We start from the raw sequence: 143,530 nt of genomic DNA on the forward strand, positions 1-143,530 counted from the left end.
CAAGTCATACTAAAATCAAATTTGACGAGTTTAAAACTTTATATGCATTAGCCAAGCCCCTTCCCCCTAGTAAAAAATATCTGGGTTCGGCCCTATGTCAGGTTTTTGGGTTTTCAACCTAGGACTGAATATTATAAGATCCATCTGAGTTTGAACGTTCTGTCGTTGTAATCTGAACTTTTTTGTGTAAACCTTAATTTTTAAGAAAATTGCGGATTTTCGAAAATAGAGTTTGATGAAATCGTGCTAAAACAGCGATTCGGGGAAGTTATGGTGAAATAACAGTTTTGCGCTTCCTTTTTAAGGACTCAATTTTTTTGCGGACTGGCTGAACACATCTATTAAGGAGCGTGTCTCTTACCCCTGACACCTGGTGTTTCCCTAATAATGACAAACAGAGATTGATATACATCAAATTTTAAAGAAGAGTATTAAAAGTAAGCTACGGCTGCAGTTCTAACTACCACCACTTGAGTATTTGTAGACCTGACCAAAAGAGGAGATTTCTTGAATCCAATGAACCTGGCTCTCAAATGAGAATGTCGTTTTACTATGAATAACTAGGCAAAGTTCAATGGATTTTAACCACTCTCTCCCCCTTATGGCGGATTTGCTGAAATTCAAGCAAGGACAGTCGCGGGAGAGCCAGCAATAAATATATTTAATGGATGGATTTATGAGGACATTAGGCTACACCGGGGTTGGTCGGCCAAGCAGTGCCGCTGTGGAAATACGAAAGACGTTATGCGACTTATCAGTAAAAAAGAGCTATATATCGATTCTACTTAAATCAGTTACGCCCAATCGATTGATTTAATCAGTATGCATGTATGCCCTTTCGTTCTCGAGATATTCTCAATGTTATAATCCACTCAATACGTCATAACCATATTTCGACCCGTTTTGCTGACCAAAAACCGTTAAGCGCATGACTATTCCACAGCCACGAAGATTATCACAGAAGACCCACCATGCTATGGCCATAAAGTCACGATTAGAGCTCGAGAGAGATATGAAGGCATGTTTTCCAAAACAGTCTTACTTCTCCTGGACATTTTGGAAAACTTCACGACGCCTTCCGTATTTCCACAGCCAAGTGGAAATTTGACTGGGAAGCTCCCGGGCTATCCACTAGAATGCAAAACAATCAACACTCAATTTTTTTTTCCAACCGGTTGGTTGTTTTTTCAACCAGTCAACAGTTTAATTTTGAGCTTTTATTTTTGGGACCACTTAAAGAAAGCGCGGAAATTGCAAAATTCACCTGTTTGAAAGAAAAATAAAATGCTTAAGAAAAATCGTTAAAATCTTGAGATTTTTTGGAGGGGTGGGGTCTGAGCTTAAAGGACCTACTTCTTCCGTGCATTAGTTCGTGTTTAGGGAAGGGAGATAACGTTCTTAGCAGTATTAGAATGTGGTTTTAGACCGCTCAATATACATTAATGTCTAAACTCAGATCTAATGGAAACCAATTTTGGGCTTCTATGCTGTCCGATAATGTCTTTGTTTTCTTTACAATAAATTTATTTATAGTGTTTGTCTGATAAGATCTTAAAGTTTTGTTACCGTATGCGACAGGTTGAAGCTTTTAGTTTTAACCACACAAAAATAATTGAGACTGAACTAGACTCTCGAATGTAGAGCAAATCTGATTGTTTGTAATAATTCTTTTGTTTCTTTTCTTTTAATAAGCAAGATAAAAAAAAAGTAAATTCAGTTGAGTGTGGGTTTCATACAGGAAGGTAGTCCGTCATGGTCTTTGACAATGTTGCCATTGATAGCATTGGAGCTGAACTTAAAACAGTTCGAGGTATAGTAGAAGGAACTTGCCACACAAATGACGTAAAAGCGAACTTACTTCAGAACTTAGAAGACGGGATTTCGATCACAACTGAGTCAAAAGGGTTCATTTTTTTAATTTGGGGTAATGCAATATATTCCAAGACCACTTGGCCAAATATCTTTAAATCAGGATCTCTAGAGTCAGTTGGGGATTCGACAGTCGACTATTTGTTAATTAGGGAGATTAAACAAATTCGTTAAATAGGGAGATTAACCTAATTAAACAAATTGGGAGATTTTAGAGAGTTGTGGTATGGAAGAAGTATTCAAATGAAGGTAAATGGGTACATTTTTCGTTATTCATATTATTGACTTACAAATAAAGTAAATATACCACTCGATGCCTTTTTTTATGCTCTTTCCAAATATAATAATCATTTTTGTTGGAAATGAATTTTACCCCCAATCCTATATATACAAATTCCGGGTATATATGTGCACATTAGGGGGGGGGATTTTATTTCTGATGTAAATGAGAGGTAATTTTAAACTTTAAACCCCCCCCCCCCTAAGGTGCAAATATATACCCTGAATTGGTATATATAGGGTTGGGGGTAAAATTAATTTCTAGCAAAAATGATTATTATATTTGGAAAGAGCATAAAAAAGGCACCGAGTGGTGTGTTTACATTATTCATAAGTCAATAATATAAACAACGAAAAGTTTACCGGTAAATGTTTTGACTTGAAAGATGGTAGCATTTAAAAAGAAGGTTGAAAATATGCTGAGGGATCAAAAAGCTTATGCATGAGAAGTAAAGAAGGAACCAGCAGATTTTTTGGAAATATATTGTGGGACCATTGAGATTTTTGTTGAATCCATTGATTTTAGATTTACAAAGGATTCTCGTGTGGGCTACTGAAATGTTTCAAGAAACTTCGAGGCTCATATTCATGTCCAATGTGTGGGTGCATAATTTAAAGCTCGTTCTATTTGATGTGTGGGTGTGAAAATGAAGGATTTAAGAGGCAATATCTTTTAGTTTGTAAAATATGATGAAGAGTGGCTACTTGACTGGGAGGCAATGTTATAATATTTTTTGATGGCTGTGAAGATTTCTCGGGATAAGTTGAACTCGCTACTTTTTGTTAAACACGAAAAAATGAGGATAATTACAAGAAACGTGGTTAATACGATGGAACAGACCATAGTTCTTAAGCCAAAAAAAGAAAAAAAAATCCTATAATGAAGGTGTAATAAAACCATGTGAATTTAGGAATGAACAGCAATTGATTTAAAAAAAAATCCGAATAAAAAAGATTTTCAAAGAAAAGTAAAACGCGATATTAAAACTTAATACCATTGAGAATAGTCATATAATAGGTCAAACTTAGAAAAAGGTGAAATGACAATAGAAAAAAAAGTAAAACCTAAAATGAACCAAAACTCTAATAATCACAAAAAACTTTTAAATAATGGATTTATGATAGCTGAAAAATCAAAGCTGAAATAAACATAAATTAAACTGAATCGTCAAGTCAACAATACCACTTTCTCAGAGTCATTGCTTCCACTGGATCTGGGCAAGGTGAAGTGTAAGAGCTATGTTTTTTAAAGTTTTTTTTTTTTTACAGAGGAATATAGTTCTGATGAGGTTGGCTTGAGTGCCATCTATGATTCCAATTTGGAAGAAGAGGATGATGAAGAATATGAGGCAAATGGTGAGGGAGAAGAAGACGAGGACATTGAAGAGGAGGAGGAAGAAGAAGTTGATGAGAGTAAATCAGGTATACTTTACGTAATATATTCTGTAAACTTACTCCATACTTATCTAGACGCAGTTGAAGTCTTAAAGGAAAGTGAACTGGCGTTTTCAATCTTTCTTTTTTTTTCTCGTATTTGTCAAATCACGTCCTATTGCTAAGCAGTATTCTAGATCCAATCAAAAATAATTTTCATCTATCAGGTTCCTGGAGCCTCAAAATACGTTACATACAATAGCACCAGCGTGAAAATAATGTAATATGACCCAATCGCTTCCTGGAAATTTCTAGCCATTACAAACCAAAAGCAAGCGCCAAGAATTGTATTTTCTGCCGTAAGTAAGAATAATTCATTTTAAAAAAAGCAATTATTAGCGCTCCTATAATGTAGTCTTTGGTCAAGGTCCAAATCAATATAAAATATTCTATATTAGAATATTTTATATATTATATAGAACATATACAATATTATATAGAACAAAAAAAATGTGGAATAATAGAGGGAGAAGATGGAAGTCATTCAGTATTAGACTAAATGGTGGGTGCCGAAACAAATACACAACAATCAATGTAAACAAATTTTTCGAACAGATCCAAAAATTCAAACGAACGTTCAATTACCGTAAGGCTATGGCAAATATTTTTTGGGACCAGAAAGGTCTATTGCTTGTTGATTCTATGCAATAGAGAACAAAAATCAATCCAGATTAGAATTGTAAAACGTTGCGATTTCTAAAAATTCAAAATGGAAGTTAAGTCATGTTGACCTGCGGAATTGTTTTGATCCGTGACGATGCCCCTCCTCACAGTGCTCGCCTAACCCAACGACTCTGAGACATTTTCGAACATCTGCCATATACTAGGGACTTAGTACCTACTGACTTCTATCTTTTCCCTCAATTCAAGAAGTGACTTGGAGGGCAGCGCTTCCAAACTAACGAGAAGTTCAAAGAAACTGTCGCAAATCAGTTCAAATCATTGGCGTTGAAATTTCATTAATAGGGTTTCACAAAGCTTATTCACAGATAGACAAATGCTTCGATCGCCAAGGTGATTATGTGGAAAAGTAACATTGATTGGGGTTTGATTTTTTTTTTTTTTTTTTTTTTTTTTTTTTTTTAAACCCGGTCTCTTCTGTATAGCCAGTCAGAGATTGAAAGAAATGTTAAGTATATCATATTGATTCGAGTTTAGAAAATATTAATAATCATCCTGACTCTTAATATGCCCAAAAATTATGATTTTCTTTTATTGTTACCAGCAATAATTGGTCACTGCTGTTTAGTTAACCACTAGTCGCTTGTGTTTGTCCGCTACTTCTCCGCCTAATCCTTTCTAGGTTATTCATAACCGTTACTTTCTTTTTAAAGTGTTCATTAATTTCTATTTTTGTTCAGGGGCAAGGGATGGGGGTAATTGCCTCCTAGCTGTTGAAAAATGCTTTTTTTTTTTTTTTTTTTTTTTTTTTTTTTTTTTTTTTAATGATTCCCTTTGATAGATCAAAAATAAGTCATGAATAGTCTACACTCTGACATATCGGAAACAAAGTCTAAACCAAGTTTTTAGGTCGCAAATTATTTTCTTAGTGATTTGGCACAAAGACGTCATATTACTAAAACCTTAGTATTATTTAAAATATGACCTTTCATTTAATATGATTGAATTATGACCTGATATGACCTTTAATATTATTAAAAATATGGCCTTTAATTTAATATGTCTAAATTGGCTTCTTCAATACCTCGCCGAAAGTTGAAGTTTGTAAACAAAGGAACGTTTACGAAAAATACAAATTCTTGATTTTCGGAACGATTTGAGACCCAATTTTTCTTTTAAAAAGATTCGGGCAATAGTAAGAAACACTGTCTATATTACGTCGCTTACTATTATGTTATGTACCATAACTATTGCTCTGTAATGTCATATAATACGGCGCTTCTGAAAAGAAGTCTACTATAAAAGATACAGCCTACTAATGCAGATCATAACTGTTACTGTATTACCGACTGGTGTTAGTTTTTAAACTGAAATCAGTTTTATCAGACAGATACTTTACTGATCGCATAGACTGATGTTTTATTTTGTTCTTTTCAGAACCGAAAGGTAAAAAGAGGAAACTTGATGATTCCGGAGCAGCAAGTGAAGAATAATAAAATGGAAATTCCCTTGCCTGTTCGCGGTACAAATGAAATATTTTCCTTATGTATGGTTTATTTTTTAATGATGTGAGCATGTGATAAAGAGTGCTATGCTTTATAGTCTTCTTTTGAGTGGAGGCTTTCAAAAGGATACTGATTCCCAAGTCCATTGTTACAGAAAAATGCTATGCAATCTATTTTTCTTTTAGGCTTTTGGCTTTTATTTTTTGTTTCATGAAAATTAAAAAAAAACGTTCTTTCTGTTTCTTTTCAAAACAGGTCTATACTGGATGATTCCTTATTATCTTGAATTAGGGAAAAAACAGACAATGGCGGTCGAAATCTGTCCTCCCGAAGTTGGATAACTACATTTAGACCTGCTCTTATTTGGTAGATTTTTTTTCGTTCAGCCTCTTTTTTAGATTAAATTAAATCTTAAAGAATTTTTACGTTTTAAAATTCAGTGTACTATGGGCTTTTGAGACTATTGTGACAAAAACAGATCTTGCTCACTATAGTAAAAAATTTCAAAAGGTCAGCATTCTTGTTGCTTCTTTGGAAAATTTAATGATCATAAAGGGAGGGGTGCTTTCTACCTATAAAAGGGACAGACATTCTAACAAATTCGAACCCAAATATAATAGAATAGATGTAACTTATTAAAAAAAAGGATGGTGGACTTTGAATAGTGTTAATTTGTAGCAGGTGGTAACTTTTCGACTTGAAATATCAGAGATTGTCTGGCCATAAGATGGAGATGGAGGATTTTACCTTTTACTTGATTGATAAGAATTCTGAAAACTGTTTGTTAACCCCCTAGGCGCATTTACTCAAAATTTTAGGGGTGGGAGTATGCATTGAAGAACTTTTTGGGAGGTGGGGGAGGTCTAGATTTCTAATAAGTTCATTTTATACTGGTGTGTTTTGATATGTCTGAGGGGAGTGTTCATATTAATCTTTGAGACCACCTCCCCCCCCTTCCCCCCCCCTCTACTTTATAGTGAAGCTGAAATAATGGTATGAAAATAAATCAAAATATGTCAGGATTTTGTTGATTGACTTTATTGAGGTAGTCCAAGTCATCCGTAGACTAGGTTTATTTTTGGGTATTGTCGCTGAATACATGTTTTTTGTTTATTGTGTTAATGATTTTTTTCCTTTTTTGTCTAGAAAGATATTCTAATTTCCGACTAATATCTAGAATTCTTGGAATTTTGTTCTGCTTCACGTCTGTGTTAACTTATTGGAAAAATATATTAGTGGGTATGTTGATTCATTTTGTTTCACCACTCTTTGTTTAAATGTTTTGTATATTTCTATAAGCAAAACCTTTATTATAGTTTTTTCTGTACGTCTTATCAAGTTTCTTTTATTTTTCATTCAGTTCGCTTAAAATACTTCTGGTTTATTAAAGAAATAAAAGAAAAGTTGAAAAAAAAAGAAAATGGTGCTAATTTTTTTAAGATATTGAAACAGAAAAAAGCTTCCAGCATTGAAACCAACCTCGGTGTCGACTGTACGCAAGAAGACAACTTTATCGCTACAAGAACTAAAATATCACGAAAGGTACATAATTATAAGTCTGACCTTCACTTTAACGAACGTGTCGACTCGACAGAAACGGTGTTCTTTTTATTCTTGGGTTTTTAGATTCCTATGTTGGCATAGTTTTTGCCACTGGCGAGAAATTTCAAGTATACAGTCGACAGGGTTACCAGTTTTTTTGCCGTTCCCATGTCTTGAAAAAAATTAGCCCCATTTCTTTCTTTCTTCCAGTTCTATCGTGTGTATAATGGAGAGGCAATGCCATCTTCTTAGCTGTTAAAATAACGTGTTTTTTCTTCAATATATAAGATTATGGATTGCTTTCCATACCCCCTCTCCATCCCATCCCTGCCTCCTACGAAATGAATTGCTGCATTAAATCATTGGCCTCAATACAGTGGGTATAGTAGGGGTATTTAAATTATCGAAAGCTGTAACCACTTGATATTGCATCGTTGGTATTGGAAGAGCCGTCAGAAACTCAGTTGACCTTATATCTTAAAAAGAGCCATACCTCGTTTTGCAATAATTTAATATCACTAATAAAAGATTGTATCTTTACTCGGTATTATAAATTGATTACTTAACCAAAATGCTGGCTACCCAGAAAGGCCTTTTAGTGAATATGGGTGTTTGCATGTGGTTGTTTAATCTTTTTATTTATTTATCTTTACTGGCCATTTTAATGCTGAATCTTTCAAAATTATATAGAAACTCGTTCAATACATAGAACAACTAAAATGCAGCATGGGGACTGCGGAAATCTTAGGGCAAGCGTCACTCACATAGGTGCAAATTAACGAAAATGTGGGACAGGGGCAAGAATTTTATCCTATTTCTTATACCGAAAATCGGGGGGGGGGGGGTCGTGAATTTTCTTCCAATTTTTATTGAAGATATACAGAAAAGCTTTTTTCAAATTCTGGGGGGGGGGATGAAGATTCTTTCGATTTTTTTAAACAAAGAAGCCAAAAAAAAGAATTTTTAAAAATCTAGAAAAGCAATTTTGCACTCCCCCTCCAATTGATGCCATCGTTCATTCATTAGTTCGGCATAAATTTTTTTCGCGTTTTCATAAAAACATAATTAGCACGAGTTTAAATGCACGTTCAGTCAATTTTATTAAAACAGGTATAAACGACTGCTTAGTGATGTATCAATATTCATACCGTCCATAATCAAAGCATATTATGCCATACCTGCAAAAGAGAGTGATCCCTCCCTGATAATAATCCAAATGACCCTACAAAAAAAAAACTGGCTCAAACATTCACCTCTGTTCACATGTGCATTATGCACAAAGAAACTAGCTTTGGGAAAATTAAATAAGAAACGCTTAAAACTTTTCAGTGCTTCACTAGTTGATCTAACTGGGTCGATAGCATTATAGCTTTATCTCCCAACCCGAAGGGGATATTTCAGACCCTTTTTGGAGACGTACGGTTCGTTCTTATGGGTATTCTAGCGGTCTTTATCCACTATTAGCATTTACTTCGCTACAATAGCTGGGGTTTGGTTATGTCATAAAAGGAGGGAGGTTGGATGAAATATGCTCTAGTAATTTTAGTTTGAAATGTCTCATATTTTGATGCTTTATATACTAAAGTGAAGGTATATATTGAAATTTTTACCTTGTTTTTCTAGGTAAATAAATATAAAAAAGAATTAGACTTAAAAACTATACTTTCGTTCTCCTGTAACCTGAAAATGGAAGCAAGTGAGGAATAACTTTGTAAAATGTATATAATAATGTATGTTCTGATATTGGATTGGCAATATGTTACCCAGTGTCACTTTTTATGTACTGTTCAATTAAGTATTGCACTCTTTATTGCTAAAGTATGGTGGTTTTTCTTAATTATTCCACCATTGTAGTGGAGGAAAGGATCATTTAGGTTCTATAAATAAAAAATATCAAGTTTTTTAAAAAAGCGTCGATTGAGATTGTTTTTATTGCTAATGGTAAACGTTGATAGGAACTATATTTGTTTTGATATTGGCGAAGTTTTGTCCTTCAATCCGCTTGTAAAGTGTTTATTAAATAATAATAAATCCAATTATGTATGACGTTTCTAAATTGATTTTAGGTTCTCTTTTCAAGTGAAATATAAAACGTGGTAATAAGCAGTCAAGCAATAAAGAGCACTTCCAAAATATCTTGTTGAGCTGGCTTGTTTGACACTTCTAAGGGAAGACTTGATGTGGCATTGAATATCTTTTATTAGTCCTTCTGGGAGCTTTTATCTCCTTTTGCCACCGTTTTAAAAGGCGACAAGTCACACATATGGGTACAGAGCTTGCTCTGATTACCAACAGGGAAGACTCGATGTGGTATTGAATATCTTTTACAAGTCCTTCTGGGAGCTTTTATCTCCTTTTGCTACCGTTTTTCAAGGCGACAAGACACACATGTTGGCACAGAGCTTGCTCTGATTACCCACAGGGAAGACTCGATGTGGCATTGAATATCTTTCACAAGTCCTTCTGGGAGCTTTTATCTCCTTTTGCCACCGTTTTTCAAGGCGACAAGACAAACATATTGGCACAGAGCTTGCTCTGTTTACCCACAGGGAAGACTCGATGTGGCATTGAATAACTTTCACAAGTCCTTCTGGGAGCTTTTATCTCCTTTTGCCACCGTTTTTCAAGGCGACAAGACAAACATATTGGCACAGAGCTTGCTCTGTTTACCCACAGGAAAGAATCGATGTGGCATTGAATAACTTTTACAAGTCCTTCTGGGAGCTTTTATCTCCTTCTGCCACCGTTTTTCAAGGCGACAAGACACACATATGGGCACAGAGCTTGCTCTGATTTCCCACAGGGACGACTCGATTTGGCATTGAATATCTTTTACAAGACACGCATATTGGCACAGTACTTGCTCTGATTACTCACAGTGAAGACTCGATGTGGCATTGAATATCTTTCACAAGTCCTTCTGGGAGCTTTTATCACAGTTTTTTCAAGGCGACAAGACACACATATTGGCACAGAGCTTGCTCTGATTACCCACAAAAAAACAACTACAATTGAGTAACAATCTTGTTTGGTGATGTGCATCTATTCGGAACGTCTTGACTAGGGGTTTTTTCTGCAAAGTCATCTATCGACTCATACAGGTGAAGTTCCCATGAAGGGACTATTTCAGAATTTTTGGAGACATATGGTTTGTTCCTAGTGATGTAACTTGATAAATGACTTTTTTGGCATGTGTGACGCTACAAAACATCTAATGTGAAAAAAAAATCACTTAGGTTGCTTTTTAGGGCGGTAGTTGTTACTTATCTGACAAACTATAACTTCGTTGGAATAATGTGTTGCAGATGACAATAAATTAATACTCACTTCCGTGTTTTTTTTTTTTTTTTTTTTTTTTTTTAGAACAGTTACTAATAAGAGCGGTGTTGGAACGTAAATATTTAAGGGCATAGTCAAATACTTTCACTGATTGATATTTATTTTCAAATATATTTATTGTCAGAAAAAATATCAAGAACTGGGTAATTGACTACTGCAAGTGAAGTTTCCTCGATACATGAAACCCAGTGATGGAACTTAGTAAATGACTTGTGTTCAACTGAGCATTTTCGACATGTGTATGACGCCTCGAAATATCTCGCATAAGAAAAAAAAAATTAAAAAAAATCTCGCAGGTTGTGTTTTAGGGTGACAATTGTTACTTACCCAACAAATTATAATTTCCTTGGATGAATCTGTTGTATATAATAAATTTTCACTCCCCCGTGTGTTTTTGAGAACAGTCTTAATAATTAGAGCGGTGTTGGAACATTAATATTTAAGAACATTCTCAATACTTTCCATGATTAATATTTATTGTATATGTTTTCGTTTAGTGAATTGACGATCGAAAATTAAAGTTTGCTGGCAATGATACAGAAAATTGTCGCTCGATCCAGAAACACAAAGGCCTTGCACTGAACTGAGATAGTAATATTTGATTTATTGGGATAATTTATACAGTTTAACCAAATGATGAATTATTCTAATAATCCTAGTTTTTCGAGGATTAGAAAGTTTGAATAGCCATGTCAGGAACTTGAATTATTTCATGGTAATAATTTTAATATCCTTGATTGTCTGATAGAAAAACAACTTGTTTTTTTTTAGAATCGAGCTGCGTAAGTTCGGAGTGGAGAAAATTCCACTGATAAATTTAAGGGTTACCGATCATCAGGTGCAAAAACTCTTGAGATTTTTTGTCTTTGCTCACGTGGTTCAACGTAAAGAATGGGTTTTAACGGTAGTTTAGAATAGATTTGGTTGAAATGGCTTCCTCAAAGAAATGATTTGGACTTCTTAGTTTTTATTTACTTGCAATGAATTTTTTTCTGGGCATAACAAATTGAAAGCTAATCATGCAATTTAGCACTGGAATAAAAAATTAAATTCGATATATTTCGCTTCTGAATACGGAATTAGGGCTGCCACTGAAACGCATTTACAAGCACTATATTTATTTGGGTCATTCTGCTTTTTCTCTACTTCATGTTGCCTAGCTTCCTAATATATGTTTGGAGACTCAATTTGTCACAAACGGCTCGGTCATAAAAATTGACTTCTAGACAATGGCGCCCTAGGAAATTCGTAGCAGGATATTCGCATGCCACGGACAATTCCACTGGGAAATAGCATCTATGAAGATTGCGCCCATAGAAGAAAGGACAAAAGTAGGTTAAATTCAGAGGATTCCACTTGCGGATGATTGCGAAATATTTCACCTTAGGGACATTGAATTCGCTTATGATAGTTCCCCTTCTGGAACTTTAACTAATAATTTCTGTAACCACACTGGCTAACTATGTCATGACGAGAAAATGTAGAACAACGAAGAAGAAGGTGATTCAACAGCCATTGAAAAAAGATCAAATATTTCAGCTGGGACCTCCGCTCAGTTGTCCTCAATGCAAATAAAAAGGGGGCTAGGCATTTCTCCGGAGTTTCTACGACCATGAGGAGGATGTGGTGAGTCCCACTCCTATACAGAATGAATATGCTCATTTTGGGGTCATGGCCGCCCATACGGGGGGGGGGGTGCCAGCCCTTCCTGGCTGAATGACAGTGTCATATATTTGTATTAGTTTCAAAAACTTTTTCCACAGAATAAGTTTTCAAAGAAAAGTAAAGAGCTCTTTTAGCCAAAAATGGGCAGAAATAAAGTCAAAAAATCTTCCAAGCGTAAAACTACCACAAATCACTATCAACAATTAAATGAAACTCAAAACAAACAGAAATTACAATAAATAGCCGACTCAAATTCAAAACGAGGAAAAATTAACATTACTAGGGCTGACAATATCAGTATAGGTCTCAAGACCAGAACATAACTTAGGCTCTACTGAAAAAAAAAATGACCGTGGATGTTTAATATACCTATACTGATATTTATTCCTTAAAATAAAAAAGGGTAAAAAAAAGTTTTTTACTTATGTAAGTAAAAAAAGTGAAAACATTTTTTTTTTCAGTAAAGCGCAAGTTATATTCTGGTCTTGAGAAGGCATGGGGGTTATCAGCCCTACTAATGTTAATTTTTGCTCGTTTCGAGTTTGACTCGGCTATTTATTATAATTTCTGTTCATTTTGCGTTTCATTTATTTATTGATAGTGATTTGTGGTAGTTTTACGCTTGGAAGATTACTTGACTTTATTTCTGCCCATTTTCGACTCTCAAAATGGAACTAGAACTATGAATTTCCAATCAAATGAGCCTCCTCTAAAGTTCACAAGACTCTTCATAAAAACTTTACATCCCCCCAGGGTATAACTTAAAACCCTTATCCCCATACTCTGGGGGGTTGAGTCAACCCGAAAGGTCATGTTATAAGATCTTTGGACTATTTTTGAACAAATGGTTATCTTAAATTTCTATTGCATGCATTTGGGGAAAATATGACATGGGGGGGTATAGCTGCCCTCCAATAACTTTGACTCTTAAAAATGGCTTTTCAACTTCCAATCTCCAATCCAATGAGCCCCCTCCGAATTTTATACAAACACCGTTTCCATAAAAACCTTAAATGCCCTCGGGGCAACCCTTAAAGCTCTTGCCCTGAGGACTGTGAGGGGGCTCTCACCCTCAAAGACATCATTTCTGGACTTTTAAACTACGTCAAACAAAAGAACTATCCTGAAATTTTGACTGGAAGTGTTTGGGGAAATGAAGGGTGTTGGGGGGATGGTTGCCCTCCAATTACTTTTGACTACTAAAGAGGGCACTAGCCCTTTCAATCACCAACCGACTGAGCCCTTTTCGAAGTTTCTACGACAACAAATGGCCATCTTAAAATTTCTACCAGATGCATTTCGGGAAAATACAACGTGTGTGTGGGGGGGGGGGAGGGGAGGGTGGTGGTGGATGTATTTGCCTTCTGATGACTTTGACTCTCAAGAATAGCACTATAACTTCTGATCACCAATCCAATGAGCCCTCTTTGAAGTTTATATGACCACCATTTCTACAAAAACCTTATGTGCCCCATGGTGTAACTTATAACCCTCGCCCTGAGGGCTATATAGGGGGGGGGGGTTTATCCTCAAAGACATAATCGCTGGACCTTTCAAATACACTGAACAAAATGGCTATCTCAAAAATTATGATTGAATGTGTTTGGGAAATGATTGGTGTATGGGGGGGGGGGGTGATGTTTGACCTTCAATCACTTTTCACTGTTAAAAAGGCCAGTAGAACTTCTGATTTCCAATAAGAAACCTTATATCCCCCAGGGCATAACTTACAACCCTTGCTCTGAGGGTTGGAGGGGAGGTTGTCATTCTCAAAGTCATAATTTCCGGACCTTTAAACTACGCTGAAAAAAATGTCTATCTCAAAATTTTGATTGGATGTGTTTTAGGAATTGACTGACGGAGCAGGGGGAGATGGTTGCCCTCCATGAGCTGTTTTTGAAGTTCCTATGACGTTTCTTTCTATAAGAAGTGCCCTGGTCTAAAAAAAAAAAAAAAATATTGTGCCCACATCGCTCTTTACTTAAGCAGCACTATCGCGCTGCCTATAATATTTTGTCTTGAGATTTCAATTATACAGCACTGGAAGTGCCGATTAGACCAGGTAAGCCCCCCTCCCCTAAAATTCAGCCGCTGGGCGCCCGTGTTTGGGGTTAAATGTTACTCTTTCCTTTCATAATAACAGCGAAGACCAGAAATAATCCCGGAAATCAAGAGGGATAAATATCAATTTCATATTTTTTATGTGCTTTTTAAAGTTTTTCCTGTATAAGAAAAATGTGCAAATTGATGTGCTGAATAATTAGTGTTTTTGCTGTTGAATCACCTCATTTTATTTTCAGGAAGTAAGGGTTTCGCTTCTCTTCTTAGCAAAATGGTCTTGGAGTGCCTTCCTGATTTCCCTGTCAACTGGCCTTTCTTTAAATTTTTAGGCGTCTCAACTGCTGGGATTGAAATCGTTGTTGCAGAGACGTCCCCTGTCATGAGAACGGACTATATTTTATGTGATCCCTGGCCTCTCGTCTTTTGTTTTTTGCCTAAGATATCGTTCACCGTTTCTAAGATTGTAGAGGATGCTTATTGTCAGATTTGATATTTCTTCCAAAGTTGTAAGGGAGTAGCTGTGTTTAGAATGACTCGGAATTTGGTCGTCTAGATTGGTGTATAAACGTCTTCTATAATCAGGTCATGAAGAAGTTTGGTTTGCAATAAGGAAATTTTATAATTTTAGGATGTTACTTTAGTCTTGGCCTTTGTTTGGACATCAGTTGAGAGTGATCAAAATATCTACCGGGCCGGGACAGAGTGACAACTACGGATGGCCTCTATCTTCTGGATACTAGCTCATTGTTAATGTTGCTTTCTGTCACTCCATCATCGTGCTTAAAGTTGGATATGAGAATACATAGGGAATAATTTATTTAAAAGTTAATAAGTAGTTCTCCTTTTCTGCTGAAGTGACCATATCTGCCTGGTCTTATTGCCTGTCTTCAACCGCAGCTGTTACTGCTCACTATTACGTTAAAATTCGTTCAGAATGGCGAGTGCATCATTCTGGGGTTTTGAGGAGTAGCATTTTGCAATTGAGAGTTAAATTGGTTGAATTTCTGTGCTTCGGGTAGAGTCCGATGCCTAAATTAGGACGATTGTAGTGTTTTTAACAGAGTCTCTCTAACGAATAGTCGCAATTGTTTCCGATGCTGGAGTAAGATTGAGCAGTGTCCTTTTAGTGGAAGAAGAGAGGTTGAAACCGATAAGCAACATCAGTACGGCTTGAGAACAGAAAGGCAGTTCTAAGGATAGTTTCTTTTTATGTTCGGAGGAGATGCGTCTCTGACATCCTGACTGTATTGCATTTGTGTCTATCTATTTCTTTTAAAAAAGGACACTTTTTCCAGTTTTGGCTAAAGTCCGTATGTCGAGTATTCCAGCATTGAGTAAATTCTTCGTCAAAATCAAGCTGGTGGATTTCTCTTCTCATCTTGGAGTTGTCCTAGACCTATGGTGGTTGATGTCTTCCCTGATATGGTAGAAAATTCGGCACCAGTTCCTTTATCACAAATACTTGATCACAAAGTTGTTGGTTTCCTCGACCTAGTACCACTTGTACTGTATTTTTTGGGTCCACATTGATATTTTAGAAAAAAAACGAAACGTTTTTTACTGATTAATAAACGTTGGCAAGCTTCATCTCTGTAATTTATAAGAAAAGGTTTTTGATAGGACGTGTCCATATGCAACAATATATTTGTTGGGGGGAGGGGGTGTTTCCTGGTCTGCCTTTTTTTTATCACCCGAGGATCACCTTTGAGGATGTATTGAGTGACCTGGGGTATGTGTGCGGTAAGAAAGGAAGTCAATAATATCAAAAATCCCTGGGTACTATTAGTATCCTATTACTACGATGGGAATGAAAGCTATTGGTGCAATCCAACTTGTCGAACCTCCCCCCTTTTCCTCGTTTTAAATCCGAAATCAGAAATTGGAAAATCTTTTTAATAAAAATGGTAAACTCTACGTTAAATATTGAAAAGAAAAGTATTTTTTCCATAAGGATTAAGAATTGTTTCTCTTACAGGAAGATTTACTGGAAACCATCTGCATAGCAGTGTTGAAAAAGACGATACTGCTCACAGATAGGATGCATTTGTGCCATTTTTATTCATTTCTGTTTGGGCTGTGCATAGGATTCTTCGAGTATGTGGGTTCTTAAAGGCATTTGTTCTGAAAAATTACACCATAGCGTCAGCACATTCTCGCTCAAGTCCATTGAATATTCACAAGGTTAGAGTTTCCCGGCGGATAATGTAAAGCTTAAATAAGAGAATCCTCATTCAGTGCGGTGCTTTGCAACAAACAACTTTGCTGTACCCAATATATACTTTAAAAATTAGTTTCAGTTGGCTTCCAGATGTCATTGCACCCTTTTCAGTGGTATACTTTGCCAATCGGTAAATCTGTAAAGATGAAAAAGAATAGAGGCCAGATTCTGCGAAATTATGCGGTTAGATATCGCTGCTAATGTGGAACAATTAGAAGCGAGTATAAAAATAGCAAGTATCAGCTTCTTACAAAATGTGCCGGTTTCTGAAAATCAACTTCGGACCAGTGATGCCAAACGTGGTACAATTGTACCATTTTGGTACATTTCACCTCTACTGGTACAATTTAGTACAATCCCACAAAATATGGTAAATTTAAAAAAATTATGGTACAGTGTGGTACAATTCAGTATTTTTGTATCTATGTGTGTATTCATTCATCTACAAATATTTTATTTCACCCTGATCTGTTCAGCATAGTCGAGATAAGAGACAGACAAGCAGCCACCTATTTTCCTTTTTTCGTAAACAGACACTTCACTTCCGGCATCCAAAGGTCGCAAAAACTTCTTTCTGTGTATCAAGCAGTGTATCTTAAAATTCGGGGACATGCCTTCAAAACTCGGGGAGTTTTCGGGGACAATTCTTCAAGTCGGGGAATTTTGGGGGAAAAAACAAAATGGAATTTCGTTGCGAAAATTCGGGAGTCAAAATTTGTTTTAGCTTCGGTTTCAGGCTCAAACAGGGCTTGGATCCGCGTAGTAAATCAAGCCTTTTAGAGAGTAGGTTTTAGAGCTAGAGCACGGGATTGTAAACCATAGCTGAAAACACTTATTGCTTATATTGCGGCAAAAACTTCAAAATTGTAAAAAAAAAAAAAAAAATAGTCAACACATGTGAACTGTAAATACCAGTAGCAGCTTTTCATTAAGTCATTAATCTCAGCAATTAATTAATAATATTTAAAAACAAATATTCTTTGCAGTTTCTAGATGTGTAAATTAAATAGAAAAAATTCAACCTATAAATATGGGGCAACATTAAAACTTAAAACAAACAAGAACTAAATTAAACAAGTAAATTTAAACTTAAATTAAAAAGGAATGTCGACTACAGTTGACACATTATTGGTTTTTCATGCTGATTCTAAGGATTTAGGTGTTTACCCCCCGGAGAATTCCCCCGCGGAAAAAACCGGAAAGTGCTCTTTCGCTGAAAATACTACCGCCAAAAATAGCCCACGTAAAGTACCCCCGCTGAAAATACCCTCCGCGGAAAATACCCCCGCACCCCCCCCCCGGCGGGAAATACCCCCTCGAGACATATTTTTTTTCATTGTTTGTTTCTACTATAGGCCCGTTTTTTAGCACTAATATGTTACATCTAACATCTTACATCTTTATGCAAAGATTATCGTTTTTTAAACTCATCTTTGTTCTAAGATCTTACAGCTCACTGAAACTTTGATGATATACTCATCATTGTTCTCAGACCGCTGATCAGAGCAAAATGATGAAAGACGTTTGCATAAAACGACAAAAGATGTAAGATCTTAGTTCAAAGATTTCACTTTTAAGCGTTTTCTGACAAAAGATGTAAGATCTTAGCACATTAATGAGTGAAAAAATATCCTTTATGCTTTCCTTTCTTTTGGTTACCTCATAATAAGTATATAGTCAACGATGAAAACTCCACCCCTCCCACCAACCCTGCAGCCATCCATGTTTCAAATATAATGCTTATTGCAGTCTCGCTTTTATAACCAAGGCACTAGACCAGGGCACTTCGTATCGAAGGAGTTGTCGTAGAAACTTGGAAAAGGGCTCATTCGATTGGAATGGCTAATGACCTTTTTAATAGTGGAAAGTGATTGGAGGGCAACTAATCCCCCTCCCACCCCCCACCTACCCTTTGCCCCTTATGTTTTAAAAATAAAATTTTCCATAAAATTAAATCAAAATGAACTTTGTTAATGCTAATTAGCAATAAAGAATCTCAGCAGTATCCCAATAACGACTGAGGGTATTATGTTCAAAATTTCGTGGCTACTTCTGCTTTTAAAATTTAACCAAATCAAAATAGCGTAAATGTATCCAAGCTATCAAACAGCTTGATATCCAATAGCTTGATATCCAAGCTATCAAGTATAAAGTAGATTTTTTTTTCGAATGGTATCAAGTTTTCTATTTCAGGTCAACTAGAGGAGGTATGAAACTAAATTAAACACTAATATTTGTGTCCAGATTTTTAAAAGGGTGTATGTTGTTAAAAATGTCAATATAAAACGAACATAAATTAATTGAAAAAAAAATCCACAAAATAAGTTTTTCAAAGAACAGTAAAGAACTCCATTAAACCAAAAATTAGCAAAAATAAAATAATCTACCAAGCGTGAAACTACCACAAATCAGCATCGATAAATAAATGAAACCCAAAAAGAACAAAAATTACAATAAATAAGCGGGTCAAACTCAAAGCGAGCAGAAATTAACATGAGCAGGGCTCAAAACCCCTATGTCTTCCCAAAGCCAGAACATAATTTGCACTTACTAAAAAAAAATAGAAATGAATGTGCATTGTCAGTTTAATATACGTATACTGATATTTAGTAATCAAAATTTTAATATAATATGACTTATTAAAGTTATTAAAGTAAAGACATTTATTTTTTTTCAGTGAGCTATAAAATATATTCCGGGCTGAGGGTAATATAGAAACTTTAAGTCTAACTTGTGTTAGTATATTATCGTCTGGAGCTTTAAAAAGTTTGCTATGATGTGCTAAACCTACAAATGTTCGCAAATGGCCGAAAAACAACAACTTTTGTTGGCCTGTAGTAAAATGTTTCTGTTGTAATATATGTTACTCCGAACAATTTCTTCAAGTACTGTCAGGAATAATTTATTGTATTAGAAGAGAAAGAAAAAAAAAAGAAATGGAGAAAGAAAGTGAACGAAAATGTCTTATGCAAAATTTTCAAAGATAGTACTTTACGTCATCGACGATCCGTGTGTTATGCAAAGCTTAAGATGCGGAAAAAAATTTAGGATACGGAACATTTTTTTGTCTTTGGTAAAGATAATTTCTTAAACCACATTGGCCTGACATCAAAGAAAGAAAAACGAGCAAATATGGGGTTTTTATAGGCCAAATGACGATACTGAAAAAACAAAGCGAATATTTCGAGAGGACAAACGCCACTCTTCTTCAGCGCGAAACGAAACGATGTATCAATAAAAGCCAAAAATTAAAAGAATTAAAACCAATTACCTAACAACCATAAAAGCGAGTTATTCGCCAATATCCGCGATTTGCACAAAATCCAAAAAACATGAACTGCCATCGACGGATACTAGCGAGCAACTGATAAATGAAAGGAATCAATTCATTCACTTGAAAAAAACAAAACGAACCAGCAATTAAATAAGTTGGAAAACTATTTCATTTGATTTCGGATTTTAATTAAGGCATTTCTTGCAGACACCCTTTGAGACCTAAGGGGGTGTTCACGTGTGTGATTAGATGACTGGGAAAGTGGTTCAAGGTTTATTTCAGGGATTACTAACGTATCGGCTTCTCTTTTGAGAAAACCGAAATATGACTCGTTTATTCTTAAATCACCGGACTCTCTGTTTAAAGCTAGACCTAAATGTTGGTATTTATGAATTTCAACAGCTTCTCTGTAGTGCTGGACAATACCTTTATCATGCGAAATAAGACTAGCTTGACTAAACAAAATAGTATGGTCTGGTTTTTCAAAAATGTGCTCTGCAAGGGCAGAGTCAAAATTTTCTGGTTTTTTCCGCTTTTTAAGTGTATTATTAATTGAACTAGAATTCTGGGTTAATCTATCTGTTAGTCGATGATTTGTTCTTCAGATATACCAAAGACAAAACGAACAAGGAATTCTGTAGACAACGGAGTTTTCACCTATCGGTATAGGGTCTTTACCTTGAAAAATTTGGGACCTGATAGTTTTTCTGGGTCTATAATAAGTGTAAATGTTATTTTTCCTTAGATTTTTTGAAATGTGGTCTGAAATCCCTTTAATGTATGGGAGGCCAAAATAAACTGAATTTTCCCTTTGATTTGTGTTTTCTTTGGAACTATCTGATAATCTTATAATGCGTTTTGTAATTACAGAATTTATTAAACTAATTGGATAACCATTCCCAAATAAAATATCTCTAAGGTGGTTGAGTTCTAAATCCAAGAAACGTGTTGAACAGACTTTCAAAGCTCTATCAACTAGAGAAGTGACAACTCCTCTTTTCACAGCAGGAGAATGATTGGAGGAATAACTTAAGTAACGGTCATTATGTGTGGGTTTTCTATATACACTAAACTCGAAATACGAATCATTTCGGTGCACCAGAACATCTAAGAAAGGAAGACGCCTCTCTATCTCAGATTCCTGAGTAAATTTCAGTTTTGGATCCAAGGAATGGAGCAAGTGAAGAAAAGAACCCAGAGACTCGTCACCATGCTCCCATAAATAAAAAATGTCATCTTTAAAACGAACCCAAAATTCAGGTTTACAAGAACTTTGCAAAATAGCCCTTTCTTCAAGGTCTTCCATGAAAATATCAGCCTGTATTGGAGAAAGGGGTGCACCCATGGAGAGCCCATATTTCTGTCTATAAAAAATGCCTCTGTAATGGAAATAAAAAGAAGTTTTGTTACAAAGGGCTGTAAGCGAAAGAAGTGTCTGATTCGAAAGAGTAGAATTTTCTGATATAGATGGGTTAGAATTAAGTTTTTGCTCCAAAAACAGTTCGGCCTTTTGAGGATCACAATTGGTATACATTGAATCTGCATCAAAAATGCCAATTATTGTATTTGGTTTAACCGAAACTTGCTTTACCTTGGAAACAAAATCAGCAGAATTTTTAATATAGGATTTTTAAGCCTGAATTAGTGGGCGAAATATCACTGATAAGAATTTCCCAATTTTTCCTGTAGGAGAATTAAAAGAAGAAACAATGGGTCGAAGTGGATTACCCAGCTTATGAACTTTAGAAAGACCATAAAAGCGAGGGGACGTGCATCCGCGTGGGTAAAACCTTTTGTAAAACTGATCTGTAATTTCACCTTTTCCTTTTAGATAAGAAAGCTCTTTTCGGACTTCCTGTACAAATTTTTCTGTAGGATCGGTAGCTAATTGTTCATATGCGTTAGAATCATTTAAAATTTCTCTGACTTTTTTGTCGTAATCATCTGAATCTAATACAAAAACAGTATTGCCTTTATCGGCTTTCGTAATAATCCTGGAATGATATTTTTTTAGTGCGTGTAAGACCAAGTGTTCATTTTTACTAAAATTTTTAAAATTTCAATTATCAATAGAAGGTGAATCCAAAAAAGTTTCAACAAATTGTGCTCTAACCTCAGCAATCTCTCCAATATCCGCACGAGAGTCATGAAAAGCACCCTCTGTGTTCGCGACAATTTCACTATAAGGTATTTTCGAAGGGGTTATCGAAAATTTCAATCCTTTCGATAGAACCTGATTTTACTCTGTTGTAAGTGGCGTGTAGCTGAGATTTATCACAGCAGGACCAGGAAACGCATTTGGGACAAAAGGTGGATTAATATAGAGTTTTTCCAACTTCAAACGGTGTAATTTCTCAGAAAGTCTTTGTCTAGAAATTCTAAAATCATGCTGAAAAGAATTTTCAGCAATAGCCTTAATTTGATGAAAATCAGCATAAGAAAGCGCTTCGCTTTGTTTCGCTTTGTTTTTTCGCTTTGTTTTTCAGTATTCGCTTTGTTTTTTCAAATATTCGCTTTGTTTTTTCAGTATCGTCATTTGGCCTATAAAAACCCCATTTTTGCTCGTTTTTCTTTCTTTATGTTCTCTTTGGTACATTTTTCATGCAATTTGTGGTACATTTTCTTTTGAGGTGTTGGTAACACTGCTTCGGACATTCGTCAATACTCTTATTATTGGCAAAAAATTGAAATATTAAAAAGTAATTTTCCTTAGGCTACACCACCCATACATATTAAAGCTGATAGGCCCTATTATAATAGGTATGATCAATTGGGGTGTCTAGCAAGGAAAGGCTAGAGCTGTTCTGGTGATGTCATAGTTGTAAATCTTCACTTGGTTTATTAGATCCTAGTTCACAGTTGCTCCTCCTCACAAGGAAATGCTAAAACATTCTGGAAATAACTTTATGAGATTCTAAAATGCTTATTTAGCCTAAATTAAGACCACAGTACTGAGGCAGTGATTGAAAAGTATCTTTGGTAATGGTTAAAAATAGCCTAGGGCCTAGCAGTTCTCTAGAAGGAGACATGCTAGAACATAAAGAGATAAATTTTCATATTGTTAACTCTATACACTTTTGATAAAATTCTACTTTAGCTACTTTTGGCTATCTTAGAAAGGGGTTAGGTTAGGAAAATGAAACTCTCAGGGATGGGGCCACAGGGATAAGTAGGCTTATGTCCCAGGAAGTTAGGTAAATTTTTCATTATTCATATTATTGACTTAAGAATAAAGTAAACATACCACTTGATGCCTTTCTTATGCTCTTTCTAAATATAATAATTATTTTTGTTGGAAATGAATTTTACCCCCCACCCCTATATATGCCCATACAGGGTATATATTTGCATATTAGGGGAGTAAAGGGAAAGTTTAAACTTACCTCTGATTTACTTCAGAATTAAAATTTGCCCCCACCCCCCTAATGTGCAAATATATACCCTGAATTGGTATATATTGGTATTATTATATTTGGAAAGAGCATAAAAAAGGCATCAAGTAGTATGTTTACTTTATTTGTAAGTCAATAATATGAATAATGAAAAATTTACTGGAAGGTATTTTGAAGTAGGCTACCTACCTCCACTCCTCTCTCTAGAGGGCCCTGACCTTTGATGACCTTTAAAAATCTGTGTGTTATAAAAGTGAAACCTTGCAAAATAGATCTTTGGCTTAAATGAAGTACAACAAAATTGTTTTTAGCTTCACAATTTTGCTCAATCCCAATTTATAAGGTTTTAAAGATATGCAAATACATTTCTTAAATTTTGAAAAAAAAAACATTGATATGTATGTTATCAGGGAGGGAGGGATTGTCAGGGTAACAATTATTATGCTGAAAAAGGACATAAAATAATAAATCTAATGATGCAATTTTCATTTTGTTTTCTATATAGCTTAGGGCTATATAGAGAGGGTGCTGGAGATGAATTGTCAAAACTACAAACAAAACCACAAAAAAAAGCACAGAGTATGCAATCTGAAAATGATAGTTAGGACTAGCTGATGATTAAGACTGGACTTGTTTAGATTGGCTAACTACAGTGTTAGAAAACTTCTATTTCTTAACATTTTAATTTAGACAAAAGTTACCCCCTACAGCCTAGCCTACAAGGGCACTGGCAGAAAATTTTCCAGGAGGGGGGGGCCAAAATATCAGTAGTGATTGGGTGACAAGGAATATATTTCAGGAATTTTTTTTTGTAGGAATAAGTTCATTTTTAAATACTTTTAGGAAAGAACTCTCAAATAAAAAGAGCAACTAAATTGCCTGCAAAATAAAACAAAATGTTGTAAGTTTTGAACTGCAAGGATTCCTGACAAAAGGATCAATTTGATTAATCAATAATATATTTAATTATTATGCATTTAATTTTAAAAGGCAATCAAACTCAAAACAAAATTACAGAAAGATTGGTTTCATAGATTATAACAGATGTAGATTTGCCTTTATACAATTTCTTATGCCTTAGAATAGTTTACACAAGGAGTAGAGATACTCAAAAATCATCCTGCCTGCATAGATACCATGTTTTGATTTTATAACAGCCATGTAAAATATACCTCTTTCATAAGAGAGCAATTCTTCCCCTTGAACTTAAATCCAGTATATATTCCTACATTAATAAAAAAAAAAAAATAGAATAGCAAAAGAAAAACAAAATTTAAACTTCCTATCCACCTGTCAAATTGACCCTCTTTCTTTTTATTGTCCTATTCAACTAAAAAAAAAATGAACAAGTTCAAAAACTTTTCATCACAAGGGAATCTTATCAAATAGTTTATAAAAAAATACTGGAAGTAAAGAGTGACTTGGACCAATATTCAACAAAACTAAAAATTTGATTCTTGTGACAATTGCTACACTGGCAGTCCTATTGGCTTTTTATGCTAATTCTAAATATTTAAAATTCTTTCAGTTTATTGTTACCCACCAAAAACTAAAATCTGAGAAAATTGGCCTGATTTTTGAAAAAAGCACCCCCCCCCCAAAAAAAGCAAGCAATTTTATTGAAAAGCTCTTTATTAGGTACATCATGTCAGTGAACCGTACCATAGAGGTTTCAATCTTCAAAATTTGGAATCTCACATTTTTTTTCAGAAGAAACATTGTCAATGCATGTTTATTTTTTTTTCCAGGGGTGATTGTATCAAAGCAAAGGTCCAAGATAATTGGGAGGGATAATTTCATCCCCCATAGGAATGCATTGGATCTACCTTTGCTTTTCACTTGCTCTTGAATTGGTCTCAACTTGTTTCTTGCTTCCTTTCAGCCTTGGTATAATCAGGGGCTGCTTTCAGCCTGTATTCTCTCAGATATTAGTTGCTCTGTAGAAACAAGTTGCAAATATCTAATTAGGACTGGTGAGACTTCTCCAGAACAAGTTTTCATTCTAAATGCCTCTTTAATGTCACTCTAGCAAATGTTTAAACTGGGCACAACCCTACCAAAACACTGTAATAAATCATCCTTTAGCAAACAACCCCTTGCTCCTGGGTTGAACTTGTATATCACCAAGTTATTTTTTCTTAGATTCAAATTCTAACTTTTTCAAAGCACTTACTTTCCAGTTTCCAAAGCACAAATTCTAACAAAGCACAAAGCACCAAAACAGTTTCCAGTTTAGTTTCCAAAGCACTAACTTTTTTATCTTGTTTCTTCTCAAACATAGCCCATTCCCTCCATACAGATTCAGCACTGGCAACAGCATTTTCAATGTGCTGCAACTTCTCTGTGACCTCACCTCTCATCTTTTGCATTTCGGCTAGTAGTTCTTCCATTTTCAGTATTAGATTCTACTTTAAATAAAAATATCACATACCTTAAATAGCCTTTAATATTTATCCACACAAAGGCTAATTGTGCATTCCATTTTTGCTGTTTACTTCAGGGCACAGCCAACACCCATCGATGGCTTTACTATTGGTGGCCTGGATTGCTTTCTCTCCCACCTGCTGGCTATAGGTGGCAGCAAATATCTTCTCAATGGATTTTGATTGACACTGCTGGATTTCTGGCTTCCAAAAGGAATCGTTTTGGGCTAAAAATAAACTGTTCTATCTGTTTTTCAAAACAGAGTCACTTTTCCACTGGCTAGACAACTTTTATCACCTCAATTACTAATTATTTTCACTACAATCTAATCTGGTACAACACTATCACCATCTATGGTACAACACTATTGCCATCTCTGGTACAACTACCTTACACCCCATCCATCCAATATTGATGATGAGAGTATCTAAGATGAGAGGCAAGCCTTATGATATATGTTTAGGAGCTTAAATTATCTACACTGGTTTACTGATGACAAAGAGCTGATATGCTGATGACACATAAGCTTACTTCACAAGAACCCCCCCCCCCAATTCATTTTCAATTTTCCAAAATATAGGCACTGACAAGAGAGAGCATTCAAAGAAGCTGTTTAAACCATCTGTATGTTATCAGGGTAAACCATGAGCATGTATGGTGTGATGTCTGCACTCTTCTAGTCACTTAAAGTAAACCACTTAGTTTCAATAGGCTTTACACAAGTGATTTACTGAAACTACATATACACTTTGGACAAAAGTGGCAAGTGGTCAAAATCCTGGCAATTTATGAAACCCTCAACAAGAATCATAAATAATTGGTTGAGAAATTTCCAAGCACTTTTTAAGCATGCATGCAAGCCCTTTGAAAGGGCAGCTACAGATAACTTGGGCAGTACTAAATGCAAAACGCCCAGTACTTCATTTAAGAGAAATGATACTGTATTAGTTAATAAGTTCTCTCGGAGGAACACTATCTTGTAACTTTGGATGTCTTCTTTCATCTTTTATTAATTCTTTCTTTTGCAACAAGGCATTTTCAATTTATAATATAGCACTGCAAAAGAGTACATATATGGTCCCCAGGGCAGCGAGCATGCATAGAAAAAAGTTGCAGGGTGATCTGTTTTAACATGGTACAGAGAACAACAGCTAAAGTAGAATCTCAGCAGGGTTTTGAATTCAGCAACTCTATAAATTTCATTTCAGAATTTCAGTCCATATCAATATTCTATTACTACTACTATTGAACTAAATCAAAAGAGTTTAGGTGTATCCACATTGTCAAAATAGCACAGATACAATATCTCAGGAATGGAATAAATTATTAAGTAGAAACTTTCAGGGAAAGTTGAGAGGGATGTAAAACTAAATTATAATAAACTATATTTTTACAGGTTGTCAAAAAGGCGCCTGTGCATAGGGTATTACATTGAAACTTAAGGGTATGTTTTTGAGAATTTTGAACTAAATCCAAAGAATATTTGCATCCAGTTCTGTCCATAGGACATATGTGGCATTCCAGGAATGGCTAAGGACATTCATTTAAAACTATAAGGGTATGTTGAGTCAGCCCTATGGATCCTCAAAAATAGTGCAGATTTTCATTCCTTATATTTGACTATTTGTTCCTATGGGCATCCATCCAAGCATTACACTACAGCTACTATTAAAAATTGTTGAAAAATTTCGTCCAACATATAAACAGTCGGTCAAAATCTGGATTCTTACAGAGAAAAACGGAAAAGATTTAAAATATTATTGTCTTAACCAATAGAAAAGCTATGTCAAATAAAAGTGAACAAAAATTAATTACAAAAATTCCAGAAGTGTAAAATGACCATAAATCACTTTCAATGATAAATGAAACTCAAAACGAAAAAAATTACAATATATAGGCCAAACTCAAAACAAGCAGAAACTGCCACAAACAGGGTTTAGTTTTTTCAGTAATCTTGCTTCTTAAGGTAGCTTATTATGCTTATCATGGTATCTTTGTTTTTGGTGGTATGAGAAAAAAAAACGTTTGATATAAAAAAAACTCTAGTAAAATACAGATTATGTTCTGGTATTTAGAAGGCACAGGGGGGAGGGGACTAGCCCCACTCCTCTTTGTGGTAATTTCTTTTCGCTTTGAGTTTGACTTGGCTATTTAATGTAATTTCTTCTTGTTTTGGGTTTCCTTTATTTTCTTTTTATTGTGATTTATGATCATTTTATGCTTAAAAATTATTTGACTTTATGTTTTGCATCTTTAGTTTAATGTAGCTCTTTACTTGATTTTGAAAATCGTCTTTTGTGGAAAAGTTTAAAAAAATTAAAATCTTGAAAACTTGACGTGGTAGAGCAGAGCAGTTTTAAGATTGTAATCAACATTAAAGACTGCATAGAAAAATAAAAAAAATTAGCATGCAGATGAGTCATTAAACATCTCTATAATGTTTCATCCAAGGAAATCCAACAAACGGGGATTAAAAATTTGTTTTTGTTAATATATTGAAAACTTGACACAATAGAACAAAACAATTTTCAGGGTTGTAATCAGCATGAAAAACTGCATTAGAAAAGGCAAATATAAGCATGCCAGATGTTTACTGATAAGTCCCATTGGAGCTCATAGTGCGAAACGCTTTGGTGGATTAGAGACTAAATGTTTTAGCCCTCCCCCTGCTCTCCCAAAGGAACAGTGCCTGAAAGTTTCAACTTCATCCCCTAGCCCTTGCCAAGGTATAGCAGATATACTACTTTGGTGACCCAGGTGCGCATATCTTTTGATATGCCTCTCCCCTTCCCAGGTCAAAATTTAAGATCCACTTAAGCCCCCCTCCTTGCTTCCTGAAAGTCTCAGCTGGTTTTCCCAACCCGTTCCCTAGACATTTTAGAAAATTTGAAAACTTGGCTGCGCAAAGCGTCTTTTGATTTGCTCAGGTACCCATGTTGTTTCCTGATTATACCCTTTTGAATCTCGAGATATCTGGCCTAGTGGACGATCCCTTTGATTTTCATAGGCAGCGCGCTGCCTAAATGAAGAGTGAAGTGGGTACAATGTATTATTTTTCTTTTTTTTCTTTTTCACCATGGGGCATTGTATGGAAGGAGGTGTCATAGAGACTTCGGAAGCGGCTCATTTGATTGGAAACTGAAAGTTTTAATGCTGTTTCTAATAGTCGAAAGTGACTGAAGGGCAGCCGGCCCCTCCCACGCACTCCCATTTCAAATTAATCGGATCAAAATTTCAAGATAGCCATTTTGTTCAATGTGGTAGAAAAGCCCAATAACTATACCTCTGGGTGTGTTAACTCTCTCCCTCCGCAGCCCTTGGGGTAAGGATGGCAAGTTATAATTCGCCCATTGTTTACATATAATATTTATTGTTGGGGAAGGGGATATGTTCGATTTTCGGTATCCAAAAAGACCAAGGGCATTCAGGTGAAGTTTTCAGGAAATTTTGAGGGCCGTTTTGAACTAAATTAAAACACACTATGTCAATGCAGGTTATCAAAAGGGTTCATCTCAGGAATGGCTTAGGGTATTAAGTTGGAACTTTCAGGGAATGATGAGAAGTTTGATCAATTGATTAAAATATTTAATTAAATCTTATTAAAAATTATGAAATACAAACTATCAAAAACGAGAACCAATACTACCGCGTCCGGGGCAACCGATGAAGTTACCGCGTCTGGGGCAACCGACGAAGTTACCGCGTCCTGGGCAACCGACGATCTGACGACCGAGAATCTTGCAAATGGAGACACTTTAACAACGTTGACAACTCCGACCCCGGAGGCTATTCTTTCCCCTAAATTGATTTTATCCATTGGAACCCTCAACGTTAGGATGCTTGCTAAACAAGGCAAAATAGATCTCCTCCTAAATGAACTAAACTGATATAAATGGGATATTGTGGGACTTTCAGAAACACACCTCTATACCACTGGCGAAGAAAGGATTGGCAACACTAGCCTGATAGTGTCTGGGAAAACCGATGGCGTCCATCGCCAAGGTGTTAGCTTTTTTATATCGAGTAAAGCACGAAGATCCCTGATTTCCGTAACGCCTGTGTCAGAACAGTTGATTATGATATGAATGAAAGGATCACCGATCAACATCATGATCATACAAGTCTATGCTCCTGACTGCAGCAAACCAGATGAAGAGTATGACAATTTTTACCTTCAACTGCAAAGCCTAGTTGACGCAGTTCCCAAAAAAGACCTTGTCGTTGTCATTGGCGACTTCAATGCTATTGTTGGCAACGCTTCTGCTGGAAACGAAGATGTTATGGGTAAATTTGGCCTTGGAAGACTTAAAAAGAGGGGAGAACGCCTCATTGAATTCTGCAGAGACAACAAACTGGCCGTTACCAATACTCTCTTCAAACACAGAGAACGTCGTAAGACGACATGAGACTCGCCAATGGAAAAAAAAAACGTAATCTTATTGACTACATGCTCGTCTAAAGGCGGTGGAAATCGTCTGTGCTAGATACTGTTACCCTCGCAGGTGCCAATTTCGACAGTCACCATTCCTTGGTCATGTCTGCATTGAAGATACGCCTGAAATCTTCCGCAAAGCTGAACAAGAGACCCACCCGTTTCAACACGCATCTTCTCAAAGACCCTCAAACTCGCCAGACTTACATCGAGGAACTGTCTACTCAAATATCGGACCTTCTTTTGAATTTTACTATAACTCTATCTAAAGAGGATATCGATAAACTGGTCACAGACTCCTCTAAAATCATCAGTGACGTAGCGATGTCCGTTCTAGGAACCAAAAAGGGTGATAAAAAGCCTTGGATAACCGAGGAAATTACTTTATTATGTGCTGAGAAACGAAAACACAATAACAGTTCAGACTGAGAGAGCAGGGACAGATATAAGCAGTTGAAGCGTGCTGTAGAAAAAGCCACCCGTAGAGCCCATAGCACCTACATAAAAGACAAATGCAAACAGTGTGAGTCTGATTTTAGGAAAGGCAACTCACAATTTATGTACAAGAGAGTTCGCAAGCTAGCAAGCAAGAAAAGTATCAGTTCTTGTGCACTCCTAGATAAAAACGGCTCACAGATACAAAGCACAGAAGTTATCCGATGGAGATGGATGGAGCATTTCAAAGAAAAGCTTAATCCTGATAACCTTCCAAACCCTGCTGTCCTGAACCGGTTTCCCCTTACTGTCTCAGACCCCAGCCCACCTCCTCTCTGTTCTGAGGTCGAAGACGCCATCCAAGCGCTGAAGCCTAACAAAGCCCCTGGCCCAGACGGAATACAGGCAGAATTGCTGAAATTCCGGTGTGAACCACTTATAAATCTTTTCCACAAGATCGTATCCATTGCCTGGCAAGAGGGTCATTTCCCAACTTCTTGGTGCGAGGCCACAATTGTTCCGCTGCACAAGAAGGGGTCAAAGGTGATATGTGATAATTACCGTCCTATTAGCCTAACAAGTCAAACTGCCAAAATCTTGACCCGAATTATACTTAGAAGGTCAGAGCCGTCTCGTCCTTAGTCATCCAAGAATACTAAACCGGTTTTTGCCCTGGGAGATCGACCTTTGACCAAATTTTCACTGTGCGCCATATTTTAGAGAAATGTCTGGAACTCGGCCGCGACCTGTATCAGCTCTTCATTGACTTTAGGCAAGCATTCGACCTTATTTGGAGAAATGGCCTATGGCATATGCTTCATTACGGAATCCCACGAAACCTAGTCGACCTTATCAAAGATATGTACTCCAAATTTGGGAGTCGCGTCGTGACTAGTGAATGTCTCACTGACAGTTTCCAGACGTCTGCAGGTGTCCTTCTAGGATGCCTCTTGTCTCCAGAGCTGTTTAACCTCTTCCTCACAGCATTCTTATCCCTGACGGAAACAACTTGCGGCGCACATATAGGGGGTGTTCAGATAGATAAGCTAGCCTACGCCGACGATATCAACGAAATGGCTGAAACACCTGAGGATCTACAAGCCGTTGCTAACGACGTCTTCGAAGCCACTAGTTCTTTTGGAATGATCATAAATGTATCAAAAACAAAGACTATGTGCTGCTCACAAAAGCCGCAGGTTATAGTTAAACCAGACCTGAAAATTAATAAAGGGAGTATCCAGTGGGTCGACGAGCTCCCTTACCTCAGTAGTTTGATCACCAGCGACAACAGTCACTCAAAAGACATTAAAAGACGTCTCGCCCTCGTGAGTTCCACCTTCAAAGCCCTTATGCCCATATAGTGACGTAAGGATTTGTCTCTGCGTTTGAAGGCACGACTTTTCGATAACCTGATCATCCCCATCGTAATCTAGTCGTGTGCACCATGGACGCTAAAGGTGGATGACTGTCGTCGACTTGCAGCATCTTAAACTAAGTGACTTCGCCGGATCGGGCCTCCGCCAGAATCACTTACTTTGATAGAATCTCAAACGTCGAACTTCTCGAGCGCCTTAAAATACAACAAACAATTGTCATGCAGATCCAGCTCCAGCAACTTCGATGGCTCGGTCACGTACAACTGATGAGTCAGTCCCGTCTTCCGAAAATCACCTTCGATTCACGGTTCTCGTCCTCGTGGTCGTCCCCCAAAGATGTGGAAGGAAAACTTCGCACCTCACAGCCTCTCGGACCTTCTTCGCCTAGCAGAAGACCGTGAGGCATACAGAAGGCATATCCATACCATTGCAAAAGAAGAGGTCCCAAGACGACCTTCAAGGACGGACGGGACTTAAGTCAAGTAAGTAAGTCAATATGTGCACGCTACTGCTACTACTACCACCCCCACTATTACTACTGCTACTAAAACTGCTATTTCTTTAGTGACTGCTAATGAGGCTACGGTTCTTAAGGTAAAAATATAGGGAATTTTGGGGGGGGGGGGGACTTTGAATTAAATCAAAACACACTATATGCAAACTGATTGTCAAAATTGTATTTCAGCAATATTTTACGAAAAGCTTAGTGCAATAAATTTAAACACTCGGGACATGACGAGGGGAATGTTCAACTCAAGCCGTATCCAGGGGGGTACCCGGTTTGAACCCCCCCCCCCCCTGAAATGTTTGTTTGACTCGTAAAAACGTAACAAAAATGGATATAAAAAAATTTTGTATGGTTTTATTAAGTTTTTTTGTGTAACGCCCCCCCCCCCCAAAAAATAAAAAAAATTAGTACCCCCCCCCCCGCCCCCCCGAACAAAAATCCGGGATGCGCTTCTGGTTCAACTGACCAAAAGGGAATAAATGCATGCTACTACTGCTGCTACTGCAACTCCTATTACTACTACTCCAACCACTACTACGACGACGACTACTGTGGCAGTGGGGTATGGAGGTGGAAATTATAGGGAATATTGAGGGGGAACTTGAATTAAATTAAAACACACTATGTGCATGTATGTTGTCAAAAGGGCGTATCAGCAATATCTTAAGAATGGCTTGGAGTATTAAGTTGAAACTTACAAGGCGTGTTATAGGGGATCGCAATATTTGTATGCTACTACTACTACCAATACTAAAACTAAGGCTATTAAGGTGAGAACTTCAGGGGATTTTGAACTAAATCAAAACAAACTTTTTACATGCAGGTTGTCAAAAGGGCGTATCAGCAATGTCTCAGGAACTGCTTAGGGTACTAAGTTGAAACTTTCAGGGGATGTTGCAAAAACAAAAAAGCACTATATGCATACGACTTCTGCCCTTACGATTACTGCTACTTTTGAGGCCAATGATATTAATGTGAAACTTTCATGGTCTGTTGAGGGGGATGCTGAATTAATTCATACTAAGCGTAGGCAGGATGTTATAAGGGCATATAAGCAATATTTTAGGACCAGATTAGAGCATTAAGGCTTATAAGGTTAAGCGCATGAAGGGAAAAATTACAGGGGTTATTGAGGGGGAACCTGAATTAAATCGAAACACACTATGTGCATGAAGGTTGGCAAAAGAGCGTATCAGCATCATATTAGAAATGGAATAAATATTAGCTTGAAACTTACAGAGTATTTTGTAGGGGATATTGAACTAACCAAAATGAAATATATGCATGCTGCTATTACTACTTTTATTGCAACTATTGCTACTGCTACTACCGTTACTATTGCTACAAATAGTACTACTACAACTAAAGCTAAGGGTATTAAGGTGAGAATTTCTGGGAATGTTGAGAATATGTCGAACAAAGTCGAAACAAACTATTAGAATGCAGGTTGTCAAAAGGACGCACCAGCAATGTCCCAGGAACTGGTTGGGAGATTTAAGTTGAAACTTTCAGGGTATATTGAGGGTGACGTAAAAAAAAACAAAAAACAAAAGGCGCATACTCCAACGAATTTTACTACTACTATTGATTATTAGTGTTACTGAGGCTAAGGGTAGTAATATGCATTTTTTATGGAATGTTTTGGTGGATATTGAACTAAATAAAAGGCATTATGTGCATACTAATACTACTCCTACCAAAACTAAAACTACTACTAAGGTTAAGGGTATTAAGGAGGTCTTATGTGCAATTTCTCAGGGATGGCTAACAACATTAAGTTGAAACTTTCAGGACATGTTGAGGGGGGTGTTGAACTAACCAAAAGGCACTATGTGCATCATTCTACTATTACTACTGCTACTTCTGCTGCTACTACTACTGAGGTTAAGGCTATTAAGGTGAAACTTTCAGGGAGTGTTTTGCGGAATGTTAAACTAAATCAAAATACACTATGTGCATGCAGATTGTCAAAAGAGCGTATAAGCGGGATTCCAGGGATGACTTACGGTATTTTGTTGAAACATTCAGGGCATGTCAAGAGGGGTGTAGAAGTAGGCCCAAAGGCACTATATACTATGTTCATCTTGGTATGAAACTAAATTAATGCATATGCTGGTTGTCAATAGAACGAATCAGTAATATCTCAAGAACGGCTGAGGGTATTACATTGAAACTTCCAGGGCTACTACTATTACTACTGGTGCTACTAGTATTGAACTAAATCAAAGGCTTAAGTGTATCCATGTTGTCAAAACAGCATATATACAATGTCTTAGAAACAGAACAGGGTGTTAAGTTGTTTTTTTTTTAAGGGAAAGTTGAGGGTTTTTAAAACTAAACCAGATGGTTCGATGTGTATCCAGGTTGTCAAAAGTGTGTATTTGCAATATCCCAGCAATAGCTAGGGTGTTATATTGGAACCTTCAGAGCATATTCCTGGAAATGTTAGACTAAATCAAAAGACACTATTTCCATCCAAGTTTGTCATAAGGGCGTATTTGGAATATTGTAGGAACGGATAAAGGTAATCAGTCGGAGCTGATTGTAATTTTATTAAATTCAAAATTATTAAGACTTTCAGGAATTGATTTCAAGTACATAGATTAAACTGTTAATTCCCAATCTTTTTTTCAGCAATCTTGGTTATGATGGTGATTTTTTTTTAATGTTATGAGGAATAAAAACACATAGCTTGAAATTAAAATTGTTTCTAACTACTTAAGGAGTTTTTCTGTATGCTTTTAATTTCATTCTTCTTGGCTCTCGTTTAAATATTCGTTCAAATACTTGTCTATTTTATTTTATTGCGTACCCAACCCTCAAGTTAGAGTCGTTCCTAAGGGGGCGGGGGGCAATAGGGTACCCCAACTTAGGGGAGGGAGTGAGGCTGGAGGACTACCCGTTTTGATCAAAATTTTCACTTTGATTCGGCTTTTTTTTCGGTACTTGTTAATTATAGCGACTAAACCCAAGAAGTGAAGTTAGAAAACGATTCTTACTTCATACTATGCAGAATAATTGTAGCTAACATATTTTGGATGTAGATCTGCTATACTTTAACCCCAACCCCCCTAATGTGCAAATATATAGTCCAAATTATATATTTCCCATCTATTCTCCCAATGCGGCTCACTTATTTCAACCCGTTTGCCTGTAAATTGAATCACTGTGAAACAAGAACCGGAATAACAAGTGACGGAGGACAGAATGCATTGAGCTTGTGTAATTTGGGCTATATATTTGCACATTTTAGGGGGGGGGTAAAGTTATGCGGGTCTGCATGCAAAATATGTTAGCTACAATTATGTTGCATATCATGAAGTGAGAAGTGCTTTCTTCTTTCACGCTGTCCAAATATTGTTGTGGTCGCTATAGGTAACGAGTACCTTTTTTGCTTGCATTTGAGTCGGAAAGAGAGCGCTCTAATTAATTTTTCCCCGGGCACCGTCAACCCTATGAAATGGTTCTGCTTCAAGTAAATTCCTTTTTGGCTTATCCGCTAAGTCCACAACCCTGTTAAATCACTTCCAATTTTTCTAATCCTTTTTCATCAACTAGATCTTTTCTTCTTCTACTACCTATTCACGCCTTTTACATAATTTGATCAACCTTTATAACTTGAGTTCATAGGTAACGTGCTTTACCATTTTTTCTCCCTTCCTACACTCTCAGACCTGTCTGCCTTATTATATCACACATACAATGATACATTGAATCATTTCAACATCTTCAGAATAGTAATTGATGGGGAAATGTACACATTTTTTGTACCCTTTTTTTTGGCACCGCAAAAAACCCCGACTTAATTTGAATTTATGAATTAAATTTCAAAAAGTCATGGCAGGTATAAAATTTCCCATTACAATTTACTACCCGAATTTACGCTCGTGCTCGTCGGGGTATGCGATCTTTTATGAGAGTTATCATCCGTTGGAATTTGATGAGGCGACTTATACCCAAGCTGTGGTTTTGCGCGCGATTATCGGGTTTGCCGCGAGCTGGACCATACCCCGAGCGTCATGTGTATAGAGTTAAGCTTAGTAATATGGAACACATATTTTTGATAGTGATTTGTAAATGCTGATGAATCAAGATTTACTTAAGGTCAGTACACTTGATGTATGATTCAATGGGGTCACAAGAAATCACAACCGTTTTTGGGAGACTTTAGTTCACTACTTTGTGTTTTGCTATTGTGGAACTGTTTGGTGTTTTTTTTTCTGAGAGGCTGTCTGTTCTTGTTTAGCGTATGTTTTTTTTGGATTATCTCCCTTTTTTCTGCACAGCTATCTAATTAGCATCTCTTATTAATTTACCTTTGAGCGTTTAAATAGGCTGAGTTTTAAAATTCTTCATTTCACCGCTTCCAGTTAGTTCAGTTATCTTTTTGGCTGTAGTTAACAGGCTATGTGTAGCTATTTATTTTATCTTTATTTACAATCAACAGAAAGTTTTCTTGTATTTGGGAATATCCTGGATAATGGGCTTTTTGCTATCTTGGAATGCAGTTGAGTTTGGGTGAATGGAACTTTTTGTACTTGTATCTTATAGCCAGCCACCTCACTCAAGTTCTGTCGAGAAGTGAAGTTTGGCTAATGCCAATGAAATAAAACAAAATACCGGTTTTTCAGACCATGGGGTGAAATTCATTCAGTTTGTGATGTGTATTGATAGGAAATAGTGTCTGACCAGGGATATTAAAATGATAATTTGGGATTTGCCAAGGACTGAAGAAGAGGCAATTAGACTACCTTAGACCACCTATTCTAACCTAACCAAAATACCAACTAAATATTTAATTAAAATATAGCTACAATGTAGTTTCCCGCCGAGCCGAAGCTAATTGTCTGGCATAAAGATCGTGAAACCGGTTATTGTCTCATGTTCGCGAGTGTGGTGGTTATAAGACACAAGTACCGAACTTTCTTTTCCATTGGTGAAAATTTTACTCGAGTCCATGATACTTTGTTGTCAAACCCGAGAGTTAAAGGAAAGTAAACTCAAATAAAAATGAAGCAAAAACAATACATTTGTCGAATGCTTAAGTATTTTACAATTTATCGCACTTCCTAAATATGATAATCACTAGCATCGTAATTGTGTCCCGGCCAGCCCCCTCCCTTAATACCTGGAGGGTAAATCCTCTAATAGGCCAGGTTATATACAAAACTACAGATCCTTTTTTTTATCGTCCAATTGGTTTTATTTAGCATTACGGACAGGGGTGCCAATTCGCTAAAATGGTGAGGGGGGCAAGGATTGTTTAAATTGTAAATGCAAAAAGGCTGTTTTTCTAAATATAGGGGCAATTTTTTCTACAAAAATACCAAAGAAAAGTTTTTTTTAGAATCTGTCCCCCTCCTAATTAACTTCCCTGATTACGAAGCAACTATTGCTGAAAAATAAATAGGGCTACCTAATATAACAAAAAAAAAACAAAAAAACAGGAAAGTCCGGCATATAGTCGGGATATATCCAAGGGGGTGAGGGGGGGGGGTGCAGTTTTGACGGCACTGTAATTAACTGAACTGTACTTAATCGAAAATACCCGTATGGTCTGTTTTATTAAGGAAGCCTCATTCCTCAATCCTCACTTTCTACGTTTTATTAAGGAGTGATGTTAACTTTAGTTAAATAACGAAGAAAAGGCACATTTTCTTGTTTTTATTATTAAGGAATAATTCCTTACCTGTCTAACCATGTTAAGGACTGGTAAGAACTTGCTACAGCTGCAAATTTTGATAATTCTTTAACTAGGTTGGAAAGTGAGGAATCATTCGTTCCCGCTCCAGCAGTGGCGGCTCTGGCTCCTCTTGCGTCCGGGGTAAAATCTTGATTGGCACCCCTCCCCCTGTCTCCTACAAAATTTCAGGCCAAATTTTAACATCAGGCCAAAATTTTCATTTATTAATAGTTTTTTTTCGATTTAGGCCTATTAATAATTATTTTTTTGATTATTTTAATTTATTTAATTATTATTGTTTAATTATTATTCAATTATTTTCATTTATTTTTATTAATTAATTAATAATGTACTAATTATTTTTAATTATTAACTGCGTTCTTTATTAGGATTTTTATTATAGGAAGGGATTTTTATTAGGATTTTTGGTACTTGTATGATATACTCCCTGCATCTCAAGTTGTTCATGCATTGACGCATTGTGAAGCTTTTCGTTATTTTCTTTCAATTGCGCATTAGGGGGAGGGTGGGGGGGGGGTAAAGTTTTTGGACAGTGTGAAGTTAGAAAACAATTCTTACTTCATAATACCAGAATAATTGTAGCTAACACATTAGGCCTGCAGACCTGCTGTACTTTACCCCCACCCCTAATGTGCAAATATGTAGCCTAAATTTGTTTCGGTACTGATGTATTAGCTGGGAAACCTGCGAGAAGTGAGGTTTGGTTAATGCTAATGAAATAAAACAAAATAGGATAAATACATAATAGTTTAGAAACAAATTTCGGCTATATACTTGCACTTCAAGGGGGTGGGGGTGAAGCATAGCATATATTAAATACTTAACCTAACATAGGTACATTTTTCCTCCCTAAACCCCAAAAACTAAAGTTTAAATATAGTTTCCGGAGTGAGAAACCCCTTGCTATACAGCGTCAGATTGAAATTCACCGGCTAATGGCTATCTGATCTTTGCTTTTTACGAGTGGCTTTCTCGCAGGCTTCCCAGCTAATAGAACAGTACCCTTGTTTCTAATGTATTATATTTTTATCATACTTAGGCATATTTATTAGGATTAACCTTAAGTTGAAACTTTCAGGGCTTGATGTGAGGGAGGTTGAACATTGATTGAGGGGGGTGGTTGACCAACCCTCCTTGTTCGTTTTAGACCTCCTATCATTGATAGACCGTTCCTCATTCTTATTTATTCTTTATAGATAATGCAAAGGGGTTGATGAGAAGGATATTGGACGTTGATTGAGGGTGGGGGGGGGGTGACCAATCCTCCTTGTCTGTTATAGACCCTCTATCATTGATAGACCATTCCTCATTCCTATTTATTCTTTATAGATAATGCAAAGATATTGTTCCCATTTTAATTTCCCATCTTTATAGACAATAGGCATGCAGACCCGCTGTACTTTACCCCCACCCTAATGTGCAAATTTATAGTCTAAATTTGTTTCTAAGGTATTATATTTTTATCATACTTAGGTATATTGTATTAACCTTAGGCTGGAACTTTCAGGGTTTGATGAGAAGGATATTGGACATTGATTGAGGGTGGGGGTGGGTTGACCAACCCTCCTTGTTTGTTATAGACCCTCTATCATTGATAGACCATTCCTCATTCCTATTTATTCTTTATAGATAATGCAAAGATAATGTTCCCATTTTAATTTCCAAGATTATTTTCTAAATTATGCAATAGCATAATTATCGTTTTATTCTTTAGTTTTGAATCGCATTTTGGGTACTTGTCTATTATATAAAACACTCGAGAAGTGAAGTTTGGTGACAATAAAATATGATGAAAATTGAATACTTCATTAGCAAAATTGTGAAGGTTATTTGGGAATTGTTAAATTGGCAGATTCGGCGTCAGCTAATCTAACTTAACCTAACTTCAATTCAATTCCGTCTCAAATACAAAGAAAAGTTTATTTATTAACGCGATTCTTGACCTAGTTCATTTTAGTTCATTATTAACGTGATTCTTGAGGACACCTGTTAGTTTGCTTTGACTAGAGATAGAATTTAATGTCTCAACATGGATGTTCAAGAATATTTCAGATTGTTGGAAGCGCTACAAAGTAGAGAGAATGTGGGGTTCCGCAAAGTGGAGGAATAAACCGCACCGAGGTACATTCCGCCATCATTTACATTCATACTTAGCGGAGTACATGTGGCGGGTGGCAGTAAAGGCAGAATACCTTAACTATTTTTTTTACACCACCCACTCCCTTCCCCCTAATGTGCAAATGTTTAGCCCCAAATCTGTTTCTAAACTATTAAATTTTCATCATAATTTTGTTCTATTTCATTAACATTTACCAAACTTTGCTTCTCGAGTGTGTTTTATATAATAGACAAATACCGCATTTGGTTATCAATTAACAGTTATTTTTGTTGTTTCTTGTTGATTTGTTATATCCAGTAGCTTAGCACATATCACAGCAATAGCCGTCCTATCCAAGTGTTTGTGTGCGACGATTTACAATCGTTTGTCCGAAGGGCGAAGGTCCGAATCCTAGTGATCCTAGTGTATCCAATTACTTGATCCGGGACGGTGTCGACCTATAATAATGGGTACCTTACCCAGGTAATGGGTACATGGAGACGTCTGGGGGAGGTATGCCGGAAGGTGGGTCTTCCTTGTCGTTGCCTGTTGTTGTTTTGAGTCAATTGTCGTTTTTTGCAATTTTGCATGGGTCATAGGTACTAAAAATGATACAACCACTCCTGGAGGGGGGGAATGATATTTAACACTGTTGAAATAGAATTTCAAAAATTACAACATGGCTATAACCGTTAGATTAATTATTTGAAATTTTGCACCCCTAAAGTTTCCGCGCCCGGCGCAAGTGCCCCCTCTGTCACCCGCTAAAACCGCCTCGGCATTCCAATCTATAATTTTTTTTCGTCCATTCCTCTTTAAGGTTAACATCATTTCCTAATAAAACATAGAAAATGAGGAGTGAAGTGGAGTGAGGCTTTCTTGATAAAACAGGGCCTTTATGAAAACTATGCTGGCTCAGTCGAAGGTAATTATATTGTGGAATAGCAATACTGCTTTGCTAGTTTTATTGTTCCTTTTTTTTTTTGTGATGAACATCGGAATCGTAAGCGATAAAAATTCAAAGCTTTTCCCAATGTGTGGTTGTGGTGTGGAGAAGGTAGTTTATGCTGAAGTTTACAAAGCTCTCAGCCGTTTTCCAGAAATTGTTTCTATCTAGTCTTCTAAATAGTACAAAAAAAAAAAAATCGTGTCAGCTCTGAAACTCAACTTCGTTGGGATCTTGTAATGTTAAACACGCATGGAATTATATATTTGAAATCCATTTTTGTAAAATAATGCCGGTAATTCCTTTTTTAGAACAATAAATTCTAATTTTTTCACAAATTGTCAATTTAATACTTAATCTAGCATTAATTATAATATGCTAGCTATGTTATATTTAGTCAGATCATGCTATGAAAAACAGCCTGTGTATGAAGAATTTATGCTCTTCTATTTGTCAAAATGAACTACCTACTTAGAAATAAGTTCTATAGTTTTCGTCCTACATCCATTTTACACTACTGAATAGTTCTCGCAAAATAAGTTTTCCTGGTGTTCAGTAACCACAGTAAATGGTACACAGCCGTAATACAGGTAATCAAAAAAAGGATTCATTGTATAAGAAGATCCGCAATAAGCGGTCTTAAGCGTATTCGTTTTAGTCGGTCGTGATGGGACGGGGGGGGGGGGTGAGCAACTACCCCTCTCAAATCTCAGTTTTCCCCCAGTACCCAGTTTGCCCCCCCCCAGCTGAACCTTAGTTTTTCCAAAAATCTTGTTAAAACTAAGATAAGTCTGCATAATCCAAGTATCCATAGAAACGGTCAGTTTTCTTTAATATATCTTTACCTTTTTTGTTACTGTATGGCTAATTTTTCAATTTTCATTGTCATTCTCACTTGATTTGGAAAAATTGGCTCCAACTTTGCCCCCCCCCCCCAGGATTTTGAAAAAAAATACGCCACTGGTTTTAGTATGGCTTTGGACACAGTTTATATAATTAGGCAGTAAGTTTACTGCAGATTATCTCTGGCTCTTCATTCTCGGTGCGAACAAATAGCTCCTCCCACTTATTCATGCATTAGCGGAATCTACTTATGCATGTGGATGTATTCATGAATCCACTTATTCATGAACGCGAAGTCAAGTTTCGCGTTCAAGAGAGATCTGACTTGTCTACCCGTGAAAAGATCTAATGTCGCTTATGTTTATACGTTCTCTGGAGCACTCGCACCTCGGTCCGGGTTTTTATAATGGGTGAGATAGGGAAAGATCATACTGCTAATTATATATGCTGTGGCTTTGGGTCTATATAACTTTTTTTTGTCCAGTTTCACGGCAAACGTAAGACCGACCGTAAACGTTAGTTTTTTGCGAGCTATCGTCATATATGCTTCTCTGCAAGTATATACCATCGACCACAACTGCTGCAACACTTTTGCTGGCCTTGGAATTGGAGGTAAAGTCGTTAGTATTAGCTGAATTCATTCTAGTAAATAACATTAAAATTAAAACATAAAATCGCGAAGAAAGGAAGAAAACGAGGACAAATAAAATTGATATATAATTTAAAATTGATATATCTTTGTAAACTTGTTTTCTTAAGATACTCTTATATAATAAAATCTAGGACGGTTAAGAATTTAGAACTCTGCCCATTGTTATAATGTTTGAATAATTTGTAGATAAATATCTAATTTACATTTTACGTAATTTAAATTTTTTCTACTTTGAAAAGTTTAATAAAGGTGTAAGCCACCTATCTGTCCATCTTCTGTGCAGACTTTTCAAAAATTCCACGTTGTTTATCCGTAATTCCCAAACTTTGTTCAATGGACGAAGGCTGTGCAAAGAGAAGCTTGTATTAATTGCTAGTGGAAAAGTCTGCAGGTAATTGAGTGGTTTTATGTTTTAAATAATAGTGATAGCTGTCTGATTTAATAGTTCTAGTGCAGGGAATTTTTGCATAATATTTTGTTGACAAGAGAAATTGTTTCCTTCTTTTTTGCATTTCTAGCTCTTTGGATTCAGCTTGTAAGGAGGCATTCCATTATTCGCGTATATTCACACTCTTGTATATTGTTATTTATAGTTGATAAATTTCACGTGGCAGGTTAGCCCAAAGCAACTGAATGGAACTACTGTGCCTTGGAGTTTGCATATCATTGGTTGAAGGCCACTTTGCTTTTTAAGAACAAAATGTTATCTTGGCAGGGTATTTCATAAAACCGGTTCAGCTGTTTTTTCTTCGTAGTTATTGCATATTTTGAGGCTTATTGCAGGTAGTCCGGCTATATGGCCAAGCGTTTTTGGTCAAACCTAAGTGTTGCTGAGTACGTAGTTTAATCAACCTAACTATAATGGGTTTGAATATAATGCCTTGACAGTAAATTAGCCTGTACACCCAAGACCATAAAAGAAACCAGATTTTGCCCTTTCCATCTGTAATATTTTGTCGCATAAGGTTGCGCATTCCTAGGATATATCTCCTTTTGTTTCGCGTAGTAACGCGGTAGCAGTGGTAGCTCAACTGGACTGGGGTCCCCAAAAGGATAGGAGATCCATCGGTCAACAAGTCCCAATAAACATCTCACGGAGAAAGCATACTCAAACCTTTAATCTTACCCACGATTACCTCAGGTAAAGAGTGGGCTGTACATCCTGAAGTCTTTCTATCATGCTGTCATAAATCGAGCGCTTTACTGAAAACATATCAAATCACAACCATAAAACCTGAATGAACTATTTTAGGCTAGTATATACATGTCTGGAAATTTTTTTAGTGTTGCATGCGCCACACTAAAAAAAATTATGTACATGAGCCAAAAGTCTTAAATGATTTACTGATAATCCTTAAACACCATTAAGATCGTAAAATGACTGTCATAAGTAAAATCATCGCAAATATATACAAATTGTATATGATTTCTATCAAATTTTCCATGCTTTCTAAGGTTTCTAAGGTTTTGGATTACAAATATGAGGCAAATCTAAATAGCTAAATGTTGGCGATTCAATAGGATAAAGATCAGTATTTGATTGCTCCAAATCAAAAGACATCAAAGTTTAATAATTCTTTAGCATGCTGATAATAAATATGAGGCATATATACGAACGTGCAAGAAGTTCCAAGCAAAAAGACATTAACTACGTGTTTCACTAATGATGAATGATTTTCTCCAAAGTTGGTATTTAGCTGTACATGAGCTTCTATATTGTTTCTATCTTAGTTTCTCTTCTATTTAAGAGTATTTTTCTAATTAAAAGTCTGAGACTAAGATTGGAATACAAAATCCAAACCTGTTAATTGTATACTTAACAAGGGAAGTTAGATTTTAGGAAAAGATATTAATTAGCTTGATGATTACAAATATGAGGCATAACACACAAATTTGAAATCGAGACTTTATATACATATTCGACAAATGGCATTTAACATCCACTAAAAATGACATTTTTAGATTTTTTATGTTTGTTGATTAAAAGCAAAACCGGTTGGAGGGCATACAACTGTCCTTTCTGCACTTGTTTTGTGCCCAGGTGCCCTTGTCGCTCTGCATGGCACCGGGTCAAAATGTTAAATGACCATTTTAATTAAAATGATAGAAAAACTTTAAAATACGCTGCCAGGGGCAACCTGACGCTTGTAGCCCCAAGGGCAAAGAAGCCAAATTACTCAATAACCCATTTCAAGGCAGAGGTTTCAGAGATTCGTTTTAGCACACTCGTGTTACCCCCAGTTGAAATCAGAATCATGCAATGATTTTAATTTGTACAGTTTCAGGACCCCAAGTGATCCATAATGACTCTCCCAACTCTAGGTTGCTTGCTAAAATTTTGAATTAACCCACACTGACATAAATACCACCTCTGGAGTAATTCTGCCCATTCAATCCGGCACTTCCTACTTGGTATTTCATCTTTTTCTTATATTTCACCTAAACCTGCTTATTCGGTGTATTCCAAATTATAAATGGCTAAACCTGTAGCCAAAAAATCAAATCTATAAAAAGCACGCTTTCGTTCTATCTGAAAGCAAGAAAACATGGGAAAATATATAAAACTGACAGAGAAAGGTAAGAAAACTATGTTTATTTTCCCAAAAAGTCCGGCGAAATTTTAATGAGAATAATGGTTCAAACTAGTTAAGAGTGATATGTTACGCATGTGAGAGTTGTTGACCACGTTTGCCAACTTAACTTAGGCGTCTAATTTTTACTTTTTCTATTGTAAGTTTTATTTTACCCTAAAAAAAGTAAGTCCAATGTTGGCAGGAAATAACACACTTTCAGCTCTTGATAATTTAGCTGAAATCAAAGCTTCTGGTTCCTTCTATAAGTAATGCTGAATGTGGAAATTCTCCGCCCTGGCATTGTTTTTTTTTGTACTTATTTAGTAGCCGGGCAACACGCGAGAAGTTAAGTTTGGTTAATGTTAATGAAATAAAACAAAATATGATAAAAATATAATAGTTTAGAAATAAATTTGGGCTATATATTTGCAAATTGGGGGGGGGGGGGGTTAAAGCATGACATATATTAAGTACATAACCTAGGTACCTTTTTTGCCCCTTTAATCCCAAAAAAACAAGGCTTAAATATTTTTCACAGAGTGCGTAATACCTCACTAGGCAGCGGAGACCTGATTTTTAATAGGGTTTTTGAGATTCTATATGCGGTTCTTCTCGCATGTTGCCCGGCTTCTAAATAAGTGCCGTTGTTTTTACCTATGTATCTCTTAATCTTTTTGTGTGTTTTTCAGTGAAGAGTGCGAAAAAAAATAATACACCTTCTTAACGGTTTTTCCAAACTGGAGCAATATTTATCCTTGTGTTTAAAAGGTTTTGTTTTCCCTCAACTCAGGCAAGACTTATCTTTTGCAAATTAATGAATATCAAAGGTCTTTTTAGGCTGGACGCATAACTTACTTCTCAGTTATGCTTTTAATCATATGATTACAACTAAGGAGGATGGAAGATGATATTCAACATTCCAGCGGTACTCATGTCCGCCAGCCGACAGGACCCCCTAAAGGATCTCTTCGTACCGTGTCAATCATGGAGACGCTTAGTGAGCTGGCAACGGGGACTCATGGCAAGCCCCTCCTTCGAAAAGACGCTTCGAGGTTTCACCACCCACGGTCGCGAAGAAACTCAGAAAAGCAGGGAGAATTCTCAGATCACATTATGAGTGTGTCGGAAAGATTATTGGAAGAAGTGCTTCGGGACCGAAATAAATCGCAAAAGGCTATGCAAAGTGACTTGGAGTTAAGTTGGAGTGGTGATAAATACATGTTGAATAAAAGAGGAAGAAGTGTTGACGATATTTTGAGAACCCGGGCTCCTCCGTCTCTACCACCTCCCGAAGTCCCTTATATAGGCTCGTTAGAAAGAAGAAGGAGAAGAAGACTTGGTGGGAAAATGGGTTTTTTTGTCAACCCACGAAGAGGGGAAACAGATTGGGAACAAGATGACGACGATGATGAAATTGGTGATGTTTTTAGTGACTGTGAATTGAAAGCAAGAAGTACAAAAGGTAGTGTTTCTTATACGTGGAAAGATAGATCGAGAATGGTTGACAAGACAGTGAAAAATGTAGCGAAACATTCTAGAGAAAGAGGCTCTACGCCTGATTGGCTGAAAAGGATACTCGATGCTGCTGCAAAGGGGCAACTTGCCAAACTGGTAAGTTACTTTTCATTATCCCTTTTACTGGCCAAGCTTTATTGTCTTCGAATTAAGTCTTAAGTTTTTTTCCATATCTCGAATTTGGTCTCTATGTATTCATTTTTCTGGTGTCAAATGCTTGAGTCTCACTTGAATTAGAATCAAAAACTCTAAACTTAAATATGGCGAAAATTAAAATTCGAAAAACAGTTAAAATACTGGATTGAAAGGAATAATATCCAAGGGGAACCCCTGCTTCAACCTATACGCAATATGGGGATGGGCAATAGGCCTGATTCCTCCATTGTGATTGACTCCAAGGCCCTTGAACTGGAAAAAATAAGCATATATGGCCATAAAGTGCGCTTTATTTTATATCAGACCCTCTACTAGTTCTATACACAGGTGACAAGGGTCTATCCCTTCCCAGAAATTTCAAAATTCACGGCTTTCACGAATTTCCCAAATAATTCTCCTACGTTTTGCTTTGCAAATTTTTTATCCTTAAAACATAGCCTACTCCAAACATGCCTCATCTCCAATCATCTACTACACCGCCCCCTGACCCTTAGCGAGATTTTGGCTGTATACACTTATGACCCTGTAACCCTGGGTTATCCCTGCGTGTACAGTGCTAGTTCTTTGGAGAAAATATAAAAGGGATATGGCGTAGCCGAAGGTCTGATTTATTTTGGCGAAATTTAGCTATAGGGGCATGCAAAGTTAAGTTTTCATGCCACGCTCAAGACTAAAATACTCCAAAAAGCTATGATATTTTCTGAAAGATGTCACCAAAATGTGTTCCCGTTTTTTTTTTTCATGCGGCGTCTAGGCCATTTACGAAATGGCTTATGCAATGCGACATTTTGCATTCAGGGAACCTTTTCAAAGTTCATATGTTTTTATGTAAATAATGCGCCCAATTATACGATGTAGGCATAGTCAACTCATTTTCGAGAAAGCTTTAGATATATCGTTTTGTCTTTGTCGTAAAGATGAGGACAAACATATTCACGAACGCAAGGTGCATATTTCAAGTAAGCAAGGTGATTAATTTAGTGTTTTAAAAACGTGACTAAGTTATTTTGCGGGTCAACCTAAACGCAATCCGCTTTGTCATTTGTATGTTTGGGTCTTAAAGAACCCTAGTGCTTGCTATTTGCAAGGTTAGCATGTAGCCTAAATTTCTATCACCTGCATTCTTCTTAAAAATTTATCACCTAATAAAAGACAGCTTTATAAAATAATAATGTACTTACGTGTTATATAATACACACTCGAGAAGTGAAGTTTGATGAATGCTAATGAAATAAAATAAAATATGATGAAAATACAATACTTTAGTAACAAAATTATGAAAACTACAACAACAAATTATGTAAGGGGGACCGGCCAGAGCGCATTATATTAAACAGGTAACCTACACTAGCTTAACCTAACCCAAATACCAACTAAATGTTTAATTAAAATATAGCTATTATGTAATTTCCCACCGAGCCGAAGCTCATTGTCTGGTATAAACACCATTAAAACCGGGTGTTGTCTCATGTTCGCAATACAAATTCTTGAGTGTGTAGGCTATTATGTAACACATAAGTAGGCTACCAATAATAATTTTCACACAACAATAAACACTTGTACTCTTGCGTTATGCGGGCCTTTCTAAAAAGTCAGGTTTGGTTAATGCTAATAAAATAAAATAGGATGAATATATAATAGTTTATAAACAAATTTGGGCTATATATTTGCACATTAGGGGGGGGGGGTAAAGCATTGCATAAATTAAATGCTTAACCTAACTTAACCTAGACACCTTCCCCCTTAAACCCCCAAAAAACACAGTTTAATATCGTATACGCAATGAAAACCACGCTATCATTGCCTAGTCTATAGCGGTAAACATGTCAAAAACGGGTTTTATCATTGCCTATACTCTATAGTAGTTAACCCGAGAGGCCCGCATAATGCAAGAGTACCTAAACACTAACATGTCTGGGGAAATAGAATTTGAGCTTATTTTCCCAGTTTCTATGACGTTTCTAGGGCGATAAAATCCATTCGAATGTATATTTTTGAAATACTTTAAGATTTGTGACTGCTTAAATAGATGCTGCAATAGATTGCCACTTGCACGCCTCTACCCCCTCGTCTCCTTGTGACTGCTTAAATAGATGCTGCAAAATATTGCCACTTGCACACCCCTACCCCCTCGGCTCTTTGTGACTGATTAAATAGATTTCTTAAATAGATGCTGCAATAGATTGCCACTTGCACGCCTCTACCCCCTCGGCTCCTTGTGACTGCTTAAATAGATGCTGCAATAGATTGCCACTTGCACACCTCTACCCCATCGGCTCCTTGTCGTCGTGGTTTTGGTAGTCTGCGTTGCTCTTCTGTAATTTTAAGCTATAGAGTTTACCACATAGTAGCAAAAGCTTCACACCTAAAACGGACAGAAATTACAAAGAATGATAAAAACCAGAACCAGTGGCGTCGTTTGGGGGTGGCTAGGGGGGCAGTTGCCCCCCAATAAATTGGAAAAAAACTATTATATAGCCCATGCCCCTTGACTCTCTGGATGTGGAACTTTTTTGCCCCCTCAATAAAAATGCTGGAGCTACGCCCCTGACCAGAACTGAAACAACTTTACGTTATACCAGTGTATATATATATATATATATATATATATATATATATATATATATATATATATATATATATATATATACTACATTCATATGTAGTATGTATATATATAACGTACTACATTAGTACGTTACGTTGTCTAGGCAACGAGAAATGTTACAGTAACCTTTGGTCTGCTTCGCCGACAAAAGTATTAGCCTAAACGATGTAGTTGCCAACCCCTTGGAACATACAAAGTGATATATCACAAAAGGATTTTTTTTTTTAATATTTAAACTGTTCCTTTAAAACACGTTGCTTAAACTAACTTTATTCTCTATTCCCGGTCACCCGATCAATGTTGTTATTTTAAAAACCCACCTTACAACCTAACTGTGTGCCACTTTGCTTAAAATATAACCTCCCAGGGTTTCAAACGTTTTGGGGCCCAACTTTGTGGTAATTTCTGTGGGGTTTAAAAAGTTTGAGTTGGTTGTCCATTTTAATTTGTTAATGTAATTTGTTTTAGCTTTCATTTATTCACTGATAGTAAAACTTGGTTCATTTTAAAATTGATTTGATTATTCATTTTGATTTCTTTTCGTCTTAGGCTTATTTATACATTTAATTATTTGTTTTTGTTTGGACTTCACTTTATTTCTGATCATTTTTGGGTTTATCATCACTCTTTAGCCTAACCTTTTCTGGAAAAAGCTTTTTGTAATTCTAATTTCTGTTCATTTTTAAATGGCCCTAGTGTTAATATGTGTTAACAGTGCGATTATTTAACACTTTTAAATACAAATTGATTGTAACGATTCGTGGTGCCTGAAAATCGGTGGATTTATTGTTTCCCACCATTTGGTGGTTGGTAAACCACCAAATCTTTCCTACTAAAAAAAAATGATGGAAAATGTTTTATTATGCATAATAAGGGTCACAAAAAAAGTTTCAAGTATTATGACCAAGTATTAACTGCTTGTAAGCTATGAATACTACATGGCAACTGTTAATGGGCAAAGAATAATAATAAATACAAAACTGTAGAAAAAGGAAAAGCTAAAGGGTCTTTGCTTAAAGAAACTGGAATCCGAGCCAAAGCAAAAAGTTTCCGTCTCTTTGAGAAAAAAGCACATTCCTGTCTAATCTTCTTTAAACTTTCAGGGATCGATCCCTGGACAGAGAAGATCAAGATTAAAAAAAATCAAGAAAACTCGCTGCTTTGAAAGGTTTATAGCTTACATGTGAAATTCCCTGGGCCTAGAGAACCCTGAATAAAAACAAGACACAGTCTTCTCGAAAACGGGTCTATAAACCTTTTTTTTTTAAGTCCTTAGACCTAGGATAACGTATATAAAAAAGCAAACATCAAGCGCTGACACCGTAGGAGTCCCCCCTCCCCCCTTACGACACCCCTCCCCCTCCTCAGCTGCGCCCCTGACTGAACCTAATGGTTTTAGTCGATCGAATCTTAGCTTTTTTCAACCACGCAAGTGGACACTCACTAAATAAAAATGTATGGTTTATTGTGTTCTTTATAGTTGTTTTGGTAGAAGTTCAAACGCTGCTGTACCAGGTGTGTATTGGGACAAGTATTGACAACAAATATACTTTGACTTTATTTGACTCACATCTGCGGCTTCTCCACCATGGTCAGACTTAGCTGGTGGCTCCACCCCCAAGACCCCCAAGAACTGGACAAGCAAAAATTACCTGAGAAAATCTGACGCCATCTTCTGGATAAGTTGCGCATAAAAAAATAAAATAAAAAACTCGGCCGATATCCGATATTTTTTTTCCGATATCCGATAATGACACTGACCCCCATATCGGTCCGATAATATCGGCTGGCCAATATCTGGGTCGGGCCCTAGTCTGGACTAGTCGTCAGATAAGTTACACCTGCTAACCATGGAAAATACAAGGTAAGTGAAGATACGTGACGACGTATTTAAACAAGCCATTCAATCATTTCAAAAATTGAAATTATGTACAGAGAACAAAAACGGTCAGTAATAGTGAAAAGTGGTACATCTTCAGGTGTCTGTAATATTTTATTTTTATGTTGGAGTACACTTGGTCATTGTTGTTATTCTCCTATTTTTCTATAAGCATTTCAGCTAGCTCATGGTTGGATAAAATTTGTTGTTATTTCTTATGGATTGCATCCGGGGACGTTTAGACTAGCCAGATTAATCGGGTAAGGGATGCTGGAACGCACTCGTAGAGGAAATATAAGAAACCCCGCAAGATTAATTTCGAAGGACCTAAAAGCATAGTTAGAGAATTTCAGATCCCCCTCCCCCCAGAAGAATAATTGGATGCTTCAGAAAAAATGAGGCTGTGTACAACTATTTATACCGTAATAGCCTTTTACTGTTTTTCAGCAACGCGCTGTAGCACCTCTTGAGCCTACTCTTGTGAGGACCCTGGTTGATCACCGTGGTAATAATCTGGCTCATATACTCGCTTCACGTGGTCATACTGCAGCACTTTCATGGCTTGTTACAGCAATGGGAGAACATTTTTTACCTGCTGTATTTGAAACGAACGATAAAGGCTTCAGTCCTGTGTTGTGTGCTGTAAAGGTATGTGATCTCTTATGTATGAATTAAAACGCCAATTACCACACAAAATACAAAGATATTCTTTCTTGGAATATGAAAGAATTGAAAAATTAGGCCCCTAATTCTTGGAAAAAAAACATTCAAATTTACTAACCAACGCATAACATATGTTGGGCATAATACATATTGGGTGGCCTGTGCCGTGGCTTAACATGGGTTTAACTTTCAGGGAAACTTAAAGTATTGCTCGCCTCCCCCTTCTATCTCCCACCTTTCTCAGTCTACTGGATTTTGTCTGATATCAGGGTTTCAAATTATCTTAAAAATAATAGGCTAAAGGCTAATTCTTAGGCTACATTAATTAAGTAATACAAATAAGCAAAAAGACCTACATGATGTTACGTCTAGTAACACCTAACTGATATTTCTTTGAAAAACTTCAAAATGTCAAAATGTGTAAGAGAATAAATGTTACTGAAAATACATGTTATATTGTTTTATGGGCTCAAGAACTTGCTATAAACCTATGAGAAAAATGATTATGAGTCAAATGATCTGATTATGAACTCCATTGGAAAGAAGGATATAACTTCCCGTGTTTACTAGAGATTTATATCAATAGACGTGACCATCCTTTAGAAGCGAACCCCTTTTCACAGCTACATTTGACAACTGACATTACCACAGGTTCTAGTATCCTAATCTTGGTTCTAAGCTATCTTCTGGTTCTTCCAAACTTTTTTTTTTTTTTTTTTTTTTTACTGCGAAACAAAAAGAGTCTGCGGCTTAGCTATTCCGCGTTTTATATTCACTACTTCCAACATCCTTTCTAATAATACTTCCTTCATAGGTGAGACTATCCTCCCCGTCAATTTCACCGTTGCCAAATATAACCTCTATACCCTGATTTATTCCTAATTTAAGCGACAATAAATTGCTTCTGTTCGTTAACATTTTTATTTTGGATCCTCAAACCATCTGCATTATTTAAGTCTAGGATGCTTTACCTTACCATTGAACATCTTGTTCTTCCATAGTCTTTGATGTGTTCTCTTTGGACGAAGTGTGTCCGAATAATACATATAGATGGATAAAAAACACAACCCTACTTCTGACCCCAGACCGGGCCTAACTACTAACATCGCTTCCTACGTCAAACATCTTACTCTCTATACTCACTGTTATTAAGAGTAAGCAGCATGTATACAAGTGCTTTTTGCACGCAAGATTTTGATTCTTAAAGAGAAATTAATGTTTCGTATATAATATGTAAAGATTGAGATACCTGATGCTACGCTCTTATACATAGCACTAATCGCTTTAAAATCATTTTCTTGTATGTAATATAAGATGAGAATAAGATCTCATTTGAATCTCTTCAACTGTTCATAATTTATGAAATTTAGGACTATAGGGGTTTAATAATTAGTCACTTTAAAAAAAAAATGCTTTTAATTCACTTTTAATAAAAATCGCGAAAGTCATGTGAGCACATCCTCTGATTTTTCTAAGATTCGCGTTCTTCTCATAAATCTTATCTACATCATTTTCTTTTCTAATAACTATCATCGTTCTAAGCAAGTTGTTCTTATTGGAAGCGAGCGAATTCTTCTTTAATTACTATGTGTAATCACTCTTTTTTATGAAGGGTTTTAACTAAAGTTTTCCTAAAAACACTTCCCCTTTACCAAGATCACATAATCTCAATTTTCAGTATCTTAAAGGCTATGTATCGTTGTAACCGCCATGTTCAAAAACTCATTTACTATTCCATTAGTACTTTAATATCATCATTTTTAAATCCTTTTAATATTCTCTCGAACTCCTTGCTAGATAAATCTTCCTTCATTTCTAAATTATTACAGAAATGTTCTTCATCATTAACTCGTGTTTTTCTATTTCTTTTCCCTCACAGCTTTATTACGGTTTAGCTTATTCCCAAAACGTTTTTCCCGCATCTCCTTATATTCTATTTGTCACTAATTGAGGTTCCAGTCCTATCTTTAACTTGGGCTAGTCCGTGCTGGCTACTTCACCTCAGTTTCTTAACGTGTCAAAACAATAACTAATTATTTTGCCATTCAAGCCAGTGTTGCCACTGGACTGAAACCAAAAAACGGTGCCGGTCGATGAAAAAGCGGTGTTTTTGCGGTATCCTCTCTACCGAAACACGGTATAGTTTATGGTGTATTTTGATACCCGTAATGCAATTACATTGCCACTAGTTTCAACAAAAATTTACTTTTTAAAAGTAATTGATTCCTTGCTACTTTTCTAGCAAATGGATACTATTCTTTATTATTTTCTTAAGTGATATATTCTGCCATGAATTTTGAACAAGAAAGGTAGAATAAAAATGAAAAAGATATCCCTTAGATACCTACTCGATATATAAAGTGGAGAAAATAGTCCACACTTTTTCCCACTTTCTGGCACCCTCACCCTTCTTCATCACTAATAGCTCGTGCATACCACCCGTTCTCTAGAAAATTGGAAGCAGTATAATCTACTCTTTCCTGTTTTAAACTAGATTAAACGTTTATTTATCAATATTTGTTTCATTTTCGGCACTTTCTCCAGAAATACTCAGTATACTGTCATGTTTTTCCCATTTTATATTTTTGGTTACTCCGATATACCGGCCTTGAAAACGAAAAATTTCGCGAGTTCCGCAGTAGTCTATCAAGCCATATATCATTAGAAGTAGAGAGCAAACAGTCCCTTTTCCCGTACGGTGACATTACTTAGTATAAATTCAGTGATAAGAGTCAGTGATTGCGGTATAAGTGGCAGGCAACACAGATTCAAGCTTTTAGCTCTTTCGCCAATATTCTGCTGCGTTTCTTGGTCTGTGCTCCTGTCTATCGGACTATTATAGGACTATCGAATAGTCTACTCAAGCGTTTCTATGTTTTTAAATCTACGTTTTTTATCAGCTTAAAGCTGATATAGAAACCCAAACAATTTCTTTATTTTACTTTAAAATTACGAGGAATGTAACGGAATTATAAATTTTAGGGATCGCCCTGTAAATTTTTAGAAGAAATATTTCAATTATCTCATTGAGGTGTTCTTACTCCCAGCGCTCGAATTAAAATTCCTCTTCTTCCTTTAAATGTTAGGTCAGTTTGTCGCACGGAAGCAATTTGGTTGGTTGGTCCACTTTTTTTCGCAAATCAACTCTTTTTACGTCTACACTTGCAATTCAACATTTAGTCGGTTTACAGCCGGATGTTTTTCCGTTGATTTTGAATTGAACATCAAATATTTTGCAGTAGGCATCAAGACATGGCTAGTTGTAGAAAAAAGACAAGACAGATGGTCCGAATAAAAGCATATTAATCAATTTCAATTGAGCAATTTTCTATGATTTTTGAAATACCGTGATGGTAATGGTAGTCAAGGCTGTTATATCACTAGTAACCTTTTAGCTGCAACATAATGAGCGCACAATCCATAGTGATCGTGACTTGGAGGTACCACTAGTAAAAGAGTAGCTCAAAGTAATATTCCTAACCAGGGTCGCCAAAGGGACACTTACTCCTTTGACATTTTTCACGGTGATGTCGGGACACTTAGGGTCTAGAATTTGAAAAAAGAGCGATACTGTTTGAATGTTTTCCAGTCAATGTTTTCGTTTTTGAATAGTTAGTGTTGATTTTTGCTCTTTTATTGCTATAAACTGAGCGTCGACTTTTCTGGTTCGATATTTTCTTATTAATTAGGAGTTTTCCCGTTTTGAGTGCGTGCTCAATTTCTTTGCTTTTTGTAAAATGGCAACACTGATCCAAAATTGAAACCTAAAGAAATAGGTGACTGCATCGCTAAGAAAAAAAAGCAAGAAGCTAGAATTAGAGATGTTGAAATCGAGTTCTAGTCGAACCAAGCTGCTAGTTTTGTGGAGAGACACTGAAAGTTTCTTTTTTTGTTCATTTTGACACTTTGATCCAAAATTTTTTTTTCAACCCTGGTCCGAACTCGAGCTAACGCAAAAATGGAATCTGATTGGTAAAATGCATTGCATCATAATGAATATAAAGTAAATGAAGTGTCGTTGATCTTTTTCTAACTTAGTAAGAAGAAGAACAGGGAAAAATTCGATTTTGTTTGTTATTAAACAAAAAAAAAGAGAAGCATAGCCGCCTGCCAAGCTCCGGCGCTATGGCCTGGAAATGCACTTGAAGACAAGGAAATATAGCATAAACATCAACAACGATAAGAACAATAGGGAATTCCTTTCGCAAGACAATGGAATTCTATATTTGAATGAATATTCCGACCCTATGTCCAAGGGCCGTCCTCAGCAAAATATAAATATGTTAAAGAAAAGAGACACTAAAATATGACCATTAAGACTAAAATAATTGTTTTTTAAACAGTCCCAGCATCCTTACTTCAGCAAAGTTCAACCAGGAAGTCCTGCCGCTACTATGAAGCTTATGATTGTTTGAATCTTTGTAATTCATTGTAAATCATTGCAATAGTTGGAAATGTTTCTGTTTTGAATTAGGATATATCAGGCTCCTTAAGCATTTTGTTTCTCTTCCCTTTTTTAGGATGGACAATTAGAAACAGTCAGATGGATAATAGAAAATACCCCAGTGGGCTCGATGCTCGGAACAGCAGACACAGAAAAGAGTATTTTACATGTAACAGTTAAAGCCGATAAGGTAATTTTTTAGCTTCTAGCGTTTAGCGTTTTTAGCTTTTGTACGCCGAAAAATCCTTTTTTAAAAGTTTTTTTCTCCCCAGATGTTTTTATATTCTTTTTGTTCCAAAATTCAAAGTTTCAGTGTTGTACCATTAGGGGGTAGTTTATCCGTAAGGGTTTAAATATCCAAAGTTTCACCGAAAAGAAGTTTTTTTTTGTTTTTTTTTTCTACATGCTGAAAACAGTTGGCATCAGGCAAGCTGAGACGTGTGAACTGTCATTATATCAAGCTAAAATTCACTGTTTTGAGTCTGGGAGGAAGCAGGCTATTCGATTTTTGAACGAATAGGAAATCATCGTTTTTTCACATTATTTCCAAGCTACCATATTTTCTGCACGATATCATATACCTAGAACTGAAGCTGATGCGACAAATACATCACTAGAAGAGCCATCCAAAAGTTACCACACTAGAAGAAAAATTATGTTGAAGTGGTGTTTGTATTCGTTTTTTTTTTCACTCTATAAGATCGATTTTCTTCTTTTTTGAAGAAATACAATTTTTTTATTTGTCTTAAGTCATTGAAAAATTACTAAACTAGAGATATTATCCCTAAAAAAGGGAAAGCTACGTCTTTGTTTAACTTTCTTTTTCTTAGAAAATTATCAGGCTGATTTTCAGGGTTGTGAAAGGTTCATGTTGGCATTTGAGATTATTTCTACGTTGTTTCTTTTCAATTGGTGCTTGCTCAAATTAATTTAAAATTGAAAACGAAGGTGATTTAAGAAAAAATGTGATGATAATGATGTTTAATTTCACTCGATGTCTGTAAATGTCAAGGACGGAAGAAAAATGTTTAAAACGTGAAATTCGTAAAAATATCCTAAAAAGCGTCATTTCGAAGATTTTCCTGCTTAATTTCACAGAGTATATCTCTCAGCATATACACAGGAGTGTAATTTGGTATGAGGTAGAGGGGGATGGGTGCAACTGCCCCCCCCCTCCCCAGCTGAAAATTAGCGTCTTCAAAAATCTTGTCAAAACTAAATTGGCTTACTAAAAAAAAGCCTCCCACAAAACGGATCGGTTTTATTTTAGTATACCTTTCCCTTTATTGTATTGTACCTTTGCCTTTATTTATTATTGCATTTTTCATTGCCATTTTCAATTGACTTGGGAAAATTGGTTCCACCCCCACCCCCCGGCTCTTGACGAAATTACGCCACTGATAGAAAACCTTAAGGAAAAGAACATAATCCGCTTTGAGCTATCGTTTCGGTATTCAGTGGAACGGTAGAACAGCCTAGATAATTACATTTTTTTTTTCAAATAAACGCAAAACTAATTAATACCACATCCCACATTGCCGCCCAGCAGGTAGTATAAACCGAATTAATTTTTCCTATAAAGAAATGTTTAAAGGATGTGCGCAGGGTAAACACAGAATTCTCTTATCAGGTTCTTTAATTGGTAAGTATCAATGGTTTAGGACCCCTGGCAGTCTGTGGTGGATCCCAGTGTTTCTGATTGTATACTTGCGCGTTGTGCCATGCTGTCGAAAAATGTAAATGTCTTTCTTAGGTAGACCTGAATCTATCCAATGTCCAATCTGAAATATCAACGGACAAAATAACCGTTTGCTGCTACTCAAAATTGGGATTTGTTAAAGGAGAGGAAAAAAATGTAATCGAACTTACTTGTGACAAAACATTGAAGTTAATATTTTAAAAAGAGTCACTATCAAATCTTTGGCTAAGATGTCGAAAGAACTAGGCCTAGCCAAAAGATACCAAAAAGCTTTAACATTTATAATTCCCTTCCTTACGTATTTGTAAAACTAATTTCTCTCATATTGTTGTTATGAAAACAAGACATCGCAATGAACTATATTCCAACCAAAAATTAAGATTCAAACTTTTGAGTATTCAGCCAGGTATTCAGCACTTAAACTCGCTGACGTATAGAAGCACAATTAATTACAAAAAGAACTAATTTTTTTTTACTATTATATATATGAACAATTTTTCTATTTTTATTTGAGTTGGTATATTTTTCATTTTAATTTCCTGCTTTGCTACTTATTTTAGCTCATCTTGTTTTATCATACGCTTATCATCTTCGATTTTTAGTAGGTGCACATATAAGGTAAGAAAATATTTGTAAAATATTTACGATACTTTCCCATTATATGGACACTTCTAAAAAGTCAGGTTCGGTTAATGCTAATGAAATAAAGTAAAATAGGATGAATATATAATAGTTTATAAACAAATTTAGGCTATATATTTGCACATTAGGGGGTGGGGGGTGGTTAGTAAAGTATTGCATATATTAAATACGCAACCTAACCTAACCTAGGTACCTTTCCCCTTCTAAACCCCAAAAAACAACAGTTTAAATATCGTCTACGCAATGAAAACCACGGTATGGATTGCATTACTCTGAAGCCGTCCATTGAATTAACCCGTCAAAAACGGGTTTTTCATGACTGGTTTCCTTGTTGGTGCCCATATAATAGGAAAGTACCATATTTACAAAAAGAACTTTCAAAAACACATGAAAATTTTTTTATATGTATTTTGAGTACTTATGCATTATAACTAAACCAGCGCTATAGACTGTACGAGGAAACAAGACAAACGGGTATTTGCTAGATAAATTCATGGCAAAGCGTGGTTTCTCATTGAGTTTACAATATTTAAACAGTTGTTTTTTGGGGTTTAGGGGGGGGGAAGGTACCTATATTTAGGTCACGTATTTAATATATGCTATGATTACCCCCACCTTCCCCCTAATGTGCAAATATATAGCCCAAATTTGTTTCTAAACTAATATACATTCATCCTATTTTATTATATTTCATTAGCATTAACCAAACTTGACTTCTTTCGTGTATAGTGCTGGTTTAGTTATAATGCATAAGTACCGTATTTTGTTACTTTTTACGAGTTGGACTAAACCCCCTTACCCTCCCCTACCTGGAAACGGCCTTGATTGCAGGGTTCAGTATTTATGTGGATTAAGTCCATTTTCGACGCTTTCAAAGTGCCAGTACTCCAACATAACTAGAGGTCAATATGGTAGGATATTGTATGATATATACACTAGAGAACCACGTGGGCCATGGCTGCTAAAAAAAAGAAAACCAAAACGAAAAAAAGAAACACTAAAAAAAAAAAAATGTATATCCCTACCCCTTTTATACATACACTTATTATTTTCAAAATAATGTTTACTTAGCCTCCTTTTCTAATCTTTACTTTTGTAATATCTAGTTGGCACTTGCTCTTTAAAATGTTCATTATCCATTCCTTCGCTCTTGTCCCCATTTTAAAACTTTCGTCTCTAAGATTCTCCAAATCCTGCCACAAAATTATATGGATCGTGAAAAGGTCTTTAATGTTATATTTACATAGATAACCATCTTTTTTTAAATCTATCTTTACTTGATTAATATCATTCAGTACTACATTATGCATTTATATAATCTTCTGTACACATACACTTTTCTTTTTGTAGTTTTTTCTTTAAGAGGTCCACACCAGAGTTCCCAACGCGGTATAGTTGTACAGTTTTTGGTATAATTAAGAGGTCCTGGTACAATGGGGTACGTTGAAGCATGGCCCAATCCAAAATTTCTGGAACATTTCGGTACATTTGAGCTGGGTTTACCATGTCAAGATATATCTCTTCCAAAGATATATCTCTTCCACGCTAAGAGGTAGCTTGAATTCCTCAAGTTACCTCTTAGCGGTTTAAGCAACCAAAAATGGGGTTTTCGTCGATGTGAGACGAAAAGAAATCCTAACAAGTTTCGGGCTAATCATTACAAGAGAAAGAGCGCTCAATATTGGCTTCTGAGAGAGGGTGAAGATATTATTGAAAAAAAAAGGATGCTTGCCTTTCAGCTTATTTTGGTCAGAAAGCTGGCACAATTTTTCTCAAAACGTCGTCAACGCTAATCCACACGATATGTTAGGAGTTAATGAGGGATCGTCATGGTGAAAAGTTTGGGGACCACTATAGCATACGATTCCGACATTGCATCATGAGCGGGTCCGGGGAGGCCGCACCTCCCCCCATACAATATTTTTCTGGTGCCCTGATTCTGTTTTTTTTTCTTTTTTTTACTATTTTTTTTAAATAAACTTAAATAACTTGGTCAATTATTTGTGCCCTTGTCACCCCCCACCTCCAAGGTTTTGCTCTAGATCCGCCTTTGCATTGCATGGTCTCTAAAACTTTTTGGTGCCAATTCTGGTAGAACCATAGAACTCATTCAACTGACGGATAAACAGCCTTTAGGGCTACCTAGCGAGTATTATCGGAAGCCTGGCGTAATATATTAACTATTAAGGACAATATAAAGACAAGCTAATCCACGTCATCTATCCTTTTACTGAACTTTACACAAAGCATTGAAGTCAATAAATTTAATTTCAACATTTAGGCATTAAGTTGATAGCGATTACATGTTATGCTAATAGTAATTTTTAACCTGGCAGGAAGGCCAAGTTTAGAGCTGATAGGGTTTTTCATAAAAAACCCATATGTACTTAAAAGGCTGATACACACTTTTTTTTTCTAAAGATCCATTAATTACTTTGATTAGAGAGTCTCCAACTGTTTTCCTACCAAAATTGGATTGCAGGATTCGAAGTATGGGGTATAGTCTAACTTTAATGACACTTAGTAATTAGTGCCACGCGGATCTAAAAACTATTAGTCATTTGCGCACGTTCAGAGTTATGCGGAGGGCTGGAATTATGCATGAAAGATTGGGCTTATCGCATTCCCTCATGCCATGATGGGTATAAATGAGTTGGCGTTACCAACCGATGTTACTGAGCCTCAAGGGGTCTCCGGCTCTTAACTTTTAAACTTGCTACAAATTACATGCTTCATGATCTGGTATGCATACTAGGAAAATATAAAGAGAACTAAACTAGCTGTTTGAATTGTTTACAGATTTTAAAACTGTCAAATATGTCTCCAACCTGCCTTTTGTTTGAATGTTAATCAAACTCATTTTAGCTCTGGACTTAAAATTTTAAATACACACACACAAACACACACACACACACACACACACATATATATATATATATATATATATATATATATATATATATATATATATATATATATATATATATATATATATATATATATATATATATATATATATATATATATAGTATGTATATTGACTTTGCGCCTTCAATGTTCTCACTTCTGTCTCTTAAGACCGCATTCAGATGTGTATCCGTTTCTCTTGCCATTACCTTCCTCCTATGGCATACATTAAGCTTCCTAGTGTTCAGTCTCATGGCATAGTCTGCAAGTCTACACTCTAACTTTCATACTGAAAATGCTGCTGACTACAAAGTAGGCGTTGCTGCTTATTTCTTTTATCAGTTACTATTATGAACAAGTGGATATTCACGTGTGAAATCTTCTTTACTTGGTAAGCTAAGTAGAAAATTGGATTTTCCTGATCCTGAACCACATGTAATGCAAGTGTGGCCCTTCTTCTTATAGAGTCTAGCTTGGAAAATAATAAAATATAATGGAAGAAGCGTTCTGATTGCTATTATATATTCTTTCTCTTGCTTTTATTTTTTTCTTTCGGCCTCATTTTAATAAAATATTTTCTTGGCAGCATCTGCAACATTCCTAATATTTTGACTCAAATTTCATTTGCTTTTCATGATTCTTATTTTTCTTCTGCACGTATGGTGGAGTTATTTTTCCACAAATACTATTTCTTCAGACACTTATTATTAGAAATAATAACATGAGAAATGGAAGCCTAGATGTGCTAGACTTCCTCAAAGAATTTGTAGTCCTCAAAATATACAATAAATATACTATTCGTTCTGGAAAAAGACTAAAATTGCTAAGTTGACACAGATGGTTTTATGACAAAATTGGTTATTTAAGTGGTTTTGAACTTTCCTTTGTACAAGGAGAGAGGTGAATCGTAGTAGCATTCAAGTAGCTTCTAGTAGCATTCTGGAAAAGCCAAACATTTGAAAATGTGGATACTAGGTCGGTGAAAATGTATCTCCTACATTTTCCCTGGATACATTAGGCCTCTCTGGAGAAACCAATAAGGGTTGTTGGGTTGTGTGTTTCTATGGACAAACGGACGAATCCTTTAATAACAAATATTATTGAACATTAAGAGAATATGCAGACATCCTTCTGCTTCGCAGAAAGTATAGGCTTGTTTTGTTAAGAAAGCATCTTTCCAATTCATTCTTCACTTCCTACGTTTTATTAATGATTAATGTTAGCCAAAGTTAACTAAAAAGGAATAGGCAAACTTTTCTTGTTTTGTTAAGAAATAATTTCTTCCCTGTCTAAGCAAGTTAAGAAATCATTCCTTAATAAAACAAGAAACGTCTACCTATTCCTCTTTAACTAACTGAAGTTAACATCATTCCTCAATAAAACGATGAAAGTGAGGAAGAATTGGAATGGCGCTTTCTAAATAAAACAAGGCTTGCGTAAAATGCAAACTAGTCTCGTTTGATTGTGATACTCCCTTGCTGATAAATATTGTAATATTTTACCAATCAGGGGACTTCTATACTAAATAAATGGGGTGGTTTCTTTTTTTACCATTGACCTTGTATGTATAAAAATGGCCTTTTGGCCTTATCCCCTCTGAAATCTCACAATTTCCCCCGTAATTTCCTAGTCTTGCAGGTATTATATTTTATATTGCGCTTTTTATCTTCGGTTTTGACGAATATACCCATTCTCCCTTCCGAAGCCGAATACTGACGTATATGCCTGCTGCTAACTCCTCATTTAGAAAATTGTTGAAGCTTGTATTCCCGGTTTTTTTTTTTTTTTTTTTTTTTTTTTTTTTTTTTTTTTACTGATAAAAGATTTTCTGACAATATTTGTTTTTAATATATTCAGTGTATTAAAAGTTACTTCCCGAATATTTAATTTTGGATGCATGCAAGCCACCCATAATGGCTTTGCTAATGTGATACACTAGTGACAGCCATTCTGATCATAACAAATGAATTCCCTTTACTAATTAGTAATTCCACCATTCGCAAGAGCTTTTATAACTAGGCCCGTGCCGTGAATAAATCTCAATTCAAACTTGTCTTTCTTTCACATATCGTCGTTAGGAAAATATTTGACACTAGGCCCAGTATAACTGACATCGGTTAGGGGGGCGGGTATGCCTGCATTTTTGAGCCGGTGGGTTGCCTATTACAAACGTGGTATGTGGCTGATCTATCGTGTATGTCACTGTCTGTTAAAACTAAGTTGATAGGATTGACTGCAAAGGCCTAAATTTATTTTATTAAGGTGGGTGACAGTGGTGATGTGCAAGATGTTATGGATTAAAATTTCTTCTTGCATTTTCATTAAAGTTTGTTTAGGAAACTATTTTTTGCGAGTGTTTCAAACAGTTCGTGGTAACGAACTGTAAGTAAGGAGCGACCCGGCTCAATGGTAACCGAAACTCTAAAAAACGGAATTTTGATACCAATAGATACATCAAAAGAATCAGATCTTAATTTTGGTTTCAAATATATAAGTTTCATAAAGTTTAATCTTACCTATCAAAAGTTACGCGCCTGAGAAAATTTGGCTGATTTTCGAAAAAAGGAGTAAAGACCCCCTAAAAGTTATAGAACATTAATGAAAATCACACCATCATATTCAGCGTATCAGAGAACCCTACTGTAGAGGTTTCGAGCTCCTATCTACGAAAATGTGGAATTTTCCATTTTTTGCCAGAAGAAAGATCACGGATGCGTGTTTATTTGCTTTTTTTTTCTTTTCCCCAGGAGTGATCGCATCGACCCAGTGGTCCTAGAATATCGTGGGAAGGCTCATTGGAACGGAAATTAAAAGTTCTAGTGCCCTTTTTAAGTGACCAAAAAAATGGAGGGCAACTAGGCCCCCTCCCACGCTCATTTGTTCCCCAAAGTCACCCGATCAAAATTTTTAGATAGCCATTTTGTTCAGCATGGTCGAAAATATTATAAATATGTCTTTTACGATGACTTAATACCTCGATAACCCCAGGGGGAGGGCTGAAAGTTATGAAATTTACCCAATGTTAACATATAGTATTGGCTATTGGGAAGTATACTGAAGTTTTCAGGGGGAATTTTTTCTGGTAGTGGGGGGTGGGGGTTGGTCGGGGGTTATATGGGAGGATCTTTTCATGAAGGAAGTTATCATGAGAGAAGGGACATTGCTATGAAGGGGGCGCCGGATTTCCCATCATTATTTTAAAAAAAATCAGAAATTAAATATAAAAATACAAGTTTTTCAACTGAAAGTAAGGAGCAACATCAAAACTTAAAGGAACAAAAAAATATTAGCTATATGATTGGGTTCACCTTCTAGTCAATGCCTCGCTCTTTAAGCCAAAGATTTTTTAGTACTTTCATAAGAGCTATTTATTCTAATTAACGGCCTTTGTGATTAATGGGTCATTTTTGAAGAATTGGAACACAATTCGAACTTTAGCTGAAAGAGCAAGGTATTGACTAGGGCGCAAACCCCCTAATATATGTATTAAAAATATATGAATATAGAAGTTCGTTACTTGAGTTAATTCGTAAGTTACGTATATTTATTACTAATAAAAAGGTTTGTGAATAAAATTCAACAAGTTTTGAAAAAGCCAGTTAACCAAATAAAAGTACAATTAGTATGCAAACTTCGGTTTAATTATTCATGTATGGTGACCCAAAATCAGAACCTGCATTAATTAAAAAACATTCACAAATGAAATAAAAAAAAAAAGTTTTTTTAACTGAAAGTAAGGAACGACGTTAAAACTTAAAACAAAGAAAAATAATTCCGTATATGATAGTGGCTGTCCCCTCCTCAACGCCTCTCTCTTTACGCTAAAGTTTGACTTTCTCACAACTCAATTTTTTTTAAACAATAAAATTTTGTTTGAACTGCAATTTTTTTAAATTAACTTTAACGAAATTTACACCATCAGATTCAGCTTATCAACAAACATTATTAAAGAAGCTTCAAACTCCTATCTGCAAAAATGTGGAACTTTGCATTTTTAATTAACTTTAACGAAAATTACACCATCACATTCAGCTTATCAGAGAACCCTATTAAAGAAGTTTCAGGCTCCTATCTGCAAAAAGGTGGAAATTTGCATTTTTTGCTCAAAGACAGATCACGATGCATGCCCTCCAAAAAATGGAGGGCAACTAGGCCCCCTCCCACGCTCATTTTTTTCCCAAAGTCACCCGATTAAAATTTGGAGATAGCCATTTTGTTCAACATAGTCGAAAATGTAATAAATATGTCTTTTAGGATGACTTAATCCCCCACAGTTCCCAGGGGAAGGGCTGCAAGATATGAACTTTGCCCATTGCTTACATATTGTAGTGGTTATTGGGAAGTATACAGACATTTTAAGGAAGGATTTTTTTCTGGTGGGGGGGGCTGGAGGAGGGGGTTACTCGGGAGAATCTTTCCGTGGAGGATGTTTTATTGGGGTAAGGGACATTTCTATGAAGGGGGCGCCGGATTTCCAAGCAGTATTGAAAAAACGTTCATAAATTGAATTAAAAAAAACAAAATTTTTCAACTGAAAGTAAGAAGCAACGTTAGAACTTAAAACGAACAGAAATTATTACGTATATGAGGGGATTCGCCCTCAAATCAATACCTCGCTCTTTACGCTACAGTTTTTTTAGTGCTTTCAAAAGAGCTATCTATTCTATTTAAACTTCCTTTGTGATTCAGGGGTTTGTGAATTAATTTTTTTTTTAACTTTTAACGTAAAAAGCGTGGTATTTACTAAGGGGAGAACCCCCTCATATACGTAATAACATATACGTAATAAAAAAAAAAAAAAAAAAAACAAGCGATACGGCTAAATAGTAATTGAAAATTTTAAAAACGGAATTTTGAAGTCAATAAATGTATCAAAAGAATGGGCTTATAATGCTGATTCTAAATATATAAATTGTATTAAGTTTAGTATTACTCATCAAAGGCTACGAGCCTGAGAAAATTTACCCGATTTTTTAAAGAGGGGGGAAACATCCCCTACAAGTGAAAGAATTTTAATGAAAATCCCACCGTCAGATTCAGCGTATCACAAAACCCTATTACATAGGTTTCAAGCTCATATCTGCAAAAATCTGCAACTATATCTGCAACATATTTGTTGCCAGAAGAAAAATATACGAATATAGAAGTTTGCTACTCAAGTTAATTTGTAAACTAAGTCATAACAAAATTTAGAGACATCCATTTAGCAAAAGAAGAGACAATTCTTTTGCAAATTTTGTTTACTTATTCAATGACGGAGAGCCAAAATAAAAGCTGCATTAACTAAAAAACGATCAGAAATTAAATAAAAAAAACAAGTTTTTTAAACTGAAAGTCAGGAGCGACGTTAAAACTTAAAACGAACAGAAATTATTCCGTTATATGAAGGGGGCTGTCCCCCCCTCAAGGCCTCGCTCTTTAGCTAAAGTTTGACTCTGTCTCACGACTTTATTTTTTAAAACAATAAAAAACTTTAGCGTAAAGAGCGAGGCGTTGATGAGGGGACAGCCCCTTTCATATACGAAATAATTTCTGTTCGTTTTAAGTTTTAATGTCGCTCCTTACTTTCAGTTTAAAAAACTTGTTTTTTTTTAAATTTAATATGTATTAAGACCCATTTATTGAAAAGTAAATAAAATATGGTTTGTAGACCAGTGGCGTAATTTTGTCCAAATCCTGGGAGTGGAGGGTAAAGTTGGAATTGATTTTCCCAAGTCAAGTGAACCTAACAGTGAAACACAAGCCATATAGTAGCATAAAAGCAAAGGTATACTAATGAAAAGTGATATGTTTCTGTGGATGCTTGAATTATGTAGGTCTGTTTTAATTTTGACACGAATTTTGAAGACGCTAAATGTCAGCTGGGGGGTAAACTGGGTTCGGGGGAGGTAGTTCCCCCCCCCCTGCGCCATAGGAAATTATGCCCCTGTCGTACACCTTTTTTTCAATAGCAGGTACACGCTAGCTTACTTGAATTTTTAAAATTTTCTTTTAGTTCTTCTCCCTTTCGCTGTCTTTCATTTATTGACAATCTTAAAGCAGTGAATAATTTTGCAATTTCCAATAGTTGTTTCAAGTGTCTAGCTGACAGATTATTCCAATAAACTTGAAAATGGACTCCGACCCTTTTTTGGATTTTGGTACTCCTGCACATAATTGTCGGTAAAGCATTGTTTAAATTTAGTGAAGAAATATGATAATCCTGTGCAACGCTGGAAACCACTCTACTTAAAAGGATAATTTGAACCTTGTGTGCGAGCTTGTTTCTTAGTCGAATCTACAGAAAAAAGCCGAGTCCATTTCGACCAATGGAAACGTCGACTATGTCCTGATTTTGTGACTTCCCACTTCTTACACAAACCTCTTTTTTTTGCACCAAAGCGTATTCCCCAAAAACGATTAATGTAAACCACAATATATAAATAATAATAAATAATAAATACAAATTATATATTATATAAATAATATGAAGATAATATATTATATTATCTTCATACAGCGACATAAAGTGACCAAAAACATTTTGATTATCGTATATTAAATAACATTTTAGAAGCCAATTGGACCAAGTCTATATCGAATTGAATTTAAACACATCAGCAAAAGTCCTCGTTTTGTTTTTTTCCGTTGATGGGTTCATTGAAATCGGAATCTACAGCGTGTTATACTAAACTGGCTTGTAAGCATTTAAATTCTATTTTTTGTACATATTTTATTTGGAAAATACCCCACGCCTCCTCTTCAAAAAATTTGTAGTTTTGTTGATGTTGAGCCACCCATACACATAATTGAAATTTCGCTCCAAAAATGTCTGTTATAACTGTATTTTTGCGTTATTTTCCCATAATTAATTTGTGCAGGTATTTTTGGACCACCTAGAAGTTCCAACTCAGTTTTATTTGAAAGCTTGATCTTATCTGTTTATTATGCCCATAAAATGAGTTTAACCCTGAGAGTTAACTTATGAGTGGAATGTGAGTGCCTAGTAGCCCTCCCCGTAAGATTATTTGAAGACAACAATAAAAATGGTAAAACAACATAATCTGCCATCTTTGGTTCAATCTAGCTAAAGCGTTCGAGGTCGAAAATTAATCACGAGAAACTTTTTTTTTAACAGTAAACATTGAGGTTTGGCTGTTGAAAAAGTAGAATAATTATAGTTTGTGTCAATAATTTAAACTGTCAAATGCACTAACGAAGATAGGCTGGATATATAAGGCTGGGACTGTTCCGTTGTTGTGAGATTGTTTGGGTCTTCACTGCGTCATAATCTCCTTCTCTCGTCCCTATCCCCGCAAGGAAAACCCTGCATTCTTGGCATTGTAGTGGCGTTAGGGAGGACCTTTCACGAATTTGTCAAACCACAATCGTGACTGAAAACATCGCTCTAGGGTGACTTTGAGGAGGGGCACCTCTCGAGTGAATTAATGCCTTGTAAACGACACAGTAGTGCACTGGTTTTGATTAAGGGACAGTTCTTCTGTTTTTTTTGTGGTTTTTCTTTGTGCTGACTAATCTTTTCCTAGCTATGTTATTTTTTGTGGGTTTCTTCCCCATTGTGATAATATTTGCAGACATGAATATTTAATGACTCAAAGATAATGAGGTTGATTGTGATTGGTTGTGCAGGGCGTCGATTCTTGTTGATCAGAGTGTATCATCAAGTGCTCAAAACTATGTAGTGACCAAGATGGACCTTGGCTTGCATAGAAACCTTGATTCAACTGGAGGTCCTGGCCGCAGTGGAAAAAGTGGGGTAGCATAGTAGTAATGCTACTTGGCAGTTTTCATGCCCAGTGAAATTTGTTGGCAGCTTTTGAAATTCTGCTACTGGCAGCTTTGGAACTTTTTCCATATCTGGGTCCCGGGAACTTCTTGCTGTCCAGTTGCAATCCAGCTAAAGCACTTTATGTTTTAAATAATGTCGAAATTGTGGTATGGGACACAACGGCGTTGAAAGGCAACTGTAGTATGGACATCTTACTAACAAAATCAGACGTTTTCAACTGACCTTATAAGGAGTTTCAGAAATTTCTCCTAGGGTTTAGGAAACATATAATTAGGAGATGCATAATTTATTCCTTAAAGTAAGAAGGATGGGATTGTTTGGGCGTTTGGATGTTTGCTTTTGAAATTTGGAAGTTTAAGTCTCTACAGGCAATTTTTTCTTTAAATTTAGAGTATATAAACCATATTTTTTCATTTTGTGGCGAAAGGAATGTTAAAACGCCTGGGAATCATAACTTACACATAGCAAAGACTTTTTTTTAGACTTCCAAGCGTGGCGCTCTTCAAATTTGAATTTTCTTTCTTTCTTTTTTTTATTATTTTCTCTTGATATATCACGATAAATTGTCACTCCAGAGGACTCTAGAATTCTATAATTTTAATCACCGGCAATAATTCTTTTTTTTTTTAATGTATCTTCTTGCCTTTTTTTTAACAATCACAAAATTTAAAATTTTACATGATAGTAGCTCTGCAAAGAGGATAAACGTTTTCTTTAAGTATTTATTCTTCTAGTTGAATGACACATCATTATAAGGAATTACTTAAAGTAAAGGTTGTTTACAACATTTGAATAGGCAAGGGGAATTCTGTAGTTCAGCCGTCTGTCAAACTCGAAGATAATACTTCAGAATTACACGGACACTGGAATGCACTAGTCCAACTTGAATAACAACCCTGTCGGTGAAGCCAGAGCTTGACAAGTTTGCTTGATAATTAATTCTATTCATGCAAAACAGGTTTTCCGAGCCCATGCCAATCCGATTCTTTTTTTTCATCTTATCTGAAAGAATTTAAATCCCATGAAAGACGAGAATTCAATCTGACAATGAATGCTTCGTAATTTGATAAACGATTCATTTGCCAAACTCTGGAATGTGAAAAATGGTACGGGAGGGACCTATTTTGATTGTGCTTAAACTGTTTGTCTGCTCAGAATCAAAGCACATTCAGCCTAAAAATAAGTTACCAGTCTATTCTGGCAGGTACGCAGAATTACGTTGGGGGATTATTATGATCCATTCATGGGCGCCGGCAGTTAAGGCCAAGAGGGTACTGACCCCTCGCCTGGGAAGCAAGAAAGACATTACAAGAGTTATAAAAATAGGAAAAGCAGAAACATTCCTACTTATTTATTTAAATCTTCGTGGAATAATTGCTCTTGGTCGCATTTGCTCCCTATGTGGAATTGGGTCTACTTTACTCCGCTGGTGTATGGTTTACTTTGTCGAGTGAACTGTATATAAATATAACACAGTATGATCATTTCCTATCTCAACCGTTAGACAAAGCCGGACCGAGATGCAAGTGCTCCGGAGAACATTTAAACAAGTATCAAACAGTTCGTGGTAACGAACTGTAAGTAAGGAGCGACCCGGCTCAATGGTAACCGAAGATCTAAGAAACAGGAATTTGATATGCATCAAAAGAATCAGATTTTAATTCTGATCTCAAATATATAAGTTTCATCAAGTTTCGTTCTACCCATCAAAAGTTACGCGCCTAAGAAAATTTGGCTGATTTTCGAAAAAAGTGGGAGAGGCCCCCTAAAAGTAATAGAACCTTAATGAAAATCACACCATCATATTCAGCGTATCAGATAACCCTACTGTAGTGGTTTAAAGCTCCTATATAAAAAAATGTTTATTTTTCAATTTTTTGCCAGAATAACGAACCCGGTTGGGGTGTTTTTTTTGTTTGTGTTTGTTTTTTTTTTTTTTTTTTTTTTTTTAACACTGGAGTATCTGTAACAACCAGGTGGCATTGAAAAAATGTAGATGGGTCATTTTACATGAAAATTAAATTTATATTTCCCATTTAAAGTGACCAAAAGAAATGGAGGGCAACAAGGTCCCCGCTCATTTTTTCTCAGAGTCACCCGATCAAAATTTTAAGATAGCCATTTTGTTCCACATGGTCAAAAATATGATAAATATGTCTTTTAGGATGACTTAATCCCCCAATGTCCCCAGGGGGAGGGCTGAAAGTTATGAACTTTACTCAATGTTAACATATTGTTTTGGTTATTGGGATGTATACAGACTTTTTCTGAGGAGATTTTGTCTGGTAGGTGGGGGAAGGAGAGGGTCGGGGGCTATATGGAAGGATCTTTCCATGAAGGAAGTTTTCATGGGGGAAGGGACATTGCTATGAAGGGGGCGCCGGATTTCTCAGCATTATTAAAGAAAAAGATCAGGAATTAAATAAAAAAAACAAGTTTTTCAACTGATCAACTGATTGTGATTAAGAGGTCATTTTTAAAGAACTGGAAAAAAAAATTTGAACTATAGTTTAAAGAGCAGGGTATTGACTAGGGGGCGAACCCCCTAATATACATGTTAAAAATTTATGAATATAGAAGGTCGTTACGTAAGTTAATTCTAAGTTACGTATATTTATTACTAATAAAAACGTTCGTAAATAAAATTAAACAAGTTTCGAGAAAGCCATTTAACCAAATATAATATGCAAATTTTGTTTTAATTATTCATGTACGGTGAGCCAAAATCAAAACCTGCATTAATTCAAAAACGTTCAAAAATTAAATAAAAAAAACAAGTTTTTTTAACTGAAAGTAAGGAACGATGTTAAAACATAAAACGAACAAATATTATTCCTTATTTGACGAGGGCGGTTCACTCCTCGACGCCTCGCTCTTTACATTAAAGTTGTAATTTCTCACAACTATATTTTTTTTAACAATAAAAAAAATTTATCGTAAAGAGCAAGGTGTTGAGGAGGGGACCGCCTCCGTCATATACGGAATAATTTCTGTTCGTTTTAAGTTTTAACGTCGTTCCTTACTTTCAGTTAAAAAAACTTGTTTTTTTTATTTAATAAACTTAAGCGTCATTCGATTTTTTCACGGGTAGACAAGTAAGATTTCTTTTGAACGCAAAACTTGCTTCACCTTTGTAATACCAAATCCTTAACAATCTAATTTTAAATCAATTTATTCCAGTACATATATAAAAATCGGTAATTAATAATGCAAAGTCATCCTTAGATGTTTTTAGAAATTACAAGTAGGTTTCGAAGTTACGAGTTGGTTTCAGAGGCATATTGAGAAAGTTTCTGCGAAAATACGCATTCAAGGGTAATATTCATTGGGCCGCTGATGGCAGATTTAATGGGAGGAGCTGTTAGTACGCACTGAGGATTTAGTAGCCAAAAATCACTAAGCCATGATCTTACTGTTATATTATCAAACAGTTCGTGATAACGAACTGTAAGTAAGGAGCGACCCAGCTCAATAGAAACCGAAACTCTAGACAACGGGATTTTGATACCAATAGATACATCAAAAGAATCAGATTTTAATGCTGATTTCAAATATATAAGGTTCATCAAGTTTAGTCATACTCATCAAAAGTTACGCGCCTGAGAAAATTTGGCCGATTTTCGAAGAAAGGGGGAAAGACCCCTAAAAGTTATATAGGCTAACCTTAATGAAAATTACATAATCAGATTCAGTGTATCAGAAAACCCTGCTGTAGAGGTTTCAAGCTCCTATCTACAAAAATGTGGAATTTTGTATTTTTTGCCAGAAGAAAGGTCACAGATGCGTGTTTATTTGTTTGTTTGTTTTTTTCCCCCCAGGGGTGATCGTATCGACCCAGAGGTCCTAGAATATCATGGGAGGGCTCATTCGAAAGGCAATTAAAAGTTCTAGTGCTCTTTTTCAGTGGCCAAATAATGGAAGGCAGCTAGGCCCCCTCCAACGCTCATTTTTTCCCCAGACTCACCCGATCAAAGTTTTGAGGTAGCCATTTTGTTCACCACGGTCGAAAAATATAATAACTATGTCTTTTAGAATGACTTAATCCCCCGAAGTCCCCGTGGGGAGGGCTGAAAGTTATGAACTTCAGCCAATTTTAACATATAGCATTGGCTATTGGGAAGTATACAGATGTTTTCAGGGGGGATTTTTTCTGGTAGTCGTTGGGAGGATCGAGGGTTATGTGGGAGGATCTTTCCATGGAGGAACTTATTACGGGGGAAGGGACATTGCTGTGGAGGGGGCGCCGGATTTCCCAGCATTATTTAAAAAAAGATCAGAAATTATATATAAAAAACAAGTTTTTCAACTGAAAGCAAGGAGCAACATCAAAACTTAAAAACAAACAGAAAATATTACGTATATGATTGGGTTCACCCCCTAGTCAATACCTCGCTCTTTAAGCCAAAGATTTTTTTGTACTTTCATAAGAGCTATTTATTCTACTTAACAGCCTTTGTGATTAAGGGGTCATTTTTTAAGAATTGGAACAAAATTTGAACTTCAGCGTAAAGAGCAAGGTATTGACTATGGTGCGAACCCCCTAATATACGTATTAAAAATATATGAATATAGAAGTTCGCTACGTAAGTTAATTCGTAAGTTACGTATATTTATTACTAATAAAAACGTTCGTAAATAAAATTTAACAAGTTTCGTGAAAGCCTTTTAACCAACTAAAAGTAAAATTGATATGAAAATTTTTTTTTTATTATTCATGAACGTTGAGCCAAAATCAAAACCTGCATTAATTCAAAAACGTTCAAAAATTAAATAAAAAAAACAAGTTTTTTTTAACTGAAAGTAAGGAGTGACGTTAAAATTAAAACGCACAGAAATTATTCCGTATATGAAAGGGGCTGTCCCCTCCTCAACGCCTCGTTCTTTACGATAAAGTTTGACTTTTTCACAACTCTTTTTTTTTAATAAAAAACTTTAGCGTAAAGAGCGAGGCGTTGAGGAGGGGGCAGCCCATTTCATATACGGAATAATTTCTGTTCGTTTTAATTTTAACGTCGCTCCTTACTTTCAGTTAAAAAAACTTGTTTTTTTTTATTTAATTTATGTACAGTGGTTGAGTTTAACCAAATCACTCAGAGTTTAGTATTCTGATAAATCATTTGAGCCTAATCATTGTATCTGAGCCTAATCATTGAGTGTTGGAGACTCTCGCAGAGGAGGCAGAAATCTCTTTTACTATAAACTGTGTGTTTATTGTGTAGTAGTTCATGTAAAGTGATTTAGTATAGGTACAGGTAAAACGAGTACGGTAACAGACAAGCCTATCTCTTACATTCACTTCAATCCAAAAACTTTCAAATGTAAAAGATCTGGGTAGGTGACAATATATGGGAAATATATAATATGGGCAATATATTTGCACATTAGGGGGGGGGGGTGGTGTTGGTAAAGTATAGCGGGTCTGCATGCAAAATGTGTTAGCTACAATTATTCTGTATATTATGAAGTAAGAATTATTTTCTAACTTGGCGCTAGTAGAGGGGGGGGGGTTCTACTCGTGTCACCCACCCCTGCTGCCACCTATAACTTTTTTGCACCCCATATATGGGCATAGAACCACGTGGTTTATGGTTTTCTCACTGAGAATGAAAAAAACAGGAATTTTCTCACTTGGAAAAACAGGAACTTTGTCACAATTATGTCTGTTTTCATGGATGTTTATGTGTGCTGATCGATTTATTTGATGTTTTTATGGATTTTGTCAGTGAGAATTTGAAAAACAGGAACTATCTCACAATTTTTTATGTTTTTATGTTTTTTGTCAGTTAGAATTTGAAAAAACAGGAACTTTCTCACTGAGAAAACCATAAACCACGTGGTCTTGTTAGCATTTTTAATGCTGACGGGGCACCAAATATGGGCATGGAATCCCCTGGGAAATTGATTGCGTAATCGATTGGGAATTTAGAACACCTGTGCTGTCAGTCGTTAATCAAATTATTTCCAGGCAAAGTTTAATAATGTCTGATAGGTACTGTCAACATTTCTCCAGAAATAGATCCAAGTCATTAATGTCTTTGCCTCGGAAACAACTCTTTTGGTCGAACTCAAAAGATATTAATAACCAAACGCCATGGAAACAGTTCTCCAAGAAACATCTTAGCGATGAATTGTTTTAGCGCGGGAATCAGGTTTCTTATTAATTTGAAATGCGTTAGCGCAGATATGCCAAAAACAAAAGGAACACGCTGAAATTACGTTTAGGGATTATTTGGGCGAAACTGTTTTAGACAGGTTATGGAATTATTTCGGCGAAACAGTTAGAGACATTCTAAAAGATGATTATAGAAGAGAATTTGAGGGTGAAACTCTTTGGTCGTTATAATACACAAGTTCCATTTGAACAGTGTTGTGAGGTCCTCTACCCCAATCCCAAAGGGTTCCGCTCCCCCACCCCAACCCCGAAGGAAGCCCCCGGTACTCAAAGGTCCCCCAAGCTCCCATAGAGCCCCAGCCCCCCAAACGCCCGCCTCCGACCCACCAACGCCCTGCTCAGGTCCACAAAGGGCCCCCGGACCCCCAAAGGGCCCCCCCCGGACCCCAGAGGCCCTCACCCGGTCCTCAAAGGCCCGCGGACCCGAGAAGCGCCGCGGGCCAGGAATGCGCCGCATGGGGATGTGCTGCAGGGATGCGCCGCAGGGATGCGCCGCAGGGATGCGCCGCAGGAATGCGCCGCAGGGATGCGCCGCAGGGATGCGCCGTTTTTTTTAGAGTTCTAGTTTACTTTAATTTTAGTTAAGAGTTTGATGTTTTACCTTTTGAGTTTCAGTTAGAGTTCTTGTTTAGTTTTAGTTAAGAGTTTAGAGTTTTTAGCTTAGAGTTTTTGTTGAAGTTATAGTTTAGTTTAGTTTTAGTTAATAGTTTAGAGTTTTAGCTTAGAGTCTTAGCTTAGAGTTTTTGTTAGAGTTCTAGTTTAGTTTAATTTTAGTTAAGAGTTTGATGTTTTACCTTTGAGTTTCAGTTAGAGTTCTAGTTTAGTTTAGTTTTAGTTAAGAGTTTAGAGTTTTTAGATTAGAGTCATAGCTTAGAGTTTTTGTTGAATTTCTAGTTTAGTTTAGTTTTAGTTTATAGTTTATAGTTTTATCTTAGATTATTAGATTATAGTTTTTGTTAGAGTTCTAGTTTATTTTAATTTTATTTTAGAGTTTAGAGTTTTAGCTTAGTCTTAGCTTAGAGTCTTTTTGTTAGAGTTCTAGTTTAGTTTAATTTTAGTTAAGAGTTTGATTTTTTTACCTTTGAGTTTCAGTTAGAGTTTTAGTTTAGTTTTAGTTAAGAGTTTGGTGTTTTACCTTAGAGTCTTAGCTTAGAGTTTTAATTTGAGTTTTAGTTTAGTTAAGTTTTAGTTAAGAGTTTAGAATTTTAGATTAGAGTCTTAGCTTAGAGTTTTTTTTAGAGTTCTAGTTTATTTTAATTTTATTTTAGAGTTTAGAGTTTTAGCTTAGTCTTAGCTTAGAGTTTTTTTTTGTTAGAGTTCTAGTTTAGTTTAATTTTAGTTAAGAGTTTGATTTTTTTTCCTTTGAGTTTCAGTTAGAGTTTTAGTTTAGTTTTAGTTAAGAGTTTGGTGTTTTACCTTAGAGTCTTAGCTTAGAGTTTTAATTTGAGTTCTAGTTTAGTTTAGTTTTAGTCAAGATTTTAGAATTTTAGCTTAGAGTTTTTTGTTAGAGTTCTAGTTTAGTTTAATTTTAGTTAAGAGTTTGATTTTTTTACCTTTGAGTTTCAGTTAGAGTTCTAGTTTAGTTTAGTTAATAGTTTAGAGTTTTAGCTTAGAGTCGTAGCTTAGAGTTTTTGTTAGAGTTCTAGTTTATTTTAATTTTATTTTAGAGTTTAGAGTTTTAGCTTAGTCTTAGCTTAAAGTTTTTTTGTTAGAGTTCTAGTTTAGTTTAATTTTAGTTAAGAGTTTGATTTTTTTACTTTTGAGTTTCAGTTAGAGTTTTAGTTTAGTTTTAGTTAAGATTTTGGTGTTTTACCTTAGAGTCTTAGCTTAGAGTTTTAATTTTAGTTCTAGTTTAGTTTAGTTTTAGTTAAGATTTTAGAATTTTAGCTTAGAGTTTTTTTGTTAGAGTTCTAGTTTAGTTTAATTTTAGCTAAGAGTTTGATTTTTTTTACCTATGAGTTTCAGTTAGAGTTCTAGTTTAGTTTTAGTTAAGATTTTAGAGTTTTTAGCTTAGAGTTTTTATTGAAGTTATAGTTTAGTTTAGTTTTAGTTAATAGTTTAGAGTTTTAGCTTAGAGTCTTAGCTTAGAGTTTTTGTTAGAGTTCTAGTTTAGTTTAATTTTAGTTAAGAGTTTGATGTTTTACCTTTGAGTTTCAGTTAGAGTTCTAGTATAGTTTAGTTTTAGTTAAGAATTTAGAGTTTTTAGCTTAGAGTCTTAGCTTAGAGTTTTTGTTGAAGTTCTAGTATAGTTTAGTTTTAGTTAATAGTTTAGAGTTTTAGCTTAGAGTCTTAGCTTAGAGTTTTTGTTAGAGTTCTAGTTGTGTGTGTAAGTTTTTTTGTGTGTGTAAGTTTTTGTGTGTGTGTGTTAGTGTCTGTGTGTGTGTGTATGTGTTTTTGTTTGTTTTAGTTTTTGTGTGTGTGTGTGTGTGTGTAATATTTTGTGTGTGTGTGTAAGTTTATGTGTGTGTTTAAGTTTTTGTGTGTGTGTAAGCTTTTGTGTGTGTTTAAGTTTTTTTTGTGTGGGTCATTTTTTTTGAGTGTGTATGTTTTTTTGTGTGGGTGTAAGTTTTTGTGTGTGTGTTAGTTTTTGTGTGTGTGTAAGTTTTTGTGTGTGTGTGTAATTTTTTGTGTGTGTGTAAGTTTTTTTATGTGGGTGTAATTTTTTTTTCGTTTGTGTGTTATTTTTTGTGTGTGTGTAAGTTTTTGTGTGTGCAAATTTTGTGTGTGTGTAATTTTTTTTGTGTGTGTCAGTTTTTGTGTGTGTGTAAGTTTGTGTGTGTGTGTGTAAGTTTATGTTTGTGTGTAAGTTTTTTGTGTGTGTTAGTTTTTGTGTGTGTGTGTGTGTTAGTTTTTGTGTGTGTGTGTAAGTTTTTGTGTGTGTGTAAATTTTTGTGTGTGTGTAAGATTTTGTGTGTGTGTAAGTTTTTTTTGTGTGTGTGTAAGTTTATTTGTATTTGTAAGTTTTTTTGTGGGTGTGTAAGTTTTTTTGTGTGTGTCAGTTTTTGTGTGTGTGTAAGTTTTTGTGTGTGTAAGTTTTTTTGTGTGTGTAAGTTTTTTTGTTTGTGTAAGTTTTTTTGTTTTTGTAAGTTTTTGTGTGTGTGTAAGTTTTTTTGTGTGTGTTTAAGTTTTTGTGTGTGTGTAAGTTTTTTTGTGTGTGTAAGTTTTTGTGTGTGTGTAAGTTTTTTTGTGTGTGTAAGTTTTTTTGTGTGTGTAAGTTTTTGTGTGTGTGTGAGTTTTTGTGTTTGTACCAATATCAATTCTATTTTCCTAAAATAATATAAAAATTTCCACTTAAATTCAGATTTTTCTAAAACAGATGAAAGAATTTAAAATACTGTTCTAAATTTTTCATAGAAGATAGAAAAGTTCAAGTTCTCTTCTGAATTTTACCAAAGAACATAATTCAATTCTAATTTCTCCAGAAAAAATAAAAAGCTTCCACTTCAGTTTTAAGTTCACCAAGACATGAAAAATTTAAAGTTCCCTTCTAAATTTTTCCGTAGAAGATAGGAAAAGTTATACTATGCTTCTGATTATTTTCCATGAAGATAAAAAGTTTCACTTTAATTCTAAATTTTCTTAAATTCAATTCCGACCTTTCTCAAAGAGATGAAAAAATTTAAAGTTCTGTTCCAAATATTTTCCCGGAAGAAGAAAAGTTCAACTTCGATTCTGAATTTTCTCAATGAAAATGAGATAAGTTATTGATCAATTCTATTTTCCCGAAATAATATAAAAAGTTTCCACTTCAGTTCAGATTTTTCTCAAAGAGATGAAAAATTTAAAATACTGTTCCAACTTTTTCAAAGAAGATAGAAAAGTTCAAGTTCTCTTCTGAATTTTACCAAAGAACACAATTCAATTCTAATTTCTCCAGAGAAAATAAAAAGTTTCCACAGATTATTTTCCATGAAGATAAAAAGTTTCACTTTAATTCTAAATTTTCTTAAATTCAATTCCGACCGTTCTCAAAGAGATGAAAAAATTTAAAGTTCTGTTCCAAATATTTTCCCGGAAGAAGAAAAGTTCAACTTCGATTCTGAATTTTCTCAATGAAAATGAAATAAGTTATTGATCAATTCTATTTTCCTAAAATAATATAAAATTTTACACTTCAATTCAGATTTTTCTCAGAGATGAAAAAATTTAAAATACTGTTCCAAATTTTTCTTACAAGATAGAAAAGTTCAAGTTCTCATCTGAATTTTACCAAAGAACATAATTCAATTCTAATTTCTCCAGAGAAAATAAAAAGCTTCCACTTCAGTTTTAAGTTGACCAAGACAAAAAAAAATTTAAAGTTCAGTTCTAAATTTTTCCGTATAAGATAGGAAAATTTATACTATGATTGTGATTATTTTCCGTGAAGATGAAAAGTTTCACTTTAATTCTAAATTTTATTAAATTCAGTTCTGGCATTTCACATAGATATGAAAAAATTTAAGGTTCTGTTCCAAATTTTTCATTGAAGATAGGAAAAGTTATACTCTGATCGTGAATATTCAAGTTCTCTTCTGATTTTTACCAAAGAACATAATTCAATTCTAATTTCTCCAGAGAAAATAAAAAGCTTCCACTTCAGTTTTAAGTTCACCAAGACATAAAAAATTTAAAGTTCAGTTCTAAATTTTTCCGTAGAAGCTATGAAAAGTTATACTATGATTTTGATTATTTTCTATGAAGATAAAAAGTTTCACTTTAATTCTAAATTTTCTTAAATTCAATTCCGACTTTTCTCAATGAGATGAAAAAATTTAAAGTTCTGTTCCAAATATTTTTCCGTAGGAAGAAAAGTTCAACTTCGAGTCTGAATTTTCTCAAAGAAAATGAAATAAGTTATTGATCAGTTCCGTTGTCCCAAAATAATATAAAAAGTTTTAACTTCAGTTCAGATTTTTCTGAAAGAGATGAAAAAATTTTAAATACAGTTCCAAATTTTTAATCGAATATAGAAAAGTTCAAGTTCTCTTCTTAATTTTACCAAAGAACACAATTCAATTCTAATTTCTCCAGAGAAAATAAAAAGCTTCCACAGATTATTTTCCATGAAGATAAAAAGAATTTTACATAGAAAATAGGAAAAGTTATACTATGATTGTAATTATTTTCTATGAAGATAAAAAGTTTCACTTCAATTTTAAATTTTCTCAAAGAAGTGAAGAAAAGCTCAACTTCGATTCTGAATTTTCGCAATGAAAATGAAATAAGTTATTGATCAATTCTATTTCACAAAAATAATAAGAGAATTTTCCACTTCAGTTCAGATTTTTCTCAAACATATGAAAAAATTTTAAATACAGTTTCAAATTTTGTCATAGAAGATAGAAAAGTTCAAGTTCTCTTCTGAATTTTACCAAAGAACATAATTCAATTCTAATTTCTCCAGAGAAAATAAAAAGCTTCTACGTCAGTTTTAAGTTCACCAAGACATAAAAAATTTAAAGTCCAGTTCTAAATTTTTCCATAGAAGATAGAAAAAGTTATACTATGATTTTGATTATTTTCATGAAGATAAAAAGTTTCACTTTAATTCTAAATTTTCTTAAACTCAATTCCGACCTTTCTCAAAGAGATGAAAAAATTTAAAGTTCTGTTCCAAATATTTTTCCGGAATAAGAAAAGTTCAATTACGATTCTGAATTTTCTCAATGAAAATGAAATAAGTTATTGATTAATTCCATTTTCCTAAAATAATATAAGATTTTCCACTTCAATTCAGATTTTTCTCAAAGAGATGAAAAAATTTAAAATATTGTTCCAAATTTTTCTTAGAAGACAGGAAAAGTTGTACTTCTATTTTGATTATATGTCATTAAGATATGAATCTCCAATTTAATTTTGGGTTTTCTCGCAGAAGTGTAAAATTTAAAAGATCCCTTCATATTTTGCATAAAGAAGAGGAAACAATATTTGCTCATTTATACAATTTACCATTGAAAGCTAATCGGCTTTCCATTTCAGTTCCCCATTCCTCAAAGACAAAAAAAATTTGATGTTCAATTAAAAATTTTTCATCACAATATAGGAATGGATATACTACGATTGTGATTATTTACCTTGAAGATAAAAACTTTCACTTTATTTCTAATTTTTGCTTAAATTCAGTTCATTCATCTAACCACCAAAAACAATAGGTTAGGTTAGGTTAGGTATAAATAAATATTAATAAATAATTAGAAACATTTCTCCATGTTTAAGTTAGGTTAGGTTAGGTAAACTTATCACGAGCGTTCATGATAAGCTAACCTAACCTAACTTAAACATGGTAAAAAGATTAAATTAGGTTAGGTGAGGCTAGATTAAGTTAGGTTAGGTTAGGTTAGCCTACGTGCGCGCGCGTACGTAGGCTAACCTAACCTAACTTAAAAAATTTAGAACTGAACTTTAAATTTTTTTTGTCTTGGTCAACTTAAAACTGAAGTGGAAGCTTTTCATTTTCTCTGGAGAAATTAGAATTGAATTATGTTCTTTGGTAAAATTCAGAAGAGAACTTGAACTTGTCTATCTTGTAAGAAAAATTTGGAACTGTATTTTAAATTTTTTCTTCTCTTTGAGAAAAATCTGAATTGAAGAGTAAAATTTTATATTATCTTATGAAAATAGAATTGATCATTAGATTATTTAATTTTCATTGATAAAATTCAGAATCGATGTTTAACTTTTCTTCTTCCGGGAAAATATTTGGAACAGAACTTTAAATTTTTCATCTCTTTGAGACAGGTCGGAATTGAATTTAAGAAAATTTAGAATTAAAGTGAAACTTTTTATCTTCATGGAAAATAATCTGTGTAAGCTTTTTATTTTCTTTGGAGAAATTAGAATTGAATTGTGTTCTTTGGTAAAATTCAGAAGAGAACTTGAACTTTTCTATCTTCTATGAAAAATTTGGAACAGTATTTTAAATTTTTTAATCTCTTTGAGAAAAATCTGAACTGAAGTGGAAACTTTTTATATTATTTCGGGAAAATAGAATTGATCAATAACTTATTTCATTTTCATTGAGAAAATTCAGAATCGAAGTTGAACTTTTCTTCTTCCGGGAAAATGTTTGGAAAAGAACTTTAAATTTTTTAATCTCTTTGATAAAGGTCGGAATTTAATTTAAGAAAATTTAGAATTAAAGTGAAACCTTTTATCTTCATAGAGAATAATCACTATTAAAGCATAACTTTTCCTATCTTCTATAAAAAAATTTCCAACTGAACTTTAAATTTTTTATGTCTCGGTGAACTTGAAACAGAAGTGAGAGATTTTTATTTTCTTCTGTTAAATTATAATTGAATTATGTTCTTTGGTAAAATTCAGAAGAGAACTGGAACTTTTCTATCTTCTATGAAAAATTTAGAACAGTATTTTAAATTCTTTAATCTGTTTGAGAAAAATCTGAATTGAAGTGAAAATTTTTATATTATTTTAGGAAAATAGAATTGATATGGGTACACACACAAAAACTTACACACACAAAAAAACTTACACACACAAAAAAACTTACACACACAAAAACTTACACTCACACAAAAACTTACACACACACAAAAAATTACAAAGACAAAAAAACTTACACACACAAAAAAATTTACACACACAAAAAACTTACACACACACAAAAACTTACACACACACAAAAACTTACAAACACACAAAAACTTACACCCACACAAAAAAACTTACACACAAAAAAAAACTTACACACACAAAAGCTTACACACACACAAAAACTTATATACACACAAAAACATACACACACACATAAACTTAAACACACACACAAAATATTACACACACACACACAAAAACTTACACACACACAAAAACTTACAAACACAAAAAAAATAACACACACAAAAAAAAAATAAAACACACACAAAAACATAAACACACACAAAAACTAACACACACACAAAAACTTAAAAACACAAAAACTAACACACACACAAAAAATTACACACACACAAAAACTTACACCCACATAAAAACACACGCACAAATAAACTTACACACACACACAAACAATTACACACACACAAAAACTAAAACACAAACACAAACTTACACACACACAAAAAAACAAACACATATACACAAATATACACACACACAAAAAAAACGAAAACAAAAAAAAAATATTACACAAAAAAAAAAACTAACACACACACATAAACTTACACACACACAAAAAATCTTACACACACACACACAAACACTTACACAAACACAAAAACTTACACACACACAAAAACTTACACACACACACAAAAACTTACACACATAACTAGAACTCTAACAAAAACTCTAAGCTAAGACTATAATGTAAAACACTAAAATCTTAAATAAAACTAAACTAAACCAGAAATACAAAAACAACTATAATCTAAGACTATAAGCTAAAACTCTAAACTCTTAACTAAAAATAAACTAAACCAGAAACCTAACAAAAACTCTAAGCTAAGACTCTAAGCAAAGACAATAAACTCTAAACTAAAACTAAACTAAGCTAGAACTTCAACAAAAACTCTAAGCTAAAAACTCTAAACTCTTAACTAAAACTAAACTATAACTCTAACTGAAACTCATAGGTAAAAAAAAATCAAACTCTTAGCTAAAATTAAACTAAACTAGAACTCTAACAAAAAAACTCTAATCTAAAATTCTAAAATCTTAACTAAACTAAACTAGAACTCAAATTAAAACTCTAAGCTAAGACTCTAAGGTAAAACACCAAACTCTTAACTAAAATTAAACTAAACTAGAACTCTAACTAAAAAAACTCTAAGCTAAGACTAAGCTAAAACTCTAAACTCTAAAATAAAATTAAACTAAACTAGAACTCTAACAAAAACTCTAAGCTAAGACTCTAAGCCAAAATTCTAAACTATTAACTAAAACTAAACTAGAACTCTAACTGAAACTCAAAGGTAAAACATCAAACTCTTAACTAAAATTAAACTAAACTAGAACTCTAACAAAAACCTCTAAGCTAAAATTCTAAAATCTTAACTAAAACTAAACTAAACTAGAACTCAAATTAAAACTATAATATAAGACTCTAAGATAAAACACCAAACTCTTAACTAAAACTAAAATAAAACTATAACTGAAAATAAAAGGTAAAAAAAACAAACTATTAAATAAAATTAAACTAAAATAGAACTCTAACAAAAAAAACTATAAGATAATAATAAGCTAAAACTCTAAAATCTAAAATAAAATTAAAATAAACTAGAACTCTAACAAAAACTCTAAGCTAATACTCTAAGCTAAAACTCTAAACTATTAACTAAAACTAAACTAAACTAGAACTCAAATTAAAACTCTAAGATAATACTATAATTTTAAACACCAAACTCTTAAATAAAACTAAAATAGAACTCTAACTGATAATAATAGGTAAAAAAATAAAACTCTTAAATAAAATTAAAATAAAATAGAACTCTAACAAAAAAACTCTAAGCTAAGACTAAGCTAAAACTCTAAACTCTAAAATAAAATTAAAATAAACTAGAACTCTAACAAAAACTCTAAGCTAAGACCTAAGCTAAAACTCTAAACTATTAACTAAAACTAAACTAAACTAGAACTTCAACAAAAACTCTAAGCTAAGACTCTAAGCTAAAAACTCTAAATTCTTAACTAAAACTAAACTAAACTAGAACTCTAACTTAAACTCAAAGGTAAAACAAAAAAATCTAAAATAAAATAAAACTAAAATATAACTATAACAAAAACTCTAATATAAGACTATAAGCTAAAACTCTAAACTATTAACTAAAACTAAACTAAACTAGAACTTCAACAAAAACTCTAAGCTAAAAACTCTAAACTCTTAACTAAAACTAAACAAGAACTCTAACTGAAACTCAAAAGGTGAAACATCAAACTCTTAACTAAAATTAAAGTAAACTAGAACTCTAACAAAAAACGGCGCATCCCTGCGGCGCATCCCTGCGGCGCATCCCCATGCGGCGCATTCCTGCGGCGCATCCCTGCGGCGAATCCATGCGGCGCATCCCTGCTGCACATCCCCATGCGGCGCATTCCTGGCCCGCGGCGCTTCTCGGGTCCGGGGGGCCTTTGAGGACCGGGTGTGGGCCTCTGGGGTCCGGGGGGGCCCTTTGGGGGTCCGGGGGCCCTTTGAGGACCAGGGGAGGGCCTTTGAGGGTCTGAGGAGGGCGTTTGGGGGGCTGGGGCTCTTTGGGAGCTTGGGGGACCTTTGAGTACCGGGGGCTCCCTGCGGGGTGGGGGGGGGGGATCGGAACCCTTTGGGGTTGGGGTAGAGGACCTCACAACACTGTTCAAATGGAACTTGTGTATTATAAAGACCACAGAGTTTCACCCTCAAATTCTCTTCTATAATCATCTTTTAGAATGTCTCTAACTGTTTTGCCGAAATAATTCCATAACCTGTCTAAAACGGTTTCGCCCAAATAATCCCTAAACGTAATTTCAGCATGTTCCTTTTGTTTTTGGCATCTCTGCGCTAACGCATTTCACATTAATAAGAAACCTGATTCCCGCGCTAAAACAATTCATCGCTAAGATGTTTCTTGGAGAACTGTTTCCATGGCGTTTGGTTATTAATATCTTTGGAGTTCGACCAAAAGAGTTGTTTCCGAGGCAAAGACATTAATGGCTTGGATCTATTTCTGGAGAAATGTTGACAGTACCTATCAGACATTATTAAACTTTGCCTGGAAACAATTTGATTAATGACTGACAGCACAGGCGTTCCAAATTCCCAATCGATTACGCAATCAATTTCCCAGGGGATTCCATGCCCATATTTGGTGCCCCGTCAGCATTAAAAATGCTGACAGGACCACGTGGTTTATGGTTTTCTCAGTGAGAAAGTTCCTGTTTTTTAAAATTCTCACCGACAAAAACCATAAAAACATACAAAACTGTGAGATAGTTCCTGTTTTTCAAATTCTCACTGACAAAATCCATCAAAACATCAAATAAATCGATCAACACACATAAACATCCATGAAAACAGACATAAATGTGACAAAGTTCCTGTTTTTCCAAGTGAAAAAAATTCGAGTTTTTTCATTCTCAGTGAGAAAACCATAAACCACGTGGTTCTTTGCCCATATATGGGGTGCAAAAAAGTTATAGGTGGCAGCAGGGGTGGGTGACACGAGTAGCACCCCCCCCCCTCTACTGGCGCTGTCCAAATTCTTTACCCCCCCCCCCCCCCAATGTGCAAATATATAGCCCAGTTATATATTTCCCATATATTTTGTCACCGGTGTGAAACCAGTTTTCTCAGATCTAACCTAAGCGTAACTCTTGAGTGTGTTTCGTTTAATAGACAAGTACCGTTTTTCTTTACTGTATGTAGTTTACTGGCTAATAATGCTATTTCATATTCAAACAGTAATAAATTCTGATATATTGTAAGCAGCTTCTTGCTTGGTGCCTTTTTCGACTTTAAATTTTCCTCTATATCGATTATCCCGGGTTGAACTTCTATTCTGGCAGGCTCAATCATTAATTTGCATGTTCCGAAATAATTTTTCTTTTTCACGTGACAAAATTGACCTACATCTTCAAAGGAGGAAGATGAGCATCCAAACATCTAAATCCACCTAGTGGGGGACTTAGAAAACCTCAGTAGGAGAGTCAGTTTATGTGTCTTATAAACATTCGAGTAGTGATCTTCAAAATTTCTAATTTGTCTCAAGCATCATCACCCGGTAATAGTTGGTATCTCATCACACCTGTGACTGATCCAACAATAGCCTAGTCATGCGAAAAATTTCCAGTCCTTCTATTCAAACTGCTGCCTATTCATCTTTCGTTTCAAGTCCCTGATTCAGCATTACTGCGCAGATTTTAAGAGAGAGAAAAAAAATCACTCAATACTTGTGTTAATAAGATTTATGGACATTTGTATCGTACGCAGGATATTTTTGAAAGGAACAGAATGAGTTCTAGTATCACCTTGATTATAACCAGTTAATGTTGGCATGATACTGTTCATGTTCATAGAGTTCCTAAATATACAACTACTACTACTGCAAGATTTCCGTTAAATAATTTTAGAAAAGCGGATCTCAAAATCCAAGTTTCCATTTTGTGGCTTTTTTTAAGTTATTGGTTTGGATTGTTGTTTAACATTGTGTATGCAAATAAAAATTGGGCCGCGAATTAGGCTGAAACAAGTACATCTGTGATTTGACTCAGGCTGGAGAAGAAGGGACCAATTTTCCAAGGATCTTTTCATCAAGACATCTACCAGAAGATTTTGTAGGATCTCAGTCAAACTTGATAGGAGTCAAGACGAATCGTTGTCGTGACTTTTTGGTGTTAGGACAAAATTCAACTTGTTTTGGAGATCTTAGGAGGTGGTCTTAAACTCATTGTTATCAGGGAATCTGACATAAAGGTTTGTTGGATCTTTACAAAACTTGATGGGATATCTGACCGGATTCTACTTTTGGGGGAGAGGGAAGGAAGAAGGTCCTTGAATTCTGCCCATCAGAATTGTGACAGAAGAGGTTGTTAGGACTCCGACGAAACATGGTGGAAGGTGCCTCTTGCCTTCTCCTTCAATCGTTGCCATTATGACATTTAACAAAACGTATTGTCTGATGTCACATAAACTTGGTAAGAAGTAAGAGTAAAGTGTTCTATTTTTTTATATTTTGGGGGGACTTACCTCCTGTTGACACAAGGGTTGAAGAAGTCTATAAACTCTTATTGTGATATTTTCCCGTACGACTTATCGAATATCAGTCAAACTCTTTGAGAAGTTTCAAAAACGCAAGATATGTAATGTAAGAGGAAGTGTCTAAAAACGCCCTCTGGTGTCATTATACAATCTATCCTCTGCGTCATCTACCAGAAAGGGTAGTTGATATTTGTCAAACTTCTTGGGAAGTAAGGGCTACTGTCTTATGCTTTTGAAGGAAAGGAGGAAATCCGACATTTGAGGAGTGGGGGGAGGCAAAGTTCTTTTGATTAGGATGTCTAACTGAAGAAGTTGTCATATAACGACCAAAGTTGTTCGGAAATGACATAAGTGTCCTACTTGTACCTTTGGGCACATACCCATTCTGACCTCTGTGGGAGGAAAAGATCTCTGTATTAATTTTATCTCAGTATCTACCAGAATGGGTTATCGTATCTCATCAAGCTTAGTAAGAGTAGATGTTATAGTTTTTTTTATGGGGGGGGGGTTCAGTTCCTATTAGATCTCTTTTGGGACAGTAAAAGCGCTGTTGGATCTCAATCAAACTTGGTGGTAACCAATAGCAAGTGTCCTAGTTATGCCTTTCGCTAGTTCCTTGTCTATCCTAGCTATGTAGGGGAGGTAATGGATCCTTAAGGTTTTTTCAGCACAATATCTAACAATACATGTTGTTGCGTCTCAATCGAACATACTAGGAAGTTAGAGCTTGTGTACTACTTACAATGTTTCAGAGACCAATCAACTACCATATCTGTGAGAAATGTTGGCCAAAATTCCTGTAACCGGACATCTACCAGAAATTCTACCTAAATCTAAACCATTTATCCTAAATTTTTGTCGTAAGCATATCTACAAAAAGAGGACGTTGGATCCCAAGCAAACTCGGTGAGAAGTAAGAGCTCAGTAGTGGATTCAGGTGAGGGTGATGGGGGCACCCCCCTAACGTAGTGGTGGGGGCTGGGGTATATTAGCAAGACGACGGAAAATGACTTGAAACGGTGTTTTGGGTGTCTCTCTTGGGTGACGACCTAACCTGAAGCCCTTTAAAAAAAACTAGAATTGCTTAACGAAAATATTTCACAGACTTTTTTTCTTGGACGACTTTAATAAATGTAAAGTAACACTGCAACTGACGAGGGAGGAGGCCGCCACTTGGATCAGCTGCTGTGAGTGTGGTCAGGTTCACTTTTGACACAAACCAGCCCATATTGTAGTTTTCTTAATAATATTATTATTTGCCAATCTTGACTGAGTTCAAATCGATGGGGCCATGGGTCTGGCTAGACTAGCTTTGGACGTTAGTTAAAACTTTAGTTGTGACTTAGATTTTGTCTAACTGTTCGAAAAGTTACAAATGTAAAATACACGTGGAAACAACTGAAAAAGTAGGCAGAGGAGTCCATTTTGGGATATGGGAGTCAATGGGCCGTATGCAAGGAAGAGAGCCTTAGGGCCTATGCTGTAACTCCCTAAATCTGGAGATTTTTACAATTTGCCCTTTATGTTTTTTATATTTTCAATATAATTTGTGCATTCGGCACTTTAATAAAAAAAGAATGAACATAAACTTTTTGGAGCCATCAATAATTCTTAGTTTGATAAGACGTATTCTTTATTTCTAGCTGGATGTTTTGCAGTGGCTCTTTGAGTCATGTTCGTTGGATGTGAATATTAAGGATCGACACGGAGACACGCCGCTTCATATTGCGGCAAGAAAGGGATTCATAGCCTCTGTTGCTTTACTGCTTCAGCGGGGGGCAAACATTTCAATTAAAGTAAGTTGTTATTTCGCACTTGTTGAGGATCCAGTCGTATTTGATTTTTCAATGTAGGTTAAGTGCTGATTACTAAGTGTGAAATCTCGCAAGTTTTGATGCTTACATCATAGTTTAACTGTCTTTTATAGTAGCAATTAAGTAGAGAGATAAATCGTCTTTTTAAAACGCTAGCCTTTGGATAACTACGTTGTCTAGAAATGATTTCATTTTAAAAATCATTAAGCCGGTTATGGAGATGTGTTATTGCAGAAAAGCTATATGAGAAAAAACGACTTTTGTGCAAGGATTATAATGTTGTCTTTAATGAATTATACTCGTATTGGGGACTTAGCAAGAATTGGTTAGTAATTAAGAATGTGAATTTATGTAATATTTCAGTAACAGTTTTAACGAAATCACAGTTGTTTCCACTCCTAAAATAATCAAATGCCTTTGAAAGTACTAAACTTTAAAGCAAATGATCATGAACAAAATAATAAATAGATTAGAACAATATACGAGATGCTAGAGCACTGTGTACATTTAAGAAACGAATTGGAATAACAACTAGATTTAAGTCGCATAGGCAACGTCAAGTGTTGCAGAAGCCCTTTGTCGGCTTCGCCAACAGAAGTGTTGCAGGAGCAACGCTTCTGTCAGGAATCCAAGGTAGGAATTTTAAAATGTTATATTGACTTTGTAGTCAATCGAGCCTTGTCCTTCTTAATCGTTGGCATCCTTACGGATTAGAAGTTAAATTATCATCTTATACACCCTAATTAGTACTATATATCTATCCCTAACATTTCAATCTCATATTGCTGCAGATGCTCTTTACTATAATAAGTAATAAACTACTTCATTAATTTTTATTTATACTCGCTGAATTATTGCATGGAGGCAAATTTTCTTACCTTCAAATAATCTTATTATTTGAGAGCATAGACAAGATTTTACCCTCAATATAAGCTTATCGAACCTAATTTGTTCTTCAGAGTTATTATTCGCCTTTCATAATCATGCCACTATAGGTAGAAACTGCTAAAAATAAAAGAAAAATACATAGTCAGTAGAAGTACATAACCCCCAATATCTGAAGACGAATGTCGTCTAATAATCAATTCTTAATTGAAAGTCCTTCACTTAAATACATTCGAAGACCACACTGGCTTTACATGGCTTATGACAAACAAGAAAGAAAAATATAAATTCGTTTTGTAAAAGAAAACTAACTTTTCTTCTTTTTTTCATCCTTTTTTTTCTTCTGTTTTTCTTCTTTTTTTTTTGAGCACTGAAGATGGCTTGGTGGAGCTCCTTGCCAAAATATCTGCTTTTGTTCTTTTCGCTTCTTTTCTGTCCACTGGCTAATATTACCCTTGTTTTCTCGGCTATTGAATCATATCATTTATGATATGATTACATATATATATATATGTTAACATATATATATATATATATGTTAGGTAAACTAACAATATTAAATATAATATTACGTAAACTAATTTGCTGAAGTTTGTAATCACTTAAACAAGATGATGACAGTGTCCAAACGATCAAACACCATATTTTTACCTGTACCGTAAAAGTAAAAATAAGTTCACAAATATACTAAACTAGGAAAAAAGAATGGCCCTCAATTAATGTACTAAATCTTCCTATTTTAATAATGTAGCTGTGATCAAGAGTTGTTGAAACTCTTGACGACTGTTATAGTAGCAACCTGAGCTATTATTTATAATAAAACATAGCAAAAAGTAATAGTTGCAATAGTAACACAAAAATTTTCGTTTAAAGAACTGTCTAGGCCGTTAAAAATTAAAACTCCCTGTGTGTACTCTAGCTTTATGCTAAAGAAACCTATTATTTAGTTCAATTCGTTTAATTACAAAATGATATAACACATAACATCAATCCAAGTGCCTGCCCAAAGAAAGACATGAAAGCACTTGATACTGGGCCACCAAATATATAACAAACGCACAAAACAAACAAAAAAGGAAATAAAACAACCAAATTACCAAATTACTTGTTGCAAGTAAGGAGTAGTTACCTTTCTTAGTAATTGTTGATTCCTCAGACGTTCCAACTATGCCGAACAACCCCGGTGCTATTGTAGCATCTCGTTTAAACGAACGTGTGAGGATGCTATAGAGCTAGGTGTAGTTTTTGTTATATTGGATTTTTACATATGATATTAATTAATTTTGGATACATAATACTGTATCGGGCAAATACATCGGGGACCGATCCCTCGATGTTTCTTTAGCTTTAATAATAATAATAATTTATTTATAACCCACTTCTATACAAAACAAGCTGAGTAAAGTACGCTAAAAAAGGGGAAAAAAAAAAGCAAATACACAGAAACAAAGATAACTTAAACCTTAATCATTGACAAAAAATTTATAAACGAAATGGATATTCGTTTGAAAATCCATTTGTTCCATAAACTGATGTAATTTTCCTGAAATTAGATTGTTTTTTTTGCGTTTTGAATAACTCGCTCTCTCCTCCCGCCACAAAGACTTCTACGCTCGTACCTGTAAAATAAATATACTTCACGTCTTATTTGTCTGTTTTAGTATACGATGCTTTACTATGTATGTTTTGTACATTGTTTTTCTTGAGTTCAGACTAACGTTGTTCTATTTGTTGCAGAATTTTTTCGGATTAAGGGCGCTTGATGTTGCAGCAAGGCTGAATCATAAAGGCGTAGTTCATATGCTTCGTCTGCATGAAGCTGCTTTGGGATTGTCTTCTGATCTCTATGAATCAACGGTTGAACTAGAGGACATTAGGAATGATCACTCGGCCTTAAAGAGCTATTTCAGGTAGGAATAACTAAAGAGGATCTATTTCTAACAAATGAACATACTGAAGCAATTTGGAACCTAGCTAATACTGTTTTATTTTTTAATCTACATCTGCCTCCTGTAGTCTTGTGGTTCTTTCTTTTTTCTTTTTTTTCTTTTACAGAAATCTTCTCCAGAGCTAATGTTGAAGTTACTACTAATCATCTTGTACGTAAAAAACGCTTTTTATGTACATTAAATGTAAAGTATAAAATATATTTTTATAGATATTTAATAAAATATAAAATATATTTAAATATAATATATTTTTTATACATTAAATGTAAAAAAATGAACGTTCATTTTTAAATTAAAAATGAACGTATACAGGATCAAAAGAGTAACTGATCAGTCCTGGAAATCTTTCAAAGAGAAATGATAACAAGAACTATGAAAACAGGTCTAAAACCCGCAGAATTCATCGGAGAAAAATTTTCCGCGGGTATTTCACATTTTTGATCAGGGTAATTCAGCGCATAAGACTGAGAGAACTAGAAATAAAAACAACGAGAATTAAAAAAGGAACATGGGCTTTAAAGGGAACAAAAATAAAGGAAAAGATAAAAACCAAAAATTAAAATGGGAAATTAAAGAGAAGATAAAAATCACCAGAAAACAAACTAATTATGTAATAGATTTGCCCCTGTCTAATCAGAAAGTAACCCAGATATGGGAAAAACTCGAGGGACAAAGTGTTTTTTACTGGTTGGATTCACAATTTAACGGAAAATTAAATGTCAAGAAATCATCCCATTATTCGGGTATATAACAGTTTCTGGCTTATCAGTTCTTTATTGATCTAAAAGAGGATTTTGTGCTGCCAAGGTAATTGCTTTAACGAGTGGCTTATTTTTTTTAATATCCTTAATTGTCTCGAAATGGAGATAATAAGTTGGAAATAACTTTTTACTCATTAAGCTGAAAAAATGGTTGGGATGTTCAGCCAATGCAGGTATGCGTTATGAGGTTGAACCCATTGGTTTGTTTCATAAATTGGTACAAGATAATATAGAAAAACTTTCTGAATATACGAGCAGGTGAACAGCCCCCAAACATCCCAATGCATTCAGCCCTCAACAACTCAATTCAAAGAACCCCCAGCCCAACTAATATAACATGGAGAAACTTTTGTAATATGGGAGATGGTAAACAGCCCCTAAATAGCCCATTGCATAAAGCCCTCAACTACCTAATGCAAACAGCCCAACTATTATAACAAAGAAACTTTTGTAATATGCAAGCACATAAACAGCCCCCATGCATAATAGTTTATGAATATTTTTAGGGTGGGCAAGAGAGGTCCATATCTGGATAGTCAAAGGGCATGGGATATATAATATTTTGTTCTCCATATTATTGGGATGGGAGGCAACTGCCCCCCCCCCTTGCCACCCCCAAACGATGCCCCGGTTGATAAGGTAACCATTATGAAACAATTTGGTAGGTCTTTAAAGTAGACAAGTTTGAAATCAATGTAATCTTGGGAATGGATCCTAAGAACCCTATTTTATTTATGGTTGACGTATTCATATTTGAGTCTCATATTCCCTACCATATTTATGTGCATGATATGATTTAAAAGAAAAATAACTCGGCTGCACAACATTCCCCGGTGATTCATTTAAGAACAACAGGCAGAAGAACATCAATAAGTTGTATATATGCATCAAGGATTTCTTGATACATCAATTGTATCAAAAAATTCTGGCGTGAATTCAATTCCTCCTTACTCTTAATGCATCAAGCATCCATTTTGCAAGATTTTTTTTCTCCTTGAACTCATTGTGATTCTTACTGCTGCTTCGCTTCTGACCACATATTTCGTTTACGATTTGATATGATCATCTCTGTCGCTTTTCTTCTATCTGCAGATTTCTTTGTCCATTATTTTTATTTGCGATTCGTTGCTTGTTGTTGCATGTCTTCTAAATCTCAGCGTGCCAATTTAAAAAAAAAGAAGAAAAAATTATTGAGTCGTTTTCAAAAAAATACGTACATGCATAAATAAATGAATACGTACACAACTATTGCTAATATATGTACATATATATTCTGATTTTTAGTTACGCTCAAGATTTGACTAGATTTACTCAATTTATATGTTGAAGTTTGCTTTATTTTTGTTAGAATTTTTGTATATATATATATAGTCTAATCTATAATGTCTCTTAAATAAACAACTTCCTAATCAGTATAATCTTAAGAATAAATTCTAAGAGTTCTACACGTGTTTACAATGATCATATGTGAATATCTAGTTCCTTGCCGTATTTGTATGCATAATATAACTTTGAAGTATGAATCCATTGTTAAAGTAAGTAACTCGGTTATGCAACATCCTCTGGTAATACAAGTAGAAATAACAGGCAGAAGAGTATGAGTCAAATTGATAAGTTGCACATATATTTCTTTTTTTCGTTGGAATTTCACCTATGTTCGGGAAATAACAATTTGTGGATTGAATTTTGCTTTATTTCGGTGCTTTTTGGATTAGACCGGTATGTTTGGTTTGTTTTATTTATATATTTTTTTTTATCCTGATTTTAATTCTTGGTTTTCCTTCTTGTTTATATCTCTCATAACCTGCTAAAGACTCTGACTGAGCTGCGACATATTATGCTGGATAAAATTCAGGTTTTGTCACAAAAAAATAAACTGCAATTTGCTCTTGAAAAGAGTGAAGTGGTAGCATTCACAAATAAAACAACCTTTCAAACGCACACACACAAGCCAAAACAAAGAAGAAAAAACAATAATTAAAAGACCCAAACAAAAAGCTATTTTAATAGACCCCCCCCCTCCAAAAAAAAGGATATAGGACAATCCAATAAATTAAACCAAATTCCAAATATATATTTGAAACCAAGCCACAAAAAATATCAAACAAACTCAGTAGGCTACCCCTCACAACAAACGTTTCTAACCCAGGCTAGGGTTAGAAACGTTTCTAACAATAAAACAAATAAAACAAAGTGGGAAGTTGTTCTTCCTCTAAAATCATATGCTCTCCTGATATCACTAAAAAGGGGAAAAAACTGATAATCATTTTCAACCATCGTTTGAGGTAGAAAGCTGATTTCATTTAGAAAGTTCGGAAAAACTGGGACTTGTGTAGACAAGATTATGTATTTATACGAGGCTGTAATTCGACCAATACTTGCATATAGTGTAGTGGTTTGCATTAAATCAACCCAAAGTGTGAGCCATGCGAAGCTTTAATAAAGGCTAAAAGGGTACAAAGGCTAGCCTGTCTTATGATCACTTCAGGGTGTCATGGAGCGGCCAAGGTATCCGTGGAGCTAAGTATAATATAGGACTTCAATAGAAGAAGAAGCAATAAAAAGTGCTGTCAGGCTGCAAATGACTGATCAGTGGACTTGGAGACGGCAGATACAAACCTAGAAAATTGAAAGGTGGGTGGAAACCTGCGACACATTGCTGGAGTTGCAATGCTGGAGGTGTGGGGAGCTCCAGATACCCACAGGTAATATTGTCCCATTGGTAAAAGTTGTAAGTCAATTCCAGATTGTCATAAAGAATGGAAATGAAGTGAAGGAGGAAGAAATGACGAAACAGGCAACCATCTGGTATATAGATGGTCCATGAACCAGTGGAAAATTGGGGACTAGAATAGTGATATACCCCTGGTTTGAATGAGGAAATAACAAGGTATCATCTAGGACAATTTGCAACAGTCTTCCATGCTGAAATGTTTTGAACAGAATTGGCAGCTAAAAAAATGATGTATTAAGAATGCCTCAAGACTCTTGAGAATATTAAGGGCAGGCGAAAACTGAGTTGGCACCTAATGCTGGAGCACCACTGATATTCTATGGACCAGAACCTTTCATTACAATCTCTCAATCTTATGGAAAGTAGCTTTGAGGGGACGGAGCTGTGAGAGGGCGGAGCAACTTGGCTTAGAAAGGTGGGATCCGAAGAAACCAAGGAGGTTATTCTGAAGTTTGACCCCATGCTGACTAAATATCTTTTACTACTTAGTAGTTCCAAAATACGGATGATTACTGAAGCCATGGCGGGTATTAAGAATTTTTGGAATCATCTCAGTTATCTCAGATTCTTCAGTTACCAAAAAGAGATGGCAGGATATCCAACTGGGGGGGGGGGATACTGCCCTCCAGACTTTGAAAAATACTTTCTGATATTTTTCATTTAAAAAATGGAAAAAAATATATATAAATCCAGGATTGAAAAAACGCCTTTTATTTGTATCTTCATAAAAATTGAAAAAGGCTTGCCTCCCCCTATATTGTCAGGATTTGGTGTCCCCATGAGATGACCGTGGACTCAAGAAGGCATTTAGTAAAAGAATCTCGACCGAGATTAGATACCAGTTGGAGATATATCGTAACTGAATGTTTAGCTGGAGGGATAGATAGGGAGGGTAATGTCTGACAGCTGGCAACATATATGGTAAGAATGCAAAAAAAATTAATACTAGTCCCTCCCCCCCCCACCACTAATCTTTGTTTCAATTTCTTTTTTTTTTTGCGCCTAAGATGTCTTGTTGATTATACTAACGAAATATTCTAACCACATTTCTTTCTGTGAACTTTACTGGGCAAGGCGTCATAACATCAGGACCACTAACGTCAGGACATCGACAAAATCCGCCATAAAATCGACAAAAAAATCCGTCAGAACCACTAACCGTCATAAAATCTAAAATTTTAAAACTTTTGTTTTTTGGGGTTTAGGGGGAAAAGGTACCTGAGTTAGGTTAGGCTACGTATTTAATATATGCTATGCTTTACCCCTCACCCCCTGATGTGCAAATATATAGCCGAAATTTGTTTCTAAACTATTATATACTTATTACTATTATATAAACTTATACATTTTTTGTCGATGTTATGACGGTTAGTGGTTCTGATGGTTAGCTGTTATGACTTTTAGTGCTTGTGACGGTTAGTCGAAATGGTAGCAACCCCTTTACTGGCGCCACGTCCCTTTCCTTGGTCCTTATTATTTTTCTTTAAAACTTTAAAAATGCACCTCTCCTTGTTTCATTTGTCACTTTCACTTTTACTGTACTATAAAATTTGTTTCAACCCTATGTTATGCTCCCTAATGTTTATTAAATACTTTTTAGGGGGGAAATTGAATTCCCCACTAGAATTTTTTTTAGCAGGAAATGGAAATTTTTTTTAAACGGGTCAAGTTTAATTCATGTGGGTTTGCTGTTTCCTTTCATGCCTTGTAATTTCATTTATTTCAGTTACATTGGTGGCGCCAATTACATAAACTAAAATAAAGTGTGTTGTCTCTACTGTAACTTTAATTAAGCTTGATCTCTGGTGAAGGTCAGAAAATAACTGGGAAAATTCGTAGCTTCCAACTTCAAACATTTAAGTGTTTATATTTCAAGCACCACACCCTTGCCAAACCGCTAATTCTGGATTAATAAATTTCCATATTAAAACGGGGATTTCAGTTGGTTGCCTTGCCTGAACTGAGGTTTTTTAGGGATGTGGAAACAGGTTGGAAATGAATTCTTGTTTACCCTGTGATATTAAAATAATTACGAAGCATTGTATTAAAAACGGGACCACTTGTAAACAAAGAAAAGACTAAAAACGTATCTTAATTTAACCTTGTCATTTATGGTGTCTGGTTGATTTTCCCCCGGGAAGCTCCCCTCTCCACAGATAATTCTGCCCGGAAAATGTCATCTCCCATGGACAATTCTCCTCGGACCAAGCCCCGCGTGCACAATTCTTCCAGACTAGATAATCCCTCCGTGGACAGTTCCCCCCTGTGTGGACGACCCTCCCCGGAAAACTTTCCCCCGCATCTAAAAGCGAGCAGCCAAAGGGACTAATTAAAAAAAAAAAAAAAAATGGGGAAAAGAAGGAACTGTGGAATACTCAACCTATATTCCAAAATATAAATAGAATATATGGTAAAGCATATCCTATAGGATTGATTTTTATGTTTATGTTTCTTTTAATTCTTCTTTTTTGGGAGACTTGAGGTTGAATTATCAAACCTGGTCATTTATGGCGTCTTGTTAATTTCTCTCCGGCAAATTCCCCCCTCCCCAGAAAGTTCTGCCCCAAAAACCCCCTCCCCCATGGGCAATTCCCCTCGGACAATGACCCGTGTGGACAATTCCTCTCCCTGGATAATTCCTCCGTTGACCATTCCCTTGTGTGGACGATCCCCCCGGTAAACTATCCCCCTCATGTAAAATCGTGCAGCCAAAAGGAAAGCTAGACAAAAAAAAAAAAAAAAAAAAAAAAAAGAGAAAAGAAGGGTTTATGAAAATACTATATCTATATTTCAAAATATGTGTAGAATATATGCTGTAGCATATCCAATAGGATTCGTTTTTTTATATATTTTTTTCTTTCCATTTTTTTTTTTTCCTGTTTTCAGGACTTGGAGGTGGAATTGTCAAAGAAGGACACGATAAAGATTAAAGGAAACAATCTCCTTCGTTCTGACTTGGAGTTTGACTCGTGTTTTTTATTAATTTAATAATAATAATAGAAAAGAAATCAGCAACTAAAAGACAAACCTTCTCGTGTAGTCAAAGCGTTCTTGATTGCAAGGGTGAACTAGTATCATGTACTGTAGATTTCGGTTCCAGACCAAGTTCACGGAAAGTAATTAGTCGTACTTCTTGGATCCAGTTTGTATCTCTGTGTGCTTCCATCATCAAGGAACTCTTCTACAGCTGCCACCAATTTCATATCTTTCAAATTATTTCCTTTTAGCTTTATCTTAGCCTGCTATGATAACTCACCCCCCCTCCCCCCAAAAAAAAAAATAAAATATAAAAATAAATACTGTTGAATATTCTACGCCATATATTCTACCTATATTTTGGAATTCATTTGAATTCATTGGAATATATTTGAATGTAAAACATTCAAAAATATCTTCTTCATTCTTTTTATTTGTCACACTTTCCCCATGAATGCTCAATTTTACATGTGGAGGAATTTTCTTGGGTTAATTGTGTATGGGGATAACTTTCCGGGGAGAGGGTCATCAGTATGGAGTGGAGAGGGGCTTTCCAGGAAAACTTTCCATGGGGTTGATTTTTTTTTTTTGGGGGGTGGGGTGGGGTGGAGGGGGTGAATTAGCCTAGATTCGTCATTTATAGCAGTGTTTATTCATCTGTTTATCTTTAGTGAGTATAATAGATGCTAATTCCTTGTCGCACTAAGAAAAATAAAATGTTAAAATAAATTTAATTAAGTGATTTCAATTACTTATGTCAAATGAGTCCTGCATGTAAAAGAAAGGAAGAACGTTTAGAGTGTTTTTGTTTCTCTTTTTGTGTTTCTTCAACTGGATAATTCCTGAAGATAGGAAATTATAATTAACTGGTTATTTCTCCCTATTTTGTTAGTTGATTATGGGGATGCTGTGAATATACTGATTTAGTTTTGCACTAAACATAGTCTGAAGTATCCCTGTGTATCTATCCATGGTTTTCAGGGATGTGCTAAATGTGGGGAAACGGCTTGCAAAAGAGAGAGATGAACTATGTCGCGAACTAGGGCGCCTTCACGAAGATGTAACAACGTTGCATGAAGGTTTGCTTCTTGAGCTACGAGCCTTTCACCGTGAAGCTTCTGTGCTGAGAGATCGATTACATGGCAACAGAAAAGCTTCAGATAGTGCTGGGTAAGATAGAACTATATTTCTAGAATATATTATTGAATTATTAACCTAGAATATTTCAGGATATGGAACCGTATAAAATAATTGTTATCAACAAAAATTTAAGGCTAAGCTTAAACAGTTTTGTTGAGTAATTTTTAGCTCTGTATCCCGAAAAAAAAGTTTGACAAAGTTTTTATCATTTTTGAGCTCAAGAAATGAAAGTGGTGATGAGTAATGTGTCAACTTAAGACTGAGAACTTACTTGAAAGTGATATGTTTTTTGCTTTGATGAATCTTATTATGTGCAAACTGTGGTAAAATTCAATCAGTTTTTACTCTGTTTTTTTTTTTTTTTTCATTGCTTCTTTTTTCTATTGTCACATATATTTCTAAGCTTACAGTTTTTCTTTCGAATTTTTTTACTCATGGCATTTCCTCTTTCCCTGCCATGTTGTGCCACAAAACATCAATTTTGTGAGCCCCTATCTTAAAAAGAGGCAGGCATGAACGCTGCAGTGTGTTCTAAGTTATAACTCATCTGCTGACTAGCAGGACTAAGGATGGCTGGCCCCCAGCCCCCCCCCCCGCCCCGATTGCACTTCCTGGCTGAAGGGCCACGAAACGGAGATCAGCGCCGCCGGTTTGGACCTTAAGGGTCTAGTGCCGTCACACTTACTTTTTTTTTTACTTTTAGCAGGACTAAGAGGCTACTGCAAAATCGTAGAGAAATATCTAATGCCTCATTCTAAGCTCTCGATTATATCTAAATAATTTTTATAAATTCATCCTGATAATGACATTGTAAAGTGCCATATGGCACCAAAATGATATTTTTTGTTGCCATTTCTGCAGTTGAAAGGCTAGGAAGCATGAAAAAGGTAATATTATAATGTCCGTGATCAGAAACCCTTAACTGGAGGCATACAACTTCCCCTCTTGCATAATTCCCCTCTCATCCCCTTTAGTAAGTTCAAACTGAAAACTTCGTTTTGAAAAAAAAACTGCCGAACGAAAAAAAAAATAATTTGAATTTGATTTTGGAATGACAACTGTTATTTATATTTATCTTAACAGTAAAATATAATTTCGGAAATAATTTTTCAGGAGTATAAGAAAAGGGACAATAGTTTAGCTTACCATTGAAATCTCTTTGCCCAGAAATTGTTAACTGGATGCTTTAAAATCTTTCTCTTGTATGCCCCCTCTCCCAGCCCCCTAAGTAAGTGAAAATTAAAAAACAAGTTTAGAAAAAGTAACCGGATAGTGACAAAATGTTTTCAACAAATTAAAGCCTTATTCAGGAATGACGATGAATGTTGTTTATATTTATCCTAATTGTAAAAGTAAATTAAGAAAACACATTTTTGGCAATGGCGTCGATAGGGGTAACCAAACGAAGTTTTGGGCATTAAGCTTTTACTCCCGCCACCCTGTTAAGATGCACGTTAATTTATCACTGTTTTTGACGTCACAAACTGGCCTGCTATTTGGGTGGTATGGTGGGCACTGCCCCCTCCTGAATTTAGAAGACTTTTGTTTTAAGCTTTATAATAATCATGATAGTACGATTTTAGTGATCAGTCCTAAAATGTTGAAGTCCAACAAATAACTAAAGTATGATTTATTTTGAGAAGTTCAAAATTTTTTTGTAGTATTACGGCAGAAAATTTGCAATGGCACTAACATGAATTTCTGTAAATTATATTCAATATATATTTAAAATGTTTAGTGATCTTGAGTTTTCTTATATCTCTGTGTATTTTATCTGGGACGATATTTTGATAAACAGTTGAATTTTTTATTTGAAACTCCTCAAAGACATTGGGGATAATTTACCCTTTGGACTGTGTGCGTGACAAAATTGTATATTTTTTGTTGGAAAGTTTAAGATAGGTCCTATATTTAACCTATATTTAATGTCCGATTATAATAAAAACTCATGTTGACTTCTTTGTTTCATCGCCTAAGTTTGACAAAAAACTATTTGTAATGTTTATTGCTTACATTTAAAAACCAGAAAATAAAATTGAAAGTTTTGTTTTTAAAGAACAAAATTGAAACTTAAAACGAGCAGAAACTATTGCCTCACAGTCGATGCAACATACATCTGCAAAACGTTCAAATAAACTGACTTGTAGTATTTCCTTATGTTTGTAGAATTCTGAAGAACTAGCGAATACCAAAAACCTAGCTTGCTCTGTTTTTTAGAGAATTGAAGTTGTATACAAAAATTAATTGGTTTCATGACGAGTAAAGGACTATTGAGATGTTTACAAATTATTCTTTTATTTTCTGCAGTCAACTTAAGGACTTGGCTCCTCCTCAGTTTTATTGCGTCCGTTTGCGTTTTCAGTAAAACGCTAGTAAGCGATTAAGTTTCAACTTCGCTCTTGACTTCTATCAGGAAAACTTAGTTTTCAAAATTAACATCCAGTAGATTTCGTATTGGAGGATTTCTTAGCTTTTGGTTGCGTATTTTCAGGCAATTATGCAATATATGCAGAACAAAACATTACCAGAAAATGAACTGAAGTAAAAATTACAAAATACAGTTGTTCAACAAAAATAAACAATGGTTTTAAAACTTTAGACAAGATAAATTGCCTTATATAAGACATCAGACTTAAAACAAATTGAAATTACTAAGTGAAAAAAAAAAGAAAATTAAGGAAAACAGAAATTTAAACGAAAAGTGAAGTCGGAAAATAAATTATGATCTAAACAAAAATAAGTAATATATCACGGCAACAAAATTTATGGATATTCCTTGTGTTTTTGCATTCAATCTAGTTTTACTATTTTAAGATGCCTCATTCCAATTCAACCTTTTCTTCCTTTTAAATCCATTCCTTTCAAATGTGTAATAACTTCGTTAGATCAATGGGAAAATCCATTGGCTTGACAAAATTTTCAATTTATATATTCTACTCAGTTTTCAGTAAAGCGTAAAAGATATTTTAGGGTCTTGGGTTTTGAGGGGATGACACCACTGTTACTTTTGATAACCTTTCTTTTGTAAGTTTGACGTCGTTGTTCATTATAATATGTTTGTTTTAGTTTTCATTTATTTGTTATTGGTAATTTCTGCTCGCTATAAGTTTGATATCTTATTTTATGCTTTTTTTTTTTTTATTTTTAAACGGCTATACTTTTCGTGGAAAGCGGGTTTCTTATAAACTATTCCGTTTTCAAATGGCCAAAAATAAGCATTAAAAAATGTTTTTGTATAATCGTTTGTTTACAAACTACTCTGCTCACTTCTATTTGGATGCTTTTAATATTATATTCAGCAAATTCTAATTTTTGTTAATGCTGAGCACCAAACCAAATATTTTGGTAAAACTGGCATAAAAGTATGATTAATTTTTTATTTATTATTTTCTACGAGTGCTCTTTGTAGTTTTTTCTTATTGCAAACTTACTGTTCACAATAATTTGAAATCTTTTTAAAATAAATTCTAAAATAGGCTAATGCCACAACTTTCTTCATCTTCATGAAGGTCACGTCAATTTCAACTAGAAATTGAATTTTGGGAAAGGTCTATTAGACCCTGGCAACACACTGATTTAAGAATTCTGAGAGAATGCCCAATTTTGTAACAAATTGGTGTTGTCACTAGATTATATGTTGGGGGTCGTTGGACGAACTCAATATTGAGATTACTCCAGCTTAAATCTGGAGTTTTTATTTTGGAATTCAATTTATATAGTTTATTTTTGGACCCCGAAATCGTGCTGTCTATCAGCGATATGACGCCCTAACAATGGGTGCCCACGGACGTAGTTGATAACAATGGGTTTCACACTGCCTTTATTGTTCCGGCAAACATACAATTATTTTGTTCTCACAATTGATAAGTTTGGGACAGAATAGGACTTAGTCTTAGATTTGATTGAACCTTGAAGATGATTATTTCTCAATATCGTTCTATTAAAAATTAATGCTTCAAAATAATGCTTCAAACACCAACAATTTTGTTTCATGTCACTTTGACGTCATACATCGAAATATTGTTATTCGAGATGCTTCAAGAATATCGTATTAGTGGGTGCGGGATCAGCTTAGTAAAGAACATTTTCTTTTAGAAAATATTTGATTGACAAACCGGCAACTCTTGGTTTGTTTCACAACACCTTATATTGCTTTACGAGTAGGGAGCGATCGGAGGTAAGAGTTTGAAGACTCCTTCCTTGAACCTAATTTGAAAGTTTGTTCACTTAGAACTGCAACTTTCTGAGTCAGCTGAGAGCTACACTGTTGTCTTTTTTTCTGACTATCTTCGTATTTCAGAAAAATGGAGTAAACCCGGCTTCACACAGCTGAAGTAACCTTGACCTTATATTGTTACTTAAGGGCCTGCGTTTTAATAAGTAATTTATTGGCCTATTTTTTACTTGGCTATTGTGAACCAGTTCGAATGCCTAATTTCCCTTGCGCAAGTCCTTAAGTGAAGTCTGCACTTAATCAAGAGGTTAATGGGTGCCTCAAATCTCATGATGTTTACGATCGCATCCTTTAATTTTTATCAAATGTGACTACTCTGTATAGTGCAATCTGCCCTTCTCTAGAAAATACGAGCCTGCTGTAAAAAGATGATATCGCAGTGAAATGATAGACAAATAATATTGCAGTCTTTTGATTTTATGGGTGGGATTGTGGGGTTGTGTAACGTAGATAAATTTTACCTATAGTTTTCGAATCAGCCGAGAGAGAAATACTCTCGTTGAGCGTTTTGGTATTTTTTATAAATTTTCAATGTGTTAGGTTAATCGTATTTTGATTGTATATGAACATAAATTATTTCAGCCAAACTCTTGAGGAAACTGTCTCGGTTGTCGAATCCCTTCATGAAAGGTGGCAAGCAGCCCAGCGTGGATGGTTCTCTGGAAGCTTAGCAGATATGGAGCACAAGCTTTTGCTTGCTGAAGATGCTTGGAAGCGAATCAGACTTGGCTCTATTAAGGGGAAGCATGGTGATACAGCACCGGAGGAGATTTTGAGGTACTTTTTGTTTACATCTTCAGGCTGCTATCTGTAAGCCCATTTAAAGGGTTCAATTATTGCTTGTGGTAAAATGAAATCAGACGATTGCCAAAGCAAAATGCTTATTTTCTTTGTCGTTGATGCTGCTGGGAATATGAGAGTATCAAAGAAAGATCTAGCTTCTATGATCTAGTTGGGTATTGCCAGAAAAGCAAATAAGAAGAACAGGGATAGAGGTAAGTATTTTATGGAGGGTTATTGATCAGGAGGACCTCTAATTCAAGAAATGGAACCTGAGGGTATCAAAGAAGGACTTAGCTCCTATATTCTAGTTAGGTATTGTCAGGTACTGCCAGAAATGCAAATAAAACAGACCGGGGCAGAGATCAATACTATATGGAGAATTATATATCTGGAGGAATTGTAATTCCTGAGATCAGGAGGAATTATAATTAACCCCTGGTACAAGGCCATGTGCAGTAATTTCTCAGAGACCATCTGGCAGAAACTTTCCAATGGGAGTAGAAAAGGCCTTATACTTGTCGAATTTTTAAGTAGTTGAAATTTTTATACATTTTTGATCTTCTAAGGGGAGGAGACAGACGTTCCCTTTTCCTAGCTTCCGTGGCGTTTTTCAAAAAGGGCCTAAGTCGGCATTTTCTATTTTTACAGGACAGCAAAATGAAAACAAAAATGCCCAATGAAACAATCTCTCACAAATCAGAATTTAAGAAACTCGAAACTTTAAAGACTGATAACTTTTTTATCGAAATTGACTGGAAATGTCCAAACGGCTGAATTGTTCGTTACTTAGAAAATAAGGGACTTGCGCTCTTTTTTTACGCCCTTTTGGAACAACTTATAACTCGGTCAGAATTAAAGATCAGCCCATTTGAATAGACAAATGGATAGATCTCTTCGAGCTTATTCTAACTATATGCTTAACTCATTTTCAGAAAAACGTGGACTTTTGCAAAGCGCCACGGACTTGTGGGTGCCTTCACTATAATTTTAATTTATACCGAGTTTTCTAGTCGTTTGCTGGAATGAAATCATAGTTGGAGAACGGCTAAATTAAATTTTTCTAGTTGGATTGTTTTTCAGAAATAGAATTCCACTTCTTTTGTTGAAATTTTAAACCTTAATATGTGGTATTTGCAATTTTATTTAGTTTTCCTTAGAAAAGCATAGAGCTCATGTGGTGCAGTCGGAAATGACTGAACTTCTCTTATTGCGGATTATACTACATCTGATTTTTGGGACACACTAATAATCAAGAAGTTTATTATTTTCTAATTTGTGTAGATTGTCAGTTGATCCATTTAGGATCAAAATTGATCTATATATAAGGGTATATCTATCTACGAGTAATGAAGCCACATGCAAATGAAAAAGAAAGGTTAAAGCATAACCACTACACTAACGACATCTGGGACGTCTGAAGGTAACACAAAAAATAGGCGGCACTAGGTGATCTATCTATAGTATATAATCTATCTGCATCTATAATCTAACTGTAAACATCTATATTGTAAACATTGGAAAAAATTGGAGAAAAAGATGAAAATTCCCAGTTGTGGTTTTAGTGTACTGATCGAATTGACGGTTAACATTTCTAGGCTATTTCCGAGTTTGCCTTGGTTGTTGGCTAGACACTGTGGATGAGTACTAGCTGAAGATGGGAATGTAGCCTAAAATTAGTGGCGAGTAAATATTAATAAGAGATGGGTAGAGCGTTTTGAGGGTGTGTTAAACCGTAATAAAGGCGTAGGAAATGACATAGAAAATAGTGAAATAATTTTTGATGATTTTTGAAGTGAAGGAAGATCTATTTAGCAAAGAGGAATCAGAGCTGGAACTTAACAAGACCGATAAATAGCGAGACTGCGAATGTTGATGCCTTGTTAAATAAGTTTCTGAAAAAGGCTGGTTACGAAGTTAGAGATAATATCTTGAAAATTGTGAATGCAATGTTTGATGAAGAAGAGAAACCTAATGCTTTTCGGGAAACTTTAAATAAATTCATTTATAATAACGTGATATGAACGAATTTAGGAGTTATGGAGATGTTATGATGTACTGCTATGAATTGTCGATAGTAGCGGTAGTAATTTGAATTCAATGAGTATGCTTGAAGGGATCTTAGTATGAACTTCGTCAAACTAACTTTCAAATATATTCCGCATAAGGTAGCCTGATAATTTTGTTCTTTTTAGGGTACTAACCCCCTGATTTAGGGAATGTCCCTTTGTGCATTCCAAGTCTTCTTCTTTTTTTTTTCTCTCTTCGATAAATAAATATATAAATAACCTGTACTCAGCAGTTTGTCTGTCCATCTTGTTTGTTTTTTTGTTGTTGTTTTTTTGTGTTTTTTTTTGGACGTTTTCTTTGTTGGTTCGTACCTTTGATCGTATATTTTTCTAGTTTCATTCCTGTTTGGATGCCTATTCCCTGGAAACAATCGTTTCAAATATATTTTTTTATGTTTTGGCTTACATACTTTTTTCTTTTTTATAGATGTCGTCTAGAAAGTATCGCTATTACACCAACTACAATGAAGTTAGACATGAATCATCTCTCAAGCTCCCAGTCTTCTCTTGACGAACCTTCATTATGCCAATCAAAGTATTTTAATGAATCTGATGGCATACCTTTGTATGAAACAACAAGCCCTCTGTCTGTTAGCTGTGCTCCTCAGTCTCGTTTGCGGAAAGTTTTGGAGGTGGATCGAGTTTGTATCGAACCACGAGTAGAGCCTTTGTCTCCTAAACGTCGAGCTTCAGACAGAACAAGAACAGATGTAGCAAATATTAGGGTAAAAGGAGACAATGGAGGAAGTGTGGGTTCGAGACATGATCAAGCTAGTGCCACTCTACCTCTGCGTGTGCAAGGAAGGAAAATAAGCAAAGAAGAGATTAAACAAAAAATGCAAGAAATACGGCTAGTCTCTGAGAGTGGTAATGCTTCAGTCCTGGAGATTATTGAACCGTCAGGATCTGACCCTGATGAAGGTGATTTCCGAAATTTATTGCCGGAATCTCAATCAACTCCTAATAGAGATCAAGGGGCTGCAAAATCAGTGTTAGAGAGAGCTCATTTTCCAGAACCAGATTTATTAGCAGGTACTTTTCGTGACTCGGAAAGAGGTATTGACATTCCTGATGGAAGGAGGGAAGAATTTCATCTCCCACCTCCAATCGAGTTCGATAACCAACATGTAAGTTTGAAGAAGAAAGGATTTTTCAATAAGTTGTCGTTAAAATGGAATAAACGAAGGGAAAAATCAGTTGATGCAAACAGTCAAGCATCAGCTTCTGAAGGTGATACACCTACTGATGAAGTGAAAGATGAAGTTGTATCTCCAAAGGGTAGAGTTGCCGGTTTGTCCCAAATGTTTGAAGAGATGGCACAACCTGCGTCCGCCTCTCATTACCCGTCTCTTGAAACACTTTTGTCACCAACAGAAGAAGATACCCTGAAACAAAGTTTGCTTACTCCAGCCTTAGAAACAAACAACGAAAAACCGAACTCCTTAGAATGGGAAATTCATAACGTCGGAATATTTCACACTGAAGAAAAAGACAAAGTTTCAAGTGTCCCTTTAGGAGAGGTCCTGCCTCCAGCTCCACCCGATCCCGAAAGGGAATCCATACCAAGTCCTTCTAGTCATAAACCACATGGAGATGATTTTGAACAGCCAAGAGACCCACCTTCTTCTCTCAGGCTTCAGTCACATTTAAGCAAGAGCAGTCATGATTTGAAAAACAACGCCTCCCATTCGTCAATTCCGATTGAAGCGATGAGTGTTGGCACTTCTGAAGACTCAGGTATTGTCGTAAGGCCTGCCAGCTCTGCATCCAAATCTGACACGTTATCCCGTCCTGAGAGTCTTAGTGGCATATATCCGCCGTTTAAGGGTAAGTTCTCTCTCTCTATCTTCCCCCTCTCTCTCTTTCTCTCTCTCTCTCTCTCTCTTTTTTTCTATCTTTTACGAACAATAAATTGTGTAATTTAATGAGGAACTGTAAAGGCAGTGAAATTTAAAAGAAATTAATTGAATATTTCGGCTTTGTATATAAAAGCCGTCATCAGCACTATAAAGGATTAGAATAAATATAAAATTAAACTTACAATAAAAAACGAAAAAACTAAAACCAATAAAAAAACTAACTCCTCGCATCATGACTTAAAGCAAGTTCAGCTAGGACTGGTAAACAAGGTAATTCACCCAGACAAAATTATTTCAGGAGCAAGTTTTAAAGCGTGTTCTGCTTTTTTGGCAGCAAGCCCTGTAGGTCTTTTTGATTCATTAAAACGAATTCATTCATTAAAATTCGGGTTCAGTAAAATTGGTAATTGGTCTTATTGTATAATAGTTTAGATCATTATTAATTAAATTCATCAATTAGATCATAAAAATTTAATTTATAATGCCTCTCGAAGAATTTGTTTTGATACCTAGATTATTATTAATGAGGATGGTGCCTTGAAAACTATTGAATTTAGAAAATATGGTTGCTTAGAGCTGAATCGGAAGAAATAGAAATTCTACTAGAATTTAGAGTCTTTGTTATAATATCCATCTGTTGTTGTTTCATCAAATTTTGTTTGGTTCTGCCAACATAATAATTGCCACTGTCAAATGGTATTTGATATACCCCTCTTTAACGAGGAACGTTAAAGTTACGAGGAACGTCTTACTACTGAAAGATATGGCTCCATTCGTGTGACAGTTTATCTTTGAAATTCACAACACCAGCTGCAACGGCAGTGCATAAATCAGTTATATTATAACGATTAGACATAAACGAGTTCCGGGTCCAGGGTGGGAGGCGAAGGAGACATTTTGAAAAACGATAATAGCACGATCTGATTTGCTTAACGTCTGTTATTCGTCTACGTACGACCATCCGTATTATGTTATAATTCTCGAAGAAGAAAAAAGAAAAGGGAGTACAACCCACGCAAAAACAGGATATCTTTGTTTCTTAAGATGGGGGACAATGAATGTTGGGTCAAAGGTTTCACTTTTATTTCGATTTGACTTCATGTTTGGGGGGTTTTGGATTATTTTTCGAAATTTCTTTAATTTTTGTTTGCAGTTACAAATTCCTTTTCTGTCGTTTGGGTAAAAGCTATTGTCTACCGAATCAGTGCCAACTGTTCTCAGGAGGCAATTTCTTTGACTCTTTTTTTTCTTGTCCAGATACTATTGGTCATAGTTCACTCTTTATTAGGCTACAATTGCTCCTATATGGGACGAATCCTGTTCAAAAGTATCAGGGACTCAAAGAAAAACAACCCACTAAAATATAGAACTAGAGTTTTTCTAGGATCAGACCAGAAATATAAAATATAAAAATTTCAGGAACATTTTCTCTTGCCAAAACTTCTCCTGAGCATTTGGATAGATTATCTCCTACTCCTATTGACACACCTAAATTAGAGCAAGAACAATCCTCCGATCTGCCAAGGCACGAACATAAAAGGCAGGGACGACTAATTGGTCGCGTTGAGCAGGCCATTATTAAGAGCCCAGCTTTAAAAGAAGAAGCGGAATCTCCACCTTTAGAAGTAGGAAAGAAGGAGAAAGGACCTGAAATGCTTCAAGTGAAAAGGATTCCACGGGTAAGAGCTGCTTTTTAAATTTACATTTAAATTTATAGTTGTATTGTATTTAAATTTATTTAAATTTAAATTTATAGTTGTACGTAAGTACAACTGATGTTGCAAATACTTTCTATATAGTACAACAGATGCTACTATGGTAGAATACCCTAGTCGTATGCTGAATGTAGCTGAAGAGCGAGCCAAGAGCGAAGGTGTCTAGCCTGACATTCGGTCATGCGCAATATTAACAAGTCCTCTTTAAAGGTTAAGTTTTCAAAATAATTTTGATTTTTGACATATTATACGGTTATATAATGCACGGTGTACGTTTAAATTTTAAATATAACATTGGTGTTCAATTGGTAATAATTGATGTTTCATTTGTAATTAAACTGACATAAAATAATATCAGATTAAACTTTTAATGAAGACATTGAAAAGAACTTAATTAAAAGTATTGCCCGTTATTCTATAGTATCGTTTCAGTTTAATTATAGTAGCATAAACATGCTTTCTTTCTTATATAACTATCATGTGGCGACATCAGTTGTTCAGGTATATGTTGCTTATCTTGTTGCCTTCATTTCAAGGATGCTCATTGGCATTTTAAGAGTTTTCTTTATTTTTGTTTTCAGTTTTTTTTTTTAAACTCTGTAAGGCTTCCATTAAAATATATAACTATGTTTTGGAGTAGAAGTTGCATTAAAGGAAAAACGAACAGAAATAAAGTCAAATAATTTTTCAAGATTAAAACTCACAAATCAAAATAAATATATAAATGAAACCCAAAAGGAAGAGAAATCAAATAAATAACTGAGTCAAACTCAAAAGGAGGAGAAACTAAGAAGAGTGGAGCTGACACCCCCTGTGCCTTCTAAAGACCGGAATATAATTTGTACTTCACTGAAAATAATGCTTATTTTGAGCCATGTATTTTTATTTCTCATAATATAAAAAAAGAAAAAAAATCACCATCATAAACCAGATTACTGAAAAAAAAACAAGAAAAAACAAATGAATGTGAATTGACAATTAGTTTATGCTGATATTCAATCTTGAAAGTCTTGTAATTTTGGATTTTATAAAATTAAAAGAGAAAAAGTTTAAAACGTACTTTATTTTCATTAAAGCCCAAATTATATTCTGACCTTTAGATGGTACGGCGGGTGTCAGTCATACTCTTCATAGTTTCTGCTTGTTTTGAATTATGACTCAGTTATTTGTTTAATTTCTGCTTGTTTTGAATTGACATAGCCTTACCCATTAGTTAAGAAAAGAACATTTTAAACAGTTTTAGTTTTTCTCTATAAGAATCCAGATTTTGGCTTTCCTGAAAGTCTGAACTCTTCCCTGAAAGTTTCTACTTTATACCCTTTTTCACCCCTAAGATGCACCACCTGGATATCTTGACAGCCTGCATGCGCTTAAACTTTTAATTTAGTTCAGTAGTATCAGTAACATTAGTAGCAGTAATATTAGTAGAAGAAGTGGTAGCAAAAGTAGAAGTATTATTGGTAGACCTAGAAGTTTCAGGCTAGTACCCTAAGGCGTTACTCGGATATTGTTAATACACCTCTTTGTTAATCCATGTGCATAGTGTGTTTTAATTCCGTTCAAACTATTCCTTGAAAGTTTTGCTAATACCTCTGTGCATTTTTATTAGTTCAACATACGCCCTATAATGTCCTTAAAGTCATGTCCGAAATATTTGTTAAATATCCTTATTTCTGACTTTCACCGGAGAATGTCGACATTCACCATGCACTAATGGTGAATGTTGAGTATTTCTGAGATTTATGTGTAATATTTTTGTATCTATTTTGCAACTATTTAAGTATTCGTGTTCTTTTTCCGTGGCCTATTCTGATATGAACCTCATAAAGTATACTGAAGAATTCCTTGTTGGTAACATAATTCTGTATATTCGTTTCTCCTAGTTTTACTGATACAATCAACTTCTCTTCATCATTGATATTTATAACGTCAAAACGTTTTTAATCATATGTAATCCAAAGGTGTGTTTCGCTTAATTTTTAGCAGAAATCACCCCAGAAAGTATTTTAGAGTACTTTTCTTGAGAAAAATAAGAGCAGTTGTCTTCTCGTTTACCCGCAATTAATGCATGTAACTTTTCATAAAAAGATCACGATTCACTGCTAGTATCCATTCTGTATAAATCAGGGTATCGGAGAAAAAAAAATAACAAAAGTTGCTGTCACCATCAAACTTTGCATAAGACCGACAAAGTTGACTGAATCCAAGCAGAGATAAGGATTTTGTTTTTTCCTATCTTATCTCTCAATTAGAGATAAGAATTAGGTTTTAAGAATCGAGGTTTTTTCATCTCTTTTGGACATTGGCCAGAGCATATCTGTGATTGTCAACATACACCGGTGAGGGTCCCAATGCACAAGAATGTAATGAAATATTTGATCTTTCACTGACGTCCTTGGTGTTTATTGACATTTACCGGTGGAAGTCGACATTCACCATTTTTGAACATTCACGGTGACATATATACATGCGTGTTTTAATTTAATTCAATATCCCTTAAAAATTTCTTGAAAGTTTCACCTTTGTATCCTTAGCCTTAGTTGTGGTATTAGTAGTATCAATAGAAGTAGTAGCAGTACAATGCATATAGTACCTTTTGGTTGGTTTAACATCCCACTCAACATGCACTAAAAGTTTCAACTTAACATCCTTCTGTTCCTGGGTTATAGCTATTACGTTTTTTCAATAACTTGCATCGACATAGTGTCTTTCGATTTAGTTCAACATCCTCCTCAACATTCCCTGAAAGTTTCCTGTAATACCTTTAGATCCAGTTGTACTATTAGTATTATTATTATTATTATTAGTAGTACCAGTCGTAGTAGTTGTTAAAGCAGTAACAGTAGTAGCAGTGGGAGTAGTATGCACATTGTGCCTTTTTGTTAGTTCGACATCCCCCTTAACATGCTCTGAAAGTTTCAACTTAGTACCCTTGACCTTTTGTGGGATATCGCTGATACGCTCTTTTGAAAACCTACAGGCGTTTTGATTTAACAAACAAGACAGGTGCCTTGTACATGCAGAGAAGGTGTTTTGATTTAGTTTAATATCTCTCTACATTCCCTGAAAGTTTCACCTTCACATTCTTAGCTTTAATAATAGTAGTTGTTGTTGTAACAGTAGTAACAGTAGTAGAAGTGGTGGTAGCAATAAAAGTAGCATTAGTAGCCCGCAAATGTTGCCTTAGGGTTAGTTCAACATCCCCACACAACATGCCCGGTAAGTCTTAACTTAGTAGTCAGTCCATTCCTAAGATATTACTGATACGCCCTTTTAACAACCTTCTTGAATATATTGTGTTTTTAATTCAAATTCCTTCTCAATAGACCCTATAATTTTCACCTCCATACCCTTAGCAACCTTAATGCTCTAATCTGATCCTAAGATATTGCTTTTATGCCCTTTTTGACACTATGCATTTATAGTGTGTTTTGATTAAATTCAGTATCCCCCCTCAACACTCCCTGAAGGTTTTACCTTATTACAATTAGCTTCAGTAGTAGTGTTAGTCTTAAGGGCAGTAGTAGTAGTAGCATGCACATAGTGCCCTTGTTTAGTTCAACATCGCCCTCAACGTACCCTCAAAGTTTCAATTTAATGGTCTTCCTGAGATATTGCTGATACACCATTTTGACAACCTACATGCACACACTGTATTTTGATTTAGTCCAACATCCCCCTAAACATTCCCTGAAAGCTTCACCTTAATACCCTTAGCCTCAGAAGAAGTAATAGTCGTAGTAGTAGTACTAGCATTAGTAGGAGCATGCACAGAGCGCCTTAGGTTTTTCAACTTCCCTTTCAATACCCTGAAAGTTTCAACTTGATATCCTTAGCAGTTCCTGGGACATTGCTGATACGTCCTTTTGACAACCTGCATGCAAATATTTTGTATTGATTTAGCTCTATGTACTCTCAACATTCCCTGATATTCTCACCTTAATAGTCTTAACTTTAGTAGTAGTAGCCTTAGTAACAGTACTAGTAGTAGCAGTAAAAGTATTAGTAGGAGTCGCATGCAAATATTGCCTTTTGAATCGTTAAACATCCCCCATAATATGCAATATAGGCTTCAACTTAATACTTCAATATATTCCTAAGATATTGTTAAAACGCCATTTCTTACAACCTGCATGTTTAATTGTGGGTTTTGGTTTAATTTAAATTCTTCCTCAATATTCCCTATAATTTTCATCTTCGTACCATTAGGCTTAGTAATAGTAATCGTCGAGGTAGTTGGAGTAATAGCAGTAGTAACATGCACGTATTGCATTTTGGCCAGTTGACAATCCCCCTCATAATGCTTTTAAAATATCAACTTATTGGTATAAGCTGTTCCTAAGATATTGCTGATACAGCCTTTTGACACCCTGTTTGCAAATAATGTGTTTTGATTTAGTTCAAAATCCTTATTAACATTTTAGTCTTAGTAACAGTATTAGTGTGTAGAAGTATTAGTTTTAGTACTAGTGGTAGCAATAGTAGTAGTAGTAGCGTGCACATACTGCGTTTCAATCAATTGGTCATCCCCCTCATAATTCTCTAAAAATCACAACTTTATACCCTAAACCACTCCTGAGATCTTCATGAACATAGTGTATTTTGATTTAGTTTAACACCCTCAACATTACGCCCTCCTTTCTGATAACAAATGTTATACGTAAACGATGGGCGAATTGCATAACTTACATCCTTTACCATGAGGGTTTGGGATTGACATCTCAAGAGACATAGCTATTACAGCTTCCAACTAGCTGAACAATTTGGCTATCTGTAAATTTTGATCAGATGAACTTTGGGGAAAAGGTGCGTGAGAGGGGGCCTGGTTGCCCTCCAATCACTTTTGACTCTTAAAAAAGACACTAGAATTTCTGATTTCCAATCAAATGAGCCCCTTCCGAAGTCTACGACAAATTTTTCCATACACAATGCCTTGGTGAGAAGAAGAAAAAAAAAACAACAAAATAAGTAACTAACACATCGTGCCCACTTCGCTCTTTACGTACATAGCGCTATTGCGCTGTCTATGAAACGATTTTATGTTTAGGCTCGGTGCTTAGTGTACCGGATTGACTGGACGGAGAAATATACTCGTCCTGGTTACTTAGATCTGTTGATTTTATAGCATGACTTTTTCTTCTTTTGTTTTCTTATTTGACATCAGTGAGAAAATGTGCTTCCGTAAAAGTACTTATAATACCCCATAAAATGTTATAAAATCGGTAACAGCGTTTCTGATGGGTAATTTTTGTTACTTATATTCTAGATACTTAGATACTAATATAGCCTAATTATATATAATACTTATTTTCTTATTATATAATTATACTTATTTATTTATTTACTATGGGCTTTGTTAATTAGGTTTGTTAATTAGGCCTATATATACGTTATTTTGACTAAAAAGAGTGGGAGTAATCTGACTGATACTAGTTCATATCTCAGTAGGCAGCAACTCAATAGTGCCACTTACAACCTCTGATATTGAAGGGGTAGAGTGAAATGAATGGATGAAATAAATATTGATGAAATGAAATAAATATTAGATTAGCTGCAGTGGGTTCTAACTTTTAATAATGGTCATTAACTATTGGCTGTTACCATCATCCTAAAATGGTTACGTTCTAAAATTGGATGGATCTACTTGAACAGAATTAACAATTTTCGTTCTTATGGTGTCTTCTCACTCTTGGTTTGGCCCAATTTTTTGGGTCTTCTTACCCTTCATACCAAGAATGAACCAACAGCCTTTTTCAGGTTATGTGCCTTAGAACGAAAATAATAACAAATAATCAATTACCTTACATTATAGTTGTCTTTTGGAACACACCCTAAGAGAAGAAATGTCCCTTCCTCTAGGGGTTAATTTAATGCAAGCATATTGCCAGCTAAATTTTGGAATTCTGAATGTTTTGCATTGCTTAAACACGATTAAAAATCAATCAGTGTAATTTAAACCTCATTTGATGTTTTAGCTTAGGATTTCTTAGCTTCTAAAAACACAATAAGCGTTTCTTTTTTTTCAACACGGTTCCAATCTACTTCTTCCTTTTTTAGAGAATGTTGCGTGAAGAAAAAGCAATGAGGAAAAAAAATCGGCTAGAGCGTCCCTGGTATGACGTTTCAGACGACGAAAATGATGACCTGCTAATTACCTCTTCAAGACTCTCAGCCGTGCCATCTGCACGCTCGTCTAGCAGCGAAGAAGAACCAGAAACAGTCTGATGCTTAGTTCTATATTTCCGTATTTTTAATCAGCTGTTTGGCTAAGATTACTTTCAATTATTGTTGAAAATAACCGTCTTAGTTACAAGAGAGAGTCTCCAGAGAGGCCACTGTAAAAGCTTTTCCTTCTAAGGATCTACTAAAGGTTCTAACTGCGATCAAAATGAAAGTCAATTTTATCTTATCGGTAACTGGTCAACCTAAACAGGGAATTACGTCAGTAGTTTCCATTACATCCTCCCCTTAAGCTGAATCAGTATAAGCTAGTGTTTTGGAGTGTATGAATATTATTGTCATTTAGTTGTCGGATTTTCTTTTCAGTCGTTTTAAACGCGTCATACTGCTAGATAGATATACAATTGGTCGAGACCGTGGTTCTGTGGTTTTCAATTATCCGATATTAAGTGAACATACTTGTTAAAAACATATTGTGAATGCATTCGTGCTATTGATTAAGAGGTATAATCATTAGTTATCAAATTGTCTGCATTGATTGGTACCGTCTTAGAATTTGGATTCGTAACATAATATCACGGTCGTAGCGTGTGCAATATTGTTTTGGAATTAATGCTTTTTGGAAGAAGAAGAATTTGAACACATTTTAAATTAGTCATGTATATGAAAAATAAGCCTCAGGAATGTTTATAAAGTCAATATAATAGTAGAACTATAAAACTTGAAATTGCAAAAAAAATTGGGGGAGGGGGGAATAAAAAAGCAAAGTTACGGTGAACTATACAAAAAAATAGAGAGTATATGTGAAAATTTAGAGATTTCTACGATCGGAGAGGGCAAGACTCCGTCCACAGACGAGCCTAAGAAATTAAAAACATTTCTGGTTTACCGAAAAAAAGAAGACACAAATGGAGAACCTGCATAGTGACCTTTTCTTTTGCCAAAAAAAAAAAAATTATGTTCGTAATTCAATTGACGTCTGCGGTATATGTTAATATTTTTCGTGTAGCATAGTACTCCAAGCCAACGCATGTGCTGACATGTTTGTATTTTAGACGGATGTTTATAGTATGTTTTATCTTGGAGGAATGCAAATGCAACTGTGTCATTTCCCACTCTGACATACTATTATAAGAACATTTGTTTACTGCATAAGTGTTTGGTTAGTCAAAGAGGTTTAGTCTCTGAATTGTATATGTTCGATCTTTGAATTGCCCTTTTCTGAAACGTATTTATATGATTGTTCGTACTATGCCAAGACAATTTTAAAAATATTTCTGACCACACCTGGAAAAGTAAGGGCAATTCCTCCTGTTTGAGGAAATATGTATTTAGACATCCTAACCAAAGTTTTTTCCTTTTTATTGGAAGAGATTATAAACTCTAAGGAAGTTCAGCTGGAATTTCAGCTGGAAGTTCAGCAGGAATTTTCAGCTGAAACAATTTTCTGATGAAAAAGAAAAAAGATGTATATCTGGAAATCTGAAGCTTAAGTAAAAAAAAAAAAAATTAATAATAGCCTCTGTGGTAGATACTTAAAATAATACTAATTCTTTTGAAGTGTTGATTTTTGACTTTTTGAAATTTTCAAGAGGAAAAAATGAATATACATCTTGTACATTTAGAACGGTGGTGATCAGAGCCGTTCAAAGGGAGGAGAACCCTGGCAGCTGCTTTGGGTGCCGTGGCTAGGGGGGGGGGGGGGCTCGCTGCTTGGGGTTGTCCAATTTGATCAAATTTTTCACTTTGATTTGGCTTCTTCTTTTTGCTTATATTTAAGTCGGCATGGGGCGCTGTAATTAATTTTTCCCTGCGCACAGCCAACCCTAGGAACGGCTCTGGTGTTGATGTACCTTTAATTTCAGGAAAGAAAGAAATTTATGAACGAAACGAAAAATTAACCTAACACCACTTTGCTCGAATTTTTTGTGCTAATGTTGATTAACTTCTGGCAATGCTGGTATAAAGTATGATGCTAGTACCGGTGCTAAAATGGAGTGGTCACACCCTTCACAAAAAATTTAGGGTTCTACCATGTATAACACAAAATAACGATAGAGTTGGGTGTGTATGCAGGATGGGAGGACTCCTCTCCCTCTCAAAATCTCAGCCCTGGATGAGCCCCCCTTCCCACCCACCCACTCATAGAATGTCTGGCAGGCTAATGTAATTCTCTCCTTGTGGACTATTGCTTTCATTTCTAATTTATTTATCATGAAGTAAAAGTTGCATTGTTTTGAAAACTTGTGAAATGATGACACAAATATTTTAAACGAAAAGGGAGCAAAAAAAGCTTCTTTATTTCGCTAAGAGAGACATTTTTTCCCGACATTGGTTTCTTTTTTATTCTATGTTTATATAAATACTTATTTAAAAATGTCTTTTAGTATTTTGCATCTTAGTGTTGAGGCTTGCGGCAAAGTTATGGTAATAAAACCACTTTTGCCATTTAGCACCTTCGTATATTACTGCTACATTAACTCAGCTACTCTTCTGGCCTCCTAGATTTCTTTTTTTTTTTTACGCACATATATGAATTATCGCTGTTATTGGTATGATCTAAGACTGTGTTGTTAGGATCTGCCTGTGGTATTTTAAGTGTAGCTTGTTATTTTAGACAAGTAAAAATTAACTCACCTGAAGCGAACAATACTGTTCTGGCCTCTTTTTTTTTTAATTCATATGATCTAAGACTGTGTTGTTAGCATCTGCCTGTGCTATTTTAAGTCCAGCTTATTATTTTAGACAAGTGAAAAATATGGACACTTAGTTCAGTACAAATAGCCCCTGAAACTTCTTTTGTGTCAAAAATTGTGTAAGAGTGTGAAATCTCCAAAGATTGTTATTCTAAGATACCATGAAGGGAGGCTAATCCCATGTCAGGTCACTTTATGTCAGGGGTATTTCTTAAAACCTTTTTAATTATTTGATTTGTTTACATTATTTAAAAATATTATTTTTTTTCTTTAAATTAGCTTCATTGTAATGTAAAAATACAAAAATTGACTTTTTGGACCTCTCCCGATAGTTTTGACGATATTCATCTTTCTTAGAATAAAAAACATATATGTTTTTTTTATTATTTCATTCCTTTTTTTGCATATTTTGAATATGAAACGGTCAAGTGACTTTATTCTTAACTAGATATTAGTATCAATTTTGTTGTGGTATTCTCGCGCTGGGGAGGTATCTTCTGTTATCTCCTACCTTGTATGTTTTTTTTTTATTGATATCCTTTATTTGTTCTTTCGGCATTTTCTTATCTTTGTTTATGGCCGACATATCGTGCCCTGCTCCCCGTCGACCAGTTTAGAAATTTATTTATCATGTATAACACAAAACTTATAAAACTTTTATTAATGCTTATTAGAGACGTCTTAACTTAATCTGGGGATGCTTAAAAATGAGCAAAACTTTGGCCTCATGAAACGTGTGGACAATATTTCTTGGTTTCAAAGAAATGATGTTTACCCTAAAATCGAATTTGTTTAGTCGCTCGAGGGCTGGACGACGTAGGTTTTCTCAAGCTATCAGTGGCCGTATTTAATCAATATGGTGGACTCGACACTAGGTTTTGCCCACGACTTTTTTAGATTTATGCTCATTTGTGTTGAACTTTACGAAAATGCAACATGAGTGTTGTTTACCTTGACTCGAGTTAAAAGTTTGACTCACCAAACTTGATTCTTTCAAGTTTGTGCAAGTTCTTCCTAGAGACGCTTAAGGTCATCCAATCTAACTTAATATTCTTATTAATGCATTGATGTGAAGTTTGACCGTCCATGCTTTACAACTTTAAAATATTTGCCAAAAAAACGCTACGTCTATTCATCTTTCCAGATTTTTGGAAAATTTTATGCTTAGATTATAAATGAGAATGAGAAGTGTTTCAGCTTGTGCAACTGGCGAAGTATAGAAAGTTATAATCTAAAGTGGTGTTTATAAGGTCGTATCCAGGTTATGGGGTTTGACCCCCCCCCCCCGAAATATTTGTCTTACTCATAAAAATGTAACGAAAATGCATATAAACTTTTTCTTTGCATTTTTTAATTATTCTTTTTTTTGTAACCAAAACAAGATGGATGAAATCCGACTTGAAATGTAGTATTGTGAATCCAGTGTTGAACAGTGAATTGGTATATCCCCGTTATTTTTTTTTTATTTTTTTAGGTAAAAGTGTGTCCCTTATTTGATTATGAATATCTTTGGAGCTGTAAGATCTGACTAAATATTGTAATTGAAAGTGTGAAATTATGTACGTCTTTATAGATAGAGGGATTAAGTATGCATATTACTGATATAATTTATAAATTATTGATTTAATTTATTGAACTTAGTTGGAGATATCTAACAAACATGCTTTTAATACTTCGTTACGATGCTCATCATGTTATATTTGTTTAACATTGAAATGTAATTTAAATGATCATTGCTCTGTTAATGATTATTTATTGCTGTTTATTTTGCTGCTCATATGTACATAAGCTGTTGTGCAGTTGTATGTGGCTCCACTAGTTTAGACATGCTAAATTGGTTATTACCCAAATTCAGACACAGTACAAAAGTTCCCCGTCCGTGTTTCTGTCATTTTCTATTATGCCAAAGATTTTTGTATTTGGCTTTTTTAGGGTGTTTGGGTTTTTGAGGATTGGGATTTTAATTTCATTCTATTCTAATTGTATGTTGTGGATTGTTATGTATAGTTGCTCAACATTTTTCATGAATATTTCGTAGCTTCCGTCCGTAATTCTACCTCGTTCCACTACTCATGTTACAGTTTTGTTATTGATTATATATGTGATTTTCGTGCCATGAATCTATTAATATATTGTTATACTATATTATCTTCCATACTATTCTTTGGTAGATTTTTTTTCTTTTCTTTGAGGTAATTCTGTATAGCTCTTACCAGACCTTACCAGACCTTACCTTGTATAGCTCTTACCAGACCTAAAGTTCGATTCGGTGGATTAAATTTCTTGCTTTATATAATTGATAATGATGGTAACTCCCAGCTAATCACCAATGCAATACCAATCACCAATCTGAATATAATCGCGTGATTTCATACAACGTGTATGTTTAGTCGAGGTGTCTGTAAAGAATAAACGAACTAGGCTGAAGTATCAGTATGTTAGTTGAAGTATCAGAAGTTATCAGTATCAGTATCAGAAGTATCAGTTTCAGAAGTTAGCTGAAGTATCAGTATCTTTCCCATAATCAGAAGAGAGTATATGTTTCTTTTTTCTTATGCACAAAGCTGAAGGCAATTAAGGAGTTTTCATTATAGAGGATTGATTTTTTATGAGCAACATGAATGAATTTCATGAGCAACATGAGCAGACACCAGTACCAAATAATAAAAGAGGAAAATTAGCGGCACTTTTTGTTTATTTCTTTTGTAATGAAGGAGACGAAAGTTTTATTTCATATCTGGTGTGAAGCAAGGAATGGGGGCTGGGGCGTCCTGAGGCTCATTTTATTGGAGAGGCGATCTTCGTAGATTTTACCTAATCACTACCTGATTTATGCCGAATTTTCTGCAGAAATCAAGAATTTTGCTAAATTTCAGCCGATTTTGCAAAATTTCTGCAAGATTTTGCAGGATTTTGCAAAATGCCAAAAAAGTTGCCCCCCCCCTCGGGATGCCCCTGAATGGGGGAAAAGATAGGAAATGATTCAGAGACAGTCCGAGGTGGGCGGAATCTGGGCGGGGGATGTCTTATAGGGAAAATGTTTTCCGTACGAGAGTTTGTTTTTGCATTTTTTGAAAAACAGACACAAAGTAACTCTCCTCCGCTCGAGTGTTTTCAATCTGACTTTTTTAGAAATAGAGAATATGGAACCTTAGCTTCTATGACAATTATGCGCAGTGCTCTTTTTTAGATGGATTCAATTTTTTCTAATTCTTTGCGAGAGATGCAAGGATGCCAAACTGGACACGCATATTCAAGATGCGGGCGGACAAAGGAAACATAAATTCTTACAGAGTAAATAATCCGTACAGTCAGGTTTCATTAGAAGGTGACGAATTCTATAGTTTTTTTAAGTATTCTGTTTTGTCTCACAGCTGGGGAATCGAGTTGAAACTTTTAGGAAAAATTTTGGTCGATGAGGGGGGATACATCGACATGGATTTTTGTGTTTAGAGAAAGGGGGAAAATATATGTTCTCTTGTCTTCGCAAAACGGTATATACTCTGTATTTTCTTTTTCATGCCTATCGTCTGACAAACACACTTTGGCTTGAAAGAAAACAAATAAACATCAAAAAATTGAATTATGTCCAAATATTGACATAGAATGTTCATAAAATGCATTTACGGATAGTGTTTAAAAAGAGACGCTTTAACTTGGCAAAGATTGGAAAGAATTTTCGAACTTCTCAATTTAACGCTAATCGTGTAAGTAGCCGTTTAATGCCTTTCTTTGCATAAAAGATATATTTCAGTTCTTGGTCATATTTGCCTATTATAAGGCTAAAGAAATAAATCAATTCATATTCCTAAATAGAGATTCCACACCTTACTGAAAAATGGCCCAGAATTAGGGAAAGCAAAATGTATCTCAATTGCTTGATGATTATCTTAAGTTGTTATTTTCTGAAATATAAAGTTTGGTTGGAAACTCAATCGACCTCCTAAATGAAAAGCCTACACATCAATTAGGAATTATTCTAAGTTGCTGACAAAACGAGGCGTATCTTAATTAAACACGATAGACGACTTAAAAAAAATGCTTATAACTTGAAAACTGGATTTATTAAAAGGTCTTGTTAATTTACTGACCGCTGCGGTTAAATGCGGTATTAGGAATTTTACTTTGATTTATATCCTTCAATAATTCAAAAAATCTTTTATTGGCCAGTCGTAACATTCGAAGTTCTTATGAAAATCCATTTATTTGGGATAGTTGTGTGTCTGGCAGATACAATGATGTTTTATTTTAAAATGTTTCTGATCAGTTACAATGAACTGCATTTTCATTTGAGGTCAAGGTGAACACAGTAAATATAAGTTTGGATAAACTCGATGAAATACATTACCAGGATGATTAAGAAAGAAAAACTTTGACTGGTGAAGGTAGAAAGATTAAAACTGAAAAGGGAGAACGAAAAATAAGAAGGAGGGAGGTACAAAGGGAAAGTATTTAAGGGGAAAACGAGAACCGGTAAATAAAAGCCATAATTTTAGGAATTTTGTAACAAATGGAATGAAGCTTATTAGTTTCATGTGTTTTCATAAAGAAGATAATTACCTTTTCAGAAAATTATTTGGACTTTCCTGGAGTTATTTGGAACGCCTTCAAGATCTAAATTAATGAATGAGTCTATAAATGTAAAAACGCGTAAAAAGAGTAGATATGAGCATCAAAACTGAAACAACAGTGAATAGAGAAGGGATTCCATAACCACTCACGACACGCAAGTCAGAAAAAGAAATTGACTCAAAATTAATATAAAAAAAAGAAAAAAAAGGGATTGCCACTGAACAGTTGTCGCTTAAATGGATGGTAAAATTCATCCTGCTCCTTTGCTTAAACGATACGCAGTTTGACACCACTGTATTTAATTATATTAGTTCATATTCAAAGCTCTTATTGCTGAATTTTAAAATTGACAAAAGTCGTCTTTTGCTGTTGCAATAATATCCTACAGCAGTTGTAACCCTACTGTCTTCATTTTAAAGATAGTCCTTACTCTGTTACGGGTGACTTTTTGTCCAGAAAAGTTGGTGTTCAGAAATTGCCTGGCAAAAAATGAACGGCCAGATTTGACAACGGGTCTTCCTGAGATTTTTTTATACTTGAACTTGCAGCAGGACCAAGCGTTTTCCGCCTCACCTAACATCTAAAATTAGGCGTTTAGCAGGAATTTTTTTTATCGCAAGCCCCCTAGACTCAGTGGGGCTGAGCTTCCGGAGTTACTCCACTGACCCCCCACCCCGAACTACGTTGGATTGAAATTCTAGCGTTTTATCCACTCAATTAGGGTGGCTCAAACTCGTATAGATTGATGATAGAGCTGAATGAAAGAAGCTTTTGAGACTAATGAATTCTCATGCATTCTTGAATTCAGAGGGATTGCATCCAATCAAGGTGGGTGCTGAACATGGATCAGTATAAAAATCAGTTCCCTGGAGACGAAGCCTCACAACCACAACTTAAGATGAAGTCGGGATTACGGCATGGAACTTCGGACGGAGAAAAGCAACTTATTTTTTTCCCCTGCGTTTAAGTTGATAATCCAGGTATCAGAGTTTTTGTTCCGCTTGACGAGATAGGGAATTATTGACAGGGGGTTTCTTCTTTGAAACCATTCAATAATCATCTGTTGCTGTTGTACAATTAAGGAATAAAATCAGTTGTTATTCAGTCTCTGACCTGTTAAGACCTATTTATTCTTTTAAAAGGATTAAATCCCGGTTTTTGAACAAGTGTGAATAAAAAGAATTATTTTTGGAGTTAATTAGAGACTAAACTTCGTTTTATCCTATACCCAAGAATGACTAGGAGCGTGTGCTCCGAATGTCGTTGCAGGGCACTTTAAACTGTTTGATATGCACTGACTGTGGATCATGCTTGCACGAACAATGTGCTGGAATTGAACGTTTCCAATGGACTAAAAGTTGACTAAGCCTAGATTGTTCTGCGAAATAGGATAGTTTAAACAAGGATAGTCCAAAAAAGATAATTACTTTGCTAATACTTGTTCCAGTCAACCCCAGCATCTCCCAATTACTCCCCCATGTCGTCTATCGAGCAATGACCTGGCGAACATAGTGATGGAAATTCGATCATCCCCTCTAGGTCCAAACCTTCCAAGTAATAATGACCATCTCGAAGTCAACAAGTCTAATGGCTCCTGCCAGACTGAAACTACTACTTGAGGCACTTGTTGTTCTAATCCCCTATCGGACTTATCACTCCTTTCCCTTATAGCCATGAGAGATAAATTAGAATCAATAAGCAAAGAAATATCTGCCGTCATAGACCATAGGTTACGTCTAAATGATATCCCTCCTGAGTTGTCTAATGTTAATGAGGATCAAAATCAGGAAATTATCTTTAATAAATCCCACCTGGATAAATATTCAATTGTTTCCTGGAATAAAGAGGTGATGAAACAAACTTGTATTTTTCAACAGTTCCTTGGTGATAACATAATTAAGAGTTCATCTGACCTGAACACGAAGTCGAATGCTAATGAATGCGAACTAAAGGTCAAGACAATTAAGATAAGCGGTCATGAATTGACTAGACATAAGGGTGTATGCAAATTTGCCTGGTATGATATTTGTAAGAAGGCAAAATATGTAAATATCTGCATGTTTGCAAGAGTTTTAATGTTGAGGGTGAGTTTAAGGTCTCTGACTGCCAACTATTACACCAGAAAGTTTGTATTAAGTTTGAAAGTGGTCGTTGTTTTGGTTGTGACCGGATTCATTTGAATCATGGCTATGACGCATTCAAAAAACTTTTTAATAATGCCGGAAAGAGTTATCATCAACTGTCAAACTCTCTCCCTTGTATTATCACTATAAATTTTGATCAGCCAAAAAATGAAGTTCGCCACGCCATCCCTCAAAAGCAACATGAGTCTGAATTATCAACGGCACCGAACAAACCCATTCAGAAGACCTCCATGTTATTTTCCCGCTCCCTCTCATTTCAATTGCCGAATCAGTCCATCTCCTCAGTCCCGTTATTTGCATCGAATGAACCCAACTCTTTAAGGAAGGATTTTTCCAAGAATCTCGAAAACTTAAAAACGTGGTTATTATCGAAATCCGTAAAGCAAGACAGGAGCATGGCGCGCCCGTACTCAATATGTTATTGTGTTCAGACCCTAAGAAATTCCAGAAAAGTGTCCAATATCTCATTGGAAAGGTCTCTTCGAAGTTTTTCTTACTGGACAGTAATGGTGATCCAGTGGGTGCGAATGTCATAAATGATCATTTTGCTTCAATTTGTAAAATTCAACCGCCACTCCAACATATGCCGGCCAACAGTGCAGTGATTTACATTCCTGTGATTGAAATTCATCAGACTCAACTTAAACTCAAAACTCTTGACACAAATAAGTCAGTATACCCAGGTGATATCCCTACCAAATTGATTGTGGAATGTGCCCAGTATTTAAGTGTACTTCTAACTGCTATTTTTAACCAATGTTTTGTAGATACTATTTTTCCAGTGCGTTTTAAACGATCTATTATATCACCTATACCGAAAACTAAAATCCCAAAAGTTCCCTCTGACTTAAGACCAATATCAGAAACCTCTATTTTCTCTAAAATCTTTGAAAGTTTTATTTACAATTTACTTTTTGACGATATTCATGATAAAATCAACCCAAATCAGTCTGGCTTTAGGCCGAATCATAGCACCGCGCATTCCTTAATTTATGTACTTGACACTATTTTCAAACATCTTGAGTTGAATAGTTCCTATGTTGAGGCTGTTTTTGCTGATATTAGCAAAGCCTTCGACAATTTGGATTATCAGACAGTTATAGATAATGCAAGGGCCTTAGGTGCAAGAAATTTTGTTTTACGTATATTAGCTAGTGTTTTGTCTGGCCCTGAGCAATGAGTAGTCCTCGCTGGCGGGGATTCATCAAGTTTTTCCTCGATTTCCTATGGAGCACCTCAAGGGACTAAGTTAGGTCCTTTAGCATTTTTAATTGTTTTTAATAATGTTTTACCAAGCCTCGGCAAACTCATTCAAGTTTGCGGATGAGTTGACATAGCCGAACCCTTATCAAAAATCTAACAATTTGGACGTTACATTTGATTCACTCATTAACAATTTAAAGAATGATCTTGACAATGTTAAACTCAACTTAAGCATACCCAATGTAACCCAAAAGCAGTTTCATGCTATTCCATTTTTTTTTTAAAATATACCCCCTATGAATAATTTCCTTTGCATACCAAATTTAAATACGGTTAAAGTGCTTGGTGTGCAGTTGTACAATGACCTTAAATGGAACTCCCACATTTCCCACTTATTTAAATGTGGTAGTTTTCTCCTTAAATCTTTATCCCTTCTCAAACGGTTCTCCATATCAATTCAAAACCTTAAAATAATTTATTGTTCTTATATAAGACCCTGTCTGGAATATGCTTGCCCTGTCTGGCACCCTGGGTTGACCAAAGACCAATGTTCTAAAATTGAAAGTATTCAAAAAAGAGCAATAAAAATTATACTGTTGACGGCCTATACTTCATACGATGAAGGTTTGGCTAGACTTGAACTTACCACATTGGAATCACGACGTCACATCCTCACCATGAGCTTTGGTCACAAGTGCTTTAGTTCTGACTATCATCGACGTTTTCTCCCTCCCTTTAAAGAAAATGCCCCAATCCTTCCTACTACAAGACTCAATGCTCGTAGAGCTCCCAATACCCAACTGGACCTGTGTCCTCAAATGTTAACCATGAGGTACAAAAAATCTTTTGTCCCTATTTTGTTTCCCATTTTAATAATTAATATAACTTTTGTTTTATGTTTATCCCCTAACATTTTTTTTTATTATTGTAATTCTGACGTGCTTATGCTAGCTTCTGTGCTATTTTAGCCAATAAATCATATTCTATTCTAAATGAAACCCAAAACGAACAGAAATTAAATAAACAATCATAGCAAACAAACATACAATTGGTACTAACATAAATAAATAGATAAGTCTTAAAACGAGTGAAACTTAAATTCAATATGCAAATCCAGCTTGAAATGAACAAAAATCACTGCAAACAAGTTTGGGTTTTGCTTCCTTTTCTCACTGTCAAAGTCTAAGACCTACTGCCTCCTTAGCGCTTTACTGAAAACTATATGTGTCTTGAACAGTCTGGGAAAGTACAAATAAAATCAAGCCGAATATTCGATATTTAATTATATCAATTCTTGAAAGATAATCAGTTGAAGATTTTATTTCGCTGTTATTTTATTTTCATTTTCAATGCTGTAATAACTGGAAAAGAAAATATTTGTAATATAATTCATGTTTGGTGAAGCGCCAGTGACGGAGTAGGCTTTAGACTTTTCAGCTAAGGAAGGAGGCAGTATCCAAACTCGTTTGTGGTAAAATTATATTTATCTTGAACACTCTTGGAAAGAAATAATAAACTAAACTGAATATTTTATTTATATAATCATATTAATTACTGAAAGCTCATCACTTCAAAATTTAATTCTACTCTAATTTTTGTTTATGTTTATTCTCAATGATGTAATAAGCACAAAAGAAACAATTTGTAATATAATTGTTTTTAGTAAAGGAAAAAAAAATGCATTTTATTGTTTGTTTATTTCTACTTTTCAAGACTGTTCAAGACACATATAGTTTTCACTAAAGTGCCAATGACGCAGTAGGGTTTAGATTTTTACAGTGATAGAAGGAGGCAAAACCCAAACTCTTGTTTGTAGTGATTTTTGTTCGTTTTAAGCTTGATTTGCATGTTCAATTTAAGTTTCATTCGTTCTAAGATTTATTTGTTTATTTATATTGCTACCTATTGTATGTTTGTTTGCTATGATTGTTTATTTAATTTCTGTTCGTTTTGGGTTTCATTTATTCTTTAATAGCAATTTCTGGTAATGTATTAGTTTATATTAGTGCTTGTTGTATGTTTTTGCTATGATTGTTTATTTGTGGGAGGGGGGGGGGCTTGTTGCCCTCTGATCTCTTTTGACTCTTAAAAAGTGAATTAGAACTTTCAATTTCCAATAAAATGTGCCCTCTCTGAAATTTATACGAGCATCCCTTGTATAAGAACCATATATAAGTAGAGAGGGGGATCCGACTCCGAACGGGGCACCATATATGGGCATAGAGTCCCTAGGGAGATGGTTTTCTCACTGAGAATGAAAAAACAGAATTTTTCTCACTTGAAAAAACAGGAATTTTCTCACATTTATGGATGTTTCTTGGATGGTTATGAGTGTCGGTCAATTCATTCGATGTTTTTCATGGATTTCAACATTGATTTATGTAGATTTTATGGTTTTGTCAGTGGGAATTAAAACACAGAAACTTTCTCAGTTTGATGGATGTCAACAGCAATTAATGTATGTTTTATGGAATTTGTCAGTGAGAATGGAAAAACATGAATTTTCTCACTTTCATGGAGGTCAACAGCAATACATGTATGTTTTATGGTATTTGTCAGTGAGAATGAAAAAATAGGAATTTTCTAACATTAATGAATGTCAACAGCAATTTATGTCTGTTTTATGGTTTTTGTCAGTGAGAATGAAAAAACAAAGAAACAATTCTCCAGGAATAGATCCAAGTCATTAATACTTTGCCCCGGAAACAATTCTAAAACTTCGCCTAGAAACAATTCTCCAGGAATAGATCCAAGTCATTAATGTCTTTGCCTCGGAAACAATTCTACTGGTCGAACTCCAAAAGATATTAATAAACATTGCCATGGAAACAATTCTCCAAGAAACATCTTAGCGATGAATAGATTAACACGGGAATTAGGTTTCTCAGTAATTTCAAATATGACAGCGCAGAGATGCCAAAACAAAAGGAACAGGCTGAAATTACGATTATGGGTTATTTGGGCGAAACGATTTCAGACATTTTAGGGAATTATTTCGGCGAGAACAGTTAGAGACATTTTAAAAAATGATGTTAAAAGATGATTTTAGAAGAGTATTTGAGGGTGAAAATCTGTGATCGTTATACTACACAAGTTCCATTTGAACAGTGTTGTGAGGTCCTCTACCGCAACCCCAAAGGGTCCTCATACCCCACCCCAACCCCGAAGGAAGCCCCCTGTCCTCAAAGGTCCCCCAGGCTCCCAAAGGGCCCCCGGATCCCCAAAGGTCCTCCCCCGGTCCCCAAAGGTCCACCGCGCTCCCAAAGGACCACTCGGTCCTCAAGGGCCCCCCCCCGATCCCCAAAGGCCCTCCGCGGGCCCCCAAAGGCCCTTCCCCGGTCCCCAAAGGTCCACCGGACTCCCAAAAGACCAACCGGCCCTCAAGAGCCCCCCAGACCCCCAAAGGCCCTCCCCGGTCCCCAAAGGTCCCCCGGGCTCCCAAAGGACCACCCGGCCCCCAAGGGTCCCCCAGACCCCCAAAGGCCCTCCCCGGGCCCCCAAAGAGTCCCCTCTCCATTTTTTAATACTTTTTTAAGACCATTTCAGAGCAAGTTACTTTCTTAATGTCCCTCCTAAACCCATTTTGAAGTACTTATCTTTTTCACCCAAAACTATACTTTACAGCTTTTAGGATACCTCAGAAGCAATAAATACTTTACAAATGCCCTTTCAGAGAAGGTTACTTTATTAATGTCACTCCTAAACCCATGTTGAAGTACTTATACTTTTAACCCAAAACTATACTTTACTGCTTTTAGGATACTTCAACACCAAGAAATGCTTTTCAAAGGCAATGTTAGAGCAAGTTACTTTCTTAATGTCCCTCCTAAACCCATGTTGAAGTACTTATATTTTTCAACCAAAACTATAATTTACATCTTTTTGGATCACTCAACTCCTATAAATACTTTTCAAAGACCATTTCAGAGCAAGTTACTTACTTAATGTCCCTCCTAAACCCATGTTGAAGTACTTATTTTTTTCACCCAAAACTATACTGTACAGGTTTAAAGATACCTAAACTCAAATAAATACTTTTAAAAGAAAATTTCAGAGCAAGGTACTGTCTTAATGTCCCTCCTAAACCCATGTTGAAGTACTTATCGTTTTCACTGAAAACTATTCTTTACAGCTTTTAGGATACCTCAACACCAAGAAATACTTTTCAAAGACCATTTTAGAGCAAGTTACTTTCTTAATGTCCCTCCTAAACCCAAGTTGAAGGACTTATCTTTTAAAACCAAAACTATACTTTACAGCTTTTAGGATACCTCAACACCAAGAAATACTTTTCAAAGACAATTTCAGAGCAAGTTTCTTTCTTAATGTCCCTCCTAAACCCATTTTACAAGTTGAAGTACTTATCTTTTTCACCAAAAAATATAGTTTACAGCTTTTAGGATACCTCAACACCGAGAAATACTTTACAAAGACCATTTCAGAGCAAGTTACTTTCTTAATGTCCCTCCTAAACACATTTTGAAGTACTTATCTTTTTCACCCAAAACTAACATATACAGCTTTTAGGATACATCAACAACAGGAAATACTTTTCAAAGACTATGTCAGATCAAGTTACTTTCTAAATGTCCCTCCTAAACCCATGTTGAAGTACTTATATTTTTCACCCAACTCTATACTATACTGATTTTAGGATACCTCAACACCCAAACATTCTATTCTAAGACAATGTTAGAGTAATTTCCTTTCTTAATGTCACTCCTAAACCCATGTTGAAGTACTTATCTTTTTCACCCAAAACTATATTTTACAGCTTTTAGGATACCTCAACACCAAGAAATACTTTTCAAAAACCATTTCAGAGCAAGTTACTTTCTTAATGTCCCTCCTAAACCCATTTTTCAACTTAAAGTACTTATCTTTTTCATTCACAACTATACTTTACAGCTTTTTGGATAACTCAACACCAAGAAATACTTTTCAAAGACCATTTCAGAGCAAGTTCCTTTCTTAATGTCCCTCCTAAACCCATGTTGAAGTACTTATCTTTTTCATTCACAACTATACTTTACAGCTTTTTGGTTACCTCAACACCAAGAAATACTTTTCAAAGACCATTTCAGAGCAAGTTCCTTTCTTAATGTCCCTCCTAAACCCATGTTGAAGTACTTATATTTTTCACCCAAAACTATACTTTACAGCTTTTAGGATACATCAACACCAAGAAATACTTTACAAAGACCATTTCAGAGCAAGTTACTTTCTTAATGTCCCTCCTAAACCCATGTTGAAGTACTTATCCTTTTCACCCACAAGTATACTTTACAGCTTTTAGGATACCTCAACACCAAGAAATACTTTTCAAAGACCATTTCAGAGCAAGTTACTTTCTTAACGTCCCTCCTAAACCCATGTTGAAGTACTTATCTTTTTCATTCACAACTATCACAAATTATAATTTAAAGCCTTTAGGATACCTCAACACCAAGAAATACTTTCAAAAGGCCATTTTAGAGCAAGTTACTTTCTTAATGTCACTCCTAATCCCATTTTGAAGTACTAATCTTTTTAAAACAAAACAATACTTTACAGCTTTTAGGATACCTCAACACCAAGAAATACTTTTCAAAGACAATTTCAGATCAATTTACTTTCTTAATGTCACTCCTCAACCCATTTTCCAACTTGAAGTACTTTTCTTATTACTTCACAACTATACTTTACAGCTTTTTGGATACCTCAACACCAAGAAATACTTTTCAAAGACCATTTCAGCGCAATTTACTTTCTTAATGTCCCTGCTAAACCCTAGTTGAAGTACTTATGTATTTAAGACACAACTATAATATACAGCTTTTAGGATACCTCAACACCAAGAAATACTTTTCAAAGACCATTTCAGAGCAAGTTATTTTCTTAATGTCCCTCCTAAACCCATTTTACAAGTTGAAGTACTTATCTTTTTCACCCAAAACTATACTTTACAGCTTTATGGATACCTCAAGACCAATAAATACTTTTCAAAGACCATTTCAGAGCAAGTTACTTTCTTAATGTCCCTCCTATACCCATTTTACAAGTTGAAGTACTTATCTTTTTCACCCAAAACTATACTTTACAGCTTTCAGGATACCTCAACACCAAGAAATACTTTTCAAAGACCATTTCAGAGCAAGTTACTTTCTTAATGTCCCTCCTAAACTCATTTTACAACTTGAAGTACTTATCTTTTTCACCCAAAACTATACTTTACAGCATTTAGGATACCTCAACACCAAGAAATACTTTTCAAAGACCATTTCAGAGCAAGTTACTTTCTTAATGTCCTTCCTAAACCCATTTTACATGTTGAAGTACTTATTATTTTAACCCAAAATTATACTTTAAAGCCTTCACGGTACCTCAAAACCTAGAAATACTTTTCAAATACCATTTAAGAGCAAGTAATTTCTTAATGTCCCTCCTAAACCCATTTTACAACTTGAAGTACATATCTTTTTCACCCACAACTATACATTACAGCTTTTTGGATACCTCAAGACCAATAAATACTTTTCAAAGACCATTTCTGAGCACGTTACTTTCTTAATGTCCAATCAAAACCCATTTTATAAATTGAATTAATTGTGTTTTTCACCCAAAACTATACTTTACAGCTTTTAGGATACCTCAACACCGAGAAATACTTTCCAAAGACCATTTCAGAGCAAGTTACTTTCTAAATGTCCCTCCTAAACACATGTTGAAGTACTGATCTTTTACATCCAAAACTATAAATTCCATCTTTTAGGATACCTCAACTACAAGAAATACTTTTCAAAGACAATTTCAGAGAAAGTTACTTTCTCAATGTCCCTCATAAACCCATTTTGAAGAACTTATCTTTTTAACAAAAAACTATACTTTAAAGCTTTTAGGATACCTCAACACCAAGAAATACTTTTCAAAGACCATTTTAGAGCAAGTTACTTTCTTAATGTCACTCCTAAACCCAAGTTGAAGTACTTATATTTTTAAACCAAAACTATACTTTACTGCTTTTAGGATACCTCAACACCAAGAAATACTTTTCAAAAACAATTTCAGATCAAGTTCCTTTCTTAATGTCCCTCATAAACCCATTTTTAAACTTAAAGTACTTATCTTTTTCATCTACAACTATACATTACAGCTTTTTGGAAAACTCAACACCAAGAAAAAATTTTCAAAGACCATGTCAGAGCAAGTTAGTTTTTAATGTCTCTCATAAACCAATTTGACATCTTGAAGTACTTGTCTTTTAAAACAAAAACTAAACTTTAAATTATTTAGGATACCACAACACCAAGAAATACTTTTGCAAAGACTATTTCAGAGCACGTTACTTTCTTAATATCCCTCCTAAAGCCATTTTACAAGTTGAAGTACTTATTTTTTTCATCTAATACTATACTTTACAGCTTTTAGCATACCTCATCACCAAGAAATACTTTTCAAAGACAATTGAAGACCAATTTACTTTCTTAATGTCCATCCTAAACCCATTTTACAAGTTAAACTACTTATCTTTTTCAACCAAAACTATACTTTGCAGCTTTTAGGATACCTCAACAACAAGCAATACTTTACAAAGACCATTTCAGAGCAAGTCACTTACTTAATATCCCTCCTAAACCCATTTTATATGTTGAATTACTTATCATTTTAACCCAAAAATATACTGTACAGCTTTTAAGGATACATCAACACAAAGAAATAATTTAAAAAGACCATTTAAGAGAAAGTTACTTTCTTAATGTCCTTCCCAAACCCATTTTACAAGTTGAAGTACTTATCTTTTTCACCCAAAACTATACTTTACAGCCTTTAGGATACCTCAACACCAAGAAATACTTTTCAAAGACCATTTTAGAGCACGTTACTTTCTTAATGTTCCTCCTAAACCCATATTGAAGTACTTATATTTTTCACCCAAACCTATACTTTACTGCTTTTAGGATGCCTCAACACCAAGAAATACTTTTAAAAGGCAGTTTCAGATAAAGTTCCTGTCTTAATGTCCCTCCTAAATCCATGTTGAAGTACTTATATTTTTCACCCAAAACTATATTTTACAGCTTTTAGGATACCTCAACACCAAGAAATACTTTTCAAAGACCATTTCAGAGCAAGTTACTTTCTTAATGTCCCTCCTAAACCCATGTTGAAGTACTTATCTTTTTCACCCAAAACTATACTTTACAGCTTTTAGGATACCTCAACACCAAGAAATACATTTCAAAGACCATTTCAGAGCAAGTTACTTACTTAATGTCCCTCCTAAACCCATGTTGAAGTACTTATCTTTTTCACCCAAAACTATACTTTACAGCTTTTAGGATACCTAAACAAACAGAAATACTTTTCAAAGACCATTTCAGAGCAAGTTACTTTCTTAATGTCCCTCCTAAACCCATGTTGAAGTACTTATCTTTTTCATCCACAACTACACTTTTATGTTTTGAGGTTAAATACTCACCAATATCTACTTTTTAATTTCCATGTTAGAGCAATTGACTTTATCAATTTTACCCCTAAACACATGTTGAGGTACTAATCTTTTTCACAACAAAAAATACTTTAAAGCTTTTAGGATACCTCAAAACCAAGAAATACTTTTCAAAGACAAAATCAGAGAAAGTTACTTTATTAATGTCCCTCCTAAACCCATGTTACAAGTTGAAGTACTTATCTTTTTCACCCAAAACTATAGTTTACAGCTGTTTGGATACCTCAACACCGAGAAATACTTTACAAAGACCATTTCAGAGCAAGTTACTTTCTTAACGTCCCTCCTAAACCCATTTTGAAGTACTTATCTTTTTCACCCAAAACTAAACTTTACAGCTTTTAGGATACCTCATCACCAAGAAATACTTTTCAAAGACTATTTCAGAGCAAGTTACTTTCTAAATGTCCCTCATAAACCCATGTTGAAGAACTTATATTTATCAAACAAAACTATACTTTACTGCTTATAGGATGCCTCAACATAAATAAATACTTTTAAAATGCAATTTCAGAGTAAGTTCCTTTATTAATGTCACTCCTAAACCCATGTTGAAGTAATTATATTTTTAACCCAAAACTATACTTTACTGCTTTTAGGATACCTCAACACCAAGAAATACTTTTCAAAAACAATTTCAGAGCAAGTTCCTTTCTTAATCTCCCTCCTAAACCCATTTTTCAACTTGAAGTACTTATCTTTTTCATTCACAACTATACTTTACAGCTTTTTGGTTACCTCAACACCAAGAAATAATTTTCAAAGACGATTTCAGAGCAAGTTCCTTTCCTAATGTCCCTCCTAAACCCATGTTGACGTACTTATCTTTTTCATCCACAACTATTTTTTACAGCTATTTGGATACCTCACCACAAAGAAATACTATCCAAAGACCATTTCAGAGCAAGTTACTTTCTTAATGTCCCTCCTAAACCCATGTTGAAGTACTTATCATTTTCACCCACAACTCTACATTACAGCTCTTAGTATTCCTCAACACCAAGAAATACTTTCCAAAGACCATTTCAGAGCAAGTTACTTTCTTAATGTCCCTCCTAAACCCATGTTGAAGTACTTATCTTTTTCACCCACAAGTATACTTTACAGCTTTTAGGATACCTCAACACCAAGAAATACTTTTCAAAGACCATTTCAGAGCAAGTTACTTTCTTAATGTCCCTCCTAAACCCATGTTGAAGCAATGATAATTTTAACCCAAAACTATACTTTTATGCTTTTAGTATACATCAACACAAAGATCTACTTTTCAAATATCATTTTAGAGCAAGTTCCTTTCTTAATGTCCCTCCTACACCCATCTTGAAATACTTATATCTTTCACCCAAATCTATACTTTACAGCTTTTAGGATGCCTCAACACCAAGAAATACTTTTCAAAGACAATTTCAGAGCAAGTTACTTTCTTAATGTCCCTCCTAAACCCATTTTACAAGTTGAAGTACTTATCTTTTTCACCAAAAACTATACTTTACTGCTTTTAGGATACCTCAACACCAAGAAATACTTTCCAAAGACCATTTGAGAGCAAGTTACTTTCTTAATGTCCCTCCTAAACCCATATTGATTGACTTATCTTTTTAACCCAAAACTATACTATACAGCTTAAAGGATACATCAACACCAAGAAATACTTTTCAAAGACCATTTTAGAGTAAGTTACTTTCTTAATGTCACTCCTAAACCCATATTGAAGTACTTATCTTTTTCACCCAAAACTATACTTTAATGCTTATAGGATGCCTCAACACCAAGAAATTCTTTTCAAAAACAATTTCAGATCAAGTTACTTTCTTAATGTCCCTCCTAAACCCATTTTTCAACGTGAATTAATTATCTTTTTCAGTCACAACTATACTTTACAGCTTTTTGGATGACTCAACACCAAGAAATACTTTTCAAAGACCATTTCAGAGCAAGTTCCTTTCTTAATGTCCCTCCTAAACCCATGTTGAAGTACTTATCTTTTTCATTCACAACTATACTTTACAGCTTTTTGGTTACCTTAGCACCAAGAAATAATTTTCAAAGACCATTTCAGAGCAAGTTACTTTCTTAATGTCCCTCCTACGCCCATGTTGACGTATTTATCTTTTTCACACACAACTATACTTTACAGCTTTGAGGATACCTCAACACCACGAAATAATTTACAAAGACCATTTCAGAGCAAGTTACTTTCTTAATGTCCCTCCTAAGCCCATGTTGAAGTACTTATCTTTTTCACACACAAGTATACTTTACAGATTTTAGGATACCTCAACACCAAGAAATTCTTTTCAAAGACCATTTAAGAGCAAGTTACTTTCTTAATGTCCCTCCTAAACCCAAGTTGAAGTAATTATCTTTTTAATTCACAACTATAATTTACAGCTTTTATGATACCTAAACACCAGGAAATACTTTACAAAGACCATTTCAGAGCAAGTTACTTTCTTAATGTTCCTCCTAAACCCATATTCAAGTAATTATATATTTAACCCAAAACTATACTTTACAGCTTTTAGGATACCTCAACACCAAGAAATACTTTTCAAAGACAATTTCAAAGATTGTTACTTTCTTAATGTCCCTCCTAACCCCATTTTCCAACTTGAAGTACTTATCTTTTTCCTTCACAACTATACTTTACAGCTTTTTGGATACCTCAACACCAAGAAATACTTTTCAAAGACCATTTCAGAGCAAGTTACTTTCTTAATGTCCCTCCTAAACCCATGTTGAAGTACTTATCTTTTTCATTCACAACTATACTTTACAGCTTTTAGGATACCTCAACACCAAGAAATACTTTTCAAAGACCATTTCAGAGCAAGTTATTTTCTTAATGTCCCTCCTAAACCCATTTTACAAGTTGAAGTACTTATCTTTTTCACCCAAAACTATACTTTAGAGCTTTTAGGATACCTCAACACCAAGAAATACTTTTCAAAGACCTTTTCAGAACAAGTTACTTTCTTAATGTCCCTCCTAAACCCATTTTACAACTTGAAGTACTTATCTTTTTCACCAAAAACTATACTTTACAGCTTTTAGGATACCTCAACACAAAGAAATACTTTTCAAAGACCATTTCAGAGCAAGTTACTTTCTTAATGTCCCTCCTAAACCCATTTTAGAAGTTAAAGTACTTATCTTTTTCAACCAAAACTATACTTTACAGCTTTTAGGATACATCAACACCAAGATATAAATTTGAAAGACCATTTCGGAGCAAGTTACTTTCTTAATGTCCCTCCTAAACCCATTTTACATGTTGAAGGACTTATTTTTTTCAAAAAAAATTATACTTTAAAGCCTTCACGGTACCTCAACAACAAGAAATACTTTTCAATTACCATTTCAGAGAAAGTACTTTCTTAATGTCCCTCCTAAACCAATTTTACAAGTTGAAGTACTTATGTTTTTCACCTAAAACTATACTTTACAGCTTTTAGGATACCTCAACACCAAGAAATACTTTTCAAAGACCATTTCAGAGGAAATTACTTTCTAAATGTCCCACCTAAGCCCAATTTCAAAGTTTAATTACTTATATTTTTCACCCAAAACTATACTTTACAGCTTTTAGGATACCTCAACAACAATAAATACTTTACAAATAAAATTTCAGATCACATTACTTCATTAATGTCCCTCAACTCAAACAATTAAATTTATAATTACTATTCTTTGTAACACAAAAATAAACGTTACAGTTTTTACTATACATCAAAAACAAGAACTACTTTTGCAAAGACCATTTCAGACCAAGTTACTTTCTTAATGTCCCTCCTAAGGCCATTTTACAAGTTGAAGTACTTATTTTTTTCATCTAAAACTATACTTTACAGCTTTTAGCATACCTCAACACCAAGAAATACTTTTCAAAGACCATTGCAGACCAAGTTACTTTCTTAATGTCCCTCCTAAACCCATTTTACAAGTTGAAGTACTTATCTTTTTCACCCAAAACTATACTTTACAGCTTTTAGGATACCTCAACACCTAGAAATACTTTTCAAAGACCATTTAAGAGCAAGTTACATTCTTAATGCCTATCCTAAACCCATATTACAAGTTGAAGTACTTGTTTTTTTCATCCACAACTAAACTAGACAGCTTTTAGGATAACTCAACACCAAGCAATACTTTCCAAAGACAATTTCAGAGCAAGTTATTTTCTTAATGTGCCTCCTAAACCCAATTTACAAGTAGAAGTACTTATATATTTCACCCAAAACTATACTTGACTGCTTTTAGTATACCTCAACAACAAGAAATACTTTTCAAAGGCCATTATAGAGCATGTTACTTTCTCAATGTCACTCCTAAACCTATGTTGAAGTACTTATATCTTTAAACCAAATCTATACATTACTGCTTTCAGGATGCATCAACACCAAGAAATACTTTACAAAGATAATTTCAGATCAATTTCCTTTCTTAATGTCACTCCTAAACCCATGTTGAAGTACTTATAATTTTCACCCAAAACTATACTTTACTGCTTTTAGGATGCCTCAACACCAAGAAATTCATTACAAAAACAATTTCAGAGAAAGTTCCTTTCTTAATGCCCCTCATAAACCCATTTTACAAGTTTAAGTACTTATCTTTTTCACCCAAAACTATACTTTACAGCTATTAGGATACACCAATACCAAGAAATACTTTTCAAAGACCAGTTCAGAGCAAATTATTTTCTTAATACCCCTCCTAAACTCATTATACAAGTTGAAGTACTTATCTTTTTCACCAAAAACTAAACTTAACAGCAATTAGGGTAACTCAATACTAAAAAATACTTTTCAAAGACCAGTTCAGTGCACGCTATTTTCTTAATGTCCCTGCTAAACCCATATTACAAGTTGAATTACATATCTCTTTCATCAAAAACTATGCTTTACTGAATTTACGATACATCAACACCAAGAAATATTATCCAAAGACCATTTCAGAGCAAGTTACTTTCTTAATGTCACTCCTAAGCCCATTTAGAAGTTGAAGTACTTATTTTTTTCACCCAAAAATATACTTTACAGCTTTTAGGATACCTCAACAACAAGAAATACTTTTCATAGACCATTTCAGTGCAAATTACTTTCTTAATGCCCGTCCTAAGCCCATTTTACATGTTGATGTACATAAATTTTTCATCCACATTTTTACAATACTGCTTTTAGGATAGCTAAATACCGAGAAATACATACCATAGACAGTTTTAGTGAACTATATAGTCTGTTTATCCCTCCTAGGCCCTGTTTACAAGTTTAATTACGACTCTTTCTATTCAACAAGTATATTTAAAAGCATTTAGGATACCACACAACCACCAAATACTTTTTAAAGACCGTTTCAGAGCAAATTACTTTATTAATACCACTCTTAAACCCATTTCACAACTTGAATTACTGGTATTTTTCATCAACTTCTAAACTCTACTGCTTTTTGGATACATCAAAATAAAGTAATAGCTTCCTAATACCTTTTCTTTGCAACTTCCTTTCTTAATGTCCCTCCTAAACACATTTTACAAGTAGAAGAATTTTTCATTTTCACAAACATTGAAAATTTTCTTATATTAGGATACCTCTACAAAAAGCAATAATGTCCAAATTTATTTAAAGATCAAGTTACTTTCGTATTGTTCCCCCTAAACCCTATTTCCAACTTGAAGTACTTATATTTATCACTAAAAAATAAACTATACTGCCTTTGGATACATCAATACCAAGACATATTTTCTATAGACCCTTTCAGATCAAATTGTTCTCTTAATACCCCGCTTAAGTTAATCATACAAGTTGATGTACTTATGTGTTTGACCAAAAATTATACTATATAACATTTAGGATACCTGAATACCAAGACATACTTTCCAAAGACAATTTCGGAGCAAATTACGTTCTGACTGTTCCTTCAAAACTCATTTTACAGGTTGAAGTACTTATCTTTTTCACTAAAAACTAAACTCTATAGCTTTTAGTACACCGCAACACCAAGGCATAAATTCCAAATACCTTTTCAGAACAAATTATTTTCTTAATGTCCCTCTTAAACTCATTATACAAGTTGATGTAATTATCTTTTTCACCAACTACTTTACTTAACAGCTTTTAGGATACACTATTACCAAGCCTTTCTATTTAAGCACTAGTGGTGTGCACGTTACTATCTTATAATCCCTTCTCTAACCATTTTCACACTTGATGTACAAATCTTTTTCACCAACTTATTACCAATACATCTAATAGGATAACTCACAACCAAGAAAAAATATAAAAAGAAAATTTAATAGCACGTTACTTTCTTAATGTTCCTCCTAAAGCCATTTTACAAGTTGAAGTACTTATTTTTTTCATCCAAAACTATACTTTACAGCTTTTAGCATACCTCAACACCAAGAAATACTTTTCAAAGACCATTGCAGACCAAGTTACTTTCTTAATGTCCCTCCTAAACTCATTTGACAAGTTGAAGTACTTATCTTTTTCATCAACAAATATACTTTACAGATTTTTTAATACTTCAACACAAAGTAATACTTTTCTAAGACAATTTCTGTTCTAGTTACTTTCTTTTTGTCCCTACTCATCCGCTTATAAAAGAGTTATTTCATCTCTGGTTAACAACAAAATAAACGGTTGTTCTGTTTTTTGAAATCTAGTACAATATATACTTTACAAAGAACATTTCAGAGCAGGTTACTGTCTTAATGTCACCCCTATAGCCATTGTACAAGTTGTAATATTTATCTTTTTAACCAACAACTAAACTATACATCTTTTAGGATACCTCAGTACCAGGAAATAATTTCTAAAGACCATTTCATAGCACGTTACTTTCTTAATATCCCTCCTAAACTCATTTTACACGTTGAAGTACTTATCCTTTTCAACAATAATTATACTATATAGCATTTAGGATACCTCAACACCAAGAAATACTTTTCAAAGACCATTTCAGAGCAAGTTACTTTCTTAATGTCCCTCCT

The 143,530-nt window shown here is 34.9% G+C and overlaps 2 protein-coding genes across 5 annotated transcripts in view; both read left to right on the forward strand.

Annotated features, from left to right (window-relative positions):
• The window catches only part of Mapmodulin (acidic leucine-rich nuclear phosphoprotein 32 mapmodulin), a 33,652-nt gene extending 24,356 nt beyond the window's left edge, over positions 1-9,296 (forward strand). Inside the window, exons 6-7 of the mRNA XM_089094652.1 lie at positions 3,418-3,570; positions 5,641-9,296. Coding sequence (XP_088950778.1) covers positions 3,418-3,570; positions 5,641-5,696 — 209 coding nt within the window. The 3' untranslated portion in view covers positions 5,697-9,296. The remainder of the gene's footprint in view (positions 1-3,417; positions 3,571-5,640) is intronic.
• Positions 9,297-22,445: 13,149 nt separating this feature from the next.
• LOC148948742 (uncharacterized) lies at positions 22,446-119,120 on the forward strand. Of its 4 annotated transcripts, none has more exons than XM_089094656.1 (11): positions 22,446-22,506; positions 46,018-46,801; positions 51,796-51,996; positions 56,532-56,645; positions 89,981-90,133; positions 92,774-92,946; positions 100,438-100,626; positions 105,413-105,607; positions 108,107-109,506; positions 110,958-111,217; positions 117,311-119,120. In XM_089094656.1, the coding sequence occupies exons 2-11, from the start codon at positions 46,088-46,090 to the stop codon at positions 117,476-117,478; spliced, it is 3,567 nt and encodes a 1,188-aa protein (XP_088950782.1). In that variant the 5' UTR covers positions 22,446-22,506; positions 46,018-46,087; the 3' UTR covers positions 117,479-119,120. The 4 variants fall into 4 exon arrangements, with proteins under 4 accessions (XP_088950782.1, XP_088950780.1, XP_088950781.1 ...); XM_089094654.1 differs by having other exon boundaries at positions 22,494-22,567; positions 46,028-46,801; XM_089094655.1 differs by lacking the exon at positions 22,446-22,506 and adding an exon at positions 36,345-36,478.
• Positions 119,121-143,530: the final 24,410 nt, after the last annotated feature.

Source organism: Artemia sp. Qi Xiang Cuo, chromosome 9, assembly GCF_049724085.1.
Source record: "Artemia sp. Qi Xiang Cuo chromosome 9, ASM4972408v1, whole genome shotgun sequence".
Lineage (NCBI taxonomy): Eukaryota > Metazoa > Arthropoda > Branchiopoda > Anostraca > Artemiidae > Artemia > Artemia sp. Qi Xiang Cuo.

Bases quoted from the DNA above. Each gene is read 5' to 3' on its own strand.
- LOC148948742 (XM_089094656.1), top strand. From the start codon at position 46,088: ATGGAAGATGATATTCAACATTCCAGCGGTACTCATGTCCGCCAGCCG. The intron at 56,646-89,980 runs GTAATTTTTTAG...CTTTATTTCTAG, and splicing joins TAACAGTTAAAGCCGATAAG to CTGGATGTTTTGCAGTGGCT. The intron at 100,627-105,412 runs GTAAGATAGAAC...AAATTATTTCAG, and splicing joins AAAGCTTCAGATAGTGCTGG to CCAAACTCTTGAGGAAACTG.